This window comes from Somniosus microcephalus, chromosome 13 (assembly GCF_052327205.1).
Source record: "Somniosus microcephalus isolate GS21.2 chromosome 13, FLI_Smic_1.0, whole genome shotgun sequence".
NCBI classification, from domain to species: domain Eukaryota; kingdom Metazoa; phylum Chordata; class Chondrichthyes; order Squaliformes; family Somniosidae; genus Somniosus; species Somniosus microcephalus.
In genome coordinates this window covers 165,332,122-165,451,560 of record NC_140999.1, presented here as the reverse complement: position 1 = coordinate 165,451,560, position 119,439 = coordinate 165,332,122, and the positions used below count along the sequence as shown (strand labels likewise).

Genomic DNA, 119,439 nt, shown 5'->3' with positions numbered 1-119,439 from the left:
GTGGAGACAAGTATCTTGTTCATGGTGGCCAAAAGGACATAGAAATAGGAAGTGCTCAGATATCTGCCTGCACATGACTAAGTTGCTAATTGTATTTTTTGATAGTTCAGCAGAGGGAAAAGCAGTATGATCACTGTTAGCAAGGCTTTGTTTAGCAGCAGTAATCCAAGTCTCGCATGGTTATTGGAAGTCAGGGGAGTTATTTAAATTTAATTGCTTGCAGGACTGAGGTGCCTGAAATCTTGTGTCCTTGCTGACAGAAAAGTTGGTGCAAATACCTAGCCCAGGGATGGACAAGTTACTGAAAATGGTTTGTATTACATTAATCAGTTTCCTCTTCATTTGATTGCCGTCAATATCTCCCAGCTGCTTCTCTAGTGAAACTGTGCTCACTTACAGATACACACACTCCATGTAAAGCTAATTTCTGCCATGACTTCAATGTCCTCAAGTCTGAGTGTCTAGGGCTGTGTCTGTAGAGGTCTAGACATTAATATCAAGTCACAGGATACTGTACAGTAACAGTTACATGCACTTTACAAGCAAAGCCTTAAAGCAGAGCTGGAGTGTGATCTCAGTCAGGCAGCAGTCCTTGGTTTAATATTTCTATTCTACATGTAATTGGTGCATAGCTACTAGGGGAAGGGAATGGACAATTAATGTCTGAGAGGGATAAGCTTTGATGAACAGAACAGTCTTTTCTCACCTTTTATTCTAAAGCAACTGCCCCCAGTGTGGGGAAAACAAAATCTCTCAATCCTGCTGCACTGGAGACAAGATTCCAGCCATCAATAGGATTTGTTTCAAAAAAGCTATTCTGAACTTAAATTGGCAAAGCAACATTTTAAGTGACAGGTTTCTATTGAACCCAATATTATACACACTCTCAAGTCATTAGTTTACTTGCAGTTTATACATTGCATTGAGGATTGATAAGTTAGGAACTTTTGCTTGTTACCAGGGTTGGGGAATGAGCCAGTAAGGAGGGGGTGTAGCTGAGGATTGGGTGAGGGTGGGCTCTTGCATGTCAATCTAGAAACTAGTAAAAACAAAGAAAATACTGCAGATGCTGGAAATCTGAAATAAAAACAGAAAATGCTGGAGTAACTCAGCAGGTCAGGCAGCATATGTGGAGAGAGAAACAGAGTTAACATTTCAGGTCGATGACCTTTCATCAGAACTGGAAAAAAGTAGGAAATGGAACAGACTTTTAAGCAAGTGTAGGGGCTGGGAAAGGGGGGAGGGGATGAAAGAACAAAAGGGAAGGTCTGTGATAGGATGGAAGGCGGAAGAGATTAAGAGACATTCAAGGCAAAAGGAGATGGTAATGGGACAGATTAAGAAATAAAGGATGGCTCTAGATGAAGTGTGAATTGCACTGGCAGAAAGACAGACAGCTGCCAAGTGGGGGAGAAGAAAAAAAGACACAAAAAGTGTGGATAAAATATATGATTGGAGCCGAGGTTATGATCTGAAAATGTTGAACTCGATGTTGAATCCAGAAGGCTGTAAAGTGCCTAATCAATAGATGAGGTGCTGTTCAAGCTGAGCTTCTGTGGAACAATGCAAGGGGCCGAGGACAGTGAGGTCTGAAACTAGTAAAAGTTGACCAAGAGCTTCAAAAAAATTGCTGGCACAGCCCTGAATATAGGCCTTATGCTGCATGAGAGCAAGAAGTTAGACTGAAAGTGCAGTTTAGGCATGGGCTCATCATAACTTAAGTGGCAGATACCCAACGTTCGATCACTTATTGCAGAAGAACAAACCTAAAGTACACTAAAGTGCAGTTTGCAGCACTGGTGGATTTAGAAATTGCTGAAAGGGGATGTAAGTGGCAAAGGCACGAGTTTTATTTTGTAGGGCACTCTGGGGACATCCCAAAACTGATTTTTAAACTTTATTTTAAAATGCATTTTCTGGCATTTTGGAGCCTACTATAAATCTGTTTTTCAAGACAAAAACCCTTCCTCCTAGAAGGGTTACAGATAACAAAAAACACATTTATATAGCGTCTTTTAACACAGGAAAAGCTCCCAAGGTACTTCACAGAAGTGCAATTAGACAAAAACTGACACCAAGCCAAAAGGAGCAGACTAAAAGCTTGGTCAAAGAGAGGTTTAGAGAGGGAATTAGAACTTAGAGCCTAGATGACTGAAGGCACAGCTGTCAATGGTAAAGATAGAAAGGCAGACTTGCATTTCTATAGCACTTTTCACAACCACCAGATGTCCCAAAGCACTTTACAGCCAATGAAATACTTTTTGAAGTGTAGTCACTGTTGTAATGTAGGAAACGTGGCAGCCAATTTGCACACAGCAAGCTCCCAGAAACAGCAATGTGATAATAACCAGATAATCTGTTTTAGTGATGTTGATTGAAGGAAAAATATTGGCTAGGATAACTCCCCTGCTCTTCTTCAAAATAGTGCCATAGTGTGGCAGTACCACCGGTTGTCCCTTACATTGAGATACATAATTCCCTTTAACTTACCTTACTGTATGTATGTATCCGTTACTATACTCAGGCTTCATTCCTGTACTCTGTGATGACGTCATAGCTCGGAACCCTCTGGCAGTCGAGTTCGGAACCTGCTAGCAGTTGAGCTCGGAAACTTCTAGTTAGTCCTCGTGGCATCCCCGCTGGGGAAAGACCTACACCACGGTGCTCCTAGTCAGCCATCTTACCTGCTACCTTACCTGTTGTATTTAACCTGTTCCTGTAAATAAACTTATTTATAGTCCGTCGAAGTCAAACTCGATTATTTAGTGGCGATGCACATGAATCGTTAACAATAGAATCTTTTATGTCCACCTGAGAGGGCAGAGGCAGAGATGGGTGATGTTATGGAGGGAGGTTTAGACAGTCTTTTTGATGGAATGTAAATAATGTTATAACCTTCAATTACCAAGCAAATAATTACTAAATGTAGCTACAGTAATATCCAAAGATCAGAACTGGAAAATTAAATGAATACAAGCAAAATAAAAAGTACTGTACAGACCACTAAGAAAAAGGAACAATTGTCTACCAACTTAATTCAGGCTCAACTAATGATCAGTGAAGGAGGAAAAGGTTTCATAGTGTAGTGTAATGAGGTTTGATGCTAAAAGAAAATAAAGTTATTAAAATAATCAGCATATTATGCAAAGTATGAGAATGATGTTTAAACTCCAATTACTTTTCATTAGGTCTTGAGGAAGAAGCATTTTACATATGCTGCATGTTATCAATGTCATTTCAGTTACAATGGCTGAGATTTTCCGGGGTGTCAGCGGGCGGGAATGGTGGTGGGTCAGGTGGGAAAATGGGTTTGACAGCGGGTCAGGAACCCGCCAAAATGCTCCTTTCCCAATGTCGGGTCCGTCAGTGCTGAGCAGACCAGACAGGCAGCAGCAGGCAACCAAATTAAGCTCATTAGCATCTCATTGACAGATGATTAAACAGGATTTTTTAAACTTACCTTTTGACTAACTTCATGGCCACGGGAACCACACTGTTCGGGGACTACAGCTGCCAACCCGAGGTGGGAGTTCAGTGACCATTGCTCCAGCTGATTACGTGACAGCTTCAAATGTACAGCAAAAGCTCCCACCTGACAGATCATCAGTTTCCTCAGCCACAAGCTTGTTCTCAGTCCATTTCCAGCACAGACTCTCTCACCATTGACAGAATATTCAGTCATCTCTACTTCACCTGCCATCTATTCCATCCCTTTATACTGTCTCACCTTGATCCTCAGAATCCCACCACAATCAGCCCCAACACCAACCACACCAGCCTTCTCCACAATCAACTGATGCTGCACAGGACACATGGCATCAGCACCCGACCACATTGCTACCCGGGAGGCCAGGGATGGCCTCACCATAGCCAGATTTACTTCACTTGATGCTGTACACCCTGGCCGCCACATGATGCACCAGGTTGGCACCACCCCACACCAACACCATAAAGCATCCCTACAATGCCTAAGCCATTCTTTTCACACATCAGCATTGTGGGGGGTACCATTATGTCTCACCATTCACTGCAACTCACGAAGCCACTTCCAAAGGTGCACACAAATCTGTCCAAGAACGTAAACTGTTGAAAATAAAAGGTTTCAATGTTTGACAGCACATTAACAGAAACTTTACATGAACATTGGATAAAACACCCAAGTAGCTATGTACGATAGCAAAATACTACGGATGCTGGAAATCCGAAACAGAAAATGCTGGAAAAACTCAGCAGGCCAGGCAACATCCATGGAAAGAGAAATAGAGTCAGCGTTTCAGGTCGCAACCCTTTGTCGGGACGGACGAAGGGTTTCGACCTGAAACATTGACTATTTCTCTCTCCACTGATGTTGCCTGGCCTGCTGAGTTTTTCCAGCATTTTCTGTTATTACCCAAGTAGCTATCCTTGTGTGTTAGTTGGTATGATTGCACTAGGATGAGGGTGAGTGTGTGGGGTGGCTCGTGAGATCGGGATGTGATAATGTAGAGAGGGAGGGATGGGTGGAAGTGCAAGGTAAGTTGGTGTGGAGTAAGAATGTGCAGGAGTAGGGTAGGGAAGGCAGAGTGATGGGGATGTGATGAGGCACAGCAGGATGAGGTTGAGCGTGGCTTTGTACTAACATTTCGTGATCTAATGAGATCTGCAGCCTGGTCCTCTGGACAACATCCCGGCTTGTGTCCTCCTGTGCAATGTGCAACGAGGCAGTGTTGGTCTCCTGGGGAGGTCTCTTCCGCCCATGGGAAAGGAAGAGGACCTCCCTGGGTGCTGTGGCTCTCTCCATAAGCATATGGAGGGAGTCATGGGAGAACCTTTGTGCAGTCATTGTCAGTGTTTGCAGTACTTCAATGCTGTAGAACACTGACAGCACAAATGTCAAAAGAAAGTTGGCCATGGTCCCTTTAAGGAAACCGGATGATAATGCGTCATGAATGGCGTCACCAGACCCGCTTCCTCTAATTGGACCAGGTAACACGCTGGGCGGGCTTAACAAGCCCAATCAACATAAATTCATTTTCCAGAGTGGGATGGAGCCAGCAGCGGGGCCGTGACCAGCCACCGACATCGCCCGCCCCAGACCAGTCGAAGCAAGGAAAATCCCGCCTTGTATTTCTTTCCCCCCCTCACCTCCATATGAATCAAAATAATGAAATAAATTGAACCCTTACAATAACAAGAAGCCTCAAGAGCTAAACCTTCATGTTAGAAACCAAGTGCGCACTGTAGTACAAAACACAATGCAATATGAAAAAAAATGGAAGACAACACATGTAAACTAAAAGCACAATAAAGTTTTTGAGGGTCTTATAATGATGGTGGTTTTCTTTAGGCCAGGTACTGACAACTACTGCTTTTCATTTTTCAAAAGTAAAAATAAACTTTGATTGCAGCAAGTGTTTAGCTGGAAGATTTTGCCTAGAGGCAATGATTAAAAACTCATTGAAAGCTCCCATGTGTTGAGAGCTTGGATACTCCATCATTTGATCATGTGAATCTATTCAGGTCACACACATTTTATATGCAACATACACGTATGAATCTCCAAGTATAAAACTTGTGTCTGCATGCATTTCCTGTCTACAAGACGCCAATTATAATTCTCATTTTAAATTACTTGGAAACTGCATATGTAAACGTACACCGGTCACACCAGTGATAGCATGGCAGTATCTCAATTTCCCATCTCCTTGGCCTGTACCTCTGTTCCAACTACTTCCCCACTTCCCACAAGTTTTGCTATTTGACAATGATTAATGTAAAAATCAAAGTATTATTTAAAACTAAGGACAGAATGCATAGCTTTAAAATAAAAGGACTGAGTTACATTTGCATGCCGTGGTCCAATAATCCCCAGCCTCTAACCTTACTTCACCTGAAGGCTGCAATTGGTCTCAACTCCCGGTGTACAATGCTACCATAGCCTAATAATAATATATGCACACATCAAATCTATATACTCATTATACACACATCTTCAATTATAATTATTTGTTCACTTTTCCAGTATAGATTATAGTTTAGACCAGCAGAATTGCTTAAAGTCGGTGATCTCCACCAGCATGATATGCAATAATAGATGGAATTTTTCATTTCTGGAAGTCACCCAATGGCATGCACCAGTTTCAAAGACGGTGACACATTCCCAGCATCTCTCAATGTCATTTGGAATCGATCATTTGTGGTGCCAGAGAACAGTTGGCTTATTTGTACATTTGTTCCTATCCAATTGGAAGTGCTTGCCCAGGCGATGGTATGGCCAAGATCAGGAATTCAACATGTGACAAACAATTATCTTTTTAAGTAAAGTCTGTGCAAAGTTTTGGAATAAATGAGTGAAATTACATTTCTATCCACCACAGAAAGTGCTGCACAGGTAATTCCCAACCAGAGCTCTACCAATTGTAAAATGGTTTGTACAAGCTAACTATATTTCTGATTCATACAACTTTAATCCAATACAAATAAAGTATCTATTCTGGTAAGTTTTGAACCACAGTGAAAATAAGTAGGGCCAAGCCAAGATGTCCTTCAAAGGATTAGCTTTTTTATGGCTCAATGATAAACACAGTGTATTGGGGAGATCGCAGACAATGTAGGTATAAGAATTCAAACTTTAGACATGCTTTGTTTTACACTGTACTTCAGTGTGAACATCAAATGTTATTCAGCTATAGACAATATTGTTCAGCACCATGTAAATGCTGACCTGGAGTCATCCTTTGGAGTAGGCGGTTTTCAGGTAACACGTATACAGCATGAATGTATTCCCATACTGACGCACTTCAACAGCCCAGTGTTACACATCTGACTTTTGCCACTAGGAAACAGGGCAGAGTTCAGTCCTAAAGTGAAGGGTAGCGATGTGACTGTTGCAGAGTTTCAAACGTTGTCCTCTTTCTGTATCCTACAAATAATAAGTACTAATACAAGCACCATGCACCTTTCAACCTACAGAGAATCTTTAAGCACACTGATTTTTTTTTTTTTTTTTTTTAAAAACACAAAATTGTGGCAACTTATTTCTGCGGTTGAGCTGCCATCTTGTGAGAGTAAATTAATGTGAAATAACTTGAACTTTATAACAAGATTGAGCTTATTAAAAGTGTGTAGAGACTTGGATACAATTCAGCAAAAGAAAACTGCCCTATTAATTGGACATGTGCAGTGACAGAAAAATTGCACAAAATTAATTTAACCCCCAACAAGACCTGTGACTTGGACATGCGGCTGTTTCAGAATGATGCAATATCAAGTTGCTAAATAGTCAAGTTACCAATTTTGAGTGCTGAAGTTATATTTTTCATTATACTTGTATATTTATTCATTTATTTTTTAAACATAGTTCTGCACTGAATAAACAAATCAATTATTTAATATGCAGTATTAAAAAAGCCAATCTCAAAGGTGAAGTGCTACCCCAACCAAAGGCTTGATTGCTATCTAATCACTGAGACATGCTTATAGTTAACCAATTCAGTGGAGAGCACCTAGTATTATGTGCACACTTTCTACTGATCCTATTGATACAGCATAGACTAATTGGAGCAAGTTTTCAAGCATTTATTATCTAGAATGGTTATAATCATAAGGATATTCACAGAATGGTACCAAGAATTCTGAATGTTATTTTACCTATTAAGCTGCTTGCATTTTCTCTTATTGAACAGCATCCAGTTAATTTACAAAAAAGGTTATAGTTTAAGCTGCGAGAAGTGTCAATGCAGTTGTGCCTTCAACCTTCTCCCCTCACAATCCCCTGCTCAGTGACCACCTTGTTAATCCTGCAGATGTTTTCTTTGAAACAAATGAAATTTAAACAACAAAAAAATGCAGTTTGATAGTCTGGAGTTTGCACAAGTTTCTTAACCCAAATCTGGGTCTGCAGTTCTAAAGTTAATTGAGAAGTACACATTTTTAAAATTGTCTTGTGCTATCCAAGCAGAGGAAGGCTGTTATTTTATAAGTGTTGTCTAATAGAAATCGGTGACTAGCCACAGCTGTGGCCAGGGCGACAACTGTTTTAGCCACATGCACTAATTTTAGTACAAAACGTTTTGCATACACTTGTATAACACAGGTAAATGTACTTCACCTGTGTATATTTAACTAACAAACATCGACAGGATACTTTCGATTAACCGGCCCCTAAATAACCGGAAATGTCAGTTAACCGGCAAAATTCAGGAGTAGGTTCAGGTAACTTTTATTACTTGCCTTGCTCCATGTGTTGCTGCGCAAGAGTGTGGCTGCAGCTGTTGCTAAGCTACAGAGACGCTTGCAACTTGTGGCCATTGTTTTGAACCAGGGTTTGTTGCTTTATACGGAGCTCTCAGCTCCTTATCTTTCACTATAGCGTTCGGTTATCCGGACTTTTTGATGAACCGGCACCACGTCGGTCCCGTCCGTGCTGGATAAAAGAAAGTTTCCTGTATCACCATTCATTAATCAAAGGAAGTAAATCAAAAAAAATGCTCGCACATCTTACCAACTAACACACAAAAAAGGTTAAAGTACACAAGAACATACCGTGCCAGAGTATTGAAATCACATGCCCAGCAAAAATTCATATTAATCATTTATTTCATCAGAAATGCAATAAGCTACATCTGGATTCTGAAATAGCTACATGTGTCTAGTAGCTAATATAAATGGACAATACTGCTTTTAGAGGAACTAGAGTGTCTCATCTCTCAGCATTCTCTGTAACATACACTATGGCCTCAGGCTGTGAAATGCTTGCAGCTATGCTTATTTTCAAAAAACACCCACACAAACACACTCTGGTAAAAGTGTCTACGCAATACTTTCACAGGTCTGTCATTAGAAGCACTTTTTCCAGATCTAACAATTAGAAAAATCAACCACCATCTGGTTTCTACTGATAATTAGGTATGACTGAAAAGAAAGACCGTCTGATGTTAATCTAGCTCATTAGAGCTCCCTCAAATGTGGCCAGGCACCCCACCCCCCCGCCCAGAGTACTTTTACCTATATTTCCACAGCTGCCATTCAACTCCAACTGATTAATATCCTCAATCCATTAACAATAAATAAAAGCAAACCTAATTTTAGGAGTGTGGCTCAACAGATTCAATAGCGTCTGTTTGCAGAATTAGCGGTTTTAAAATGTTGATTTCAGCCTGACCTAGATGTAAGCACAGGTCCTGACATTTGATCAGACTTTTTAAATACTTGATGCCTAAGGCTCTGCAGTCCAGGCCGCGTAAAGAAATCAAGCTGTCTTTCTGAGTGATGAATGAGCAAAGTTTTATTTTAAACATGGTTTAAAATTAAAAAAAAAGTGGCAAATGTCATAAAACAGAGATGCTGAGTAACAGTGGGAGTGAGAAGGGTTGACCGATGACAAATAAATAGCTTTTACAGTGGCTTTTAAAAAGGTAGGAAGAGAGATAGTAATACATAAGACAGGAGCTCTGGGGAACACAGCCAAGATGGCTGAAAGATGCACAGAAAATGAGAGTTGGAGAACTGTTGGGCACAGAATGGGATGCAATGCTGGAGGCGGTTAGAGAGATCGGGCAGGATAAGGTCACAGATTTGCAATAAGAGGACTTGCAGATTTAAACTGTAAACAATAACTTAAAATTGGAGCCTACATCATAACATTTACATTTGCATATAAATTGTCCCCCTATATAAATGACAAAAGGCACAGCTTATCTGCAGGATAGTTATCAAAAATAAAATCAAAATCAATTTTATTGCTTTGAGAGCAGATTAATACTGTTGTTGCCGCCCAGTACATATTGGCTATAGACAGTGTATAGTTAAATCAAAAAGGAAGAATAGGTATCATTGCACAATCTTGATACCTTCCAGATAAGGACCAATAATAATGGGAAATGCAAAAATTTCAAATGGTTCTTGTCCCAGCTTCTGCTTCTGCAAATAAAATGCAATGTACTCTGATAGCTCACAATGAATGTGTGACCAGTGAGAGCAAGAGATTTTGTGAAAAGAATGAGAAGGTACTCATTTTAAGCAAACACAAACATAGAACAGAGTGTGATTTATTCTAACGACAGTCATCCAAGGATTCACCTACCATTAAAAATTACCTGATTAGATTAATCCTGAATTCATTCCCTTACATCAATTATTTATGAAGTATATACTTTCAATTTTAAATTAAAGGTTGTGTTTTTTTGGCACAGTACTTGTGCCAGTAACAGCTGTCCGTAGACTCCATATCCTTGATGTGTGATGATATTCACACAAGGGGGATTAAATGATTGTCAATGCTATTGTGGAAATCAAGCAATAACTTATCAAAATTTACCTGATCTTTAATGATCTGGTTTTTGTTCCTCCCAAAATTTACTTCATAAAAATACTTGAATTCTCACTGCCTTTGCAGTACTTAAGCAGAGTGACAAATACTCTATGAATCAATTCTGCTATGGTGCTAGTGTGAACACCGTGTGTGCTAGCAGTACAATTCAACTAGCAGATGTGCCAATTAGGAGGAGGAAAAGGCTATTCTTGAGAGAAACTAAAGGTTGCACAATTTAAACTAAATTAAATTAAACTACCTGCTGTCTAGGATATCTACCCCGAGGGGTGCCGGGGGAAGGCTCGGAGGATCATTAAAGACGCGAGCCACCCCAGCCACAACCTCTTCGCCCTGCTCCCGTCCGGTAAGAGATACCGAAGCATACGGTCTCGTACCAGCAGGTTTCGAAACAGCTTCTACCCCCAGGCCATAAGGCTCATGAACGTATAATTTATTATTTGTTTTATTTATTATTACTGTATTTCTATTAGTGTTTTATCATTGTTATGCCATATTTATTCCAATGTTGGGAGGACTCGTAAAAATCAACATTTCATTGTGCAGTACACACGCCTGCTGCATATATGACAAATAAAATTGAATTGAATTGAATTAAATCAATGAAAGCTCACTTTTTTCATTCCAATACGTAACCAAAAAAAATGCCCAGTCCAGCAGCAAAATACAAGTAGCTTTCTTAGCCCCATTTTAGTAGCGGTGAACCAGTGACGCCCCCACCATTAACGCAAAAATGAAAACATGCTTTAATATTTCAAATGGATAATATTTGCAGATTGAAAAGGATCAAAGTGCTTAGCAAATTTCTATGAACAAAGTACTGCATCACAATATAATGAATGCATTTTATTCAATTTACTACACAACTTTTCAATACTGTGTAAAGGTGTAAATAAAAATACAGCATAATACAGACAGAAGTCACCCACGCATCAAAGACCAATAAATCCCAAGCATATACTCAGTCAATACAACAGCATTAAGATAGACAAATAATAGAAAGGAGAAAGACTTGATGGCTAAAGAGATTAATGTACCCTGAGAATGAGTTTGTAAAGCCACTTCTAAATAAATTTATATTTGCAGAATGTCTTTGGTAAACAGGGAATGAGACTCAGGCCAAACAGTGAAGTAAAAGACTTTCTGCCCCATTGTTCTTGGCAATTACAGATGGAAAAAACAAACCACTTCTTTTAAGGCCACCTAATAAGCTTGCATCATTGCTAACACTGTGTTCATAGCTTGTATTCTATCAATTTCAAATACTGTGGAAGCAAGCAAAACAAAACTTAAAGATATGGTGTCAGTAATGCTTTGGAAGCACCAATTACTGTACTCTCCATTTCAATCTTTCTGAAGAGCAACATCGCCAACATGCAGAGCAGACTAATGTAGGAGACTATATGCATTTTAACATTGCAAAAAAATGGAATACTGCTTTATATTAGGGCATGAACAGATAGCAAAAACTCAACATGCTTAATCATGTGGTCAGTTTTACAGTATTAACATGTTGCTTTAGGTTTTACAAACAAAATCAGTGCATAGAGCATTATTGTGGAGTTGACAACTTCATCTTTACATATTTCTGGTAAGAAAAGACATTAACATCAGCAAGAAATAAAATAGGATTTTCAACAGATAGCTAGGTCCCTCATGATTTGCAGTCCTATAATGGTTCATTATGAACTGCTAACATACACGTCCTAATGTTTTTGCATGCAGTTCATCTGCCCTTCCATTTATGTACAGTGGTCAGACTAGACTCAAAAAAGGCAAAATTATACACAATGATACACAATTCTGATACATATATGTTGCACTTTCACCATGCTATAATAATCCACATAATAGTGGTCCAGATCAGTAATTTCTTCACAACAGTTCTTTACTATCTCACCACAAGACATGATACACAAAGTTTAGATGGGCCTATACAATCATCATGGCAAAATGCTCCACATCCTTTGCACATGATCATGGCCTTTAGCCTGCAAGAACATTTAAACGTCATTTCATTGACACCACTGCTTTCAGCAAACGTCTGAGCAGGAACTGCAGAATTATGGTTCCCAAAGTTTGCCTTCTGACTCAGTGACATCATACTTCCAGCAAGGGATACTGGAAAGCTGCCCATAGAGAGTTCAGAAACTGATGTGTTAGTGATATGGCTAAATCCTGTGGTACTGAAAGAAAGTTTAGGAAGCTTGCCGTATAACTGCTGCTGAATACTGAGCTGGGAATTGATGAGAGAATGTTCTGACGAATGCTGAAATTGTAGACCGGTCTCTTTCATAACCTTTCCAATATTGCAGTCCATCTTTATTGGTCCAACGTATAATTTGTCTTTGGAATCAAATGGAATATACGCACCATCCTTTATACCAATGATGTCTTGATTTTTGTTAATTCCCCTACATGTAGGAATATTTTCAGTTTTGATTACTTTAAAGCTTTCATGCAGTTTAGGAAGCCAATCCCTTCTTACATTTGGCATGCTCTCCATTCCAATTAAATTCCTTTCTGGTGAAGTCTGGGCAATGGCTGGTACATGCTCAATAACAGAACCTTTTGACTGAATCTTAATTACTTCTGTTGCTCTACAGCTTCCATCATTTTGCACAACTACAGTGTTATGCAAATAACCATGGCTAACCTTTTGCCTCCCTGGCATCCCACTGCAAGCCTTTGCTATTACTGAACCAAAAATAGTGTTCTGGCTCTCCAGACTTTTACAAAAGGTTGGTGTGTTTGGAATGTAATAGCCAGACACAGTAGAGCTACTGATTTGCTTTAATGTTTCAGGCATGCTTCTCATTACAGGATTTTGCAAATTGGGACTGTGTGTATTTCCAGAAGAGATATTCATTAGTTCTTTGTTGCCATCTTCAAAACTGCAAGTAGCCTGGGTTATTTTTTGTGTTGTTGGCCCAGACTCAACAGGCCTAGAAAGAACTGGTGTTCTATTTAACTGCTCCTGTAAAACTGGTCCTTCTCCTAGACTTTTACCATCTCTGTCCAAGACCATCTGAGATTCCACATAATGCTTATTGGATTGCAAAACGCTTGATTTCATCTGCTCTAGTCGTTTTTGAGACAGCTCTCTGAAATCGCCAGACAATATTTTATGCAAATGATAATCAGCTAATTTGATTCCACTGTGCACTCCACTGATTATGCTTTTGAGATCAGTTGTTTGTGCAAGATGATCAATAGTCGACTGACTGAAATTTCTTTCCTGCTTAGCTGGCGGGCTCTCAGAAGGCATTGGAGGTGGCACAAGCAGTCTAGTTATCTCCAATTTGGTACCAGAATGAGATTGTGGTAAAACCTTCTCTAAAGGAAGACTGCCCTGAAGTAACTGTGTGACCAGCGGGTTATTGACTTCAACCGATGACAGTGGTCGATTAAAATTACCAACCCTTTTCGGCCCCTCAACACTTGGACGTAGCAAAGAGTCAGTTTGATTTAGATTATGCAAGATTTCAGGCTTGTGGTTCTGGCACTCATTCGGTCTTTCATCCTTTTGCAGCTGATCTTCCTCGGACAAATGTAACGGTTTGTGCTGATCACCATTATCAGTCCCTTTGCAGACATCAGGGCTTACTACAATTACACCACTTTCAGAACAAACAGGGGCTCTGTCATCTTTAGATATTCTTTCATTTGTGGGTTGTACACAACTTTTATCAGACAGCTGGCTATTTATTTCAGTCTTATAATACAAGCCATTCTTATTAATGTCACTTCCACAGTTTTGCTGCCTTTTGCTGGTTAGCTGGTCAAAGGCATCCTCTAATACAGCAATGCCAGCTTCTATCGATTGGTGCCCACCATCTGCCATTGCCTGCTCTTGTTTTATAAGATGTTCTTTCACACATTCTTCTGTGTCAACAGAAGCAGGACAGTCAAGCTGCTTTTCAAGCCTCTCAGACTTGAGAGAAAGTTTTTGTGCTAATGAATGGCTGGGATCTTTATTCGAGCACGTCGACACTATTACAGATGTCATTTGTTTCTCTGCAACACGTGGTTCATTTGACGTCTCCAGTAATGTGCTTGTTTCTAACTGATTATGTATGTTTAATTCAACACAGTCACTCTCCTTTTCCTCATGTGTCTGCAAAGTTGGAGAACAAGTTACTTCACGGATCAGCGGAGATCCAATTTCCTCTACGGTGCACCTATTAACCTCTTGCTCACAAGAGTCAGGTTCTGGAAATTCAACCGATAGTTGGGTTGACAAAACATCTGTAGTGTTTACTTTAGTTTCACTGTCATTACTTGGTAATGAATCAGTCGCTGCAGTTTTCACCCCTACAACAGGGACATCCATAGTGTTGATGACTGCAGTATCCTTATTTTCTGTAATTACTGTTCCAGAGAAAACATATTTTGGAAGAGGTTCTTCAATGCTGGTGGTTTTATCTTTTAGACCAGACTTCTGGGTTTGATCACCGGGTAGAAGCAGGGGATTGTCAGTCTCAGCAAATGAAAGGATTACAGTTTCACATTTAAGATTTTTGCTAGATTCTGTATAACTATTGTCTCTGTCTGCAGGCAATTCAAGTGTTTCAGGGGGTGACTCATCTTGGAGAAGTGCAGTTTCACCACTGTTAGCCTGTCCATCAGAAACCACTGTATCACTCAGTTGAGAAACAGTAACTTGGTTGCACTCTTGCACATCCACTAATAAATCTGGTGATTTACTGCTAATTATAGTGTAACCGGCATCACCTCCCAATTCAGTTTGCTGGATATCGTCTGATGTCACCAATTTACTTTGCTGTGTTGTGTCAACTAGATTGCTTTCCACACATTCCTCGATTATAACACCTTGCTTAATACTATTCTCTCCATCGCTGGATTTTTCTGGTTCATCTGTTGCGCAGGTTTGGAATAGCTGTGCTCTATACTGATGTTTTGCCGTAGTTTGTTCAAAAGCTTTTGTCTTTCCGTCGGCCTGTCTGGGGGAATCAGTGCCCCCTGGCCCATTACCACCACTACCCCTTCCCCCTCCTTCCACTGTAACATTGGCAGCTGCAGCTGCTGCAGCCTCCCTTTGTGCCCTGGCTTGCTGAGCACGGGCTTTGATATCTGCAAGTGTTCTGGCACCTGTCCTTTCTCTGCTGACTGTTCCAACTGTAGTGACGATCCTGGGGCATATCTGATAGGTTGGCTGCCCTTTGACAACCCATGGAGGTTTGATTCTTGAGAGTTGAATCTGTAAGCAGAATAATCCAAATTTACTATGAATGCTTTTGTGACATAGGATTTACAATACAGGCAGCAACTTGTTATACTTTGTGCAATATTTTGGGATGGGGACCAGATTCTGGAGACATTGGTCCTGCTGTACTTTGCCAATAATTTCAAAACACTAATGTAGTAGAATAAAACAGAAAACTGAATGGAAATCTAAAATAAAAACAGAAAACGCTGGAAATACCCAACAGGTCAGTCAGTATCAGTAACAAGAAAAGGCAGGTTATGATGTTTTGGGTGTGTCCCCTTCAAAACAAAGTCATATTTATGCGCAAACAAAACTCATTTTATCACTGGCAAGCTGCAATTTAATATCCCTGTATGTTCCTATAGTTTACACTCAGGAACAAAAGTACAGATGTCTGATCTCTCCATGCTATTGCGGTTTACCAACAGAATATACATTAAAAGAAAAGCAGGAATAAAAAGACTTCCTGTTCTAAATAAAACAGCAACAGTACAACCCAAGGTACTACAAAAGCAGCTCCAGATAGCAAGAGCTTGCATTTATGTAGCACCTTATCAGATCCTTAGGATTTCTAAAGCACTTCACAACTAATAGACTTTATTATGTTGGCAAACTCAACAATTTCAACCCAAGGTACCACAAACGGCACATGAATGACCTTTGATTTTTTTTTAAGGTTCTGTTGGCGGAGGGAGCAACGTTGGTCAGGACACCAGAGAAAACTCTGCTCTTTTGTAAGTATCATCATGGGATCTTTTAGGTCTACGTGAACCACCAAAACAAGCAACAGGGACCTCTCATCTAAAAGACAGCAGTCTCTCATTACTACACTGGAGCATCAGTGTACTTCTGTACTCAAGTGCAAGGTGGGGCTTGAACCTACAACATTCGGACTCAGAGGCAGGTGTACATCTGCTGTTATTGGTATTGCAGCAATCATGCAAAATTTAACATCTTTGATGTATAAAGCACAACATAGTCCCCATAACACCCTGCACTTTGTAACTATTAAAACCTAGAACCAAAAATGTCTTTCCTTTTGAATTTCCTAGATGATGATGGGTTTTCAATCTGGAATCAGCAGATTTGTTTGCCTGGGACCAAGCAAGCCAAGCGCTTGAAGCACAATGTCTCCAGAATTTGGTCATTTCCAATGTGCGCAGACTTACCAGCATGTTATTTCCATTGCTGAATAACAATAAAAATGTTTTCTGCAATGATGGTACGGTTTTCCATTGGATTGCTGATAGTATCTTTCCGAGATTAGGGATGGGACCCCAGTGAGGGTATCAATAGTTGCAGGGAATCCCCCACACACAAAAAAAGTCACCTAGATTTACTCGTACAATGCAGGCTATTGGTGACATGTACACGGTCAAGTGCATAACTTTAAGTGTAAACTTGCCAACATAAGATACCTAATGACTGCAAATATCTAAATAGTGTCACTCCAGGTCATAATTGCAAATTCACAGTAAAAGGACTGCTCATAATTCAGTATTAGCTGGTTACTAAACTGATAATCCAACTCAGGGGACACTAGCATAGCTGTGGGAAAAATGAAATAGGAGTTTTACCTGGCACCTAACCTGTACCGTACCGTACCTCACCTGGGAACACCACTGATCACAAAACTGTTTCAACTGTCACCTCGAGGAGCACAAATTCGCCAATAACTCAAAAGCAAAAACAGACTTCAGTTTAGTTAACAGTGCCAAAAAATGATTTTTTTTTGTAAAGTATTCCTTGCCAAAGTATTATTGGTTACTACATATACAAGAGATTCTGGACAACCAACAAAGGAAAGAAGAAACGTTTAAGAAAATCTCAACTTAAAAACAGTGTTGTACATTGTAAGAATTGAGGAATTAAGTTTTTATTTGGCACAGGGAAGGAGGAAAGGGGAAGAATGCATTTTTGGCAAGCAAGGTTTGGCTAGTGGACCGTGGCATTTCCTGGACTAAATTTTAACCGCAGAAAGACAAAGCAGCATTGCTACCATCCCAAATTGCTTTAAATCGCCATCTAAAAACAGTGGTCTGGAATTTGCGGTCCTGATGACGGCGAACTGGCAGCGTTCGCCGTCACTTCACCTTTGAAACTGACCACAACTTCAGGATTTAGCGAATGCGCAGCCTAATGCGGAAATCCTGAAGTAGCGGTCTGTCATTCACTGCTCCTCCACAGACTGCGCTGTGCTCCCCCCAACCACCCCTCACCACAGAGTGAAATCACTCAAATCATGGCAACAGACGAAAACTTCGGCTCTTCCGCAGTAATTACGCTGTTAAATACCCCATTAAAAGTTAGACCCAAAGCGATTAGGTGTAACTGGGGTTTTAACAGCGTTTTGATTGCTAAACAAAGGTTATGATCCTGAAAAACTCATTTTAATTTTGTGTAGTGTCAAATTTATCCATTTTAATAAAAATTCTAATTAAGAAACTTAGTTTGTTCATCTTTATTTCAGGTTTGCCTTTTCCCTGTTCTCTCCAACATTATTAAAGTTAGAATTTTAGGAGGTTACCCACTTCCTGGTTTGCCGTCTGAGAATGCTGCGTTTTGATTGGCTGCTTAGACAATTTGTTGACGTCACAGCAGCTCGTCGCTGGGAATCCCCATTAACTTCCGTCGATTTGAATTATGCATCCAAAAAGCCGAACTTCTCGCCAGAGATCGCGAGATCTTTGTGCGAAGCATACTTCGGGGCCAGCGGCGAACGCCTTTGCTTCGCTGCTGACTGCAAATTCCGGGAAACCAAAATTTGCTTTCCAAGTAACGATTCAACATTTTTAAATGCACATACCCTAATAGGTGGCACCTTTGGCTCTTCTTTTGTAGGATGTTCCTTTTCTGTCCGAAAGCTATCAATTGCGGTCCGAAAGGACTGATGATCTTCAAGACGTGGCTTCTTCTCGGGGCCAGAGGTGGAGGCACTGTACTCAGAAGACTTTCTCTTTTGGTCTTTGGACTCTCCAGAATTATGCTCTAACTCACTTTTCAAAACAGCGCTCTTTATAGTAAGACAGGTGATCTGATCCTTGGAAATTCCAGCAGGTTGCACATCAGTCAATTCTAAACGGCCATCAGATTTGGTATGTTCTTGAGATTGTATTCCTGCAGGTCTTTCTGTAAGCAATATAGGTTTGGAGTTTAAGGCAGATTTATTTGGAAGAATTTCTTCTAGCTGTTCAGGTCTAGCTTCATTGTTAATTAAACTAAGTTGATCTTCATCTGCACAGCTAACAGCCTGAAACACCTTGGCCTCATGATTGTGTTGTTTCTGGCTCCTGGTATCTTGAGAAGACACAGTGCATGAAACTGTTTGCTCACTTTGTTCAGGAAGTTCAGTCTTTCTTTCCTTAATAAGAGTCCGCTTCACTCTACATTTGAGGTCCACCTTTGAACTTCTAGTGCATTTCCTTAGTCTCTCATCCTGCTTTTTAACCGGACTGGGTTGTTTAGATGGTCCTGCTAATACAGGTGAACTGGCTTCATTTTCTATTTCCACTTGTACTGATGTCTGCTGTTCTGATTCTTCTTTAGACAAGCCCAGTCTGTCAACATAACCAAAACAAATATACTCAGACATACTGGATTGCATTGTACAGCAATATTTTACAATGTTAAAGTTCAATTTTCCTTATTTAGATTTTTATGTTCAGTTTGGATTCCATTAATCTGATTGAATTCCATCTGCACTACCTCTATCCTGAAAGGAGACAACCTGCAGTTTAAGCTAACTCTATTTGATGTGTTTGTGAACATTGTGGGACAGGAGGCAAAGATTCAATAGAAAATGGGACTTTTTAACAAGAGCCATTTTTAATCAATTTACGAAAGACATGACTGAACTGAAGTTAGATAAAAACAAATTTTAATCGATAGTCACTGGTAGAGAGAGTGTAGCTCACTACAATTTTGCAAACAATTTGCAAAATGGGTAGACTATGCACTTTTAGGTGCACGAATTGTCTTTGAAGAAATACCTAATATATCATATGCAATGAGGTTATACTATGGGTTTTGTGCTAAATTTATTTTAAGCAGCATGAAGCTGCATTAAAAACAGTAGGGCTAAATCACACACAATCTGGATGACTAGTAGGTGCTCTGACTCAGGAGTAGCACCATGCTAGGACAAGCATAACGTGAGCCAGAACTGCACACAGAAACAAGCCAAAAAGTGGATTGTGAAACTGGCTTACCTACTCACATGCCTGACCTCCCTTCCTAGGTTAGTGAACTTGAGTTGGTAGATAGATTTAAGTCTATGATGCTGCTATGAAATGGGCACACATTAGGGGCAAGAAACAAATATCAATTTGGAACATGTTGATAAATTTTGCATAGCTACCTTCCCAATATAGAATCTAGTTTGATAGGAACTTGGATCAGAGGGTAGTGCATTTTATAAAACTTCTTATAAAATATTTCAGAGATTCCTTCATTTTATGTCTAAAAAGCATTAAGGTTGAAAGTGGGGTAAAATTCACTAATAAGTGATGCTTAAAGTAACAACTGAAGTAGGGTGCATGAAGCCTTGCTCGACAGGGATATAGATCAGAAGATCGAGTGCAGAAGTCAGCATGAATTGCTGTGTGAAATGGACACACATTAAGCATGCATAAAAGTCAATTTGCAAAATTTGCTCCAATACTGAAAACTGGCCCCTAACGTTTTACAAAGCAAAAAACAGCAGACACCTGTGAATCGGGCATGCTGATCTGCACGCCCAATTATTCGATCTGCACTCCCATCAAGTGAGGTTCCATTCTGGGAGCGCAGTCTCGCAACACTTACCCTATTGTGCATTAAGTGGTTATGCACATAGAGATTCTGATAAAAGATAATGTTACAGAAATATATATGAATATACTGAAGCAAACATCACAAATCAGTATGCATTACTGGAATTATGCAGTTTAGAATATTTTTGTTAATATGGCTAGTCACTTCTAGGAGGGGTAATCTACTTTTCTGCTCTGGTAGCCACTCTACACACCATCTATAATTCAGCCACAATACTAACTCACGGAGGTGGGATGACTGGCATATCTGAAATCAAGGGAAGTTCAAATTGTGTTCATTTTTCTTAATAGATAGTTAGATCCAAGCACTAATGCTTAAATGAACACAAGAACATAAGAACGAGAAGCAGGAGTAGGCCATTCGGTCCCTCAAGCCTGCTCTGCCATTCCATAAGATCATGGCTGATCTTCTACCTCAACTCCACTTTCCTGCACTATCCCCATATCCCTCGATTCCCTTAATATCCAAAAATCTATCGATCTCTGTCTTGAATATACTCAATGACAGCCTCCACAGCCTTCTGGGGTAGAAAATTCCAAAAATTCATCACCTTCTGAGTGAAGAAATTTCTCATCTTAGTCCTAAATGGCCAGCCCCTTATTCTGAGACTGTGTCCCCTGGTTCTAGACTCCCCAGCCAGGGGAAACATCCTCCCTGCATCTACACGGTCAAGCCCTGTAAGAATTTTGTATGTTTCAATGAGATCACCTCTCATTCTTCTAAACTCGAGAATATAGGCCTAGTCTACTCAATCTCTCCTCATAAGAAAATCCCCCCCATCCCAGGAATCAGTCTGGTGAACCTCCGTTGCACTCCTTCTATGGCAAGTATATCCTTCCTTAGGTAAGGAGACCAAAACTGTACACAATACTCCAGGTGTGGTCTCACGCGGGCACTATATAATTGCAGCAAGACGTCTTTACTCTTATACTCAAATCCTCTTCTAATAAAGGCCAACATACCATTTGCTTTCCTAATTGCTTGCTGTACCTGCATATTAACTTCGTGATTCATGTACGAGGACACCCAGGTCCCTCTGAACACCAACATTTCCCAATCTCTCAGTATTTTAAAAAAAAAACTCTGCTTTTCTATTTTCCTACCAAAGTGGATAACTTCACATTTCTCCACATTATATTCAATTTGTCATGTTCTTGCCCACTCACCTAGCCTGTCTACATCCCCTTGAAGCCTCTTTGCATCCTAGCTTCTAGTTCCTAATTCCCACCTAGCTTTGTATCATCAGCAAACTTGGATATATTACATTTGGTCCCCTCATCCAAATCATTGATATAGCTTAAGCCCAAGCACTGATCCTTGCGGTAACCCACTAGTTACAGCCTGCCAACCCGAAAATGACCCATTTATTCCTACTCTGTCTTCTGTCCGTTACCTCCAATCCCATGACCCCTAATTTTGTTCAATAACCTCTTGCGTGGCACCTTATCGAATGCCTTCTGAAAATCCAAATACACCATATATACTGGTTTCCCCTTATCTATTCTGCTAGTTACAACCTCAAAAAACTCCAACAGATTTGTCAAACATGATTTCCCTTTTATAAACCCAAGTGCCCCGTTACTGCATCCTTAATAGATTCTAGCATTTTTTCCTACTACTGATGTCAGGCTAACCGGTCTGTAGTTCCCCTTTTTCTCGCTCTCTCTCCTTTCTTAAAATAGTGGGGTTACATTTGCTACCTTCCAATCTGTGGGAACCGTTCTAGAATCTATGGAATTTTGGAGAATGACAACTAATGCATCCACTATCTCTATAGCCGCCTCTTTTAAAACCCTAGGATGTAGGCCATCAGGTCCAGGGGATTTATCAGCTTTCAGTCCCATTAATTTCTCCAGTACTATTTTTTTTTTTTACTAATATTAATTTCTTTCAGTTCCTCATTCTCGCTAGACCCTTGTTTCTCCACTATTTCCGGGAAGATTTTTTGCATCTTCTTCCGTGAAGACAGACACAAAGTATTTGTTTAATTTCCCTGCATTTCCTTATTCCCCATTATAATTTCTCCTGTCTCAGCCTGTAAGGGACTCACGTTTACTTTCGCTAATCTTTTCCTTTTTACATACCTATACAAGCTTTTACAGTCTATTTTTATGTCTCTCGCTAGTTTACTCTCATTCTATTTTACCTTTCTTTATCATCAATATCTTGGTCCTCCTTTGCTGAATTCTTAAATCCTCCCAATCCTTAGGCTTACTACTCTTTTTGGACTATAGATTACTCTGTCACAGCTGCTCTGCAGAAACCTTCATAAAGCCCTTACACAAAGTCAACCCAGGTAATAGCTAACACCCCCACCCAGTCCAGTTAAGCAGTTGTCATCTTGTGATATGCAGTTGATCAAAAAACCAAGTCATTCTTTGGACAAAGTGTGGGTTTACTATCTGATTAAATGTCACAAGGACCCACAAGGAACAAAATCCTTTTGATATTATTTATCAGACCCAAGAGAATCCTGAGTTTTTGAAATCTCAACAAATAACAGGTTGCATTCTCTGTAGATGATATTAAGGGAGATACGCAAACAAGATGGTCATACAAGCATATAAACTGCAGGAGACTCAAGAACCTCATCAGAAAATGCTTTCACCATCTGCAAGATTGGTTCCTGGATGATCCATCATCAAGTAGAGGGTGCAGATATATAGCCATCAGCATCAAACAGCGAGAAACTCAAGGTAAAAGATAGGCTTGTACTTTATACAGACAGCACTTGCCTATCCCTTCACAGTTAAAAGCACAAACTTCCTGTAGCGGTCCATTATATGGACATGAAGATATCCATCTTTAATATCAATAGCTGCTTAAATTATCATTTTTCAAAAGAGCATCTTAAACTTTTCCCTTTATAGGAAATTTATTAGGAGTGCAGTTTTTGGCAAGCAAAAACAAAATCCACTGGTTGGTTGAAGGCTGAAGAGAGCATAATACCAAGTCATGCTCACTTGCAATACACCAAAGGAGGGGCTTTTAACGTACCTGCAAGTACCTTAACAATTGTGTGTACGGGGTGTAAAAATGGCACAGCTGAATCTCTGGAGATGGCACTTAATTCTCGGTTTGCTCCAAAGAGACTTTACGAAAGCAGACTAGCGAAGATTTACTACTGTTATTAGTTATGTGCCTTCGATTGTAACTTCTTGATGAATTTTCCTCCATGGAGGGTACTCTGATGTAAACTCAAAACATACAAAGCGAAGCAGAAGAACAGCTATTTGTGCCTTAAGAACAAACTTGCACATTTACATAGCGCCTTTCACGACCTCATGATACCCCAAAGCGCTTTACAGCCAATCAAGTACTTTTGAAATGTAGTCACTATTGTAATGTAGGAAATGCGGCAGCCAATTTCCGCACAACAAGGAACTACAAACTGCAATGAGATAATGACCCAATCAGTGTTTGTTTTAGTGTTGTGGTTGAGGGATAAATATTGGTTAGGATACTGGGAGGACTTCCATGCTCTTCGCCAAATAGTGTCATGGGATCTTTTACATTCACCCAAGAGATCAGAAGGGGCCTCGGTTTAACGTCTTACACCAAAACAAATGGCGCCTTTGACCGTACAGGGATCCCTCTCTTTTGTTGTGAGCAGTACAACAACATAAATATTTTTCTTCAACTTCTAAAATTGACCCATTAGTAAATCAATTTGAGAAACTAATTTTTACAACTTCACATGTCTGGATAGATTTGGTGAGAAAGTTGTGCTTACTTCTGCCCATAATAATCTTCAAAGAAATTCTCTTTCCACAGCTCCACTTTTTTTTCCTTCTCCATTTCTTGACGTAGCCGAAGCTGCATTTCAGGCGTAAACTCACCTGCACAAGACATCACAAGTTTCAATTCCAACACATTTCACATCTAAAAAGCGTTCAGGAGGTTGAAACTGAATAAAAAGGTCATTAATGGATGCTTAAAGAAAACCCAACCTTATGGCAGATTTGCATCCATTATTGCCACAGTGAAATCTTGGTCTCTGCTATATACAGGAAACTCTCTGTTAACCGGCAAAATTCAGGAGTAGGTTCAGGTAAGTTTTACTTCATATTAGTGGCAGTTCCTGGATCTGTGGCTGTGTAACTGGGGTTTGTGCACTTGTTGCCAAGCAACAGGGACGCTTGGTCTGTGGCTGGAGTTCCTGCACATGTTGCTAAGCAACAGGGAAGCCTGGGTTTGTTGCTGTGTATGGAGCTCTCGTACCCTTTAACTATATCTCTCTGTAATCCAGACTTTTTGATAAACCAGCACCACGCCGGTCCCGTTGGTGCCAGATAATAAAGAGTTTCCTGTAGTACAGGACAGTAGCTGGGCAGAGCCCGTGCGCTTGCTTTGGGAGAAAGGGGGAAGCGAGGGGAGAAAAAAAAAAGCCACTAGCGGCAATTCTCATGCAACCTCCGAGCAGTTATACAGAGACATTGCTGTGACCTGGATACGCTTCTCCAGCCTGCCCCATGGATGGAGTAAACTAGGACAAACAGTTAACGGGGGGGGGGGGGGGGGGGGGGGGGGGCGCGGTCGTAACTCAATCCTCAAAGCAGCACCTCCCTGCACTGAGCCAGAGTGAATGCTTGGCCTATTTTCAGGCATGACTCATGCCCAAGATTTGGATTGACACTGCCCAAGCATTTCATTTAAGACCTTTAGAGTGAGCAAAAATAGGAAACTTTCATCCTAGGCAGCGGTTGAAGTCAAACCTGGATCTTAAGAGGTGAACCAACATTTTAGCCTTATTAAAAAACCCACCATATTGTAAATAGTTGTTTCAGAAAGTATCCTACTAAGCACACATTTCTGTGTTATTTTAAGTTTTAACAAATGTGCTCAATAATACATCAGTTGTAATCAGATTACAAATGTATTTAAATAATTTATTCTGGTATTCATTCTCTAATTTTAATTTTGGGTGCTTAGAACTTGAAAAGAGAAAGCACATGGCTCCGTCGTGTCTCCACTTCTCCCTCCCCACCACATATTTCAAACATGTTCAAGATTTTTTTCATGTTGACATGAATGGCTGTAAAAGACAACATAGCTGAAGGAGAAGGATATGAGAAATACTGTCTCAGACACTCACACGGTGGCAGAAGATCCAAGAAATGTGATCTGAGATGCATATTCATGCAACAAAGTGAATGAATTTGGGTTGGAATTGACAGGAGAGGTAACTAACCAAAGAGACAAAAATATGGTTCATAATTTAAAAGAAAAATAGTTAGCATGTGGAATTAAAGTGCAGAACATTTCCCCTCGTTAATTTAGAGAGTATCCCTCCCACTCTGTTGGTCGGAGATATTTTTGGAAACTGAACTAAAAATCTAACATTGTTAAAAGAGGGAAATTTGGAGAAAAAAGGTACACTGACAACAAGCCATTCACATGCTTCCATCCAAGAGTCATTGAATTTACAGCACATAAGGAGGCCAGTCAGCTCATCATGCCTCGTGTTAATTCTACAACTGGAGCTTTTGCAGGAGGACCAAAAGCAAAGCTCCACTTTAAAATAAGGTTATGGAGCATGCTAAACAATCAAGATACAACTTTTCCTAGTGGGCTCCATACCTTCCGCTAATCGCTCCTTCCATCCCTGAGCTGCAGAGGTGAAGAACTCGTTATTTAGGGCTGAACTGCTGAGCCGCATTATACCATCAGTACCAACCTAGAAGAGTAAAAAGGAAACAATTCCACTTTGTCACACTAATTTAAAAAAAAAAAAAATATCAATACAGGAACTGGGATTTCTCATCACCCAAGTACTAAAAACCCAACACTGATAAACAAAGGCTTTCAAATCTACAAAGACCTCCTTCAGGCAGTATGCTTATTAGCCTGGAACATATTAATAGAGCATGATCAGATAATCCAACAGCATAAAGTTCTTTTTATTAGTGATAAATCTGTGTCAAAGGTTGGAATGGCTGCCATCAATTTAAATACCATCATCACCAGTGCAAGTTTTGGGTCAAATATAACCAACTTCAGTGAGTGCAATTTTTTTGGTGCAAGGAGATTTCTTACTCCCCCTCCACAAAGGTGGGCATAAAATTCAGATAAAAGCTTTGAACTTTAAAATCACAATTTTTAGTTCCTTCCTCCAAAGCAAGCAGAACAAGTATATACGCAGGGAACCTCCCACCACTGCTAGTTAAGTTAATGAAGACTCAAAACACACGTTACAATCTTGTTAATCATTCACATAGTGGCCCAGAAAATTTAGCCAGTTAGTTGTTGAGCCTTAAAAGACTGCCAAAGTTCCAGGTTTGACACCTTGTTTGTGCAGAGTTAACCGAACTTAGCGAGGCTGGTGACAGGGCACTGCAACTATCCTCAGCAGTTTTGAAGTGGTGGTGGTGGTGGGGGGGGGGGGGGGGGGAAGAGCCAGATTCTCACTCCTGATAGCTGTCCACCTATCCTCTACTGGAAGAGCATGCATGTGGACATCATGCATGGATAGGGTCAGTTGTGAAAGCATGTTAAAATGTGGGATGGAGCACTAAATGTACGGTCGGTACTGTACGTGATTAGATTAAATTTTTTAAAGTGTAAGCGTAGGAGTGGAGCTTATAAAACTGCGTAATTTAATATCAATGTAGAAACAAGCTTAACAAAATGTTATACTATCCTTGCAGTGGTTACTACATCTGTACTGAAACTCAAGTTTGGTCAAAAGGGAAATAAAGGTAGTATTGACTTGATACTGTACACATTTGGATAATTAACATTAATTTAGGGTTTTTAAGTTAGTGTATGAAAACAACAGATTACAGGACTGTTTGACCAGCTAAATAGTTAATCTTATACCACTGAAGCATCTGCATCAGCTAGGGAAAACATCTGCTCAGGTAAACTGAGAACTACTGTACAAAGCTCTCCACCATTGTCCACTCCTTTCCATATGCAGGTTTTTGTTACAATGTCATTTGAAGGCTGCAGCCTAGCTACATCTCCCTCATGTTCATGCGTCATTCTTACAAATCTAAACTAATAACTGGGCATTCATGAGGAATAACTGGGCATTCATTATGAGGAATATCTTGGTATTGTAAATACACAATAGTGCAGATTTATAAAGCATATTCAACTACTACTGTATCAAGGAAATGTGAAAGCAAATAATTGCTCTCCAAGAAAGGAGAGAGCATTTATTCAAATAATAACTAGGAGAACAGAAACCCCTTGTGGAGAAAGGGGGAATAAAACCCCCCATTCACTTTAGATTTCACAATTAATACAATTCATGAATCCTAAGCTTTCATTTCGCCACAGATCACAGTGCCACCCACTGGTCCGAGTATCACATACCACCTCACCCTGTATCCAGCTTCCACCATTTAAAACAACCAAATTACACCGGAATTGTGCGCTGCTCAATCTAATCCACATTAAAACCAACAAATATTAAACAAATGAAATATCACAAATTTTATATTAAGGGATTTTCTTCTCAAGCTCAGGAGTTTAAGCTTTTAAATACTGTGAGAATACACTCAACCAACATTAAGTAGGCGCTTCAAGTTTATTCTTGCCTGCCTCCATTTCATTGCTAACATAGTCTTGTCGATAAGATGAAAACAAAATGCTCTACATGCAGAAAAATTCAAGGTTTAAGTTAATCATTTTAAAATCAAGAGCAGTGGCCGATTTTGTAATTACATAAAGTTGTCCTACGTAATATGTAACTTTATAAGCAAAGAACTAGAAGAAGAATTGTTTTTTTTTGCTTCACTTATCAAATCTCCCCCTTTTTTGATGTGCTCTGCAGCAAGGCAGCATTCATTCTCTGGCACAAAGTGTAGATAACCCGATTCCAAACCCTTGCATAAGCAGTTCCAGCCAACTCCAAAGGGTAGACACAAAGCAGCCCGCAGTGATTTCCCTCCCATGTTACTTTCCTTTTTTCTACATGGAGAAACCTAGCCTCACATGGTGTGGCCAAGATTGGCAATTCATCTACTCAGGAATATCAAAGGCAGGAGTCTGGCTTTACCACTTCACAGAGCATCAACATGTGCAGCTGAACCGGATTAAGTTTACATTTTGCTCAAGAGCAAAACCACAAAAAGCAGATCACCAAACAATACATTTCAGAAGCAAAAAAACTGGAGTCCTACAAAAATTAACCGTCGAGACAATTTTACATAATTTACATACTAGGCAGCCAATTAAAAGACCAACGTATAGTATTAACATATCTTATCAATCGAAGGTCTCTGAAGAACGCTCAGTCTTTCACATCTAAAACAGCTCACGTCTTTTATAACATGCTCCCACTTCACACCATCTGTCTAACATTCACAAAAAGAAAGATGAAACTGAAGATCTCATCAGAACCCCACTTCTGCACTAGTCCTGCAAGGCTTTCTCCCTCTGGCTTCTCAAAAGTAAATCTAAATATTTAAATGCAAAAATATTGTTAAACTGGAATGACCACAGCCTTTCAAATTCAGAAACTGCCACTAAAACGTGTGCCTCACATTAAAACTGAGCTAGGTTACACAGACTGGGCATGTTAACTTTTATTTGGGTACCTCAACGCACAAATGTAACTCATTTGTTCAATCTCACTAAATACAAATGGACTGTGAAGACTACAGCTTGAGGTATTAGAATCATAGAGCACAGAAGGAGGCCATGCGGCCCATTGTGCCTGTGCCGGCTCTTTGAAAGAGCTATCCAATTAGTGGCACTCCTCTGCCCTTTCCCCATAGACCTGCAAATTTCTCGTTTTACTTGGATTACTATGAACATTTCTCTGAAAAAGAAAAATATGTACATGGTTAAATACCTCGTGATGCACCAGTCTGTACAATATCCACCAGACAGCAAGATAATTTATTTTATGTACAAGAACAGCATAAAGTCAGAATGAACAAAGGCCATTCAGACCTTCAGCCTGATCGGTAGGCAGATCATATACCAAATCTATCTCATCATCAGCAGCTGCTTTTATATTAGGTTAAGTCACCTCCCAATGTGCAGATCTCTCGCAACAATCCCAAGTAAAACTTGTTCAGTTTGCGAAATCAGCGGCCAGGAAGACTCCAAGAAGAGAAAAGGTCTTCCCAGCCACAGCCAATCCGGCAATAGCACGGGTCTCGCGCTAGATCAGTGCGGTATGGATTCCTGTGTAACTGTCCCTAAAAATGATTAAACACAGTATAGAACGATTACCCATCTATCGTCAACCCTGGCCAGCTGCCCCGCAGAAAACATTTTCATTTCCCTTGCGGCAGGAGTCATGTGTTTCAGAGAATCCGATCAAACGCCCCACAGAATGCTCAGGTACCAGATTAATCAATAGCAAAAATATTGCGGATGCTGGAAATCTGAAATAACAGAAAATGCTGGCAACACTCAGCAGGGTCAGGCAGCATCCAGAGTACAGAACCAGATTAATCAATCAGTCTGCCACAGTGTGTTAGCATAGTTCCGAACTTCCAATACCAAACAGGTTATCTTGTAGCCATCTTGACCAGAGAGAGACCTCGCATCTCTCCCCCTCCCCAAGTCACTTGCTTGTTATTAGACAACTAACAAGGGCAGGTTTTATCCCTCACTGGACAGACAGTAGGTACCAGATGCTCCTCAAAAAAAAATCAAGGTGAGCAGGAGCAACAATATTTTGACTGCATTGTTCTGACCACAGAATGGACACACCCCATCAAATTGTGACTGCTTCCTTCTTCAACTGAATAATGAAAGGGAGCAAGCCCTGGATATGTAAGTATATGATCTCATACACAGACTCCAAATATTACACGGTAGAAGGCAGACAGTAGGGATAATGGGTATGTACTTGAATTGGAAGGAAGTGACTAGTATTGTCCCACAGCATTTGTGCTGTAGCCTCAACTATTCACTATATTTGTTGATGACTTAGATAACACAACAGTGAGCCATGTATCCAAGTTTGCCGATGACACAAAAGATTGGCGGCAATAAGTAGTGTAAATGGGAGAGTAAAATTACAAAGAGACATTGATAGATTAAGTGAGTGGGCAAAACTGTGGCAGATGGATTTCAACGCAGGCAAGAATGAGGTCATCCATTTGGGACCAAAAAAGGATAGATCCGAGTATGTTTTTTGAAATAGGTTTTCAAAAAACAAAGAACAGTGGAGGTCCAAAGAGATTTAGGGGTCTATGTACACATATCACTAAAATATAGTAGTCAGGTACAAAAAATAATCAAAAAGGCTAATGAAATGTTAGCCTTTATATCTAGTGGGCTGGAATATAAAAGGGGAGAAATTTTTGCTAAAGCTATACAAAGGCCTGGTTAGGCCACATCGGAGTACTGTGTACAGTTCTGGGCAACGCACCTTGGAAGGAGGGCAGCGCAGATTCACCAGAATGTTTCAAGGGTTAGATTATGAGGAAAGATCACAAACTAGGGTTGTATTTAGATGGTTAAGGGGTGATTTGGTTGTGGGTTTTAGGCTTTTGAAAGAAATTGATAGAGTAGATCGAGAGAAATGTTTTCCGCTGGTGGGGGTGTCTAGGACAAGGGGACATAACCTTCAAAGCAGAGCCAGGCCATTCAGAAACGAAGTTAGGAAACATTTCTTCACAAAGGGTGGAACTCGGTCCCACAAAACGTAGTAGATGCTAGCTCAATTAATAATTTTAAATTGGAGAGCGATAGATCTTTGCTAGCCAAGGGTATTAAGGGAGATGGAGCCAAGGTGGGTGGATGGAGTTAGGATACAGATCAGCCATGATCGTGCTGAATGGTGGAAGAAACTCGAGGGGCTGAAAGGCCTAAACTTGTTAATACTTTCCAGAAGTTGTCACCACAGGCTTCAGAGTTTCCACATCAGCTATATGATGGACATCTGCCCCCATATGATGAAAGTACTTACACAAGGCAGCTTGCAACCACACCAACACCTCAAGTCCAGAGCCATGTACCAGGCTTGCTCATCACTAACTGCTAATCAGAGTCCTTGAGCGGGCTTGCGACATAGTAGTGTGCCCATCAAAAAATGACAAATATGCTGGATTCCTTCCTCCCTAGAAGTTTCCTCTTTTCCACAAAAATCAACATAGACTAGAAAAAGACTCCCATTAGGTGCCTTGATGTACTGAACCATGAACGAACTGTTCCGACACATCTTATACAAGTTTAACTTGCATTGAGATGTTGTGGCGATCAACGAAAAACAAGACAGCCCAAAGTGCCCTTCGCTTCTCAGTGCAGTCCGAAGGAGAGTTTCTGGGGTGAAGTTGGTATCCTCCAGGGAATGATATAAATGAAAAATTGGGACAGATGCCCCTTGTATATTCTACAAGATCACCTTAAGCCATGCAAAGCCGTAATACTGCATAGCGAGTAGAATCCACTAGATATGCAAGTGATTCTGCCGACAACACATCATCTGCAAAATGCAATGCCACAACTCTTTCAGCAATGCTCAGAACAGATATTTCAGATTGTCCAATCAATAATTTCAATCTACTAAAGGTATACTGCAGGCAGGACTAAGATTTAGCATTAATGTTGGTCAAAGGACATCAATAACAACTTGAGGTCTTAAACACTTATGGAGAAACACTGTTCTAAACATGTCAGGTAAATCTCAGTAACGATGAACAATGTTACACATCTATTATACTGAACCTCTACACAGAGTCACCTATACAGGGAGTGTTGGAAATCAAAACTAGGTGACAAAGTAGAATATTTTAGCATCTAACCCCAAAACACTAGCAAGAGGTCAACCATTGCCGTGTGAATTTTGAAGTAGGTTTTCAGTTAAATACAAGGATGTACTTTTCCACAGAAGTATCAAGTCCCTAATGTGCTTAATACAAATTAATTGAGGATTTAAATTTTGTCGCACTAAATTCCCGACTTGGTTTTAGTTACGTTACTTTAGTTCAAATTATTGGATGATTCAATACAAAGAGAAAAAAAATGACTGAATTATTAGTAGGCTATTCTTTTATAAACAGTCAAAGCTGATACACTCCTAAGCTAATTCTCATTAACAAAAACCATTAATAAACATGGCTGGAGCGAGTAAATCAGAATTGTGATCACAAACAAAAACTCATGCCTGCAGATAAAATTCAAGACAAAAGCAAAATACTACAGAAAACAGAAAATGCTGGAAACACTCAGCAGGTCAGGCAGCAGCTCTGGGGATGAGAAACAGGTGGATGACCTGATGAAAGTGCAGCAACCTGAAATGTTAACTCGGTTTCTCTCTCCACAGGTTAAATTCAAGAACTGGCTATACCAAGAGCAGCAAGCGAGTCTTAACATACTGCATTCACTCACAATCAATACAATGGTCAGTGGCACTGCAAACGGCCCCAGACTAGCTAGCATCTAGAATGAGGTAGGGCCAAGTACTTTTTTCCCGATCTCTCGCCCTTCTCTTTCCATCCATCACAACCTGCATCATCTTCCTTTTGATAGAAGTGTATTAAAATAAACAGTCATGTTATAGAAGCTCGGATCAGTCCCTACCTGCCGGTCCACCTCTGGCAGGAGAAACAGCAGCTGCTGCTGAAAATGTAGTGGCAAAGAAGTGAAAGTCCGTGAGTTGATCAAAGCACGCAGGTTTGTATTGACGAGAATTGATCCAGGTGTTTCAACATCAATCTCTTCCCCTCTGTTTCGCTTCATCTGTCCTGCTTGCAGAATACAAAACAATGAAACATCTTATTACAATTGACAAAAAAAATACCTGCAAAAACACAACCTGGCAATGGGATATTCAAAACTTAGCTCCGAGTAGAATTTGCTTTTGTTTGATTTCGACCTTTTTCCTTTCATGAAATCAACCAGCACCAGGCACCTTTCCTGGAGAAAAATAGACTGCAGATCTGCTCCCTGACATCCAACAATCCAACAGCCAACTCCAGGTGTCTCAATGAAAATAAACGGAATTTGTGTAACCAACTACCATTCTCTGGATAAATGCATCAATCCTCTACCAGGCTGCCACTCTGTCATGTCAGTAAGCTACAGTTCTTAAAAATTGGACTGATCCTTTCATAATTATTGAAATGCATTTATCCCATCCTGCATGAAATGTATACAGAAATGTAAAAACAAACTCCAAAGATGATTCCCAAAACACCTCAAATGTCTCTCCTTGACAATACAGCCTGATGAGAAATAGTTGAATCATTTAAAAGCCATTGTTTTCTTACTAAACTACCAGGGGTTTTTCCTTCAGGCCTTGAATACAACTTAACGAGCAGCCGACAAGCCAATTAAAATTGTCCATGCCCCAAAGATTTCAGAAGAAAAGCATGTGCTTAAAATATAAATATCATTGATTAGCAACACTGGTATATGGCGACTGAATAAGTGAAATTTCATTTTTATTATGAGATTCATCGTGTTTTGGGATTTCCTTACAAAATTCCATCCATTTTCTCAAGAAACTGCGAAACCAGTGGCTTTGTTGATAATTAGTACACTATACTAAACTAAACTCTTATGTCAAGTACCAAAATACACATTCTTTGCAATCTAAGATATAGGTCTAAACAAGGGTAAATCGAGATATAGTTTGGATTAATGTTGGAACTGCAATTTTCAGAATCAGATTCAAACTCTGCTGGATATAGCCAATTTCTTTTGATCTAAAAGAGTTTAGGTGCCTGTAAGCTAACATTTGTTATGGGTTAATTAGCAATTTACAAGCAAATTTTGTAAAGAACATAAGGAAGAATAAACGAACTTGCATTTATACAGAACCTTAAACAGAAAAATGTCCCTAGGTGATAAATCAGATAAAAATTGACACGAGCCAAAGGAGACGACACTGGGAGGAGTGACTAAAAGCTTGGTCGAAGTGGTAGGTTTTAAGGAGGGTCTTAAAAGGAGGAGAGAGGGGTGGGGAAGTGGAGAGGTTTAGGGAGGGAATTCCAGAGTTTCGGTCCCAGGTGGCTGAAGGCACAGCTGTCAATGGTGAGGCAAAGGGATTGGGAGATGCCAAGAGGCCAGAGTTTTCAGAGAGTTGCAGGGCTGGAGTAGGTTACAGAGTTGGGAGGAGTGAGAAGGGTGTTGAAAAGGAGCAAAATAATTTTAAATTTGAGGTGTTTGTGGACCAGGAGCCAATTTAGGTCAACAAGTACAGGGGTGATGGGTGAACAGGGCTTGATGCTGGTTTTGAACGAGGAGGGGGCCCAAGGATAGATCCCCGGGAGACTCCAGAGGGAATGGTGTGGGGACAGGAAATGATACTGCAGGAGATTCTCTGGCTATGTCTGGATAGGCAAGAGTGGAACGAAGTGAGTGCTGACCCATTCAGCCGGACAAGTGGAGGAGAGGTGCTGGAGAAGGATGGTGTGGTCGACTGTGTCAAAGGCTACAGAGTGGTTGAGATGGACGTAGAGGGAGACTGCGCCATGGTCAGTCACAGAGGTCATCATTTTTGACTTCGGTTAAGACCATTTCAGTGCTGAGAGGGATGGAAGCATGACTGGAGGAGTTCAAACAAGGAGTTGCTAGAAAGATGGGCACGGATTTGAGGGGTGACAAAACACTCAAGGTTTAAGAGTGAAAAGGGAGTTTTGAGTTGAGGGCAGTTATTGCTCCAGCACTAGAGTGATGATGTACTTGAGGGTTCAAAGACAGAATCTATTTGGTTAGAATTAAAAGGTACAATAGAGGAGCTATTACGCTGCTATATGTATACTTATCCTAATATAGACTGAGAAAATAACAGTGTAAAAGGCAAAGGGGGGCGGAATTCCTGAAAGGAGTACAAGAGAACTTTCTTGATCAGTACGCTTCCAGCCCAATGAGGAAGGAATCATCATAGAAATTTACAGCACAGGAGGCGGCAATTTGGCCTATCTTGTCCTTGCCGCCGACAAAGAGCTATCCACCCTAACCACCCTCTTGGTGAAGAAATTTCCCCTCAAATCCCCTCTAAACCTCCTACCAATTACTTTAAATCTATGCCCCTTGGTTGTTGACCCCTCTGCTAAGGGAAATAGGTCCCTCCTATCCACTCTATCTAGGCCCTTCATAATTTTATACACCTCAATTAGGTCTCCCCTCAGCCTCCTCTGTTCCAAAGAAACAACCCCAGCCTATCCAATCTTTCCTCATAGCTAAAATTCCCCAGCCCAGGCAACATCCTCGTAAATCTCCTCTGCATCCTCTCTAGTTCAATCACATCCTTCCTCTAATGTGGTGGCCAGAACTGCATGCAGTATTCTGGCTGCGGCCTAACTAGTGTTTTACACAGTTCAAGCATAACCTCCCTGCTCTTGTATTCTATGCCTCGGCTAATAAAGGCAAGTGTCCCGTATGCCTTCTTAACCACCTCATCTACTTCAGAGATCTGTGGACATGCACTCCAAGGTTCTTCTCATCATCTGCACTTCAGTGTCCTACCATTTAGTGTGTATTCCTTTGCCTGGTTAGCCCTCCCCAAATGCATTGCCTCACACTTCTCTGGATTTAATTCCATTTGCCACTGTTCTGTCCACCTGACCAGTCCATTGATATCTTCCTGCAGTCTGCAGCTTTCTTCTTCATTATCAACCACATGGACAATTTTTGTATCATCTGCAAACTTCTTAATCTTATTTCCTACTTTCAAGTCCAAATCACCAGAAGGAGTGGGAGCAGAGCAGGATAAAAGCGACGCTAGCGAGGAGGCCAGAGACCAGAAGGAACGCGAGCGGAGCAAGATGGAAATTGTGGAAGCTCTGGCCAAACTCTTCCAATCCTCCTTCGATATGGGAGTGGTGCCAAAGGACTGTAGAATTGTAAATGTTACACCTCTGTTCAAAAAAGGCGAGAGTGATGACCCGGCAACTACAGACCAGTCAGCCAGACGGCGGTGGTGGGTAACTTTTAGAGACAATTGTCAGGGACAAAATTAATTGACACTTAGAAAAAATATGGGTTTATAAATGGAAGCCAGCATGAATTTGTTGAAGTGAAATTGTGTTTGACTAGCTTGATTGAGTTCTTTGCTGAAGTATCGGAGAGGATTGATGAGGGTAGTGCAGTTGATGTATTTGCATGTTGTCGTGAAGCAGGCGGAGGATAGTGACAAACTTTTGAGGGCAGCCGAATTTGAGGAGCGCACTCCATAATCCCTCATGGTTGACAGTGTCGAAGGCCTTTGAGAGATCAAAGAAGGCTATGTACAGTGGTTGGTGCTGTTCCCTGCATTTCTCTTGTAATTGATGTGCGGTGAAGATCATGTCCATTGTGTCCCTTAGTGGGCGGAATCCGCATTGCGACTCTGGGAGGAGCTCTTCGGCCACTGGGAGAAGGCGATTGAGGAGGATTCTTGCGATGACTTTCCCTGTGGCAGATAGCAGGGAAACTCCTCTGTAATTACCGCATGCCCGATACGAGACTCCCAAAACAAGCGCTCTACTCGGAGCTCTGGCACGGCAAGAGAGCCCCAGGTGGGCAGAGGAAACGCTTCAAGGGCACCCTCAGAGCCTCCTTGAAAAAGTGCAACATCCCCACCGACACCTGGGAATCCCTGGCCCAAGACCGCACAAAGTGGAGGAGAAGCATCCGGGAAGGCGCCGAACACCGAGTCTCTACGCCGGGAGCAAGCGGAAGCCAAGCGCAGGCAGCGCACGTCAACCCAAGCACCCCACCCGCCCGCCCCTTCAACCACAGTCTGCTGCACCTGTGACTGAGACTGTAGGTCCTGCATTGGACTCATCAGTCACCTGTGAACTCATTTTTAATGTGGAAGCAAGTCATCCTCGGTTCCGAGGGACTGCCTAAGAAGAAGAGTTAATGTATATGGACTTTCAAAAGCTGTTTGATAAAGTACCACATAATAGTCTTAAACTGTTGTTTTTCAGACTGGAGGGAAGTGTGCAGTGGTGTCCCCCAGGGGTCGGTGTTGGGACCACTGCTCTTTTTGATATATATATTAATGACCTGGACTTGAATGGCAGGGCATAAATTTTGAAGTTTGCAGATGACACAAAACTCAGCAATACAGGTAGACTATCCTTTATCCGAAAACCTCGGGACCAGCCGTGTTTCGGTTTTTGGAAAATTTCGGATTTCAGAAGGTATTTTATAAGACTGGGAAATTTGTCGGGGGTGGGGGTCGGCGTCGTGCGCACGACTTACGCTGAACGAAAAAACTTTCGGTTTTTAGAGGTTTTCGGTAGTTCGGATAAAGGATAGTCTACCTGTATAGTAAACAGCGAGGAGAAGAGTAACAATACTTGAGGAGGACACATGGCAGATGAAATTTAACAGAGAAGTGTGAAGTGATTCATTTTGGTAGGAAAAAAAATGAGCAGAGCCAGTATAAACTAAATGGTACAATTTTAAAGGGGGCGCAGGAACAGAGAGACCCGGGGCTGTATGTACACAAGTCTTCGAAGGTGTTAGGACAAGTTGAGAAGACTGTTAAAAAGGCATATGGGAACCTTGGTTTTATAAATAGAGTCATAGAATACAAAAGCAAGGAAGTTATACAAAATGTTTATAAAAGTGGTGAGGCCGCAGCTGGAGTATTGTAGCCAATTCTGGGCACCATGCTTTAGGAAGGATGCCAAGGTCTTAGAGGGGACACAGAGGAGACATACTGGAATGGTACCAGGGATGAGGGACTTCAGTTACGCGGAGAGACGAGAGAAACTGAGTTGCTCGCCTTCGAGCAGAGAAGAATATAAGAAATAGCAGCAGTAGGCCCTTCGAGCCTACTCCACCATTCAATAAGATCATGGCTGATCTTCTACCTCAACTCCACCTTCCCGCACTATCCCCATATCCCCTTAGTATCAAAAAAATCTATCGACCTCTGTCTTGAATATACTCAATGACCGAGCCTCCACAGCCCTCTGGGGAAGAGAATTCCAAAGATTCACAACCAATGTTCCCTCATTTTTTTGGCGTGTGGGCCTTTTAATTGGCTGTGCGGTCCATTCAAATTTCAATTTCAATTTTATTTGTCACATAACCAAATACAGCAAGTGAAATCCAGTCAGTGAAATGCTTTTTTCTTAACGAGCCGAGCGCACCAAGCAGCAAAGGACACTTAGCTACCTGGTACGAACGGAGCCCGCAAGGACGGCAGCCATCTTCATCGGCGCCATCACAATAGGGTCCGCTCTCGCCTCGCTCCGCCTTTCCTGCACTCCAACCCGACAATCTTCAGCCGCCGTGGTACCGACGTCCCGGGGCCTGCTTCTCCCTGGCTCTCCTTCCACCCGGTTTGTCGCGCATGCACGGTTTCTCCCATATAAAAGCCGGTGAGTGGCCTGCACGGGACCTCCAGACCGCTGTGCGGCTGCGCAGTTTAATAGGAACATTGTTCACAACCCTTTGAGTGAAGAAATGTCTCCTTATCGCAGTCCTAAATGGCTGATCCCTTATTCAGAGACTGTGACCCCTGGTTCTAGACTCCCCAACCAGGGGAAACATCCTCCCAGCATCTACCCTGTCAAGCCATGTAAGAATTTTATATGTTTCACTGAGATCACCTCTGATTCTTCTAAACTCTAGAGAATATAGGCCTGGTCTACTCAATTTCGCCTCATAGGACAATACCCCCATCACCGGAATCAGTCTGGTGAACCTTCGTTGCACTCCCTCCAAGGCAAGTATATCCTTCCTTAGGTAAGGAGACCAAAACTGTACACAGTACTCCAGGTGTAGTCTCACCAAGGCCCTATATCATTGCAGTAAGACTTCTTTACTTTTATACTCAAAATCCTCTTAGAATAAAGGCCAACATACCATTTTCTTTCCCAATTGCTTGCTGTACCTGCAGGTTAACTTTCAGTGATTCACGTACAAGGACACCCAGGTCCCCCTCAATCCAAATTGATTCCCAATCTCTCATCAATTAAAAAATATCCCATTTTCTATTTTTCCTACCAAAGTGGATAACTTTACATTTCTCCATATTGTATCCCATCTGCCATGCTCTTGCCCACTCACTTAACCTGTCTATATCCCTTTGCAGCCCCTTTGCATCCTCCTCACAACTTACTTTCCCAACTAGCTTTGTATTGTCAGCAAACTTGGGATACATTACACTCGGTCCCCTCATCTCAGTCATTAATATAGATTGTAAATAGCTGAGGCTCAAGCACTGATCCTTACAGTATCCCACTAGTTACAGCCTGTCAACCCAAAAATGATCCGTTTATTCCTACTCTCTCTTTTCTGTCAGTTAACCAATCCTCAATCCATGCTATATTACTCCGAATCCCATGAGCCCTACTTTTGTGTAATAACCTCTTGTGTGGCACCTTATCGAATGCTTTTTGAAAATCCAAATACACTACAGTACATCCACTGGTTCCCTGTTACCTACCCTGCTAGTTACAACCTCAAAAAACTAAGATTTGTCAAATGCAATTTCCCTTTTATAAATCCGTGTTGACTCTGCCCAGTCATAGTATGATTTCCCAAGTGCCCTGTTGCCACGTCTCTAATAATAAATTCTAGCATTTTCCTTATTAGAGGGGTCAGGCTAACTGGCCTGTATTCTCTCTCCCTCCTTTCTTGAAAAGCGGGGTTACATTTGCTATCTTCCAATCCACAGGGACCATTCTAGAATCTAGGGAATTCTGGAAGATCAAAACTAATGCATCCACCATCTCTGCAGCCACCTCTTTTAAAACTCAGTGGAGAAGCAGAGGGAGGAAAGGAGTTAAAATATCACATTGAGAAACTCCAGATGGGGCTTGGGTTGACAGTAGCAAACAAGCATTTTTTTTAAAAAGGCAAAAGGGGTGGAACAAGGTGAGGTGCTCAACAAGGATAAGGTGCCAGGAGTAAGGGGAAGAGACCAAGGTGAGATTTGATGAGAAGGGCCACACTGCCACCACTGTGGTTTGGGCAGGGCAGGTGGTGCAAAGTATAGCCTGAAGAGGATTCAGTAAGGGAAAGGTATCATCACCCGTGAGCCAAGTTTCTGTCAAGACCATGATGCCATTGCAATCATCTACAATAGGATCATGGATGGCAAGGGTCTTAATAATGAACATTCTGGAGGTAGGGGCGAGAAGGAGGTTAGTAAGATTAGTCCCCAGCAGGGGTCAGCCAGAGAGGAGAATGGGGCAGTTGGGGTTGCTGCCCGTAACAAATGCCTCTATACACCCTTGGGAGAATGCCGAGAGAGGCACAGAGGGAAACTAAAACTATAATAAAACACATCCTTATTGTAGGCAAGATGTGTGCGAGAATATTGGCATTTGTAGCACATTTTACTCCATTTTCTTTTGTCATTTATACATTGTTCCATTACAGGTTCAACGTGATGGATTTTTCAATATAACATTGCCCGACTCTGTCCCTGCCTCAGCTCATCTGCTGAAACCCTCATTCATGCTCGTTACCTCTAGACCTGATTATTCCAACGCACTCCTGGCTGGCCTTCCACCTTCCATAAACTTGAGGTCATCCAAAACTCTGCTGCCCGTGTCCCAACTCGGACCAAGTCCCGTTCATAAGAACATAACATAAGAAATAGGAGCAGGAACAGGCCATACGGCCCCTCGAGCCTGCTCCGCCATTCAATAAGATCATGGCTGATCATCGACCTCAACTTCACTTTCCCGCCCGATCTCCATATCCCTCGATTCCCCTAGAGTTCAAAAATCTATCTATCCCACCCTTGAATATACTCAAAGACTCAGCATCCACAGCCCTCTGGGGCAGAGAATGCCAAAGATTCACAACCTTCTGAGTGAAGAAATTCCTCCTCATCTCAGTCTTAAATGTCCTACCCCTTATCCTGAGACTATGCCCTCGAGTTCTAGACACTCCAGCCAGGGGAAACAACCTCTCGGTAACTACCTGGTCAATCCCCTTCAGAATCTTGTATGTTTCAATGAGGTCACCTCTCATTCTCCTAAACTCCAGAGTGTATAGGTCCATTCTACACAATCTCTCATCATAGGACAGTCCTCTCATCCCAGAAATCAATCTAGTGAACCTTCGTTGCACCGCCTCCAAGGCGAATATATCCTTCCTTAGATAAGGAGACCAAAACTGTGCACAGTACTTCAGGTGTGATCGCACCAAGGCCCTGTACAATTGTAGCAAGACGTCCTTACTCTTATGACCACAACTTGCATTTATATAGCGCCTTTAACGTACAGGTAGACTATCCTTTATCCGCACTTCTGAAAACCGAAAACCAAGTTTTTTTGTGGCGCATAAGTCGTGCGCACGACATAACCAGAGTGGTGCCAAACATGACCCAACACGGCCGATGCTTTTCTGACCTGATTTGCGGGCCAGCTTAGCGTAGGAGTCAGCCGATATCCGGCTTTCCCACAACTGGCGGCGGCAGTCGAGCCCCAGACCCCTGCTAAGTCAAGGAATTCAGATACGGAGCAGGGGGAGCTGTAAACAGACTGTGAGCGGCAGCACAGAAGCAGGAAGGGGAAAGAGACACGGAACAGTCGCAAGAGGTAGCCTGAACTTTTAAAATTTATATTAAATACAAATACTAATTACCAAATTAATTTAATGTTCAGAGTTTCCTAGTCTGAAATAATACCTTCTGAAATCCGAAAATTTCCGAAATCCGAAACACAGCTGGTCCCAAGGTTTTCGGACAAGGGATAGTCAACCTGTAGTAAAACGTCTCAAGGTGCTTCACAGGAGTATTAAGACAAAAAATGACACCAAGCCACATAAGCAGAAATTAGGGCAGGTGACCAAAAGCTTGGTCAAAGAGGTAGGTTTTAAGGAGCGTCTTAAAGGAGGAAAGAGAGGTAGCGAGGCTGAGCGGTTTAGGTAGAGAATTCCAGAGCTTAGGGCCTAGGCAACAGAAGGCATGGCCACCAATGGTTGAGCAATTATAATCAGGGATGCTCAAGAGGGCAGAATTAGAGCGCAGATATCTCATGGGGTTGTGGGGCTGAAGGAGATTACAAAGCTAGGGAGGGGCGAGGACAAGGATGAGAATTTTGAAATCGAGGCGTTGCTTAACCAGGAGCCAATGTAAGTCAGCAAACGCAGGGGTGATGGGTGAACGGAACTTGGAGAGAGTTAGGACACGGGCAGCCGAGTTTTGGATCAACAAGTTTACGTAGGATAGAATGTGGGAGGCCAGCCAGGAGTGCGTTGGAATAGTCAAGTCTAGAAGTAACAAAGGCGTGGATGAGCCGAGGCAGGGGCAGAGATGGGCGATGTTAGTGAGGTGGAAATAGGCGGTCTTAGTTATGCTGCAGATATGTGGTTAGAAGCTTATTTCAGGGTCAAATATGACACCAAGGTTGCAAACAGTGTGGTTCAAACAGATGTTAGGGAGAGGGATGGAGTCAGTGGCTACGAAACGGGAGTTTGTGGCAGGGATCGGAAACAATGGCTTCAGTCTTCAATATTTAATTGGAGAAAATTTCTGCTCATCCAGAACTGGATGTCGGACAGGCAGTCTGACAATTTATAGACTGCGGAGGGGTCGAGAGAAGTGGTGCTGAGGTAGAGCTGGGTGTTGTCAGCGTACATACTCCAACCCCCTTGCAATAAAGGCCAACATGCCATTTGCCTTCCTTACTGCTTGCTGTACCTGCATACTAGTTTTCTGTGTTTCTTGCACAAGGACACCCAAATCTTTCTGAACACCAACATTTAAAAGTTCTCTCTCCATTTAAAAAAATTTCTGTTTTTCTATTCTTCCTACCAAAGTGAATAACCTCACATTTCCCTACATTATACTCCATCTGCCACCTTACTGCCTACTCACTTAGTCTATCCTAATCCCTTTGCAGGCTCTATTCTCCTCACAGCTTACTGTCCCACCTAGCTTTGTATCGTCAGCAAACTTAAGATATATTACACTCGGTCCCTTCATCAAGGTCATTAATATAGATTGTAAATAGCGGAGGCCCCAGCACTGATCCTTGCGGCACCCCACTAGCTACAGCCTGCCAACTTGAAAGACCCGTTTATCCCTACTCTCTGTCCGTTAACCAATCCTCTATCCATACTACTATATTACCCCCAACCTCATGAGCCCTTATCTCGTGTAATAACCTTTTATATGGTACCTTATCAAATACCTTTTTGGAAATCGAAATATACTGCATCCACTAGTTCCCTTTTCTCTACCCTGCTAGTTACATCCTCAAAAAACTCTTAATAAATTTGTCAAACACTATTTCCCTTTCATAAAAACATGTTGACTCTGCCTAATCATGCTATGATTTTCTAAGTGCCCTGATACCACTTCCTTAACAATGGATTCCAGCATTTTCCAATGACAGATGCCAGGCTAACTGGCCTGTAGTTCCCAGTTTTCTCTCTCCCTCCTTTCTTGAATAGCGGTGTTACATTTGCGACCTTCCAATCCACTGGGACCATTCTAGAATCTAGGGAATTTTGGAAGATCAAAACCAATGCATCCACCATCTCTGCAGCCACCCCTTTTAGAACCCTAGGATGTAGGCCGTCAGGTCCAGGGGATTTGTCAGCTTTTAATCCCATTAGTTTCTCTAGTACTTTTTCCTCTACTTATAATAATTACGTTAAGTTCCTCACCCTCATTAAACCCTTGGTTCCCTATCATTTTTGGTATGCTTTTTGTGTCTTCTACTGTGAAGACAGATACAAAATATTTGTTCAACGTTTCTGCCATTTCCTTATTCCCTATAATACCTCCTGTCTCAGCCTCCAGGGGACCAACGTTTACTTTTACTACTTTCTTCCTTTTTTACACACTTGTAGAAGTTCTTATAATCTGTTTTTACATTTCTCGCTAGTTTTCTCTCATTTTTTTCCCATCAATTTTTTGGTCATCCTTTGCTGGTTTCTGAAACGCTCCCAATCCTCAGACTTACTACTATTCTTTGCAACATTAGAAGCTTCTTCTTTCAATCTAATGCTATCCTTAACTTCTTTAGTTAGCCACGGATGGATCACTTTTCCCATGGAGTGTATTTTTGTGGAGAATTATGAAATATTCTTTAAATGCTAGCCACCGCTTATTTTCCAATCTACCTTAGCCAGCTCGCCCCTCATACCCATGTAATTGGTTTTATTTAAGTTTAAGACTCTAGTTTCAGATTTAGGTAAGTCACTCTCAAACTTCATGTGAAATTCTATTATATTATGATCACTCTGCCCCAGAGGATCCTTTACTATGAGATTGCTAATTAACCCTGTCTCATTACACAATACAAGATTTAAAATAGCCTGTTCCTTGGTTGGTTCCATGACATATTGTTCCAGGAAACTGTCCCGAATGCATTCCGTGAACTCGTCCTCCAGACTACCTTTGCCAATTTGATTTGTCCAGTCTATATGAAGATTGAAGTCCCCCACGATTATTGCATTACTTTTGATACGAGCTCCTACTATTTCTTGATTAATATTCTGTCCAACAGTATAGCTACTGTTAGGGAGCCTATACACTACTCCCACCAGTGTTTTCTGTCCCTTGTTATTCCTTAACTCCACCCATACTGATTCTACTTCCTGATCTTCTGAGCAGAGATCCTTTCTCTCTACTGTCCTTATGCCATCCTTTATCATCAGGGCTACCCCTTTTCCATTCAGCCTGTCTTTTCAAAGCATCAAGTACCCAGGAACATTGAGTTCCCAACCTTGGTCACCTTGCAACCACGTCTCTGTAATGGCTATTAGATCAAACCCATTTATCTCTATTTGTGCCACTAGTTCATCTATCTTGTTACGAATGCTTCGTGCATTCAGATAACAAGCCTTTAATTTAATTTTTTTTACCATTATTCCCTGCTTTGACCTTATTCTCTGCTGCACTGCTACCGTTAAACTCTCTGTCCCTTCCAGTCACACTCTGCTTATTTTTACCCAAATTGCTACACTGCTCTATTACCTTGACCTTTCTCTTTAGATTTCTAAATTCCCCCTCGCCTGACCCCTCCCCCTCCCCCATTGTTAATTTAAAGCCCTATCTACAGCCCTAGTTATTCAATTCGCCAGGACGCTGAGCCCAGCTCGGTTTAAGTGGAGCCCATCCCGACGGAACAGCTCCCTCTTTCCCCAGTACTGGTGCCAGTGCCCCATGAATTGAAACCCCTTCTTCCCACACCACTCTGAACTAGGGTTGCAAAATTCCAGGAATTTTTAAAAAAAAGAGGAAACTTTCCATGGGAATTTAGAGTTTTTTTGCACACTGGTGGTTTTTGTCTCTGACCCTTATATGATCTTAGTCATCAAAATAGACATACTGTTCCATACAAATAAAAACAGGCTTTCAAAACTTTATTTACGTTATAATTTTGAACTTTATTGAACCCCCACAAAAAAAAGACCCATCTAAAATAAAATGATAGTCAGCTTATTTAGCCTGTAATTTGTCCTTATTTTGTCCCTTTGAGTCTTCTACTCATCATTGCTCCTCCTGATTCTCTGACTCTGGCGTGTCCATTTCCTCCTCTGTGTCACTGTCTAGCTGTGTGGTGGACACTTCTGTATCTGGCTCAATAAGTTGTAGGTTCGCCTGGATAGCCACCAATTTCTCCACTCTCTCGTTAGTCAGCCTGTTGCGCACCTTTGTATGCGTATTCCCAAAAAGTGACCAGTTTCGTTCAGAAGCCGCTGATGAAGCTGGGATTTGGAGTATCACCGATGTAATGGTGACAGGGCCTCGGATGCACAAAGTCCCTTCCACCAGGTATGTGCACTGATATGCTTGCATGATTCCCATATCCCATCCCCATTCCAAAGACCTTGCGTGGTAGAGAACTTCGCCCACGTCCAGATTGAGGTGGTGTGAGAGGGTAGAAATCACTAAGTGCTGTTGATCTGTTCTCCAGAAAGTATTGGTCTCCCAACATGCTTTGGGTCCAGCATGTATGCCTGGGGTAAAATGCTTCCACACATCTGACGGTAAACGTGGCATTGTTCTATGCAGAGAAATAAAGGACATTCGTCTCTGTGTCGAACTGCGGTCGATCAGCATGAGTGCAACGGGGTGAGTAAATTTTTCCTGATGCTCCATGTGATGGAAGCATGACCTGTGCACGCACAACGCTACATCACCAATAGAGGGAGTTAATCGCACATCCAACCAATCAGGACACATTTGTTCACAGTCACACACAAAACTTGTAATTATTAAAACAAGCCAAGTAAGAAGATAAACATATATTGATTAAGAAATTCCTTAATAATTAAGATTCCATCTCCGTTAGTAATTTTAAGAGGACCTGTGGAAAAAAAAAATTGCTAGCATGTGCTTTTTTGGGCAAAATTCCCAAGCTAAACTTCCCGTGGAAAATTTCCGGAAACTTTCCACCCCTTCGCAATCCTACTCTGAACCATGCATTTAACTCTCTGATCTGCTTGATACGATGCCAATTTGTGCATGGCTCAGGTAGCAATCCAGAGATTACCCTCAAGGTTCTGCTTATTCATTTAGATCCTAACTCCTCAAACTCCCTCAGCAGAACCTCATTCTTAGTTCTCCCTATGTCATTGGTTCTTACATGGACCACGACAATTGAATCCTCCCCTCCCACTCCAAGTTTTTCTCCAGCCACAAGGAGATATCCTTAACTCTGGCAGGCAACACAGCCTTTGGGACTCTCTTTCGCAGCTGCAGAGAACAGTATCCATCACCCTGATTATACTGTCCCCTACAACTTTCCTTCCTTCTCTGTCCCTGACCACGGATGAACTCTAAAGTACTACTTAACCGAAAGGGTGTGACTGCCTCCTGGAACAAAGTGTCCAGGTAACTCTCCCCCTCCCTGATGCACACACACTGCAAGAGTCAGGATCTGCACAACAATATTAGATCATATGCATGTTTGATCTGACACTGTCTGACAGGGTGGGCGTTAAGTCCCTCTTTTGCAATGAGAATCCAGGGTACAAGTCAACCCCAACTGCCCCTTCCTCCTCCCTCGCTGACTTCAACACACTGAGTGCCTGCTGGGGGCTAAATCAAGTTTGTTCGGACTTAAACTAATGTACGAAATAGCCACTTCCTTCAACTATAAGGAATCGGATTCACACACCCAGATAGGGCCAAATTATTTTTTGATTTAAAAGGATTATTTAAGTGTGTGCAAAGCTAACATCCGCTGTCGAGAGTTAGTTACCAGCGCAGGAGTGGATGCTCCAGAGAATATCATGGGAATTATAGCATGAAAGAATCAATCTAATTTCTATCTTCAGAAAGTATTTTCACTGGCAGTGATGCATTTTTAATTTATGTCCAAGCCCACAAGCCTCTGTTCCGGACTGAAATAACAGAAAATGCTGGAAACACTCAGCAGGTCAGGCAGCATCGAGGGGAGAGAAACAGAGTTAACGTTTCGGGTCGAGGACACTTAGTCAGAACTGGAAAAGGTTAGAGAAGAGAGATTTTTAAGCAAGTGCAGGGACAGGGAGGAGGGGAGGAAAGAACAAAGGGAGGGACTGTGATAGGCTGGAAGGCAGGAGAGATTGACTGACAAAAGGGATGATGGTGCAAGGCAAAATGAAACAGTAATGGGACAAGTTAAGAAACAAAAGATGACTCTAGATGGAGGTGTATATGGCGATGGCAGAATCATCAACATCTACCGTGAGGAAAAAAAGGGAAACAAATATAGGGGGACGAGGTTATAGTCTGAAATTGTTGAACTCTATGTTAAGTCCAGAAGGCTAAAGTGCCTATTCGAAAGATCTGGTGCTGTTCCTCGAGCGTACGTTGAGCTTCGTTGGAACAGTACAAGAGGCTGAGGACCGAGAGATCAGAGTGGGAGTGGAGCGGAGAATTAAAGTGACAGGCGACCGGAAGCTCAGGGTCACACTCATGGTCTGAACGGAGGTGTTCCACAAAGTGGTCACCCAATCTGCATTTGGTCTCCCCAATGTAGAGACCACTGCGTCGTGAGTGGATCTGTTCCAGACAGCTTGTCCCCAGCTCCAAAATTCAGACTAATCTTTCAGCCACTAACCCGCTGGAGTTTGCGTTCAAAACCTCATTTGCCTTGTGAACTCTCTTCCTACCTTCCAAATCTTAAGAACCTGTATAAAGTAATATCTTCCTACAATTCTCTTAACTCATCTCGCCCCAATATAGACCTCAGATGCTCTTTTACCTTAGGAGCACTATACAAATCTAAATGGTTGAAATCCATCACAAAAATGTTGTATCCAACAGGCTACAATTTACCTGAGTAACAAAGACTTTCTACAGCATCCAATTCACGAAGATGCATGGATGACACTGGAAGGAGTCAACAATTAAAAAAAGGAAACCTTCTCAATGATACTGCACAGCTGGATCTATGGACTCTCCAGATGTACACAAGTAATAAACAATCTAATATGTTGCTTTAAAATTTGTCCTGTATAGTGCTAGACACATTCTAAAAGGGCAATTTCATATTTATCCAGCAAGTAGTTATGCATTTTGTGGAACTGAGCGTTTTGAAGCACTCTTGTGACACAATTATCTCTATACAGAAACGAAGATAGATACATTATTCCAAAAATGCAATAAAATTCATTTCTTACCCGTGTTTGACCTTCTCAGGGCTCTGAAGTGTTGTCCAGGTTTCCGGCTCAGGCTAGGCCTGCACTGAAGTTTATTCATTTCTGTTCTGTTGTACTGAGCGCTGCCTGAGGTGACTGTGCAGGAACTACCACTAGATGCACTGCTTGATTCACCGTCTGTGTGCTTGGCTGCAAATGCTGAAAACAAACCTTTCTTTACTCAACTGCTTTGACCATGAAAGACCGTTTTATGAAGATTATACACAAAAGGAATCTATCTATGGTCTTGATCCCATGTGGTTAGTTTCTTGATTTTAGATCTGAACAAGTAAATAAATTTAAGAAAAGTATTTATCAGGCGTGAAGTTTCACAAATGTTCTACCCCATAATCTAAATGCCATTGAAAAATTCTCAAAGCAAATCCCTGATTAAACATGAGCAAATACATCAATCTGGTTATTAATATGCTAATCATTTCCTGGTAAGCATTTCGCTATTTAAATTCATAGGTAGGATTTGAATACATCACCAAAAAAGAAATAACAACTGTAAATGAAGCCCACTACATTGTTTTTTTTTTTTTTTTTTAAAAAGCTCAATATCTAAATTTGGATGTAGGCACACAGAAGTTAACAGTCAAACTATACCAGGTGTCATTTACAGCATAAACAATTTCTTTCACTAGGGGACATTAACTAATGTGACCTTTTCTCAAAAGGAAAGTGCACCATTTGAACAAAGAAATAACAAGTTGATTATGGTGCAAAACCCATTAGTATTTTGTGAAAAGGCACACTGTACTTTCTCCACATGGATGAGAATATTTAATTTGCACATTATACTCATGGAACCCGAAATAACGCTAGAAGGAATGCAAGAAATGTACTGGACTAAAAAGACAGTCGCAGCTCATTGTGCTATTCTCTAAATATATTATCCCTCAAAAGCAACCAGTAAAGGTAAACTAATAAAAAAAGAGTAAGAATATGCCAAAAGAAACATTGGAAAGAATAAACAAAGGCTGATTGAAGGAACAGCAGACAAGGAAGGCCAGCCAGCCAGCTCCTCCATCCAGAACATGCAGTTTCTCCCCAAAGCACAGCATCCCAGTACTTCTTACAGGGTTCCAGAGTTTTTTGCCTTCACTACTCTACCTGAAAGTCTATTTTACCTTCTTTGGGTGAAGAACTTTGATGACATGAATTTACCTTCACTAGTTTGAACTGTGTCCCCATGTCAGGTTTGGCTTCAAATAATGTTTCAGATTTTTCTTTTCCTCCAAGGTCCCATCCTTTCAAGGCTGAACAAAAATGTTTTCCCTTAGTCTTTCTCTATAACTCAGTCCTTTTCACAAGATTAGCCTCATGGCTCTTCTCTACACTGCCACAGGGCATGAATGTCTCCTATGTTTCAATGATCAGTACTGGACACCGTACTTAAAATGCAGTCTGACCAGAGTACTGTACAGCTACAACATGATTCTAATGTGCATCCAGCCGTTTTTCCACAGAAACTAGCCAAGCAAAACTACTTTAAAGGGCGTACAGAATAAGGATCACGTGGGGAGGATACAGATTAAAAATTGATGCACAGAACTTTCCACATCTTACCTGAAGCAGACTCCACGTGTTCTCCATTTACTTTCAATGGTGTCAGTACAACTCTTGGAATGGATTTGCTCATCATCACTGGAACTCCAATCTTCTTTTTCGGTTGTTGTTTCACAGGCTGTTACATGTAATAAGACAAAGAGTTCAGGTACAAAATTTCAATAGAAACATAAAAGAACTAACTTCCATTTACATTGGGACATGGAGATTGTGAAAGGCTCAAAGTGCTTCACAGGCAATGAAGTCACTGAAGCATACTCACCGCTGTAATGTAGGGAAACACAGCCGGCAATTTGCACAAAGCAAAGTCCCACAAACAGCAATGAGATAAATGATCGGATAAAGGATTTTTGATGCTGCTGATTTTGAGGGATAAATGTTAGCCAGGACACAGGGAGCACTCTACTCCAAATAGTGCCACAGGAATTTTCACGTTCACCAAAGAGGGTAGATGAGGCCTTGGTTTAACGTCTCATCCGAAAGGCAGCACCTCCAACAGTGCAGCATTCCCTCAGTACTGCAATAATGAGTCAGCCTAGATTACACGCTCAAGTGCTCTGGAGTAGGGTTTGAACACACGACCTTCTGACTCAGAGGCAAGAATGCACCCACTAAACCAAAAGTCAGTCGCACAGTTCTATACTTAGATTAGATCTCCTAGAGTGTATTTATGCTATAAGTTTAGCACGGATGGTAGTATAAATTTGACTCCAGACCAAAGTGGAGTGAGACTCTTCTTCAGATAGTCTCAATCTATTTCACTACAGTATCAGACCAGGCAGGACTGGACCCCAGATCTAGTATTTACATTAAATGTAGTGTTGATCTACTACATACTTTGAATTAACAGGAATAGCATACAAGTTCAACACCTGAATCAGATATGCTTTTATCCAGATTTTACTGCATTTTCCAGAACAAAGTTTTGACAGAGGGGGAAAACTAGCCCGATAAGTTCAATATCAATTGACTATATTTCCATGTTGCACCAATCTAACAAAAAGCATCAGTAATTTCCCACATCACAATGCAAGCATGTCCTAACAGTCATGGGCCACGTGACCAAAGGTCTGACTAATTGGAACTCAGAACCCATGCAACTTCAACCCGAATTAGATTTCATATTTGCTGGTTTGTCCGATTTAAATTTGTGGGCCTAGGGACCTGCAAAAGGTTATCTTTTTGGGGAAAAAAAGTGCTGTTGCCTCATTAGTGGATAAATCTTAATATCAGTACACACACACAAGATAATAGAACCATGGATTTAAACTATTTGCATGGTTCCCGAGGCTCCGTGGTATGCAGCTAAGTGACCCACAAAGACAAGATGCTTGGACATCACTCACATAAAATGAACAACCACCATTTTCAAATCTCTTAAGTAATGGTCAACAGTCACATTCTGTCCTAAATGCAGCTATGGCCGAGCGATAGAGAGAGAAAAAGAAAAGGAAGACTTGTGCCTTTCATGACCACTGGATGTCCCAAAGTGTGTTACAGCCAATGAAGTACTTTTTGAAGTGTAGTCACTGTATGTTGTCTTTTCCCAATACCAGCATTTTATTCCCAGACTTAAAAAAAAATGAATTCAAATTCTCAAACTGCCGTAGTGGGATTTGAATTCTTGTTCTCTAGATTACTAGTCCAAGCCTCTAGCTACCACATTTAACATTACAGCATAGAATCAGGCCATTCGCCCAACTGATCTATGCTGGTGGTTATGCTTCACACGATTAACTGCACTTCAAGGTTATTCAATGTACAGTTTGCGACTTTCAAATAGGTTGCATCGTTGTGCATTTAGGTGAGCTGGTAACAAACTAGGAAAGAATTCAGAGCATCAAAAAATAATACTGTTTATTGTTCAGCCATTGGAATCAATTGGACAAACACCTCCAGGTCAGAGGTAATAGTCAGGAAACTTCCCGTACTTGATTATTGATACATAGCAATATGGATACATATGTAATAAGAATTGTATAAATAGGAGTTTGTTCTTTTTACAATTCCAACAACCTACACAGATCTTCATTTAATTTGAGATAAAGAACCCAAACATACAGTTGTGTAGATTATAAAGATGAATCAATCATTAACACAAAAAGAAAATTACTGTAGAATATCCAGAAAATCTAAGCCATCATTTAAAACGATGCAGCATTTTGCCCTACTGCTAATGTTTTGTAAAATACCTTCAGAATGTCTAAATGCAGCATTACACTAGGAAAATTTTGGTTGTTCAACAGCAAATGTGCAAAATCTACTGGCACAGCTTATTTCCAATTCAAACCACCTAACACTCATCTTGACTTCAATGTGCAAATTGCCCCACTAAATGACACTTCATATAAATTAGATTTGCAAAGGAATAAATTAGAGCAGTAAAGTTAGCATACAACTAATTGATATTTCTTATTCATTCCACAGTAAGTTTCCATATCAGCAATGGCATAATGCTTGTGTCTTGTAAAAGTGAACATTCCAGACAAAGGCTCGAACTAATTAATAGCAATTAACCCATTGGTACTCCTATTCTAATGAGTCATTGTACAACACACTGCTGGATCGAAATCCTGGAATTCTCTAACAGCATTGTGGAAGCACCATCACCACGTGCACTGCAGTGGTTCAAGAAGGACCATGATCTCAAGACAAACCAAGGGTGGGCAATAAGTGCCAGCCTTGCCAGCGACGCTCACATCCAGAGAATGAATTTTAAAAATGCCATGTTATTGTAACCTGTAAACACTATTGTACTGTATATGGATATAGTGCAGAACTGCTCTAGAGTGAACTTCACTAACAGGCATCCGATGTTGATGGGTAAAAACCTGAATTTTAAAATCAATTCTTTCATGTACTCTTCCAAATAAAAATAAATGTGTAACATCTTAAGTCAGATGGTAGTCCAGTTGAGTATTCTGTATGGTAAATATAACCAAAACATAAAAGCATTCCCTATGACAAAATATTAAAGAAAGCACCTGTACTTTTGGGAGCTTTGCATCTGGAAAAACAATAAATCCTTTGCAATAGTTACTAGAATTAGATACAAAACCACAGTCCACCACTTCAGTAACTCTAATGGCACTTTCAGATCTGGTGCAGCTATGCAACAACCAATAATACTGCTAAAATGGAATGCTTCTAAGCAACACAGCTCTGGGGAGGGAACCAGAAAGCCTTACTTAACTACCTTACAAGCAATCAAGGCTCAGTGCCAGCTTACATTTCAATTTTTAAGCACTCATTCATCAATGGATTTTGCATTGAAGTACACCAGATACTACTGCCTGAAAGTACTGACATGTAACTCCATGTTCTTAACAGCTTCTAAAATTTATAGGGTCGAGAATATTTTTTTTCTGCTGCAGTGCAAATTCATCACAGGACTTCACTTACCTGCTGGGTTGCTTTGTGGCTGTTCTGCTTGCCAGGGGACACCTGTTTGCCTTGAATCTCAGTGGAACAGGACGCATTTGAGGAACTCTCATCAGACACCGGTGAGGCTAATTATAGAGTAAAGAAGAGGAAATTTAGAATGCCCCCCCTTTTGTTAGTCTACCCACACTGCACTTCACCAATACTGACAATTAGTATTTATAGATGCAACCAGATCTCAAGACAATTCATTCCATATGCCTTTAAAGCCCTATTTCAGCTTTTATAATTGTGAATTATAAAACTGCTTAAAATTCACCAAGATGCATCCTCTTAATGTAAAAGTTCAAATTTTTCTGTGGACCCAGGATACCTTTAGAAATCCACCACTGGTTCTGTCCCTTCAATATTTGTATTTCACCTTTAGGCTTTCTTGCACTCAAGTTCAAGTGATAAAAATCAGCCCATAAGCCCTACCTCCCAGTAACCTTGTACCTTCCTCTGCTGTAAATATTTAACCAATTTTCCTTTAAAAAGGTGTAATGGCTGCCACCACAACTCCCTCTGGCAAAGTTTTCCATGTTCCAACAATCCTCATCATAAAATAATTTCTCCTGACCTCTTCCCTCATTCTCTTAGTGGCAATTTCCCAATTGATGACACCCTCATCACCGACTCCACAAGCAGAGCATTCTATCTAAATTTATGCAATAATTGGCACATCGTGATTGCTGCTTTGGGCTTTCATGGTTTTAAATAAAAGTCTGTTTACTTCAAAAAGTTAGCCATCACCTACCATCATTTTCCTCACCCGTGGTACTGGTTTCATTAGAGTCACAGCTCTCCAAGTCAGGTCCATCATCATAACCTTCACCATCGCCAATGGGCATGTTTTTGGACCATATTAATGCATCTTTCTGAATGAACAGAAGTGTTTTGTTTAAGTAAGTTATTCACTGAAGAATAAACATAACAAGCAAGGTGTAAATTATTGAAGGTGGAAATGAGTAAAATGCTGCAGGAAAAAGTTTACTCTTATGGCATTGTTAACACCTTCAGTAGGTTAGATTAGCAGAAAACTGACAGCTTAGCTATTCTGAATAGTATGGGAGAATATTTAAAATGGCAGTGCATCCATCATTTGTACGAAACATATACTTTTCACCCAATTGGTCTGATAAAGATTCCATACTTAAACACAAGGTGAAAGTTAACATTATTCCATCTATATATAATTCCTTCCATTTCTGAATCAGCGGGTTAGCACGAGAACAATTTCCCCATACAACTTTGGCCACATTTCTGAAGGCAGATGCCAAATAAAGACTGGGCATTCTCTACAAAAAAGGGAAAATGAAAACTTGAGAAAGATTCCCCCTGCTGCTTTTGTAAGATTAATGGTCAGTTAGAGAGATATAGGCAGGGAGCAGGTTAACTGTCCACCTCAACCCAGAGAATGGTGTTGGGGAGAGAGGGGAAAAAGAAAACAGATTTATAGAGCTACAATAGTAACAAAAGGTAGTTCTAAATTACAACTTGCACCTTTAAAATTGAGTGTGTGATACTGTAGGCAGTGCAAGTCCATCTTTCTGAAAGCATGTTAAAATACATCTCTTGCCAGATGTATTAAAATAAAAGCTGATTAGTTTTTTCCCCTCTGAACAAAGTTTGGAATCCACCCAGTTTTGAAGCTGTTAGTATGAAAGCCATTAATTTATCACAAATCTATGAAGAAAAGCATTTTAATTTTAAGAAAAGTCACCATTATAATTACAAAGGATAATGAATTTTATTCATACAAGCAATATCAAAGTACTCTTTCTTGTGTGTTTGGGGTTAACGATATTCCCAGCTACTGGATAGAAACAAGAATGTCGTCTTTGAAGCTTGACACCTAAATGCAACTCTTCAAAGCAGGTAGAGGACACATTTTCAATTCAAGGTAGACATCTGCTGGCTTAACTGGACAGTTGTGAAGCAATTACAGTTCCACTGGACTACCAATCAATTCAGGAAACGGGACTCAATTTAACTACAAAGAACACAAACAAAAAGGGGGGAAGCCAGAAGTAATGAACAATAAGAAATCTGTTATATGCTCAACTTTCCAAGTCAAAAAGCCATTTTTACATTTCCCCCCACCCCCCCAAAAAAAAAAATCTGGTGACTCCCACATAGGTACAAATAATCACTTAGTATTTGGTTGCTATTAGCAATTTCATCATAAACTAATTATTTATTGGAGTTAATGTATGTGACACTACTTTTTTTTCTGATAAATTGAAGGAGGTAATATTGAAGACCTTAGTTAGACTGCAGTTGGAATACTATGTACAATTTTGGGCAACCAACAACAGGAAGGATGAAAAAGCAAAGGAGTAAGTCACGTCACAGATTCACAAGGATTCCTTTAAGACCTCCTTAAAACTCACCTCTTTGCCAAAGCTTTTGGTCACCCCTCCTAAATAGCTCCACCTTTGGCTCAGCGCCCATTTATGTTTGACTACACCATGGTGAAGCGTCTTGGGACATTTTTATACATTAAAGGCACTATATAAATGCAAGTTGTTATTTTTACAAACCATGAAGAGAGACTTGATAAAGTTAGGTTTTTTTTCCCCCCCACACGCAGAAAAAGGTTAAGGGGTAATCTTCAAAATCATGAAGGGTTAAGGTAAATAGCGATGAACTGTTTTCACTGGTCAGTGATATGTCAGCAAAAGGACACACATTTAAGAAAAACACAATGAATTGGGGGAAGGGAGAGTGGCAGGGATAGAAAAAAATCCTTACACAGGTGATTAGAGTTTACTGCTACAAGCTACTTTTGAATCGGAGTCCACAGATTCTTTTAAAGTGGGATTAGTTACTTGAAAAAGACAAAATAAAGGATAGGAGGAGCGAGGGAGTGGGATAAAAAGCGCCTGAAAGAAAAACACTGGCGTAGACCTGATGGGCCGAATGGCCCATTTATGTTACCATTCAAGATTTCAACTGCCAGATATCACCCAATCACAATCAAGCAGCTGAATGATATTAATAATGTTCAAGTCTTTCTTTTTAATGAGCGAGTTGAGCTTTAAAACAGGAGCACCACTAGACTGATGATAAACAGGAATAAACACACAGAACAACAGAAGTTGACTAGATAGTCCCAAAATCCTAATTTACAGGACTCAGGTGAAACTTCCAACAGAAAATAGTACTCAAACAGAGGACAGGTTTATTTGGAACCAAGCAATAAACTCCAACCCATAAGAATGCAAAGATGCCAGGGAGAATATTGCTGTGTCCCAAGTAAAGAGAACATATGCACTTGTGCACTAACAATGACAATAAAGTTGATTATGATGGCAGGAAAAATCTCAGCATTAGAAAAAAAACACACATCGCAGCAAAATGAAGATAACCACAATGACACCACTCACTACTTCTAAATTCTTGTACCAAGAGAAGTCTATTGACAGATAGATGGGAACACTGGCTACAGTGCATCAGAGAACAGCATTCCAGTTATTCATGTTAATGCTTCATTACACTGGCTAAACTAAAATATATCATTGTAAATTCAACTGAGATCCATAAGATCACAAGATAGTTACGGATAAGGAAACCCATCTTAGTCTATTCATCCGCCAAGACCCGACTCACTGTCATTGCAGCATCGAATTGCACCCTAATTGTCCAGTGTTTGCATATACACTACTTTATTTGGAAGACCATTCCATGTGCTGATTATTCTTTGTAGGAAGAACTTCCCGATAGTCAAGGGAAGTATCGTAAATATAAGACTATTTTTTTATACCTCTCTAGCATCACCTTTCCAGACTGAAAAGCCCAAGTTTCCCCAGTTTTTCCTCATAACTTAGATATTTTACATTAGAGATCAGCCTCACATCTCTTCTCTGCACTGCCTCCAACTCTTCAATGTCTCCCTCATTTTCAGCAAGCGGAACCAATTCCTGTGGACACCAGGACAATCCTAGAGGGTTGGCTACCCTATCCATCAGACTTTCTAGAGGGAAACTCTCCACCTCCTAGGTGATCAGTAGATAGAACATGAAGCAGGGGGACCACAGACAACAGAGGGTAGCTTGCACCACCCCAGACACTCTCTTAAACGTGAGGGAACACGGAAACGTAAAGGAAGTTACGAGATTGGCATGGTGTGCTGCTCTATCACATAGGTCTAGGATAGATACTGTAATAAATTCTCCACATGATTCTTGAGGATGCAAGTAGAGGACGTTATCAGTTCATTGTCCTAAGCAAAGTAATTACTGTAAACTATTTTTTTTTTTTTGGAAGAGTGGGGAGAGGGGCTCTGTCCCACTTGTACTATTTCTAGGTAGAATGTAATGCAATTATTTCCACTATGCCCACTGACTGATGATTAAGACCATATTTGATTTTTCACACTATTTGGTGTCAACAGATGAACATTGGCCTTAATGAAGACAGACAAGCAAGAATATTACAATCAATCAGTGATTGGGGGGGGGGGGGGGGGGGGAAGAAAGAGAAAAAAAGAGTGTATCTGTGGATTGAAAGCCATGATTGAAGGTGCAAGTTGAAAGCATTAAAACTATTACATTTTTTTTTTGAAATTTGTTAGGTCTGCACAACATTAACAAGGCAGTATTTATTCCCTGACCAGAGTTGCCCTGAGGGCATCAAGTGTCAATCACAGTATTAGGTCTAGAATCACAGAGAAGGCAGACCAGACACCGATAACACATTCCTTTGCCTAAAAGGACATTAGTGAACCAGTTGGATGTTTTGGCCTTCAATCCACAGATATACTCCTCTCTTTCCTCCCCCTCCCACCACAGATTGTAATATTTTTGCCTGCCTGTCTTCATTAAGGCCAATGTTCATCTGTTTAACACCAAATCACTGTGAAAGTCTTAATCATCAGTCAGTGGGCATAGTAGAAATAATTGCATTACATTCTACCTAGAAAGACAGAGCCCCTCTCCCCACGCTTCAAAAAAAAATGCTTTCCAGTATTACTTTGCTTAGGACCATGAACTGATATTAAAGTATTTAAGACAATGTAGCAGCTTTCATGGTTATTTTTCCAGATACCAGCCCACAAATTACCAGATTTATTGAATGCAATTTCACAACTAGCCATGGCAGGATGAGGTCACAACCTCTAGGTTACTGGTCCAGTGCTATAACCAATAGGCTACTTGACTCCTGGATGTTCCAGTATTAGCACTGAAGTGGAAACATTACCACCAGCAATTCTAATCCCTACCCAACAACTGGCAATGAAAGAATAAGCACACTACGCTTATCATATTTACAGCAGTTTTCATCTTAATCCTTTACATCTTCAAATTAAAGTAAGATATAAAATCATTCATTACGTTTTCTCTTAAAATAACTAGATTACAAAGATATAAATGAAATACACGGTGGACAGCTGACAGTTAGATACAAGGAGTATTTGCCTGAGGGTGTCTGATGTCACAGCTGCTAGGGCAAAGCTCAAAGTTTAACACGATCAGAGCCTTGCAATTAAATTACTGTCTTCATTATTACAAGCCATTTTTTAAATTCTTTGTAATATAAACACTACTTGCTACATATTATAAGCACTCAATTGAATTACTTACTGCTGACTGCCTTTTTGGTGGAACTGCTCAACTGTCAAGTTTATGAATGATGTAGATGACCCAGCAATGTATAGCATTAATGATGACTACCATTAATTTGTATGCCAAATCAGAATACAAAAATATCATAGTACATAATAAGTAGGATACAAGTGGCATAACAACACACATTTCCCTAGCAACTTACTACTGCCATAAAGTGAGGGGCGCTTTTTAAAAATCATTCCACCACAAAAGTAATCTAAACGTGGTCTTCTGCAAGTAGGCATTTCCTCAATGGAAAAGGGGGGGGGGGGCGGCGGCGGCGAGGTGGAGGGGCAGGGAACAAGTAAGTAAGACCGGAGAGTCAACCCATGCTGCTCTCACATACCCCCACTGACTGGCTCATACCCCCACTGACTGGCTCATGAGCATTATCAACAGTGATCTCAGAACAAGGCATCTTAGTGAGAGACTCATCATTCAATATGAAACCTCATTCTGTTTCTCACCGAGTTCTGTAAAGACTTTGTGAATAATAGTGTTAATTAACACAGAACGCATTGGTCGATTCCCATCTGAAAAACCAGAACCAACCAAAATCACTTGAGGTAGATACAATTGAACTGGGGAGGGAGGGGAGAAAGGAATGTTTTTTTTTAACCTTCTGAACTGAAAATTCAACTTTTGTCATGACCGGTTGGTCATGACATTACCAACCCACTTATAGGGTGCTGCCAAGCACTTAAGAACATAAGAACATAAGAAATAGGAGCAGGAGTAGGCCAATCGGCCCCTCGAGCCTGCTCCGCCATTCAATAAGATCATGGCTGATCTGATCCTAACCGCCAATCCACTATCACAGAACCATCTCCTGAATCTAACAGAATTAGACACACGAAATAGGAGCAGGATCAGGCTACACGGCCCCTGGGCCCGCTCCGTTACCCACAGGGCCATGTCCGATCCGAACCTAGACTCATGTCCAAATTCCTGCCCGCTCCCCGTAACCCTTAATTCCCTTCACTTCTAGGAAACTGTCTATTTCTGTTTTAAATTTATGTAATAATGTAGCTTCTACAGCTTTTTGGGGCAGCATATTCCATGGACCTACCACCCTCTGAGTGAAGTAGTTCCTCCTCATCTCAGTTTTGAAAGAGCAGCCCCTTATTCTAAGACTATGCCGCCTAGTTCTAGTTTCACCCATCATCGGGAACATCCTCCACGCATCCACCCGATCCAACCCCTTCACAATCTTATATGTTTCAATAAGATCGCCTTTCATTCTTCTGAACTCCAATGAGTAGAGTCCCAATCTACTCAACCTCTCCTCATATGTCCATCCCCTCATCCCCGGGATTAACCGAGTGAACCTTCTTTGTACTGACTCGAGAACAAGTATGTCTTTTCTTAAGTATGGACACCAAAACTGTATGCAGTATTCCAGGTGCGGTCTCAGCAATACCTTGTACAACTGAAGCAATGCCTCCCTATTTTTATATTCTATCCCCCTAGCAATGAAAGCCAACATTCCATTGGCCTTCTTAATCACTTGCTGCACCTGCATACTAACCTTTTGAGTTTCGTGCACCAGGACCCCCAGATCCCTTTGTACTTCAGTACTTTCTAGTTTCTTGCCATTAAGATAATAACTTGCTCTACGATTTTTCCTGCCAAAGTGCATAACCTCACACTTTCCAGTATTGTATTCCATCTGCCAAATCTCTGCCCACTTACTTAGCCTGTCTATGTCCCCTTGCAGGTTTTTTATGTACTCCTCACTCACTACTTTCCCTCCCATCTTAGTATCATCTGCAAACTTTGATATGTTACACTCGGTCCCCTCCTCCAACTCGTTAATATAGATTGTAGAGTTGGGGACCCAGCACTGACCCCTGCGGAACACCACTAGTTACTGATTGCCAGTCTGAGAATGAACCATTTATCCCAACTCTCTGCCTTCTGTTAGATAGCCAATCCTCTATCCATGCCAGAATATTACCCCCAATCCCATGATTTTTTCTCTTAAGCAATAATCTTGTGTGGCACCTTGTCAAATGCCTTTTGGAAGTCTAAATACACTACGGCCACTGGTTCCCCTTTATCCACCCTATATGTTACTTCCTCAAAGAACTCCAGCAAATTTGTCAAACATGACTTCCCCTTCATAAAACCATGTTGACTTTGTCGATTAAATTATGATTATCCAAATGTCCTGTTACTGTCTCCTTAATAATGGACTCCAAAATTTTACCTACCATAGATGTTAGGCTAACCGGTCTATAGTTTCCAGCCTTCTGTCTACTGCCCTTTTTAAATAAGGGTGTTACATTAGCAGTTTTCCAGTCTGCCGGGACCTTTGCTGAGTCCAGGGAGTTTTGGAAAATTATTACCAATGCATCCACAATCCCTACCGCCACTTCCCTCAAGACCCTAGGATGTAAGCCATCAGGTCCAGGTGATTTATCCGCCTTGAGTCCCATTATTTTACCGAGTACCACTTCCTTAGTGATTTTGATCGTGTTTAGCTCCTCCCCCGCTATAACCCCGTTTGTCGAGTGTTGGGATATTCTTAGTGTCCTCTACTGTAAAGACGGATACAAAATATTCATTCACTTCTCAGTTTCAAACATACAACTCCTTGGGTTGGTTATCTTAGAGGTGAACAAGTGACAGGATGTTGTTGAATAAGTTGAAGGAATCATAGAAAATGATGTGTCACAATTAGCAATGACAGCGTTTTACAAAGCATGCATCTGCCTTTTGATGGAATACCATAATCCTCTTTAACAGGCCATGTAAAAAGCTCATTTCTTGTTCATCGAATGTTACAGCCAAAAGTCGAGACCATTGATCAGCTCAAATAAATTCTTGTTCAAATACTCCATCCTCTAGAGATGTGATGAGTATTATTTCAGCATGGCTGTTGCACTACCCATCTTATACACTGCTGGAACTCTGCTCTTAAATTTTTCTGAATCACCACTCACTGCCTTGGATTTCAAGGGCTATCTAGCATCTGGCACATCTATGCAACATGCCATCATATAGCACTCTCTACGCTGTAGTCAATGGCTCATCCTCTTAACTGTTTCTCTTTCAAATCAGGCATTCTCCCAAAACGAGGTCTTCTCTCCTACTGAGTTCCTTCTTCATATCAATGGCGTGTTCCAATTATTAGACAGCTCTATCCACTATTTTGCTACTAATTCCACTCTACATTGATTAGCCATCCTCAGCGTTCAACCTCCAACCTTAACCGTGCAATAGCGGAATCACGACATCTTGATCTCTTCCATGTACTGAAATATGGCTTCTTCAAATTCTTCCGCCACATGGTTTCTTCTAGTTTCTAGCAAGTCCAACTAATAGTACGATTTATTACCACGATGGTCAATATTTTGGCCCATCTCCTTCAACCTCAAATAGATTCCGTCACTTAAGTCACCTCTTGCCTTCAATTTTGGTGCTATGGGTATTGGACCTTCACTTTTTCCAATGGACCTTAAATACAGCAGAACTACAAGAGTCACAGCACTTAAAGCAGATCGCCGCCAGCTTTCAATCTTAAAAATCAAGGATTTAACAAGTAATAACAGCAGCAAGGCTTTACATAGTTACACAAGCAGAATTACAATCATTCAAGGTTGCTGCGTAGAACTCTGTCCCTTATACCAGCAACGACAGACAGTTATCCTTCACATGTTAAAGCAGGGGTTTTGAAACAAGATTCAAAGCACATCATTTGATACCAAAACACAAGCTTTTCAGGCCTTCTATCTGAACCAGTCTCAATCGATTTTGTTACAGTGGACTCTAGCTGCAGCATACAAATGTCCCTAAATAAATACAACAGATGCTTGCTAACATGTAGCAGTTAATAAACAAACTTAAACAAATACAGAAAATACTCAATACCTTGAGGAATGATACAAGTCTTTCATAAGATACCCACTATGTGACTTCCATTAGAGAGAAAGCTATGAAAATTAGATGCAAAATGTAAGAGCATTGAAAGCATTGTGCATGCAATTACTGGATTTGCCTCAGAATGGAGTCTTTCAAAATGCCAACCTGAATCAAATTTTCTTTAGGGACAAAAAGAGCATGAATGTAGGGGTGGGGGGAAATGAAAAATATCTGCTTTCTGCAGCGACACAGTACTGAGATGCCCAAATCACTATGTGGATTAAGTGCTTGGAGGATACAGCCCCTTCCAAAAAAACTATTGCAGCCACAACATCAGTTTAATTTCCAGGCCAAACAGCTATTGCTAAAGGATAAATATCATGATCAAAATGTATTGGTCAACAACAACCCAGTACTAGACTGTAAACATGATTTCAACTTTCAAGGGTGGATTATACACACCACTTCATTATTATCTTGTGTTCTGTCCATCTTCAATGGGCAAACTCCAGATATAAAAAAAGAAGTCATTTAAAGGATACCAGCAATAAGCATTCTCAAAATGTTACTGCCCTCAGGGCAGCTTAATAGTAGATATTGCTATTGACTAGGGCTTGGACAAAGAGTTTATTGACAATCCTGAGATTTCTTGACCTCCTGATTTCCTTTCTCCCATGTTCCCCTGCCCACCCACTACCTCCTTCTACCGGTGGGGGGGGGGGGGGGGGGAACAATACTGTGTCTCCCCCAACTCCCTCACATGTATCCCCTCAAACTAACATTAGCCTTCACAGTGATGCGGACATCAGGCTCAGTCCAAAAGGTGCAAAATCTTGGCGTACTGTTTAGCTTCTTCAGCGAATCCAGTTAACAGGACAAGAGGGTAGGTACTTTATTGTGAAAATATTTCCTCTGCAGCAACTGCTCCTCTCAGATAATATTGAAACGTAAGGTAAACAGTAAATAGACGGGATGACTTTTCCTCTCTTTAAAAGAAAAGGATTGCAGTATACAAGAGTCAGCAGAGCAGAGCTGTCCCATCTCCAGCCTGTGGGCTACATGTGGCCCTGGAGTCCCAGCAATCTGGCCCTTGAAGCTCCAGTAACTCAGTCCTATCCGTGTTTATATTTCTTACTTGCTGGTTTCTCCAGTTTTGATTTTGAGAGTCTGGAACTTTGGAAAGGGCGGTTCTTTAGGTCTGTTGCCACGTTGCGAGATAAATGCTAGATTATAAGATTTGCGAACGTTTGCAACTAGACATATACACAAATTAAAGGGAACATGTACTTGAACTTTATACGTGGGCCACCAGAGATCCACGGTATGCACCTGTGCTACTCACAACAGCATACTTGGAAATCCCTAGTTACAGCAACAAGATGGTGCAATAGTTCTTACCTTCAATGTATAAAGACCCATCCGCCCTGGAAGTCTGTAAAACATTCCATCATCTGCACGAGAATTAGTGTGAAGCATAGCATTCAGACATGCCAAGGGAGATGTTCCACTACATAAAATAGATTAAAAAGCACATTTTATGTAAATACCTCATATAAAGTTCAGATTGGCACAGTGGTACATATTCTGCTCCAACTGGCCAAATTCCCTATCATTTTTAAAACTGTAAAAGTAAAATATGCCAAAAACAGCAGCCAGATTGATGATAAAAGCCAAAGTTTTAATTAAAATAACTTTGCAGTTGGATTTTCAAATACTGCTTGCCAATTCCCAAGCCTTTGATTTCCGCTAGTCTACACCATTTTGCTTCAGATGTCAGCTTGAAATATTAATGATTGAAGCATTTCATAGTTGGTGCTTCATAAATGGCATAAATACAGTAGATGTTTACACTCCTCTGGAATTATCTTTATCATTTTAGGACCTAAAAAAGTTTTCTAGAAGTTTCCAATACTGTTAATAGGCATATCATTTTCTGCTGATACAAGTCATTTGTTTGAAATATTCTTTTATACCTCAATTTATTTAACATTATTTTGCTGCATATTTTTGGATAATTGGTTTTTTGATGTACCCATCTGTACAGCTGAAACTATATTCAGACCCCTAATTGACATGCAAGGCTTCGTTCTGGGTCCTATAACATTGCCTGTGATCAAGGATGAATTAAATTATATTGATTGGAATACAGTTTCAGATAATGGAAGGCTGAACACACAGGAAAACACATCAATGACAATGACAGAGAAGTGAATGCTTAGTCAGTAGGCTATCCTTTAACCTCTGGTACAGGCTGCAACCTAGCGGAGGTTGACTAATCACTTTCCATCTTTCTCATCAGTCTTAATCTAGTTAAGAGGGGGGCAATGTCCATTACATAAAGTGCCATGAATTGGATTGGTGCTTTGAGTTAGAGGGGATAAGGTAGATAGTGTCTGCAAGAGAAAATCCAGCTGCTGGAATAAGGGACAATCTGAGGTTAAGGTAAAGGTATATTTTGGTGGCAGAGTATGTGGTTGACATTGGATCTGACCATATTGTTCCCCTTATTGAAGGGCTTCACATGGACAATGAACACCCAAATGTGCACCAACATCCCTCGCAGGGAGCAGAACCAGAATTCACATTTCAGAGAGGAGCTATCCCATTTACCTCATCATTTCCCAAACAAATATGCCCATAATATGTTCTGCTACACCCAATTGTCAACCCACTGCAAAACAGTGGCTGTGAAACAAGCTCATGGAGTGACATAAGTCTCTGGCATGGCATCAGCAAACAATGCAAAATCTTAATATGTTTCAGTTGTTAATGATGATTCAAGTCAGAACATTTAAATCAGCTGGCAGCACAGTTCACTGGTGGTTTCTCACACCCAACTCAAATGGACTTCAACACAAAACAGGGATCCTGCAACTCCAAGGACCATGGCTTGCTTTTAGGGGACATGAAGCATCAGTGTAAAAGCAGTTGAACCTGTACTATGAACAAATGCTGCAGTACCAGTCTTCAATAACTACTTACATAGGCCAATGAAAGTATTCAGCAGCAGAAACCATGTATTGAGGGATTACAATACTAGGCACACCCTTCTTAAGCGCCTGAAGAGCTGAACTGTTATCAGATCTGCAACTGAATGCTCTCAAAAGCATTTCTATACCTGCAATGGGTCAGATCACTCGTTAAACTAAATGGGTATAAAATTCTGACCATTTGTTTTGTTTAAAACTTTGAGTCTTTAATTTCAACATGGATGGGCTTCAGTGGTGTCCAAATCATGTTTATATAACAGACCATCTCAACTGTTAATAAAAACCAGAAGCTTTCCCATTTGACTGTACAGAGGATAAATCGATTTCACAATTACTCCTGTTATCAGAACATTCCTATTAACTAGCTGGCCTGTGTAATGTACACTCTTTAAAGTTCTGCTCCTAAAAAAGGCACAGAGTAAAGCTATATATGGGCAGTTAGGAAATGTTGATGTTTGCGCCAGGATTTGACCCATATGCCAGACTGGGAAAGATTCCCTCTGTGTGCTATGTTCCTCGGGTAACGCTAGATATCCCAATGCTGAACTGCACCCATCATTACTCAAAAGAAGCTCAGCAACCCAATTTACAACAGTTCAACAGAGAACACGAGGAGCAGTTATGGGATACAATTTATACCCCACAAATCACAACCTATCATGGGGCTATACAAGAGTGCAGTCCCACAATATCTGCTCGACGCCCTCTGCAGTCATCTAGCAAACCACCGAGTTCTAAAACAATTGCTACAAAACAGAACAAGAGGCATAGCAGATGGACCCATCGGCAACAACTTAGGCATTGGACCAGCTCAAAACTTGGACAATCCAAGCCCAGTCAACTGGAAAATTCCTCCTCACCAACTGTGGACTTGCGCTCAATTTAGTAGAGCAGCTTTCCCACAGACTAGTCACACAACAACTTGATGTAGTCGTATTCACAGAGTCGTATCTATTAACCAACATCCCAAAATGTAAGGAATGTGATGGAATAATCACCATTCTCCTGGATGGATACAGTGGCAACAACAATCAAGAAGTTGAACACCATCTAAGGTAAAACAGTCTGCTTGCATCAGCGGCCTGGACACTGGACTCTATATTCAACCCCTCCACCACGGATGTACTATACCTGCAGTATGCATCATCTGCAGGATGCACTGCAGCAACTCAAAACCTTATATCTACAGCAGCTCCCAGCCCCGTGAGCTCAAGTATGGAGACAGACACGAGCAGCAATGACACAAATACACCATCCCCTCCACACATCACATTCCATCATGGTTGCTGGGTCACAATCCTAGAATTCCCCGATCTAAATCCATCATGGGAGTACTGTCACCATGAGGGCTGTAGCTGTTCAGAGAAGGCCCACCACCACTTTCTCAGGTTATCTATATAGATGGGCAATAAATACAGCCAGGCCAGCATTGCCCATACCCAAACAACAAGTACCACAAGAACCACACATTAGCTAAGTAATTAAAGGGCAGAGATGGAGATTCTTCCCAATAGGATTATATTTGATGTACAGACTGCAGAATGGTTCCCGTGTGATATACCTATCAATTCATCCAATGAAAAGCGACGAGTTAAGAAAGTAACTATAGGTTTTTATTGGCTAAATAACAGAGCCCACCCTTGTGGGTGATCGGATCCAACAAGGAGGAATGCCAGCCAGTCGACCACCTTTATACCTGGGCAGGTAGGTGGAGCCATGGGCGGAGTCAGCAGTGGTCAGCCCAGGTATAACAGCGTGACAAGAGGCGACCTCGTATATAGTGATACAACAGTGTGAACAGTGATAACCATATAGAGTAACGATATAACAGTGATAGCTATAGTGTAACGATAAAAGTGGTTTACCACATTCACCCCTTGTTTAGATTTGAGTCCGGCGGGGTGAAGTGTACTACCAGTTCTGGTATGTCAGTCTGTCCGGAGGCCTCGTAAGCCTTTCTGATCGTCGCAGCGGCGGTGTTGCATTATCCGGTGTTAATGCTGGTGTCTGCGTGGTCGGCGAAGGCTCGTGGGGTTCCGGCATGCCATCTACCTGGGCTGGAATTGGGGGGGTGGGGGGGTAAAAGGTGGTGTCTCCGGAATGCCCGAGGGTGCGAGGTCTCGTAAGGAGACTGTGTCCTCCCGCCCGTCTGGGTATGCCACATAGGCGTACTGGGGGTTGGCGTGCAGGAGGTTCACCCTCTCGACCAGGGGGTCCGTTTTATGGGCCCTCACGTGCTTTCGCAGCAAGACGGGCCCCGGAAAGGTCAGCCAGGTTGGTAGCGTGGTTCCCGTAGTCGACTTCCTGGGGAAAACAAACATTCGTTCATGGGGGGTGGCGTTAATGGCAGTGCAAAGTAGTGACCGGATGGAATGCAGCGCTGCCGGGAGGACTTCCTGCCAGCGGGAGGTTGGGAGGCCCTTAGACTTTAAGGCTAAGAGGACGGCCTTCCATACAGTCGCGTTCTCTCTTTCCACCTGGCCGTTCCCTCGGGGGTTGTAGCTGGTGGTCCTGCTTGCAGCAATACCTCTCGCTAGTAGGAACTGACGGAGTTCCTCGCTCATGAAGGAGGAGGCCCGGTCGCTATGTATATAGTTTGGGAACCCGAACAAGGCGAAGAGGTCGTTCAGGCATTTAATGACCGTGGTACTGGTCATGTCTGGGCAGGGGAAGGCAAAGGGGAAACGGGAGTACTCATCAACAATGTTGAGGAAGTACACATTACGGTCAGAGGACAGGAGGGGCCCCTTAAAATCGATGCTCAAGCGCTCGAAGGGGCGGGTGGCCTTGATCAGGCTTGCTCTGTCCGGCCTAAAGAAATGCGGTTTGCACTCGGCACAGGTCTGGCAGTTCCTGGTCATGGTCCTGACCTCCTCGATGGAGTAGGGCAGGTTGCGGGCCTTAATGAAGTGGTAAAGTCTGGTGACCCCGGGGTGGCAGAGGTCGTTGTGGAGGGTCTGAAGTCTATCAATTTGCGCGTTGGCGCATGTAATTCGTGATAGAGCATCAGGGGGTTCGTTCAGCTTACCTGGCCGGTACAAGATATCATAATCGTAGGTGGAGAGCTCGATTCTCCACCTCAAAATCTTGTCGTTCTTGATTTTGCCCCTCAGCTTGTTATTAAACATAAAAGCGACCGAACGCTGGTCAGTGAGGAGGGTAAATCGTTTGCCTGCCAGGTAATGCCTCCAGCGTCGTACAGCCTCCACGATCGCCTGGGCCTCCTTCTCGACCGACGAGTGTCGGATCTCAAGGCCCTGTAGGGTCCTTGAGAAGAAGGCCACCGGTCTCCCCTCCTGGTTAAGGGTAGCGGCTAGGGCGAAGTCGGATGCATCGCTCTCCACTTGGAAAGGAATGGACTCATCCACCGCGTGCATTGTGGCCTTAGCAATGTCTCCCTTAATGAGGGAGAAGGCTGCGCACGCTTCCTCCGTAAGGGGGAAGGATGTGGACTTCATGAGGGGTCTGGCTTTGTCCGCATAATTGGGCACCCATTGGGCATAGTAGGCGAAGAGCCCCAGGGTTCTCTTCAGCGCCTTTGGACAGTGGGGGAGGGGTAACTCCATGAGGGGGCGCATTCTTTCGGGATCGGGGCCGATGACTCCGTTCTCTACTACGCAGCCGAGGATGGCAAGGCGCGAGGTGTTAAACACACATTTCTCCTTATTGCAGGTGAGGTTCAGCCATTGGGCCGTACGGAGGAATCTTTCCAGATTAACATCATGGTCCTGCCGGTCGCGGCCGCAGATGGTGACGTTATCTAGATTGGGGAATGTGGCGTGCAGCCTGTTCTAGTCAACCATCCGGTCCATCTCCCTTTGGAAGACCGAAACCCCGTTGGTGACGCCGAAGGGAACCCTAAGGAAGGGGTAGAGGCGGCCATTCGCCTCGAAGGCGGTATACTGGCGGTCCTCAGGGCGGATAGGGAGTTGGTGGTAGGCCGACTTAAGGTCGATGGTAGAGAATACTCGGTATTGTGCAATCTGATTGACCATATCAGATATGCGGGGAAGGGGGTATGCGTCCAGCTGGGTGTACCGGTTTATGGTTTGGCTGTAGTCGATGACCAGGCGGTTTTTATTGCCAGTCTTAACGACTACGACCTGGGCACACCAGGGGCTGGTGCTCCCCTCGATGATGCCCTCCTTCAGGAGACGCTGCACCTCAGAGCTAATGAAAGCTGTGTCCCCGGCGCTGTACCGCCTGCTCTTGGTAGCGACGGGTTTGCAGTCGGGGGTGAGGTTAGCGAACAGGGAAGGTGGCGGGACCTTGAGGGTGGATAGGCAGCAGGTGTTACGCAGTAGGCGGTTTAAAAGCTGCTGGTTGTCGACTGAGTGGGGGGGAGGGGTCCACCGTATGCTAGAGTGACACTTTGGAGGTGGGATTGGAATTCCAGCCCTAGTAGGATGGCAGCGCAGAGCTAGGGCAGGACGAGGAGTTTAAAATTTTTATACTCCGTGCCCTTAACCGACAGGGTCACAACACAGTAGCCGCTGATGTCTGTGGCGTGGGACCTCGATGCCATCGAGATCCGGTTGCGCGTTGGCCGGACAGTGAGGGAGTAGTGGCTCACCGTGTCTGGGTGGATGAAACTCTCCGTGCTTCCGCTGTCGAACAGGCAGGTCGTGGCGCGGCCGTTTACTTTGATGTCCATCATGGACTTGGACAGGTGATGCAGGCGGGCTTGGTCCAGTGTGACGGAGGCTAGTGTATGGCTGAGCGAGCTGCTGTAGTCTGCGGGTGAGGCGGTGGTCGGGTCTGGAGGCAAGGTGGCGGTCGAGTGTGGTGGGTAAAATGGCGGCGCCCACGAGGTTGGACAAAATGGCGGAGAAGATGGCTGCCCCCACAACTCACATGAGGCACTGCTGGTGTCGGTTGCCTGGATCAAAGATGGCCACCCCCATAACTCACGTGGGGATGCTGGCATCTGTGGCCTTGATGGAAGATGGCCGCCCCCACAACTCGCATGAGGCACTGCTGGCCTCTGTTGATCTCCCTCTGCAGGCCTTAGCAAAGTGGCCTTTCTTCAGGCAGCTTGAGCACGTCGCGTTTCTCGCTGGGCAGCGTGCCCTCGGGTGTTTCGCCTGGCCGCAGAAGCAGCAGTCGGCGGCCCGATCGCGGGGCTCCGATGTCGCAGCCGGTACCGGGGGTGGCGGTCCCGATCGGGTCCGGGACGCCGAGGTAGGTCCCAGGGGCGGCGCTGCGAGGGGTATTGCGGTCGGGGTCGGTCCAGAGTCGCGAATTACAGTACCTGGAGTACGCCTCGAGGTCCCGATGGGCCACTTCTAGGGAGCGAGCGAGGGCTGCAGCTGTGTTCAGGTCGAGGTCCTTTGCTTCAAGCAGTCTTTGCCGTGAGTAGTCGGACCGCAGGCCTTTCACGAAGGCATCGCGGATATTATCTTCAGTATTTTCTGCCACCGTTACCGCTTTAAAGTCACAGTCCCTGCCGAGTGTTTGTAGCGCCCGTAAAAATTCATCTACAGACTCTCCTGGCTGTTGCGGGCGGGATCTTAGGAGATGTCTGGCATACATGGAATTTACCGGGCTCTGGTACTGTTGTTTCAGCAGGTTGATGGCGGCCTCGTATGTAGTAAGGTCCCGGATGAGTGCGAATACTTTAGGGCTCACTTGGGCGGTCAGAACTCTTAGCTTGGATCTCTGAGGCACGCCGGATTCTCCCAGGTAGGATTCGAAACAGCTCAGCCAGTGTTCGAAGTCGAGGGCTGAGTTTGCTGCCTGTGGGTTTAGATCCAGGTACAGTGGTCGGAGGGCTCGCAGCCAGGCCGGCTGCTGTGGCTGTTGTAGCTGGGCGTCTGGCTGGTCTTTTGGCTGGTCGTTTGGCTGCTCAAGTAACGACATTTTAAAATTTAGCCAATAAAATTGATATACCTATCAATTCATCCAATGAAAAGCGACGAGTTAAGAAAAGTAACTATAGGTTTTTATTGGCTAAATAACAGAGCCCACCCTCGTGGGTGATCGGATCCAACAAGGAGGAATGCCAGCCAGTCGACCACCTTTATACCTGGGCAGGTAGGTGGAGCCATGGGCGGAGTCAGCAGTGGTCAGCCCAGGTATAACAGCGTGACAAGAGGCGACCTCGTATAGTGATACAACAGTGTGAACAGTGATAACCATAGAGTAACGATATAACAGTGATAACTATAGTGTAACGATAGTGAACGATAAAAGTGGTTTACCACACAGTGGTATTGTGGCAATTATTTTCTTCCCATTAGCACCACATTTCTCATGTGTGGTTAATTCAAGTACTTCTGATTAAAAACAAGCCAACATCTTGTGATAATAACATTTTTAGCACTAAAGTCTCACCATGATCAGCTGAAAGCTAACCCTAGTGCCGCCCCAAGGTCTTCCACTATGTCACAAAATCAAACCCTCGGTGTAGTTTCACTGTAGTTTCCTATTGTGCTGACTACAGACAACTTTTTAGCTGCCAATTCAACATTAAATCTGTCACTTAGGACTGTAGCTGTATCTCTACACCACCAATTTGTTCTCATTAAAGATCTCTAATGCTGGCTTTCCTGATGCCTTTGTTTAGGTGTATTGTGATGTTCTGTATGGTTCAGTGCTACATGAAGGTCCCAGGTTTTAGCCCCAGTCTGTGTGGAAAGACTTCAGGAGTGCAATAGTTTAGAAACATAGGGCAGGGACAGCAGTGGGAGCACAATTGGCTCAGTGCTCATGGGCTAAGGTCACCACCGTTAAGAGTTTAGATGTAGGCATCCTGACTAAAAATTCAAGGAGATTATCAGCAAGACGGTGATGCTCCACCCCCTCTACGGCCAAACAATGAGCCAACATTTACTATCTTGGGTCCCACATGAAGAATGTGGTTACATGGGTGAGATACTGGAGGGTTGGTGGCACTTGTACCGTCACATTACCATTTTGTGGGTGCAGAGAGGCAGGAACGAGAAAGAGAGTAAAAGCAAAACAGATAGAGTGCACACGAGGGCTTGGTTTAATGTAGGTTTTCAATGACAACACCTCCAACAATATAGCACTTCCCTCAGTACTGCATGCATCAGCCTATATTTTATACGGAAGCCCTAACTGGAACCAATAACCCGAGTCAAGTTTGCTACCAACAAAGCCAAGCTGACCTGTGACAAAGTAGCAAAGCAGAGCGGTTCCAGATTGTGCAGCCAAGACAATTGAGGGCTCGATCACCAAAGGTGCTGCCAGACAGGAGGGACAGAGAACAGGTACATGAAACCAGGTTTGAACTACATGCATTTAAAACAAGCTTCTTTCGTTTCTCCTTTAAAAGGAACAATCTTAGGATACGCTAAATTAGGAGTTAGAAATGCAAGGAGCCAACCAAGGTTCCTAGCAATTTTGCACAAAAGTTAATTAGAGGCATTTTCCGAAGATACTTTTGATCCATTAGGTTGGCAGCAGCAAAAAAAACAATAGCTGTAGGGTAATTTACCACAATAGGAGCAGATTGGTTAGAATTTGTACCTCACACAACAAGAGAGGGAGAGGGGGTTAGCATTCACAACAAAAAGGGCAAAGCTCAACAAATTCCTTAAATTGCTTGTACACTAGCCTTGGAAGGGTGTTGATGGTGCACTCTCCTAACAGATGCGTCTCGCGTAGCTGGCGACAACACTAATGGAAATTTGCTGAGATTCATCAGGTCTGAACACCAAGGAAACCTGGCGGTTGTATTTACTGTAGTAAATTCAGCAAGTTTAAATTCAGGTCGTTACTGGGAGCGCAAAGTCCACATACTAAGGAACCAGCAGCACCACCAACCCTTGGAGGGTAATGTTAAAAATCACTAAAAAAGGCACAACTTAAAAGTCCATGAGCAAGATTAAAATGCAATGAACAACCCTGCACACATAGAAAATCTAATTGACAGTAATTTCCATTTTACAATTATATTAACTAATAGCCAAGATAAATATTACAATTAACAAGTTTCAATGTGCATTCAAAACTATTAGATTTCTGACAAGAGTATGAAAATAGTGTGTCTCGGACAAAAATGCCGATAAAATTTCACATGGCACAATTCCACGACCATAGTAGGTTCTGTCGGTTGAATTTACTCAAAAAACGGAGTCTATTCTACTTCTTAAAAAGCTTACTGCTGCAGCCATCTGTTTAAACATTCACAGCCCTGGGGCCCATCTCGCATGTCAAACCATATCTCGCACTCCATTATTTATACAATAAGCCTAAACATACTTTTCAGCTCACTACAAATGTGACTTTAATGGCTGAAAGTGTCATTAAACTTTTTTTTTAAATATATAAAAGGAAATTCAAATGTTAACGGTAAAGATATAACATTCTTGTAGAAAATCCTTCACTCTGGAGGTATACGAATTTATTTGGAGTTCTATGGGATTACACACACGCTTCCAAGACATCAATTCCCATGAATCATGTTTGAGTAACTGTAGTTGTAATTGAACTACAGTACCTGTTTAAAAATCAAGCATTTGCTCTATCCAAATAAGCTTTGAACAATTTACAACCAAGCTTAAGCCAAATTAACATAGCAATGCTGTGGCACTTTGCCAGTGTAGCAAGTCTGAAAACAGGTCGATTCTTATTTAGCACACTGATGCATAAAAGTGTTCTTTTCTGCAAATTTTCTCAAAGGCATTGATTGCTTACTGGGGTATAATTCATCAAGTGAGCCTAAACAATGAGTGCTAGCAGGTTATTTGATGGAGAAACATCACACCTAAGCCCGACCCGGATTTTACTCAATCTCCACACATGCACTTCCATTAGGGATCATTGGATAGTGATCAGAAGCAGGAACCCCGAGCGGTTTTCCCTTAATCTGGGGCGCTAGGTCAATTGTAGTGCTCCTACGATCACCTTCACCAACATCAGTTAACTTAGCATAGAGCTGGGACCTTTTTGTTCTTCAAGCCCTTCAGTTACTCATTACCTTAAGCAACTGACCCATTGGAGATGATAAAAAGCATTTTAATATAATTGTTGAAGATTTAATGTAGGACTGAAATACTAGCGGATCTCAAATGATGTCGCTTACAGCAAGTCAGAGAATACATTCCCTCTCTTACTCGTCTGTTTTACTGATGCTCTTTTTTTTGTCCTGTTCATCTCTCTCTCTTTCTATTCAATTCTAGGTCTCTCGCCTCTTTTCCATCTGTCTATTTTCTATTGTTCTGTCTTCTTCAACCTCAATCTCTCATTTGTCCTTTAAGGTGGGAGGTTATGTGGTGCAGAAGAAATGTTCTATGGTGTTGGCTGTGAAACACTGGGTAGGGGAGCTAGCCAGACAATGCTGAAGGCTGGGGAATTTGTGTTGGGACTGCAGTTCATGGGCAGGGTAAGAATTTGGGCCATGTGCCGGATGTTTTTGTGGTGAATGCGGGACAGTCGGCAAAGGAACACGGACACCAAGATCCCACAGATCCACAGTTTAAAGTTGTAGGAAAACATTTTCTGATCACTATGACTGTATGGGGAAGTATATACGTCAGGTCAGGAATGGTTTGCACTAGTTGACCTGGCTCAACTTGCATCTGTTCTACTAGATTCTCTACAGCCAATATAGTTAGGGGAGGGAAAAGGAGGAAATGAAAAGGAGAATGGAAAACAGAACACAAAAAGTTATCAGTAGATATGGTAGCTTAGTGGCTATAGTACTCAACTAACAACCCGGAGGTCATCCCATCATGGAAAGTTGTGGAAGTGAACTCAATAAATCTAATCATTTATGGGCTAGTGCCAGAAAATGAGCATAACAGCTGCCAGATTGTTGTAAAAACCCAACTAGATCGCCATTGTCCATATTGAGACCCGTCACCCCTATACATGACAGCAGTACCAAGCTACACGGTTGGATCAATGCCCTCAGAGCAACCAAGCTGGGAGACAAATATTGCCTCGCTGGTATTGTCCACATCCCAAGAACAAATTAGCAAAAAAGAGGAAAAAGTAGGTGAAAAGAATGAGATGGAGTGGGATGGAAATGAGCAAAGAAAATAAATCCTATTGAAGTTTAGACTAAAAAGCAATGGGGTAGAAATTGCTGTTATCAGATCAACGTGTAGCACGCTCAGTATTAAATTCCTCTCTGCCATTTTAAGAGGCGTTAACCCATTTATAATAAACCGGGCTAACCCCGCTGTCAAAACTGCAGAGACAGATTGAGGCGAGTGCATTAAGCAGGAGTGCAATAACTGCGCTCTCAGCGATTTTCAGGCTAAAGAGAATTTAACGTAGCAAGTCTGAACTATAATGTTCACTGAACCATACTGAAATGTTTGGGAGAAGACAAAGTGCGAGAATCTAATTTTTACAAATGAGTAAAGTCTGAACATTTCATATTTTCCATAGAGCAAATATTTAGCTTAGTCCAAGAGATGTCTAACAAATTACAAAGCAATAATTCAAATCCTGCCATTTTGACAATGTCAAACCACACAGGCAAAGCATGAGCAGTTTATAAAGCAGGCATAACCCAGACACTGAATTACTGCCATCAATGATTTGTTGAGCATTGTTTTACACACACAATTTATGGTGTATGCATTTTAAATAATGACATTTGGCTTTTGTTTTTGTGTGGTATATCTGGTAGAAGCAGTTTGAGTAGGTTTATGAACAGCAAAGAATACAGTGATATAGTACCAGAGACAGGAACTCCTACTATAGGATTACAATTGTGCTTTTCAGCAATGGATTAAAACTATGCTACATATATGCATATACAAGGTATTGTGCTGTATCTCAAACAGTGATTTCTCAGTAGAATTAAATCTTCCCATCACAACCCTCATCAGATATAGAAAACATGATCTATCGTGTCACTGGAACGGAATTGGAAAATGTAAGCCCATAATGGTAGCAGTGTCGCAAAGAGATGCAAAGGCAAACTACAAACCATCTTTTAGCAAGGAAAAGAACTTGCAATTATATAGTACCTCATTGCATCTCAAAATGCTTCATGTAAAAATATATATATTTTTTTTTTTTTGAAGTGCAGTCCCTGTTATACAGGTAAGTGTGGCAGCCATTTTGTGCACAGCAACATCACTCAAACAGCATTAATAACCCGCTGGTCTGTTAATAGCATGTTGAAGGTTGTCACACTCAAGTGTTGCACTGGCTTTAAAAAGAAACTCTCCAAAATGTTGCTCGATTATCAAAATCAGCATAATGTTAGCCTGCAGCAGATTGTTCCCCTCCTAATCAGAAAACTTTAATTACAGAAAATGTAAAATCACTATAAAGTACAAGAAATGCAACAGTTTATTTTACTTTACCATTAAAATTGGAATAGAAGAGGCCAAAGGGGAGTAAAAATTTTCCTGCGTAAATTTAATGCACAACATGATAACTACATGCATTCAATGGCTACCAGATTCGAGCTGCTCTACCTCTATCTCGTCCTCCTCCTGCTTCTCTGCCTCTCATACCTTCCCCCAGAGACAGCACCTGGCCTGCCTCTTTCCCCACTGCTCTTCCCACGAGAATTCCTTTGCCTCCAATGCTCTAGGCTCTTGCTATTCCTGGACAGGTGTACGACTTCTCCTTGCCTCAAACTGCACGTCAGCAGCTCTAACCAATAATCACTGCACATTAACTGCCTTATTGTCTTTTCCTGATAATTGACCACCAACCACACACAATCTGCAAAATCGCAACTCCCGTGCCTCTTCCACCACCTCCCCGCCACCCCCCTCCCACTTTGCTTCCACCCCCAAAGCACAGGTGGTCTCCACCATATATTCCCCATTACCCTCCAGTTAGGCTCCTACTTATCATCCGGCAAAATGGAAAAGTGGACTAGAGGACATAGCAGGCTAACTGAAGCCTGCTTCACCAATGGCAACTCCTTCCCACTCACTGAAGCTGTAGCACCATTCCCCCATCAACTGTTCCAGAGGCATTGTGGCACTCATCTCCAGATTGCACCTGGCCAATTCCCCCATTACTCTGGCTTCTTCTCCACTTTGAGCCTCTCGCCCTCTACCACACTTCTCCAAGATCCCAGTCTATTGTCCCCTCAGTGCCTTCCTCACAGAAATCACCTCCATCTTGTCTGCCGTCAGTCTCTGCATCAAGCAACTCACTTACCCCTTTAGGTGATTTCAAACTCTACTTTAACTTGCTGGTCACCAACCTCAGCTTCTGTGCCCTCCATGCCTCACTCAACTTCACTCTTCCCCCACACACACGGGCATCTTACACTTAGCATCAAGAACTCTTGAGGTCCACTACAGATCTCTTGAATTCCTGATTTCCTTTCCCCTACGGTGGCAGGAGAAATCTCGGCGGCGGCGATATAAAAAGGCCCCAGAGGCTCAGGTAGGCCTCAGTGTACTAATCTCCAAACTCAGAGAGAGGGAGAGAAGTAAAAAGTAATCGAAGTGTGATGTCACCAGAAAGCAGGTAAGTGATTGGTTGGTGAGTATTTCTCTCTTTATAAACTTTAACTCTGTGGTTTATAATTTCTAAAGTCTCTGTGGTGTAGCGGGGACTGTTTATAAACCAGGGCCCTTAAATATACCATTTAACTGTAGTGTAATTGGTGGGATTGATTTGATTTCATTTAATTGCAATTAATTAAAGGGTAAGTCATGACAGGACAGCCCGGTGCCATGGTATGCTCCTCCTGCACTATGTGGGAACTCAGGGACACTTCCTGTGTCCCTGACAATTATGTGCGCAGGAAGTGTATCCAACTGCAGCTACTGGCAGAGCGCATTGCGGTGCTGGAGCTGCGATTGGATACATACTCAATTGGACATACATACTGGACCATTTGCGAGGCTGAGGACGTCGTGGATATCACGTTTGATCAGTTGGTCACACCGCAGGCAAAGGTTGGACAGGCAGAAAGGGAATGGGTGACCAACAGACAGAGTACTAGGCACAGGCAGGTAGTGCAGGGGTCCCCTGTGGACATCCCCCTCTCAAACAGATACACCACTTTGAGTACTGTTGGGGGGGGGGGGGGATGGCTTATCAGAGGAAGGCAGCAGCAGCAGCCAACTTCCTGGCACCAGGGGTGGCTCTGTTGCACAGGACTGGCGGAAAGAGGGGTAGAGCTATAGTAATAGGGGATTCTATTGTAAGGGGAATAGATAGGCGTTTCTGCGGCCGCAAACGAGACTCCAGGATGGTGTGTTGCCTCCCTGGTGCAAGGGTCAAGGATGTCTCAGAGTAGCTGCAGAAAATCTTGGAAGGGGAGGGTGAACAGCCAGTTGTCGTGGTGCATATAGGTACCAACGATATAGGTAAAAAGCGGGATGAGGTCCTATAAGCTGAATATAGGGAGTTAGGAGGTAAATTAAAAAATAGGACCTCAAAAAGGTAGTAATCTCAGGATTGCTACCAGTGCCACGTGCTAATCAGAGTAGAAATAGAAGGATATTGCAGATGAATACGTGGCTAGAGGAATGGTGCAAGGGGGAGGGATTCAAATTCCTGGGACATTGGAACCGGTTCTGCGGGAGGTGGGACCAGTTCAAACCGGACGGTTTGCACCTGGGCAGGGCCGAGACTGATGTCCGAGGGGGGAGTATTTGCTAGTGCTCTGGGGGAGGGTTTAAACTAAAATGGCAGGGGGTTGGGAACCTGAGCAGGGAGACAGAGGAAAGGAAAACAAGGATAAAAGCAAAAGATGGGAAGGAGAAAAACAAAAGTGGCAGTCAGAGAAATCAACGGTTTAAATCAAACATGGCCACAGTAAATAATAATTCTAATAGGTCTAAGAGCATTAAAAAAAACAAGGCTGAAGGCTTTGTGTCTTAATGCGAGGAGCTTTCGTAATAAGGTGGATGAATTAGCTGCGCAAATAGAGGTAAACGAATATGATTTGATTGGGATTACGGAAACATGTCTCCAGGGCGGCCAAGGCTAGGAACTCAACATCCAGGGGTATTCAATATTCAGGAAAGATAGGCTAAAAGGAAAGGGAGGTGGGGTAACATTGCTGGTTAAAGAAGGGATTAACACAATTGTAAGGAAGGATATTAACTCTGATGATGTGGAATCTGTATGGGTAGAACTGAGAAATACCAAGGGGCAGAAAACGTTAGTGGGAGTGGTATATAGACCTCCAAACAGTAATGCGGAGGTTGGGGATGGCATTAAAAGGGAAATTAGAGAAGCGTGCAATAAGGGCACAGCAGTCATCATGGGTGACTTTAATCTACATATAGATTGGGCTAACCAAATTAGTAACAATACTGTGGAGGAGGAATTCCTGGAGTGTTTACGGCATGGTTTCCTGGACCAATATGTCGAGGAACCAACCAGGCCATCTTAGACTGGGTATTATGTAATGAGAAAGGATTAATTAGCAATCTTGCTGTACGAGGCCCCTTGGGTCGGAGCGATCATAATATGATCAAATTCTTCATCAAGATGGAGAATGAAGTAGTCGACTCAAGAGACTAGGTTCCTGAATTTAAATAAAGGAAACTACGATGGTCTGAGGCACGAGTTGGGTAGGATTGATTGGGGAATGTCACTCAAAGGGTTGACGGTGAATAGGCAATGGCAAACATGCAAAGACCGCATGGATGAACTACAGAATTTGTTTATCCCAGTTTGGCATAAAAATAAAACAAAAAAGGTGACTCAACCGTGGCTAACAAGGAAAATTAGGGATAGCACAAGATCCAAGGAGAGGACATATAAATTGGCCAGAAAAAGCAGTAAACGTGACGATTGGGAGCAGTTTAGGATTCAACAAAGGAGGACAAAGGGATTAATTAAGAAAGGGAAAATAGAATATGAGTGTAAGTTTTCAGGGAACATAAAAACTGACTGTAAAAGCTTTTATATATACGTGAAGAGAAAAAGATTGGTGAAGTCAAGCGTAGGTCCCTTGCAGTCAGAATCAGGGGAATTTATAACGGGGAACAAAGACATGGCAGAGCAATTAAATACATGTTTTGGTTCTGTCTTCACAAAGGAGGACACAAATAACCTCCCAGAGATGCCGGGGAACATAGGGTCTGATGAAAGGGAGGAACTGAAAGAAATCAGTATTTGTAGGGAAATGGTGTTAGGGAAATTGATGGGATTGAAGGCCGATAAATCCCCAGGGCCTGATAATCTACATCCTAGGGTACTTAAGGAAGTGGCCCTAGAAATAGTAGATGCATTGCTGATCATCTTCCAACATTCGATGGAATCTGGAACAGTACCCATGGATTGGAGGGTAGCTAATGTTACCCCACTATTCAAAAAAGGTGGTAGAGAGAAAACGGGGAATTACAGACCGGTAAGCCTGACATCGGTAGTGGGGAAAATGCTAGAGTCCATTATAAAAGATGTAATAGCAGAGCACTTGGAAAACAGTGACAGGATCGGACAAAGTCAACATGGATTTACAAAAGGTAAATCGTGCTTGACTAATCTACTGGAATTTTTTGAGGATGTAACTAGCAAAATAGATAAGGGAGAACCAGTGGATGTGGTGTATTTGGACTTTCAGAAGGCTTTTGATAAGGTCCCTCATAAGAGATTAGTGTGTAAAGTTAAGGCACATGGGATTGGGGGCAAGGTATTGACTTGGATAGAGAACTGGTTGGCAGGCAGAAAGCAAAGAGTTGGAATAAACGGGTCTTTTGCCGAGTGGCAGGCAGTGACTAGTGGGGTACCGCAGGGATCGGTCCTTGGACCCCAGCTATTTACAATACAGGAAACTTTGTGTTATCCGGATGCTCGAGCCACCGGCAAAAATCAGGTGCCGTTTTTGTTAGGTTTTTTCCTCAACAGTCAAGCTCTGCAAGGTCTGCTGAAGCTGTTGCTAAGCTACAGAGACGCTTGGACTGTTTAGAAGCTGTTGGGTTTGTTAACAGATACGGAGCTCAGAAGCTTCCGTATCTTTCAACATTAGCGCTGGAGTGTTCGGCAGTTTTGAGGGAACGGCAACAGCTCGGTTCCGTCGGTGCCGGATAGCACAAAAAGTTTCCTGTATATATTAATGATCTAGACAAGGGAACTAGATGTAATATCTCCAAATTTGTGACGACACAAAGCTGGGTGGGCGTGTGTGCTGCGAGGAGGATGCCGAGAAACTCCAGGATGATTTGGACAGGTTGGGTGATTGGGCAAAAGCATGGCAGATGCAATAGAACGTGGATAAATGTGAGGTTATCCACTTTGGTGGCAAAAACAGGAAGGCAGATTATCTGAATGGCAATAGATTGGGAGAAGGGGAAGTGCAACGAGACCTGGCTGTCCTTGTGCACCAGTCGCTGAAGGTAAGCATGCAGGTGCAGCAGGCGGTTAAGAAGGCAAATGGTATGTTGGCCCTCATAGCGAGGGTTTGAGTACAGGAGCAAGGATGTCTTGCTGCAGTTATACAGGGCCTTAGTGAGACCACATCTTGAGTATTGTGTGCAGTTTTGGTCACCTTATCTGAGGAAGGATGTTCTTGCCATGGAAGGAGTTCAGCGAAGATTCACCAGGCTGATACCTGGGATGGCAGGAATGACGTACGAGGAGAGATCGGGTTGATTGGGCTTGTACTCGCTGGAGTTTAGAAGAATGAGAGGGGATCTCATTGAAACTTATAAAATTCTGACAGGACTGGACAGACTAGATGCAGGAAGGATGTTCCCGATGGTCAGGGAGTCCAGAACCAGGGGTCACAGTCGAAGGACAAGGGGTAGGCCATTTAGGACAGAAATTAGGAGGAATTTCTTCACCCAGAGAGTGGTGAACCTGTGGAATTCTCTACCACAGAAGGCAGTAGAGGCCAATTCATTAAATATATTCAAGAAGGAGTTGGATATATTTCTTAAGGCTAAAGGGATCAAGGGGTATGGGGAGAAAGCAGGGACCGGGTACTGAATTTGGATGATCAGCCATGATCGCATTGAATGGCCTACTCCTGCTCCTATCTTCTATGTTTCTATGTGTTCCCCTGCCCACCCACTACCTCCTCCTACTTGTGGGGGGAAAAAACCACTGCGTCTCTCCCAACTCCCTCACATGTACCCCCTCAAACTAACATGAACCTTCTATTCAGTGATGCTGACATCAGGCTCAGTCCAAAGGTGCAAAATCTTGGCGTACTGTTTAGTTTCTTCAGCAAATCCAGTTAACAAGACCACTTTCTTTCACCAGTAAAATGTTGGCCACCTTCTTCGGAAACCCTAATCCATGCATTATTACGTCAACTGCTCACCACCACCCCCCCCCAGGTCCGCCTTTACAAACTAGTAGTGATGCAGGGTGCTGTGGCTCGTGTTCTCACCTCCAATAAATCCTGTGCTCCTATCATGTATTGCCGACCCATGCCTCAACAATTCAATTTCAAGATCCTCACTCTTAGCTTCAAATCCCTACAGGACCATGTTCCACTTCAATAATGTCCTGCAGCAGCATACCCCCATGCACACTCTTCTCTCACTCCATTCCCAAGCACTTGTGGTCCATCAGTCTTGCCACTCCATCTGTGACTATGCCTGGCCCCTTTAAACTCCCTCGTAAACACCTCCACTTACCACGTCCTACCCTACTTTAAAAAAAAGACCTCTCCAACCGTATGTTCGTTTCCCACCCCCACCGCCAAAATCTTTTGGTTCCATCCTCTCCCTCATGCTCAGGTCCATTTCTGTCTTTTGCCCCATAAAGCACTTCGATGCCTTTCTGCATTTTAGGTATGTTTTAGAAATGCAAGTCGTTGTGACAGTGATTGAGCATACTGATTGTTCAGAAGCAATAACCTTCAGCTAGTATTGGCCCTGCATCACTAATGCTGAACCAGGAAAGGGATAACGGAGGATTTGACTAAAGTTGGGGCCAATAGTTGCCGTACCCATTTCCTTCCAAATTAAAGATAATACACCAATTTAAAAGCAGTTTATTTTGTAATTAAAGCTGTACTACCATAAAATTCAAATGGAAGTTGAGAAAGGCTACTCCTTGTATCAGGACATGTGCAACTTTTATAGTCTTGGGCTCAAAACTCAATTCTCATTCTGCTATGCACAGATTTTTTTTCCTGCATCAAAAGATTTTCAGATCAAAATGCTGCACAATTGCATTTGTGTGACCACAGCTAATAAAGCCTATGCATGAAAATATTCTGATGCCAGCCCCATCCACTCTCAAGACATTGCACTTTTGCCCCCCAAAAAACATAAGCAATTCTTGTATTTTCACTACTAGCCTCTACAGTTGTGGCTCTGGCAGCAAGCCAGTGAGCAGTGGAGGTCATTCAATGAGTAGACAAAAGGTACAGTATGTTACTCAATTCAACTTCCACAGAACAAAATAAATTAAAATGTCACAAGAAATCCAAAGACCACTTTTTTCATTTTAGTTTTCATGATGGAAATTGAAAATAGTACAGAGCAACAACTTAGTTTTTATATACAAATTGGGCTGTTAACACACTGTGCATGGACAGCAAATCACTCAAGTTGGTTGATGATATGAAGGTCACGTTTACACTTCGTTCAGTGATTTGTAGTTTGTGTTTGATCAGCAAGTGCCAAGGGAGATCAGATTGCTGCCATAGTGAAGTTGGTGTGTAACTGCACCCCGAATAATAAAGTTGGTGGGTAAATGTGTCACTGAAGTTATGAACATACAAAAAGAACAGATAAAGACAAAAAGCTTCATCAAACCCATCTCTTCTTGACATGGTACAACCTATGTGCTGCATCAACCTCACCCCCATAATCATGCAATCTCTTGGGAGAAGCAAAAAAGGGAACAATTTGGGGAGGGGGGCGGGGGGGGGGGGGGGAAGGAGAAGGATTCTTGGAAATTTCTCGGACCCCAAAAGACAAATCAAGTAAGCTCCGAGACACCACAGTAACTGATACCACTCGCCCCGCTCCCATCTACCTTCTATGACGCAAGATGTCTTCTACTTGCAGGAACTCTGAAAAGAAGTACATCCTGGTACCTAACCTAACTTTAAGCTTTTGTAACTTGTATTGGTGCCCCCTAGTCCTCCCCTGCCCATCAAGCTCAAATAACCTAGCCACTTAGACAGAATCTAATCCCTCCATTATTTTGAAGACGTTAATCATATCCACTCAAAGCCTATGCTTTTCCCAGAGCAAAAAGCCCCAAGCCCATCTCAATAACAAAGACATCAATCAACCCACCCTCCTCCGAATCTTTTCCAGGGCCTCAATATCCTCTGCCATGCGAGGAGCCCTAAACTGGACACAATATTCTTGTTGTGGCCCAACCAAGGCCTTGTACATGGTAAGAATTGTACCTCTGTTTTTATATTTAATTGTCCTGGTATACACTCCAATATCCTATTCATTTTTGCAGCAGCCTCACGCACTGGTTACAGACTTGCATGAACTATAATCACTAGGTCCTTTTTCCACACAGCGGCTTTTTCCACACAACTCTGCATGGTGCCTCAATGCCTAAGCTACACAAAATTACATTTTCTTGCACTTTAAAGTAGGACTGAAATGAAGGGATTCAATTTCGAATTGATTAGGATAACCTAAATTAGGTTTGGACAAGTTTACATGGGAAAAGGTTAAAATGTACACAATGAGTGATTTTGCTGGTTTTAAATATTTAAGTAATATATTTACATAGTTGAATAGCAATTACCTCTCAGTTGGTGCAATAAAAGAATCATCACACTTACCCAGAATTCCACAACAGCCTGCACTAAGAAATTTCAGAATGAGCGAGAAGCTATAACGTAGTCTCACTTTAATTTTCAAACCAGAATGCAAAGCGCGAGACAGAATTAAAAAAAAAAAAATCCTCTCTTGCAGAATATATTTCAACAAAGACCCCCCACAACTAAAATGCAAACCCTACCTACACCCTGATTTCCGAGGTTCTTGCACCACCAACAACTTGCATTTCTATAGTGCCTCCAAATGTGAACATCCCAAGAGGTTTCATAGAAGCAAAAATGGGATGCAGACGTGAAAAGAATTAGGGACAGCCAAAAAGGTCGATTTTGATGAGCCCTTGCTTTTTAGAAGGGAAGTCTGAAGATTGGTATGTTACCTGTCTTGTCAGTTTATCGGGAGCCTCTCAAATTAAATCACTGTAGGTAATGCAAAACAGTATTCTGGTAGTGATATAGAAATGACAGAACTAACAAGAGTTTAAAATTCATGCGAAGAGCTGTAGTAACATGAAAGCAACTGACAGGAATGCTCAATGGCAACAACTTCCATGCATTTGTACTGATGAGTTCGCCCAAGGCAAATAGATCATCACAGTTGTGAATCTGAGAAGAGAGATATAGCTGATTAGCAACCTACCCCTTTTCTGGGGCAAAAGAAAAAGCAAGAGAAAATACAGAATACAAAAACAGAGGAGGGAAACAAATCAATTTACTGCATTGTATTTCTTTTACATTTATGAGCAATGGTAGGCAGTGGTCTATTGAAACAGAGCAATATTACATTACATAACCCATGAGGCCAATACACTATTATGTTGCCCATCATGAATAAAAATACTTTCACCAGTTTCTTTCTTGTTGGGGGTGGGAAATGAATTTTAAAAAATAACCAAAATGCAGACTCAGCGATTCAGTGTGAAGCAATCAGCATTTTACATAGCTTGTTGTTCAGTCTACTGCACACACAGACAGACACAAAGCAGCTCAAACACTACAAGTGGACTGTTCATCAGATTAGCAAGCAAAGAAAGCAAGGAATTAAAAGGAGCACAAGGCATTACACACATATGACCCACAAGTCAATTGTCACTATGAACTGCTGCTGGCTCGCCAGTCTTAAAGCCTTCAGGCAATTTTTTTGCCACGTTAAATGTAAATCGCAAAATACCAAGACTTTTTTTTTTTTTAAGGGTGTGTTTCCATTACAGTTGGAGGCTTGGAATGAAGCAGTTTCACCTCATAGTTGATGCTACAGTTATAGTGCATACACAGTCCAAAACTATTAGGGAACGACCTGACACCAGAACAAAGTGAAGTGAGACTCCCTAAAGGAGGGAGCCTCGCGCTGCTTCACAACTGATCTACATTCCAGGTTTAGTGTTGGAGTGAAATGGTTTTGGCTTCACAGCAACATTAAACTGGGAGTATGAAAGCTCCGACCATGGAACACCAAATTTCAACAAGATATCTGTGAAAATGAACACCTAGTTTTCTTCTTTTTAGTTCCCATTCAGGAGGAAGTGGGTGATTAAAAGCAGTGTGCCCTCAGTCATGACTACTAAAACCTCTAGTAAAACACAAGAAAATGTCTGGCTGTGCTTAGCATTCGACCTAAATGGGTACCATAGCTGTCTGTATGTGCACTAGAAAGAATGAAGTTTACACGTTTTAAATTTATTCAACAAAACCAAAGAGTACTTTGTAGTGCCCTACTTTTAGATTTGCAAAATAACTACTATAAACTTCTAATGTTCAATATATTTAATTCATGCTATAAATTCACCAATGAATTTCACCGTGCTAAACAAACACTACCAAAATCATTAAAAGGGCTTGTATTTTTAGAGTTAATTTCAAACTAAGTAGGAGTAAATTTGTGTCCAGCAGCTCAGTAAGAATTTTTAATTTTTTTTTTTTTTTTTTTTTTAAATGATAAAGCATGCAATATTATATGTATTCCAGGACCATTAAAATCAAATGCTTTGACCAAATAAAGAAGCCCACATGAATGAACGGAATGCCTCGAATAGGTGTACTGTGTACACTGAAATGCCTCAAGAGTTTCTTCCAGAATAAGGGAGCATTTGCTTTTGTGAGGGTGTCAGTCAGTACAAAAGGCTAGCGTGATAATGGAATGCATTAAATTGCATCAGGAATGTGATGATTTAAGGAAGCAGCATCACAAATCACTATTTGGTACAGAAAGCTGCAGTTGCTATAAGGGCATTCACAATTATCTGCTATCAAAGCATTCCTATCAGTACAAAGAATTACAAATTACTGGAACGTGCTACACAAAATTATTTTACTCTTGTATTTTGACAGTTATCTACACAGCATTGTGTTTATTTGTATATATATTTTGGCTTAATTAGTGCTTACCTTCTACAACCATTGCATCACGAAACATGGACATGAAAAAAGAAAAAACCAAATTAGTTACATATACTGGGGAAAAAAGATAGAAAAACAGGGACTAGTCTAATACGTTTACTGAATATAAAATGAGTACTTAAACTGGAATTTATAGGTAAAATGTATTAAAAAACCTCGAGTTAAGAAGTTCATGATTAATCATTTAAAATTATTTTTCTTACATCAATTTAAAAATATTTTTATTCTATTCCTTTTTAAAAAAATTAAAATATATAGCAAGATGACATCAACCAAGAAATGATTAGGTAGATATACTGAGCTCAGCAGTGCAAGAGGCTCATAGAAAAATCACATTTAGGGATTAAAACTCTTCTTTGTTAACTGTCAGGATGAATTTGCAGAACGTGAAACTTAAATCACTAGCAACACACATTAACCATAAAGAACACCACCGATTTGTGATTTTCACGCATGGAGCTCTACAATGCAATCCTCAAAACCACATGTAATAAAACAGAATTTGACATCACCGTAAACCAGAGGCCTTGGGCAGAAGAAATTTCCATTTACCTTGCTTGTCACCACAACAAATGTCATTGCACTTCAATAACTAATTGTACATGAACTATTTTTAGACATTTGAGACATATGCTTAGGCACTATATAAATGAAAGTCTTTATTTCTTGTTTCTTTTCCCCCCCCCACTATCAAGGTACAAATGAAGCACAATTGTCTGTTAAAATTAGTGAGCCAGACTGTAATTGGCCACACATACAGGGCATCAGAATATAATTGGCCACCCAAGTGAGGCATAAGGGAGAAATAGGACACAAGACTGAATATTAAAAAAAGTGTGTTTTGATTACCTCCTTAGAACAAAATCCAGGACTGGAGGGGGGGGGGGGTGGGGGGGGGGGAAAGGATTATTTTAAGCCTTTTTCTTTTTTCCAACTGAATAAGCAAGTCTTTGACATCCACTAAAAATCAATAGGAGTAGACAGCCCACCAGCTCCAGTTACAGAGAATGCTGAGCTCCCATTCCAATAGCTGGGATTCAAATTTCAACCAAGACTGACATTTGAGCTAAGCTATGGATGGGTTTTTACTAGTTAGTGATCTGGTCACTGGATGTAGCTTCAGGCTTGACCTCTCCAACACCCTTCTTGCTGTACCTTACATAAACTCCTACTCATCCAAAACCCTGGCCACATGCAATCTGTCCCACACCAAGTCCCGTTCACCCATTATCCTTGTCCTTACTGACCTCCATACAATCGTTGTCCACTCAATGCATTGAATATTAAATTCTCATTTACAAATCGCTCAATGGCCTTGTTCCACTCTACTTCTGCGACTTCCTCCAGCCCTGTGACACAGTCCATGCCCCATGGTCTTCCAACTCTAGCCTCCTCCCCTTCCTTTGCTCTACCAGTGGTGCTACAACCTTTAGCCTTTTTGGCCCTGCTCTCTAGAACCCTCGGTAAATGTTGGTCTTGCTTTCTTTCTCCCCTCCCCCCACCTTTCAAAAGCTGACTCGAAACCCATCTTTTTAAACATACATATGACCAACTTTTCGATTACTGCTCAGCATCCATTTCTCTTTGATGGTGCACCTTGGGATGTTTATAAATCCGTTATTTTAGCTACTATTTTAAATGGAGGAAATGAACAAAAAACACACACACGGGACATCAGGGTGATTTAGGATCTGGTGCTAACTGGCCAGTGAGAGCATGCAAGGAAAAGAAACTTTAAAAGTTAATTTTTTGGGATTCATCTATAAATTAAAACAAAATCACCCTCAAAAGATTTCCACCTATTACTGTAGATTACAAGGTGAGACTAGCTTAAACAATAGGACTCTTTTCTGCTTCCCAATTCAGCATTTATATATTTTTTTAAACCCTTAACATTCTCTGAGTGAAACCATTCACCACAACTGACCTCATTTCTTTGAGTCCTTCAGTCTCTATAACGTGCAGGATCTGTTTAGGGGTCATTGGAGCATCCGAGTAATTTTCCAACACCTGTGGACAGATATGTACTGAAATCCAAGTCAACCATTACCTGACAGCACAAAAAGGTTGAAAAGAAAAGATCATGTGCAGCAATATACGTGATGCAGGTTCTTTAATCCATAGGACTTTAAAGCAATTACAGTCAGTTTGCAGACTATGGTCACATTATTGTTTATTAAAATATTGTCTACAGGAAGACCATTTTTAAATTGATATTTTCTGAATGCTGAAGACAGAAGAGAAATTTACCTCCGTAGCCAGATGATTCATAGTACATCAAAATGCATTGCGCACTAAAACCATAGCTTTAGTAGCTAATATACTTAAAACAAAGCCAGCCTTTTAAATTTAAAACAGGTCTCCCCCATAGGGATAATAAAGCACAGATTATCACCTGTCCTTTGATCAGAGATAAGTTCACCACCACGGATATACACTTTTCATTTCTGCCCTCATGATAATGGCAACAGATACAGAATATAGTCTCCGGTAGAACACGCGATGGCAATGCTCTGGTACTTTGCCAAAATAACCATTTTTCACCTACAAGCCAAGGCAGCGAGTGGTGCTAGGCTATTTTTTAATTTAAAAAAAAAAAAGAGCCTTACAACTTAGCGCAATCCTGACCATCGCATACGTGAACTTTACAGCTGTGGTCACAGGATAGTAATCAGAGATCCATGGCAGACTTTCCCCTTCCTAGTCCAGGGATGCTGAAGCCAATTGTAGTTCTTGTACTGTATTGCCACCCCAGCTGCGTTCATGCACCCCTGCAATATTAGGATTTAAACCTGGAAGCTTCCTAGTCTGTATGGCACAGTACTATAGTATATGGTGCAGTAACACACCGGGCCATCAAGAAAACCCCACAAGTTTAAGATAAAGCAATGTAGCTTCATGCAGCTTCTGGGAATGTTTATGTCAGGACTCAAAATAACCGAAGTTTAGGGGAAGATATTTCAAAAATTTAGACTGGAACTTTCTAAAAAGCAGAGACATACAGCTTTAACATGTTGACTTCCAAAATGTTAAGAGATTTGCTATTCTAAGACTTCCATTTGAACTTTTGAGAAGGTAAATACTCCACACCAAAATGTTTAGTAATTTGCCATTATTTTGAACCAGAACCCAAGTCTGTGTTACAGAAAACAATGGTGCATCAAATGACACTGGGTCTACCAATTCACAAGCATTATAAATTATTCTAACAGCAGTAATATTGAACAAACTAGATTAAATCCTATGTGCATGCTGTTTAGCCTGGCTGATGTACATCTAGATCACAGTGGCTGAAGACATGCAGAACAAATATGTGGGGACAGAGCTTAACTGATTGTCAGTTCTCTTTATGAAGCAGTCAATATTATTGGTAAGCCTTCTGGATGTTAGCAGTAAAACTGTCAGGAAAGAATTGAGGATTTGACAGTCCTTGGCATGGTTGTGGAAATTGTTAAGTTACTCAGGCAGAATCTTGTGGGCTTCAAACACTATTGTTCATGCCCCCATTTTTGTAATACAAATGCTCTATAACCAATATTTGGCTTCTGATGAAAGGTCTCCGCTTAAGTGTCAACCTGTCCTTCCTCTTTCAGATGCTATGTATATCCAGCATTTTCCCTATTTTTTATTTTATTTATAAAAAAAAAATTAAGTTCCCCTCCCCCCAATACAAAGTTGTTCACTGATGTTGCATCTTGGTGCAGCACATAAACTGTATATTATTTCAGAATGTGCATTTCCATCTGTGCTACAAGACTGTGACTGGAAAATATCCAGTCCCAGGCATACCACAACATAAATAACCCTAACTGGATGCTGTCATAAGTAACATTTAATGGAAAGTACAGAGTGTTTGCGATGCGAGTTGTGCTGTCAGGGGAGGCCCCAAACATAGTGAGGTGCTTCCCCACAGGAATAGGGGAAAATATAATGGACACACATCACCCACTTGGTTGAACGAGACAGAGACAATTTGTAGCACAAAACAACATGCACAGTAAAGCAAGGATTAAATGGAGTGGATCTGCTCAGAATCAAATCTTAAAGCAGGCTGGAAGGGTTAATTATCTTTCCTTGTTTGCACTCTTCTCAGATACACAACTGGACAGTCTACATTTCATTAACACCATTGTAAAGAAGTATCAACCAATATTTCAGTATGCCTCCACTGCAAATTTAACCCAATTTAGTGCTTTGAGCATTGCAGTTCCATTTGTCCAGCGGGGCTGAAAATTAAAATTCTCAGGGTGTAGCTTAAGCAAACATGGAAAACATGTTTATATTTGCTTCACGTTGCTGGAAACAAGCATCACTTTTTGTCCTTTTAAAAGACAATTTTAGAAAAAACCCATTATATATATATTTTTTAAACATTTCAGCTCACAAAGAATTTCAGCATCAAATGCTGCTAACAGGACAGACAGTCTGCAGCGAGGCATGTGGATCAGGGAATCTCCATTAATCTGTATATTGACTGCTCAAAACATGCCTGACCTATGAGTCACTGCCAAAAAAAAGGAAACTAATGTTGAACATTTTTCTACATTTTCTGCTTTTGGGAACTGCAAAGCCAGTTGTTAATTACAAAATATGCCCTGTTGCAAATCAAAAAATACTGTTCAAAAGCCCACAAACTGCCCATTTATTTGAAAAAGAAGTCTGTTGAGAAGGAAGAGGTTACTGAAGTATTTATAGTATTCTAGACTATTTCAGTAAGGGAGATTCATAGCATGATTACAAACAAATTTCAAAATTTTATATGGCTCTGGTTACATTATTTGTGTAAAATAAAAAGCCCAGATTTGTAGCTTCAGGTTTAAAAAAACCCAAAAACTTCAATCCATTTCATGAAAATTTATTCAAGCCAGCTGAGGTTAATACTCATGTATGCAACTTGGTAAGATAATAATCTACAGCAAATTTTCAATCACTTACCACAAAGGTTTGCCCTGGCACTGGCTTGCTACAAGTCAGAGGATGTACTATTTTACAAGGACAGGAGAATTATACCATGTAATGCATAGTTTATCATTCTAATGCAAAAAAATGCAGCTAGGTGTTTTTAAGGCCACACGGTGCAATTCTTGCACCTTCCCAAGTTAATTTGAAGTTCATTCTTCAGTAGCTCCTTTGTACAATTAAAGGTCAGACCAGATTTTTTTAAAAAAAAATATAAATAAAAAGTGACAAGAAATTTGCACGAACGACACTTGAAATAGGACAGGATATTTTTCAAACTGCAATATATCCCAGCAGATTTCCCATCATGTTGCTCATGACAAATTGGATGAAACACTGTTTTGTAGTTTTCCTGAAAGAAAAATATAGGTTACTATATTCGAGGGGCCACTCATAGCAGGTTACGTACATGACAAATGAAACTTTAAATAATTATAAATTTTAGGGTGGAATCTTTATATTTTGCAAAGTATTCTAAATGTCTACGGTAATTGATTTTAGGTTTACACAGAACATTTGGAAGGATTATGCCATTACTCAAGTTTGGAGGGAGGTTCTACATAAAAGCCCCGAATTTAAAATGTGCTGTCAAAAAAGATTGGTTTAAAATATTTAAGTAGCTTTGCAGAGATATTTGGTAAAGAAGGACAGATATAAATAAGAAAACAAGGAGTTAAAGATTTATATTTCTTGGTCTTCCCTATAAAAAGCTACTTCCAAATAGATGGACAGTAAAACATTTGCAGAGATCTTTATATGTAATTATTGTATTTATTCATCTACCTGCAGTGGATTTCCTGGAAATTATTCAAAATATTGAACTTTACTGTTTGAGATCTTATAAACTTATTCCCATTTCTTTGGAGATGTGCACCAACCGCTCCCCCCACCCCCAACAGCAAGCTTCTGACTTGAAAGCAAAAAAAACATTTTTAATATATGTATTAAAAAATAAGCTTGACATTAAAACGAGGTACAGTGCCAAGATGGGGGGAAAAGTACATTCTAGATTGTGGTTTCAGAATATAAATTACTCAGCAGGGAATTTACACTATTGAGTCTTGGTTATAAAAATCATCAAAACTAAACATGAAATAGTCAGAGAAAGAGAGTTTCATTCATTGCCTTTTTCAAAATTCGCAAGTCAAATCAGTTATACCATAAAGCACCCTACTCCCAGACAAAAAGCATTTACACTAAGCCGACAAATCCAGATCGACAGACAAGCACCTATGGTTCGCCTCACAGCATGTTAAATCCCAAATTTAAAACACACAGGCTTTCTATTTCAACATTATCCAAACGCCCCCAACTAATAAACATTGCAGCTGAAAGCCCAGTGCAGAAAGGTTATCAAGCACATATGACCAGTACAACGAAAAATTGTACATTATATTGCTCAGATACAATAGCGATACATTGCTTCAAAAACAAAGACAGCGCAAAAATGATGGCATCTGCCAAGGTTATGAAAACATTAAAAGACTTGCTCAATTGATAAGCAAAATCTATATATTAACTGATTTCCCATAGCACTGCTCATGGAGAGGGGGAGAATGTGGTGGTTTAATAATATGGCCGTTATCTACTAAGTGCAACGTTTACAAATCTTAAACTGTGCCATCAATGGAGGTGGCAAGTGGGAGTTGGGCACTTCTCAACAGGGAGAATTCAACTGGCCTCTATCTAACATGACTTCTGCCACACAGACTGCTTATAGCGTCACCACAGATCTGGGAGCAAGTTATCGTGCCGATTTGGAGCTTCTGTAGTATAGATCACTGTTACACTGCTAACACTGCTAAAAATCGGCTCCCTTATGCCAACAGCAGAACTGTAAATCACAAAAAAATCTCTGATTCTGCACAAAGGACCTGGTTTTAGCATATTAAACACAGGAAGCTAGCACATAGATATTATTTTCCCTTGATCCAAACTATAGAAGCACCATATGTAAAATGTAGACAAAGTGAATGTTGAATGCTACAGGAGGTAGGAAGATTTAAAAAAAAATACTGCGTACAGGCCCACACTCAATTATTTCAGTAGCTAAGGCTTCACTTTAAGCTTCAGTTTCAGGTGTGTATCAACTCGAGCCTGGCTGTGTTAGGTTCCAATCGGACGCTGGAGCACACTAAATCCAAGCAATGTAAAACCCCCTCCAGGAGAACGTTGCATAAAGATTAGGTTTCACACGAGGTAGAGTGCAACTCCAGTCTGGTTTAAAAGTGCTCAAGTGGACTTCCAGGGCATTTTATAAACTTAGTGTGGAGTCTTTCTAATAGTATGAGAATACAAACACAGTCATTTGCTCACTCTGAACAGGCAGATGAGAGCTGCAGTTGGGCACAGCCCATAGTATAATTCTAGTCTTTTTTGGCTGCACTTCACAGCTACGGGTGCAGTATAATTGCAGTCTTCGGAGAAATTAAAAGTACTGCTGAAAGCTATTATTTTGAAGGTTTTTGGGATGTTAAAGGGGATATTTAAGTGCCAATTTTCATGGATTTTTGTTCAATATCAAGTCTTTTATCAGGAAAATTGTAGAATGTAGCTTCAGGTAATCCTTAAAAAAAATTGTGGCATATAAATTCTGATTTCATAATGTGGAAATGGAAGCAGCAGTGCTGTGAAATTCTCAGACAAAGCAATTTATTTCATAGAATTAATGCAGCTCTAAGATTGGTGCATGTTAATGCAGTCTGGAATTCAGCACAAGTGCTGCTCCCCTTACTTGAGGGCCTTATCATTTATAGCAAATACCATGAGTAATGTTGATACATACAACAGTCACCGGACACAAAGAATAGTAATATTTGTCAGCTCTAACTTGCGCTATATAACTAGTCCCATCAAAAGCATCAGCTAAAGTGACAAATTCCAAAACCTACTTCTGTTATTCAGCAAAAACAGACATACAATTATTAAAACAGAAAATGAATCAGCAATCCACAATGCAATTTTAAACTTTTTTTTAATAAAAGTACTGCCGTCTAGTTTCACGGATCAAAAAGGCAGTAGACAATTTCTACATTTACTTGAAACACTTATTTAAAAAAAAAACCTTAATGTTGAAGCTACATAGGGTCCTGGTCAGGCTGTACCTCGAGTACTACATTCAGTTTTGGTCAAAATACAAGAGAAACATCCAAGCCCTGTGGCAGAGAAGGGACACAATCACTGGTGTCAGAGGGCCGAATTGTGAGGACTTGGACTCCAGCTCTGAAACCAGGCAGATAAAAAGGAGCCATAGGAGGTAGAAAATAAAAATAACAGGTAATGCTGGGAGAGAGACAGAGAGTTAACAGTTCAGGTCAATGACCTTTCATCAGAACATTCTGATGAAAGGTCACGGTCCTGAAACGTGAACTCGGTTTCTCTCTCCACAGACGCAGCCTGACCTACTGAGTATTTCCAGCACTGTTTTTATTTCAGATTTCCAGCATCCGCAGTATTTTCCTTTTGCTGAGGTATAGAAAATACAGAGTGGAATAGAGAAGGTCAATCCAGAGCACTAGTTTATGTTAAATTAGGACTGCAGGACAAGCGAAGATAGGTACAAACTAGCATAAGGCAAGTTCAAGATGGACATCTGGAAGCATTTCTTCATATAAAAAGTGATTAGTAGCTGGAATGATCGTCCAGATAGGGTAGTGGGACCAAAATCTCTGGAATCAGTCAAGTAGTCAGATGCTGTGATTGGAGGGGGGGGGGGGATTGGCCAAAGTTTCCTTTACCTGTATTTATCTTTAACAATAGGATAAATTGGTGACTAGTGACACAGTTGGATTTGAGAACAATCAAGAAATCAAAACATAAGACAATGGGCCACAATTTTCTGTAGCAGGCAATCTGACAGCGTCTGCCATTATAGTCAGGCTTGTCCTTGCATGTTTAGGTTTGTAAATTTTGAGTGGCCAGTTGCTGAAAGTGCGAGCTGATAATGGCGCAGCGAAGGAAACAGGGCCTCTAGTGAACAGGGCAAGCAACTGTGTATCTCCTTAACCAATCAGATTAAAGGATTGTGAAATAAACAGCACAAGGATTGAGAAAGCGTAAGTTAGAGTGGGTGAATTCAATGTCAAATCAGGTACAGAAAGAGAAATAAAGAGGGAAAGAAAGATTGGATTGAGGGGGGGGGAAAAAAAAGGAAAAGCAATTTTAAATTTTTTTTTTACATTGTTTAAATCTCCAACAATTAAAACCTGAAGGGATGAGACTCCACATTTGTACTAGTTTATTTTTAGTGCCCAAGAGATTGGCTGGCAGTAATTAACACATCACATCGCTCAAAGGACTTTCCGACTGAAATGGACAAGACTTAACTTTCTGTGGCGAGTTTAGTTTGTATCTATCGTGCAAATACAGCAACTTCACGCCATTCAATGCATTTGAATGGTGAGCCAGGCAGCGAGACGACATTTTTTGTGAAACAGACAGCAACTTTTTGATATTCGCTTTTAACCGCGCATCTGCCCTTCTCCTGAAGCTGCTGTACAATTTACAAATAAATAACGGCAAGCGCCATTAGCCTCACCATTAATTTGACAGCACATTCTGGTCCAATAACATTACAGCAAACAAATAAAAGCAGTTGCATCGTGTTGATTTTCATACTGATTACAAAGTAATGAAAATATAGCGCAGGCTTCCGGAGTCAGATTTTGAAAGTATACGGCAATAAATTGTATAGTTTCAGACACAACAGCCAAAACCATTTTTAAATGATGGCAGTAATCTGGAATGATGCCCGAATTTAGGCATCAACCTAAACAGGCACTGCTGTCAGAAATTTCCAATGTAAATAAACTGCCTACTCAATATCTAACCCAGTGACACTCCAAGCCCACTATGATTTAATAAAATAAATACCTTTTGGAAGAGTTTAAATAGTGTTTGTTTTTTTAATATACAAAACACTTAAAACTCTTCTAGTGAACCGAACGTCTGTCACCATGTTGGAGACTGGTGCTGCTACTAGTAACAAGTGGTTACCCTTACTACCGAGGAACCAAATGTGTTGAGACAGTGATTGGCCAATGAACACCCATTCCAGTCCAAAGCAGTCTTTGGTAGCATGTTGGAAAAAAAAAGGGAGCCCGTTGCAGGCATCAGGAAAAATCTAAAACTTGGCCTTGAAATTCGTCCCAGGCGGTGGGAGTCAATGGAACTGAATGTCAGGCGCTGTGTCTAACGGGCGGCGATCCGATCCCGCCAGAGAAAAATTTCTATTGTCTTTGGGGAAGAGTTGGATTGTGACAAATATGCCTGATGCTCTGTTCTTTTAATTACGCTGGAGGAAGGGAAAGGATAACAGACAACTAGAAATATATAACAAGGATACAACAGAAGAGCTCCAGCACCGGTGCTCCCTTGTTAAAATATATATGGGGCAGAATTTGCGGTCAATATGATGGTGTACTCGTACCACCTTTGAAATTGACCTCAAGTTCAGGATTTCTACATGCGCTAAATCGCGAACCGCCAAGATCAGACTAGACACATCATCCGCTGCGACTGTCAAATCCTCATTGCTGGCGAGAAGTTGAGCTAACTGCCCACCAACTGCGCAGCAACAGCGCAGGAGCCTGTTTGCACAGCATAAGGTGGGGGGGGAGCGGGGGGAGGAAAGAGAAGAAAAACATTGTATAAATAATTAGAAATGAGCACATAAAAGCACCATGTTTCAACCTACCAGGCAGCAGTAAAGGTTGTTTGAGGGATGAGATATTTTCATTTTTTTTTTAATCTTGCAGAGTCTTCCAGTAACTAACTGTACTTATTCCAAAGTATTCCCTGGGCTTTTTAAAGCCAAGTACTGCAAATGTCAAATAAATATTCACACCTTTTAATTTAAAATTTGATTGATGTAGGGCATTGGAGATTTCTGTTTCCCGATTGGCTAGTGAAAGGAGCACCGCCCCACGTGATCCCAGGTACGCTTATGCACAACAGTGCGCCCCTGGGATCCGTGGGCCACGACGCCGCGCACAACTCTGCAGCATTTCAAAGCAAGTTTCTGTCTGGGGCCTCGCGCCAGCTAAGTGTGGATTTTGTTCAGAGGTTGGCGGCGTACTCCTTAGCTACGCTGTCGACCGCAATTTCAGGCACACCGAGTTTCAATTAGACACATGGTTACTCCCTTTTAGTCTCGTGCACAATCTTATGGAGAGTGTGGGATTCTCCATTAGATCACCCCAAGATTCAGAGGAGGGCAATACAGCACCACACTGAAAATAATTAAGGACACTGCACCAAACAAGTCAACAATTTCATTTTCCCCCCAAAAGTCATATATTGTGGAATCTTTTCCTGATGCATCCAAAATTATCACAACACATCTGCTTTCAAATTAAACATTAACATTAACAAACCATCCTGTTAGGTGTTACAAGAGTACTCACTAGACTGTAAGAAGTATGGTACAGATTTATATGGTAGCAATCTATCAGAAGTTTTCAATGTAAACATGATACTTGGTTGCACTATTAAATAGGGTCCACCATGGTAGCCAATGTTGGCACAACATTGAAAAACGGGCCCTTAAAAATCAATGCTATACAAAATGAATGTAAATAAGCAGCTTTAACAACCATTTCAACCGCAAATATTAAATTACTATTGTTACTATAGAGCATTTTCTGGAAAATATTATGGGATGCCTTTAGTGCAACAAAAGGCCAACAATGGCTACGTGAATATATGCTTACTGCAATCCAAGTCTAATGATTCATATTGAAGATTTAACAACCGTGCTCATTCAAACTTTAGCACCAAAAATATTCAAATAAATAGGAAGTTCTATCACTAGTGCTAATACTTATAAATGTACAATTTATCCAAAAACCAAGGAAACCTATAAACTCCAAGTTATACAAATAGGTGCTTAAAATAAGTGATTGTGTCAAATGTATAATACATTAACAGAACAGTATTAAAACATATAATGTGGTTAGCTAAAACATATGCTACACATTAATCTTAAAATCCCAGTGAAATAGCCATGGGCTTTTTATGCTCAACGTTAATGGCACAAATGTAACTACAACATCGAATGCATTTGAACTAGATAATCCTAACAATCTGCGCTATCAATAAATGTTAGTTGTACTAGCTGCATACACTTCACAATTAAATGACGGGGGAAGAGGAGGGGAATGCAAACAGTAGCAATGCTTCTTCACCGAATTTCACAACTTTCAAGCATGCTGTGACATGGCACCACTACTACGCTGGAAACAGGTCTCGGACATTACCCAACTAGTTACACTACACAGTGCATAATTCATTTATGAACAGGAACCCTGGTCTGCATAGCTATGGGTTTCTTACAGACTACAAAGCAGTCGAAGCAAACTGAAGAAAAATGAGTCACTGCTAAAATAATACACTGCAGATTAAATTTCACCACATTATAAGCCACAAGAATAAGGGAAAACAGCTTGATAGTTTTTACTTTCCCAAAAATAAGCTTTTGTACAAATATCTGACAACAGCGGAAAAAAAAGCAGACAAGAACATGGGGGGAAAACACACAACATGGATTATTGATGTTCAAGATGTCACATGTACATTAAAATGTTTACATGCATAAATGCATTTAAAACAAAAAGTGCAAACACACACACAGTGGCCTCCCCAAACTTTAACCCATCTACGGGGTGGGTGGGTGGAAAATCCTCCTTTTTTTTTGCATTAGCAGGAGGGGGCGCGGTGGGTGCCACACATGATAAACATGTGCTGGCTGAGCCCGGATTGCTACATGTATTCTTGTTGCAGGAGCGCCCGCCCCCCATCGGGTCATGAACCCGTTTCAGATTGTGCTGAATAGGGGGGGGGGGAATTGAAAATCTCTCCCCCAAAAAATGCTCTCTTTAGTTACCATGCGGGCAGCCTCAGCCCACGTGCGGTCCTTCTTCTTCTTCTGCTTGTCTTTCATTTTCCCCCCTTCTTTCTTTGTTGCTTTTTTGCAAAAAAAAAAGGAAACAAAATAAAGCGTTGAGCGCGCCGCAATGGTTACACTTTCCCTCTGTCTCTGTTTCGCTCGCTCTCCAAGGAAAAAGGCAAGCAGCGGTGCAATGAACGCCTTGCAAACGGAGCGGGCTCTCCTCACTCTGCGGATCCCGGGGCTTTCTAGGCTACGCAAACGGCCATAATGCAAACAGGGCCAAAGGGCAACTGACGTCATTAGCCGCAGCAATTGTTGTTTTCTTTCTTCGTCCCCTTTATTTTATTTTTTACAACCGACGCCGTGCAAAGCATGGTGCAATCGAAATATGCAAAATCCTGCAATCTTCGGCGATTTATGGTTTTATACCCTGAATCTTTATGAGGCATTGCTAACCGCCGCCCCCCCCCCGGGGTGGGGAAAGAAGGAGGAGGGGGCGCTTGTTGCAAGAACTGCTCTGGGTTTTTCGCTCTCGCTGGCTCCACTGAAGAATGGTTAAAAAAAAAGGAGCCGGCAATGCACTCTGGGGGTTGTAGTTCTGGCGGCGCGGGCGCGCCCTCGGCCAGTGTGGCCGCTCTCGCCCAATGGACTACAACTCCCGCGAGCCTCTCGGGAGCACCCCTTGAGCGAGAGAGAGCAGCGGACACCGCCGCCCCGCGGCAGTGAGCGGCAGTGCAGCGATGTGATACTCGCGGAGCCGACTATTTCTTGCTGACAATATAAGGACAGCTTAAACAGGGGAATTTAGTGTTCAGCCGGAATGCACGGATCTTGATCTTCTTCCCAACCTATTTTTCTGAACCTTTAAAGCATGGTTTCTGTATCTGTGCACTGTCAAAAAAGATAATCCCGTGTATTTTTTTCCCACAAGATCCCCTGATCTTGATCAGTATTTTTTTTTTACTTATATAATAATCTCCCTGTGTAAGTTTAACAATATTCCTGAAACTTGCATTTAAATAAAGCCAAAACAAATCATGGGAACACAGAATGTTGGCAAATAAAATGTTGTCTGTTAAAAGTGTTAAAAAGTAATTATCGAAAAGATAAACGAGATTATGTTTCTGTTTCAGAAGGTAGTTTGTAGTGCTGTGGAATGTAACACTTCTAATTTAATATTCAGTGTCAGTATCGAGCACCCCCTCGTCAATAATAGCACGCCCACACGCAGAGTAAACCTTTCTTCAGTCTGTCCCAATATACCTTGCTTAATTGATCTAATTCAAAGCTAGAATTTCGAAGACCATCGGGATTCAAAGCCTGCATCTGCCTATAAAGTATTGTTAGCAAGTAATATTTACAAAGCTGAATTAAAAAGTGCTTAACCTAAATAAACAAAAATGTTTTTTTTTTGTATTTTCCTTATTTTGTTCATTAAAATGGGAGTTTTAGAACATAAAGCCAAATTAGAAATACTTAAAATCTAGCTGAAATAAAATATTTTCGTTGTGTAAGTTGATTAAAAAAAGTTCTTGATCTTAAGATGATGAAAAAAATCTTATTTTTAACGATAGTTAAGTTACTTTTTCTCCTCAATTAAAAAAAGACAGAATTTTGAGCAACGGGGAGTCAAAGGTTATGGGGAGTGGGCAGGAAAGTGGAGTTGAGGCCAAAATCGGATCAGCCATGATCTCATTAAATGGCCTGCTCCTGCTCCTATTGCTTATGTTTATATATAAATTTTAAGTTAAAAATGCAACTAGCCTTGAAAAATCAGAACAAAATATTTGAAAGATGCCTGACAACTGGTGGAAAATCAAGGATTCTTTACCTTATTTGTTGACTTTTTTTCTCCCTTTCATCCAGGGCAGAATTTAGGGAGGGCTTGAATTTTCACGTGAATCCCCATGAATCTGGGAGCTCAGATTTTTCCTGCATTCTATAAAGTGCCACAAAAAGAAATGCAAGTTGGAATGCAGTTTTAGAACAACAAATTCTGTCTGTTAAATGTTTCATACACAGTGATATGGTATCTGATAAAACTGTTTAGGCAAACAATAATTAACACATACCTGTTAAATATGAAAATAATCTAAATCTATCATCTTCTCATGATCTTTTCCCCCTTAGAGCAGTAAGCAACACTATAAGGCAACAGGAGACACAAGGGATGTAGGAATCATCCAGACAACACACCTGACAAACAGGGAACAGGTAGCAAAGGGAAACAGCAGACTACACTGAAAGGCAACATACTTTTTTTAATATTCCCATCCGCTGCTAATTTTCCATCATGGGTTCCTTGTTGATCTGAAAGCCCTGAACTCAGTGCTTTGCACTTGTGAGATTTCTCAGTTACAGCACTGAACCTGAAGATGTGAATGTTCAACACAATTTTTAAAAATACATTGGCCCTAAAAAATTATAGAACCCTTCTCAGAAGCTACACAAAGGTTGATAAAAAGCCAGGAGTATCCAGGCCAAACCATAGAACTGGCAAGTCAATACATTTGGATTCATTTCAAATTTGTAGATGAATCATAAGAAGGACTGAGAAAAGGCTATTCAGTTTGTCAAAGTTCATTGATCTAGTACCCGAGCTCTCCTATGCTAGAACCCAAATGAATTTTTTGTCTCTACTACCTTGCTTGGCCAAAAAAAACTATCACCTTTGTGTAAAAATGTTCTTCCTACTATCTCTTTAAATTTACATTCCATTAATTTAAATTTAGTTCCAGCATAATGTCTTTTTGAATAATGTTCCATACTTATCCTAGTAACATCATTCAATATTTTATATTTTAATAATCTTACTCCATGCCCTTCTACTATCAAGACTGTAGAGCATAAGCTTATCTAATCTTTCCCCATACCTCATCTCCTTTACATATGGGATCATTCTTGCTGCTCTTCTCTGCACCGTTCGAATGCATGTACATTCCTTTTGTGGTGTGGTGACCAGAATTGAACACAGTACTCCAAGTGCAATCTGACTACTGCATTGTAAAACCTCAACAAAACTTCTGAAGGTTGTCTGATGACCAACTGGGAGGTAAGCAGGGTTTCTTTGGAGTCTAAGTGGTTTCAAGGTACCGTGCCTGGCAATGGAAGTTCGGAACCAAGTCAACCCTCTGTTGGAGACTAAGGGGTCGATTTTCAGTGTGCCGTGAGGTGGGCTTTTAGGCGTGCGGGGGGCAAAAATCCTGAATTCGGTGGTCCCGACACCATCCCGCCCAAAACCCGCCTCCACGTTAGTCTCAACGGAGGCGGGTACCCGCCCCGCACTGGGACCCGCCGACCCGAGGCGGGAAGGGATTAGTGCCAATGAACTGCCTGTTAACAGGTAGTTAACAGGCAGTTTTTAGCCTAATCCCTATTTTGAAGGGTGTCGTGTGGGATTCCCGACGGCTCCAAACCACGCCAGGTTAGAGGAGGTGGGCCGTCGGGTTGAAGGACTTGGAGGGGTCGAGATGTCGGTGTTCAGGTGAGTGATGGGTGCATGAGTGCAAAGGTAAGTGTGTTTGGTGTGTCTAAAGTGTGTAAAGAAGTTTAAATTACCTGTACTTACCTTTACAGCCTTCCTTCCTCTAGGTTTCGGGAGTCCATCATTCAGCCGGCACAGAAAGCAGAATGGCCACGAGCTGTCAAAAGTGACAGCCTGCAGCTTTGAGTGCCGGCGAGATTTCTAACTGAGTCTGTGTAGAAGGACTCAGGTTAGAAGTAAGACTGTCAGTGTTTGACAGCTTCAAACAGCTGTGAAACACTGATATTTCATCTGTCAACATGTCTTGACAGATGAAATTTCAGTCTGTGACGTCACCTGTTGCCGGGTGGCCCTTAATTGGCCTGCTGAGCCCGCTGGGCGGGCTCAACAAGGTCAATCAAGGGAAAATCGCGTGGATTGGCCGCATCTCGATGGAGGCGGGACTAAAACCCAAAAGTTGTAGTCCCGCCTCCTTCCCGACTTCTGAATGAAAATCCAGCCCTAAGTAATCAAGACCTCAGCCAGGCAGTTCTACAGTACTCCAGGACAGTGCTGATAATTGACCAGCCAAGCTTCTTTAACTGATGGAGCCCAGAAGAGACCTGTTTCTGGAACTGAGGTATTTTCTCGCTTGTGTCTAGATAACACTGCAAGCAAATGCCCTAACGGATAGGTTGGTCTTGGCTGGGAAGTAGTAGGAAGTGTATCAGTACTCAGTAGGTAACAAAGCGTCAGCAGGTTCATCTCTAGAAGTACCGCTGCATGTATTTGGGGATCCTCAAGTGTTAGGTCTGCCAACATGTGCCTAAGGCTTAGGTAAGGGCGGGGAAAGGGCGGGAGAGTGGGACTAGCTGAAGTGCTCTTGCAGAGAGCCAGCACAGGCTTGAGGGGCTGAATGGCCTCCTTCTGTTCTGTAACCATTCTATGATTCTATGATTCTATGAAGTAGGATGTGTCCCTGTAAGAAGAGAATGTGAACTCCAATTTGGACAAACAGAAACTCCATAGGTGTAGATTTCTCAGTGGTTTGGTTTAGAGACTCCTAAACATGTCACATGACAAAAACCCTTTTAAGATATGTACTGTAATGGAAATATATCACAATTTTATATTTGCTTAGTAGAAAGTTTAATTTTTATTTGCCCATCCAATTGCATACTTGTGTAAATCTTTTACTACTTCCCTTTTCTCAGCTTTTTTCCTCATTTTAGTATCATCTACAAATTTGACAAGCGTACAATTGATTTCAGCATTCAGATTATTTACATAGGTTAGAAACAACAGGGTTGAAGCATTGGACCCTGCAGGACTCCACTCACTATTTCCCCTCACAGTGATGTGGTACATCCTGCAGCATATTTATTTCCTGTTTTTTCACCACCGTCTTATCGAGTCCCATGTTTTATCCTGGATTTTGTAGATAAACTAGAAGTCTTTCATATGGAACTTTGTCAAAAGCTTTCTGAAAGTCCAAATAAATGATATATTGTCCCATTTCCAACCTCTGTTTCCCTAAACCTCTGCCTCCTCACCTCTTTCTCTTCCTTTAAGACACTCTTAAAAGCCTACCTCTTTGACCAAGCTTTTGCTCACGCCTCCTAACTTCTCCTTCTTTGGCTTGGTGCCCATTTTCCTTAGGCCTCTGTGAAATGCATTAGGACATTTTTCTTCATTTATATCCCTATGTAAATGCAGTTCTTATTATTAATATGATAGGATGCTCCACTTTCCTGCCACCATCCTCGGCTTGAATCCCACTTGGATAATCCCACAGCTTCTCTCTGTGCCTTTCTCAGAATTCTCCGATGGACTTGTCACTTTATGAGCAGCAATCCCAACTGCCTATCCGCATCTCTCACCGACCTTCCCACCCAGCAGGCCCATTGGCTGCTAACCTTGCCAACCCCCTTTCCATCTTGCTCATCCCTCCTACCGCTGACCCCTTGAACTCTGCCAGCGGATCAACAATCACTGCCCCTCTTCGCATCTCCTTCCAGAATGTCCATTCACTTGCAAACAAGGCCCTTTCCATCCACAACCTTATTGTGGATGATTATGTTGATATCATGGCCTTGATAGATATTTGGCCCACGGGTGACAACACTGTGTTCCTCACTGAAGCCTCCCTGTCTGGCTATACTTTCCACCACCTGCCCCGCCCAAACCGCCGTGGTGGCGATGTGGCTCTCATCACCAAACCTCACACTGATCTCCCCCTCTCCTCCTCTGACACCTTATTCTCCTTTGAGTACCTCACCTTGTTTCACCCCTCTCCTCTCTCCTTTAAAATCCGAGTTCTCTACCGCACACTCAAGCCCCACCCCAAGTTTCTCACTGAGATATCCTCATTCCTTTACTTCCTCACCCTCTGCACTGAGCGACTCCTCATCCTTGGTGATTTCAATCTTCATCTTAGCTCACCTTGCCCTCTCTCCTTTGAGTTCACTGCCATCCTGTTCTCCTTTAATCTCTCCCTCCATATAAGCTCTCCGACACATATTCATGGCCACCCCATCGACCTTGCCATCTCACATGGCCTGTCTATTCCTATCATCTCAATCACAGTCAAGGTCTTCTCCGATGACTTCCATGTATCCTGCACCACTCACATTTCCCCCTCCAATTTCATTTCCTTCTGCATCCGCCCCTGGAAAAAATCTCTCCCCAAGTGACTTACAATTATATTTTCAAACTTCCAACTGCTACCATTTGGCCCTCCATTCATCACGATTACTTCTGCTGTTGTCGATCTGCTCAATCACTCCTTCACCTTTGCGTTTGATACCCCTATTATTATCTATATATATAAACCGGTATGTCTCTCTGTAGGTAAGTAAGTTGGGCTCATTCGGGCCGTGCCTCGCAACCGCTCAGCCCGACAGTGGTCGGGGGAGCAACAGCGGCCGGCCGTCAGCCGCGCGATTCGCAGGGGAGCGCAGCTCGGCTCTGTCTCGGCCCGACAGCCCGGCCGCTATCACAACGGCACCGGGCCTCAGGCGCTAGGCAGGGAGAGGGGAGGGAGGGAGAGGGGAGGGAGGGAGAGGACAGCACAGGGAGAGGGGAAGAGGGAGAGAGAGGGGGTACAGAGAGGGGCAGGGAGACGGCGCGGGCCAAAATTGCCCTGGCAACGCCAGGCACCCCCAGCTAGTTATTATATATATATAAACGAGTTGGTTTGTCTGTCTGTCGGTCTCTCTCTCTCTCTCACACTCCGAATCTCTCTCTCTCTCACACTCCCAATCTCTCTCTCTCACACACTCCCAATCTCTCTCTCTCTCACACTCCCAATCTCTCTCTCTCACACTCCCAATCTCTCTCTCTCTCACACTCCCAATCTCTCTCTCTCACACACTCCCAATCTCTCTCTCTCTCTCACTCCCAGTCTCTCTCTCTCTCACACTCCGAATATCTCTCTCTCTCACACTCCCAATCTCTCTCTCTCACACACTCCCAGTCTCTCTCTCTCTCACACTCCCAATCTCTCTCTCTCACACTCCCAATCTCTCTCTCTCTCACACTCCCAATCTCTCTCTCTCACACACTCCCAATCTCTCTCTCTCTCTCACTCCCAATCTCTCTCTCTCACACACTCCCAGTCTCTCTCTCTCACACTCCCAATCTCTCTCTCACACTCCCAGTCTCTCTCTCTCTCACACTCCCAATCTCTCTCTCACACACCCAATCTCTCTCTCTCACACTCCCAAATTCTCTCTCACACTCCCAATCTCTCTCTCTCTCACACTCCCAATCTCTCTCTCTGTCACACTCCCAATCTCTCTCACACTCCCAATCTCTCTCTCTCACGCCCAATCTCTCTCTCTCTCACACTCCCAATCTCTCTCTCTGTCACACTCCCAATCTCTCTCACACTCCCAATCCAATTATTCCAATTCCAATTAAAATGCTTTATTGGCATGAAAGTTTACAGAGAACCATATTGCCAAAGCTTACATAGCAAAAAGGTACAGTTTTCCAACATTCTGTAGGTGTCAATCGATTTGACATTTGTTGGGTACATACAATATTACTTTTAAACAATATTAATTTTAAACAGTCTTTGTACTTCATTTGGTACGTTCAATATTAATTTTAAACAGTCTTAATTTTAAACAGTCCTCAGGTTGTGACACACTCCCAATCTCTCTCTCTCTCTCACGCCCAATCTCTCTCTCTCTCACACTCCCAATCTCTCTCTCTCTCACACTCCCAATCTCTCTCTCTGTCACACTCCCAATCTCTCTCACACTCCCAATCTCTCTCTCTCTCTCACTCCCAATCTCTCTCTCTCCCACACTCCCAATCTCTCTCTCTCTCACACTCCCAATCTCTCTCTCTCTCACACTTCCAATCTCTCTCTCTCTCACACTCCCAATCTCTCTCTCTCTCACACTCCCAGTCTCTCTCTCTCTCACACTCCCAATCTCTCTCTCTCACACTCCCAATCTCTCTCTCTCTCACACTCCCAATCTCTCTCTCTCACACTCCCAATCTCTCTCTCTCTCACACTCCCAATCTCTCTCTCTCACACTTCCAATCTCTCTCTCTCTCACACTCCCAATCTCTCTCTCTCTCACACTCCCAATCTCTCTCTCTCTCACACTCCCAGTCTCTCTCTCTCTCTCACACTCCCAATCTCTCTCTCTCTCACACTCCCAATCTCTCTCTCTCTCACACTCCCAATCTCTCTCTCTCTCACACTCCCAATCTCTCTCTCTCACACTCCCAATCGCTCTCTCTCTCACACTCCCAGTCTCTCTCTCTCTCACACTCCCAATCTCTCTCTCTCACACTCCCAAACTCTCTCTCTCTCACACTCCCAATCTCTCTCTCTCACACACTCCCAGTCTCTCTCTCTCTCACACTCCCAATCTCTCTCTCTCACACACTCCCAGTCTCTCTCTCTCTCACACTCCCAATCTCTCTCTCTCACACTCCCAATCTCTCTCTCTCTCACACTCCCAATCTCTCTCTCTCACACACTCCCAATCTCTCTCTCTCTCTCACTCCCAATCTCTCTCTCTCACACACTCCCAGTCTCTCTCTCTCACACTCCCAATCTCTCTCTCTCTCACACTCCCAATCTCTCTCTCTCTCACACTCCCAGTCTCTCTCTCTCTCACACTCCCAGTCTCTCTCTCTCTCACACTCCCAATCTCTCTCTCTCACACTCCCAATCTCTCTCTCTCACACTCCCAATCTCTCTCTCTCTCTCACACTCCCAATCTCTCTCTCTCTCACACTCCCAATCTCTCTTTCTCACACTCCCAATCTCTCTCTCTGTCACACTCCCAATCTCTCTCTCTGTCACACTCCCAATCTCTCTCACACTCCCAATCTCTCTCTCTCTCTCACTCCCAATCTCTCTCTCTCTCACACTCCCAATCTCTCTCTCTCTCACACTCCCAATTTCTCTCTCTCTCACACTCCCAATCTCTCTCTCTCTCACACTTCCAATCTCTCTCTCTCTCACACTCCCAGTCTCTCTCTCTCTCACACTCCCAATCTCTCTCTCTCACACTCCCAATCTCTCTCTCTCTCACACTCCCAATCTCTCTCTCTCACACTCCCAATCTCTCTCTCTCTCACACTCCCAATCTCTCTCTCTCACACTCCCAATCTCTCTCTCTCTCACACTCCCAATCTCTCTCTCTCTCACACTCCCAATCTCTCTCTCTCTCACACTCCCAGTCTCTCTCTCTCTCTCACACTACCAATCTCTCTCTCTCTCACACTCCCAATCTCTCTCTCTCTCACACTCCCAATCTCTCTCTCTCTCACACTCCCAATCTCTCTCTCTCACACTCCCAATCTCTCTCACACTCCCAGTCTCTCTCTCTCACACACTCCCAGTCTCTCTCTCTCTCACACTCCCAATCTCTCTCTCTCACACTCCCAATCTCTCTCTCTCTCACACTCCCAATCTCTCTCTCTCACACACTCCCAATCTCTCTCTCTCTCACTCCCAATCTCTCTCTCTCACACACTCCCAGTCTCTCTCTCTCACACTCCCAATCTCTCTCTCTCTCTCACACTCCCAGTCTCTCTCTCTCTCACACTCCCAGTTTCTCTCTCTCTCACACTCCCAATCTCTCTCTCTCACACTCCCAATCTCTCTCTCTCATACTCCCAATCTCTCTCTCTCTCTCACACTCCCAATCTCTCTCTCTCTCACACTCCCAATCTCTCTCTCTCACACTCCCAATCTCTCTCTCTCTCACACTCCCAATCTCTCTCTCTGTCACACTCCCAATCTCTCTCACACTCCCAATCTCTCTCTCTCTCTCACTCCCAATCTCTCTCTCTCTCACACTCCCAATCTCTCTCTCTCTCACACTCCCAATCTCTCTCTCTCTCACACTCCCAATCTCTCTCTTTCACACTCCCAATCTCTCTCTCTCTCACACTCCCAGTCTCTCTCTCTCTCACACTCCCAATCTCTCTCTCTCACACTCCCAAACTCTCTCTCTCTCACACTCCCAATCTCTCTCTCTCACACACTCCCAGTCTCTCTCTCTCTCACACTCCCAATCTCTCTCTCTCACACTCCCAATCTCTCTCTCTCTCACACTCCCAATCTCTCTCTCTCACACACTCCCAATCTCTCTCTCTCACACTCCCAATCTCTCTCTCTCTCACACTCCCAATCTCTCTCTCTCACACACTCCCAATCTCTCTCTCTCTCACACTCCCAATCTCTCTCACACTCCCAGTCTCTCTCTCTCTCACACTCCCAATCTCTCTCTCTCACACACTCCCAGTCTCTCTCTCTCTCACACTCCCAATCTCTCTCTCTCACACTCCCAATCTCTCTCTCTCTCACACTCCCAATCTCTCTCTCTCACACACTCCCAATCTCTCTCTCTCTCTCACTCCCAATCTCTCTCTCTCACACACTCCCAGTCACTCTCTCTCACACTCCCAATCTCTCTCTCTCTCACACTCCCAGTCTCTCTCTCTCTCACACTCCCAGTCTCTCTCTCTCTCACACTCCCAATCTCTCTCTCTCACACTCCCAATCTCTCTCTCTCACACTCCCAATCTCTCTCTCTCTCTCACACTCCCAATCTCTCTCTCTCTCACACTCCCAATCTCTCTCTCTCACACTCCCAATCTCTCTCTCTGTCACACTCCCAATCTCTCTCTCTGTCACACTCCCAATCTCTCTCACACTCCCAATCTCTCTCTCTCTCTCACTCCCAATCTCTCTCTCTCTCACACTCCCAATCTCTCTCTCTCTCACACTCCCAATCTCTCTCTCTCTCACACTCCCAATCTCTCTCTCTCACACTCCCAATCTCTCTCTCTCTCACACTCCCAGTCTCTCTCTCTCTCACACTCCCAATCTCTCTCTCTCACACTCCCAAACTCTCTCTCTCTCACACTCCCAATCTCTCTCTCTCACACACTCCCAGTCTCTCTCTCTCTCACACTCCCAATCTCTCTCTCTCACACTCCCAATCTCTCTCTCTCTCACACTCCCAATCTCTCTCTCTCACACACTCCCAATCTCTCTCTCTCTCTCACTCCCAATCTCTCTCTCTCACACACTCCCAGTCTCTCTCTCTCACACTCCCAGTCTCTCTCTCTCTCACACTCCCAATCTCTCTCTCTCTCACACTCCCAATCTCTCTCTCTCACACTCCCAATCTTTCTCTCTCTCTCACACTCCCAATCTCTCTCTCTCTCACACTCCCAATCTCTCTTTCTCACACTCCCAATCTCTCTCTCTGTCACACTCCCAATCTCTCTCTCTGTCACACTCCCAATCTCTCTCACACTCCCAATCTCTCTCTCTCTCTCACTCCCAATCTCTCTCTCTCTCACACTCCCAATCTCTCTCTCTCTCACACTCCCAATTTCTCTCTCTCTCACACTCCCAATCTCTCTCTCTCTCACACTTCCAATCTCTCTCTCTCTCACACTCCCAATCTCTCTCTCTCTCACACTCCCAGTCTCTCTCTCTCTCACACTCCCAATCTCTCTCTCTCTCACACTCCCAATCTCTCTCTCTCACACTCCCAATCTCTCTCTCTCTCACACTCCCAATCTCTCTCTCTCACACTCCCAATCTCTCTCTCTCTCACACTCCCAATCTCTCTCTCTCTCACACTCCCAATCTCTCTCTCTCTCACACTCCCAGTCTCTCTCTCTCTCTCACACTACCAATCTCTCTCTCTCTCACACTCCCAATCTCTCTCTCTCTCACACTCCCAATCTCTCTCTCTCTCACACTCCCAATCTCTCTCTCTCACACTCCCAATCTCTCTCACACTCCCAGTCTCTCTCCAATCCAATTCCAATTCCAATTAAAATGCTTTATTGGCATGAAAGTTTACAGAGAACCATATTGCCAAAGCTTACATAGCAAAAAGGTACAGTTTTCCAACATTCTGTAGGTGTCAATCGATTTGACATTTGTTGGGTACATACAATATTACTTTTAAACAATATTAATTTTAAACAGTCTTTGTACTTCATTTGGTACGTTCAATATTAATTTTAAACAGTCTTAATTTTAAACAGTCCTCAGGTTGTGACATGTTGTTACATATTTGGCCCCAAGGTATGGTCTGTCTCCTTCTCCTAGGACTCTCCTTCTCTCTCTCACACTCCCAATCTCTCTCTCTCACACTCCCAATCTCTCTCTCTCACACACTCCCAGTCTCTCTCTCTCTCACACTCCCAATCTCTCTCTCTCACACTCCCAATCTCTCTCTCTCACACTCCCAATCTCTCTCTCTCTCTCACTCCCAATCTCTCTCTCTCTCACACTCCCAATCTCTCTCTCTGTCACACTCCCAATCTCTCTCTCTCTCACACTCCCAATCTCTCTCTCTGTCACACTCCCAATCTCTCTCTCTCACACTACCAATCTCTCTCTCTCTCACACTCCCAATCTCTCTCTCTCTCACACTCCCAATCTCTCTCTCTCTCACACTCCCAATCTCTCTCTCTCTCACACTCCGAATCTCTCTCTCTCTCACACTCCCAATCTCTCTCTCTCTCACACTCCCAGTCTCTCTCTCTCTCACACTCCCAATCTCTCTCTCTCTCACACTCCCAATCTCTCTCTCTCTCAAACTCCCAATCTCTCTCTCTCTCACACTCCCAATCTCTCTCTCTCACACTCCCAATCTCTCTCTCTCTCACACTCCCAGTCTCTCTCTCTCTCACACTCCCAATCTCTCTCTCTCACACTCCCAATCTCTCTCTCTCACACTCCCAATCTCTCTCTCTCTCACACTCCCAATCCCTCTCTCTCTCACACTCCCAATCTCTCGCTCTCTCACACTCCCATTCTCTCTCTCTCTCACACTCCCAATCGCTCTCTCTCTCACACTCCCAATCTCTCTCTCTCTCACACTCCCAGTCTCTCTCTCTCTCACACTCCCAATCTCTCTCTCTCTCACACTCCCAGTCTCTCTCTCTCTCACACTCCCAATCTCTCTCTCTCTCACACTCCCAATCTCTCTCTCTCTCGCACTCCCAATCTCTCTCTCTCACACCCCCAATCTCTCTCTCTCACACTCCCAATCTCTCTCTCTCACACTCCCAATCTCTCTCTCTCACACTCCCAATCTCTCTCTCTCACTCTCCCAATCAGTTCAGTTCAGTTCAGTTCAGTTCAAATGCTTTGTTGGCATGAAAGTTTCTCTCTCTCTCACACTCCCAATCTCTCTCTCTCTCACAATACAATACAATACAAATCGCTTTATTGGCATGATAAGGTACATCTTATCTCTCACACTCCCAATCTCTCTCTCTCTCACACTCCCAATCTCTCTCTCACTCTCACACTCCCAATCTCTCTCCCTCACACTCCGTCTCTCTCTCTCACACTCCCAATCTCTCTCTCTCTCACACTCCCAATCTCTCTCTCTCTCACACTCCCAATCTCTCTCTCTCTCACACTCCCAATCTCTCTCTCTCTCACACTCCCAATCTCTCTCTCCCACACTCCCAGCCTCTCTCTCTCTCACACTCCCAATCTCTCTCTCTCTCACACTACCAATCTCTCTCTCTCACACTCCCAATCTCTCTCTCTCTCACACTCCCAATCTCTCTCTCTCTCTCACACTCCCAATCTCTCTCTCTATCACACTCCCAATCTCTCTCTCTCTCTCTCTCTCTAACTCCCAGTCTCTCTCTCTCTCTCCCACTCCCAGACTCTCTCTCTCTCTCACTCACTCTCCCAGTCTCTCTCTCTCACTCCCAGTCTCTCTCTCTCTCTCTCACTCCCAGTCTCTCTCTCTCTCTCTCTCTCACTCCCAGTCTCTCTCTCTCTCTCTCACTCCCAGTCTCTCTCTCTCTCTCTCTCTTACTCCCAGTCTCTCATTCTCTCTCTCTCTCACACTCCCAGTCTCTCTCTCTCTCTCTCACATTCCCAGTCTCTCTCTCTCTCTCTCACTCCGTCTCTCTCTCTCACACTCCCAATCTCTCTCTCTCTCTCTCCCACTCCCAGTCTTTCTCTCTCTCTCACTCACTCTCCCAGTCTCTCTCTCTCACTCCCAGTCTCTCTCTCTCGCTCTCACTCCCAGTCTCTCTCTCTCTCTCACACTCCCAGTCTCTCTCTCTCTCTGACTCCCAATCTCTCTCTCTCTCTCCCACTCCCAGTCTCTCTCTCTCTCTCACTCACTCTCCCAGTCTCTCTCTCTCTCACTCCTAGTCTCTCTCTCTCTCTCTCTCACTCCCAGTCTCTCTCTCTCTCTCTCTCACACTCCTAGTCTCTCTCTCTCTCTCTCACACTCGCAGTCTCTCTCCAATTCCAATTCCAATTAAAATGCTTTATTGGCATGAAAGTTTACAGAGAACCATATTGCCAAAGCTTACATAGCAAAAAGGTACAGTTTTCCAACATTCTGTAGGTGTCAATCGATTTGACATTTGTTGGGTACATACAATATTACTTTTAAACAATATTAATTTTAAACAGTCTTTGTACTTCATTTGGTACGTTCAATATTAATTTTAAACAGTCTTAATTTTAAACAGTCCTCAGGTTGTGACATGTTGTTACATATTTGGCCCCAAGGTATGGTCTGTCTCCTTCTCCTAGGACTAATCTCAATTTTGACAGATCATCCAATTCCTTGAAATCTGGGGTTGTTTGGCTTAGCTTGTTGAATAATATGTTTCTTGATGTGTTGAATTTTTCGCATTTTAGGAGGAAATGCATTTCTGTTTCAACCTCGCCAGCCAGACATTGATCGCATATTCTATTCTCTCTAGGCTGCCAGGATTTCTTGTATCTGCCTTTTTCAATTTCCAGTTGGTGGTCGCTTAGTCTGTACCTGGTGAGGGTCTGTCTCTGTTTTGTGTCTCTGATGGTCGTGAGGTAGTCTGCCAGTTTATATTCTCTTTTTAGGGCCCGGTAACATTCTAATCTGCTTTGGCTTTCGGTTATTTTGTTCCAATGTTCCAGGTAGGTTTCTTTGCATTTTTTAATGATTTGGTTCACTCGGATTGGTGTTTGGACGGCTGTGTTGGTCTGGGGCTGGTCAGGGTCCGGCTGAGTACTTAGTTTCCGTAGCAGCTGACTCAGGGGACTCTTTTCTGGGTTTAGCTCTTGGGTCTGAAAGGCTTTGAAATGAAGGGTGTCTGGGGAGCTAGATTTGAGGTGATTTAGGAAGTTTAGTGCTCGTTTTTGGATGTTTATTATCAGTGGGTATCTGCCTAGTTCGGCTCTGCATGCATTTGTTGGCGTTTTCCTTTGGGTGCGAAGGATGCTTCGGCAGAATTCTGCATGTAGGGCTTCTATTGTATGTTTTTCCCATTTAGTGTAGCTTTGGTGATTTAGCGGGCCCCATACTTCACTACCGTACAGTGCAATGGGCAGGATTATGCTGTCAAATATTTTGAGCCAGATTTTGATTGGGATTTGGATGTTGTAGAATTTTCTTTTTATTGCATATAGGGCTCTTCGGGCTTTTTCTTTTAGTGCATTCACTGCTATGCTGAAGCTCCCTGATGCTGTAATAGTTAGACCAAGGTAGGTGTAGCTCATAGTGTGTCCTATAGTGATATCACTGAGGGTAAACTGGTATTTGTTTTCCTGACATCTGGGCCTTTTTTGAAAAATCATGATGTTGGTTTTCTTTAGATTTACTGTTAGAGCCCAATTTTGGCAGTATTTGTCGAGTAGGTCTAGTTGTTGCTGTAATCCCTGTTCTGTGGGAGACAGCAGAACCAGGTCGTCCGCATAGAACAGGGATTTCACTTCTCCATCTAGGAGACGGAGACCTGGTGACTCGCTTTGCTCCAGCATGTCTGCTAATTCATTTATGTATATGTTGAACAGGGTCGGGCTCAAATTGCAGCCCTGCCGGACGCCTCTTCTCTGGGTGAAGAAATCGGTGCGTTTGTCTCCAATTTTGACCCCGCATTTGTTTTTCAGATACATTGATTTAATAAGGTCATAGACTTTGCCCCCTATTCCACATTGAAGAAGTTTATAATAGAGCCCTTCGTGCCATATAGAGTCAAAGGCTTTCTTGAAGTCGATGAAACAGGCGAATATTTTCCCATTTTTTGTTTGGTGTATATGTTTTTCAATGAGGGTGTGAAGGGTATAGATATGGTCGGCGGTGCGGTGTTTTGGAAGAAAGCCTATTTGGTTTTTTCTGAGGATATTATGTTTGTTAAGAAAATCAAGTAATCTACTATTTAGAATACTGCAGAATAACTTCCCTAGACAACTGTTGACACAGATGCCGCGGTAGTTATTTGGGTCTGATTTGTTTCCGCTTTTATATATGGGGGAGATTAGTCCTTGGCACCAGATATCGGGAAAACAGCCTGAACGTAATATGATGTTGAATAATTTGAGTACCGCACCCTGCATCTCCATATTGCTGAACTTGAGCATTTCATTTTTGATGTTGTCTGGGCCACAGGCTTTCTTTAGGTGGAGAGATTTTGTTTTTGTGGCCATTTCTTTCCATGTGATTGGGGAGTCTAGAGGGTTTTGGTTGTCTTTGATTGTTGCTTCTAATGTGTGGAGTTTTTCTGTGACCTGATGTTGACTTGGGTTTGTTTCGTTTATTGGGATGTCTTTGTAGAGGTTTTCAAAATGTGTTCTCCAGATGTCGCCATCTTGGATTGGTAATGCTTGCAATTGTGTTGTACTCAGGTTATTCCACATTTCCCAGAATTGTTTTGGGTTGGTGGAGTTTTCAATTTCTTCTAGTATTTTGTGGGTATAGTTTTGTGTTTTGTTCCTAATGGTGTGTTTATATCTTTTGAGGGTTTCATTGTATCTAGTACGTAGGTCCGGATTGTTTGGTTGGCGATGCTTTTGGTTTGATATTTTTCTCAGGTCTTTTCTGGCATTTTTGCATTCGTGGTCAAACCATTTCTTATTTTTATTTTGTCTTTTGTGACTCTTCCTCTTCTGTTTCACGAGGTCGGCTTTTACAGCTGCCTCATGAAAGATCATATTTATATCCTCTATGGCCATGTTTACCCCATCTCTGGTGATCTCATATAGATTTTCTTTAAATTTTGAAATTTTACTTGTGAGATCAGGTGAATTTAGTGCTGTGATGAATTTATCTCCACTGTCTGGGGCCCATCTGTATGTCTGGTTTATTTTATGTAGCTTACTGGGTTCCTTTTTTGTGTCTGTAGTTTGGGCAGAAAGTTTAAGGTACACATTTATTTGGTTATGGTCTGAGAGGGGGGATTGCTGCCTGACAGTGAATGCGTTGATATCGCAGGGGTCCAGGTCAGTGATTGTATAATCCACCACACTAGACCCAAGAGTTGAGGAATATGTGAGTCTCCCTAAGGAGTCCCCTCTGAACCTACCGTTAACTATGTACAGGCCTAAGGCTCGGCAGAGTTGCACTACCTCCCTACCGCTTTTATTTATTTCACAATCGAGGTTGTTTCGGTTTGCGATGGCTGGTGTGACATATAGAGGGGTCTGGCCAAACACATGGTTGTTGCCCTGTGGGTCTATGAAGTCAGGTTCACATCCTGTCCTTGCATTTAGGTCCCCACATAGTAGCACCTTTCCTTGGGCCTGGAAATGGCTGATTTCCATGTGGAGAGTGTCAAATATCTCCTCTTCAAAATATGGCGATTCTATTGGAGGTATGTAGATCGCACATAAGTAAACATCGTTTTTTGCTATTCCTATATTTTTATCTAATTTTAGCCATACGTGTGATTTTCCCTGTTTTATCGGTGAGATGTGTTTGTTCAGTTCTCCTTTATACCACACCAGGATTCCCCCGGAGGTTCTGCCCTTGCGTGTCTTAATGTTCTTTACTGAAGGCACAATAATTTCATGGTACATTGGGGGACAGTGGGTCGGCATGTCCTTTTGGCACCATGTTTCTGTTAACACAATTATATCAATGTCTTTTATAGCTTTTAGGAATTCAGGGTCTGTACTCTTCATCCCAAAAGTTGAGGAGCGGAGGCCCTGGATATTCCAGCAGCTTATGTGGAAAGAACGCATTTATATAGTTCAATAAAACGAAATAAAATGGACCTATTTTGTGGGATGAGTGTGGAAACACTATTTTCTATACTGCTAAATGATGATTTAGTATAAATTTCATGAGGCATGCACATATATCTATCTAATAGTAGTAATAATACTGATAAGATAACAATAATGATAATGATAAATAACAATATTAATAATTTCTCCGGCTTTCTATCAGGCTGTTCAGCATCGTCATGATCTTTCTCAGTTCTTGGTCTACAGTCTGTGGTCTAGAGGGGGGTCTTGGGTCAGGTATAAAAGCACGGTTCTGTTGTTGGTTTTGTAAAGGGGGGTGGGGGGACATTGGTGGTCCTGTTTGGGTTACGGCTCACATT

General features: G+C 42.2%; 1 protein-coding gene across 3 annotated transcripts; it reads right to left on the bottom strand.

Annotated features, from left to right (window-relative positions):
• Window positions 1–11,142: 11,142 nt before the first annotated feature.
• Window positions 11,143–101,666, bottom strand: asxl1 (ASXL transcriptional regulator 1). 3 transcript variants are annotated; one of them, XM_086005525.1, is made up of 11 exons: window positions 101,121–101,665; window positions 64,673–64,781; window positions 54,559–54,679; window positions 53,784–53,890; window positions 50,382–50,499; window positions 48,792–48,968; window positions 32,844–33,010; window positions 25,932–26,028; window positions 24,085–24,190; window positions 18,346–19,096; window positions 11,143–15,530 (listed from the first exon to the last, which is right to left on the bottom strand). In XM_086005525.1, the coding sequence occupies exons 2-11, from the start codon at window positions 64,748–64,750 to the stop codon at window positions 12,201–12,203; spliced, it is 5,052 nt and encodes a 1,683-aa protein (XP_085861651.1). In that variant the 5' UTR covers window positions 64,751–64,781; window positions 101,121–101,665; the 3' UTR covers window positions 11,143–12,200. The 3 variants fall into 3 exon arrangements, with proteins under 3 accessions (XP_085861651.1, XP_085861649.1, XP_085861650.1); XM_086005523.1 differs by lacking the exon at window positions 64,673–64,781 and having other exon boundaries at window positions 101,121–101,666; XM_086005524.1 differs by lacking the exon at window positions 64,673–64,781 and having other exon boundaries at window positions 32,844–33,007; window positions 101,121–101,666.
• Between the last annotated feature and the right edge of the window lie 17,773 nt (window positions 101,667–119,439).

Excerpts from the sequence above, each read along its gene's own strand:
- asxl1 (XM_086005523.1), bottom strand. The coding sequence starts at position 101,426 with ATGACGTCAGTTGCCCTTTGGCCCTGTTTGCATTATGGCCGTTTGCGT. Across the intron at positions 54,680-101,120 it reads GGGCTGAGGCTGCCCGCATG|AAAGATGCATTAATATGGTC; the intron begins GTAACTAAAGAG and ends CTGTTCATTCAG. Across the intron at positions 33,011-48,791 it reads CCTGAGAAGGTCAAACACGG|CAGGACAGATGAAGCGAAAC; the intron begins GTAAGAAATGAA and ends GTATTCTGCAAG.